This window comes from Oncorhynchus masou, chromosome 23 (assembly GCF_036934945.1).
Source record: "Oncorhynchus masou masou isolate Uvic2021 chromosome 23, UVic_Omas_1.1, whole genome shotgun sequence".
Classification (NCBI taxonomy): Eukaryota; Metazoa; Chordata; class Actinopteri; order Salmoniformes; family Salmonidae; genus Oncorhynchus; species Oncorhynchus masou.
In genome coordinates this window covers 59,502,674-59,621,647 of record NC_088234.1, presented here as the reverse complement: position 1 = coordinate 59,621,647, position 118,974 = coordinate 59,502,674, and the positions used below count along the sequence as shown (strand labels likewise).

The window sequence follows — 118,974 nt, the reverse complement described above, 5'->3', positions numbered from 1 at the left end:
AAAGGTGCGATTCTCACGAATCACTCCATTATGATTCTAGCCTCACATGTCACTCTTGACAGCTCTCCTGTAAACTGACAGCTACCTCTGATTCTCTGTACATGAAAGCCACATATATGACATTTTATAACTGCAGAAGAACATGTCTCACACAGGGGAAAAGTCCTTTGGGAGAACCGAAAATGTCACATTTAATCCTGGGATGGCAGGGGTATCTCCTGGCTCAGTAGTCCTGGCAATTGGACGTATGTGTTTGTGCATGCGTAGGCCTATGTGTGTGTTTATCACGTGTGTGTGTGTGTGTTGATCCAGTGCCACCTGCCTGGATATCCGACCGCAGTCTTTTTCTCAGGTCCAGTAAATCTCTTATGGCTATGTGAGGGGTTATTTGAGGACAGCTGTGAATCCCACCTGGAGCCATCCGGAGGACTGTGACACCTCGCCAGTCCAGCATCGCTGACCAGTGAACCCTTGCCAAGACCTTGTCACATGGGTCTTACAGTGTGTGCATCAATGGAGATTGTATATGAGGAGTACTCTAAGGTAATGTGTTTATACAGCTTTAAGGACACATTATATTTACATTACATTTACATTTAAGTCATTTAGCAGACGCTCTTATCCAGAGCGACTTACAAATTGGTGAATTCACCTTCTGACATCCAGTGGAACAGCCACTTACAATAGTGCATCTAAATCATTTAAGGGGGGAGAAGGATTACTTATCCTATCCTAGGTATTCCTTGAAGAGGTGGGGTTTCAGGTGTCTCCGGAAGGTGGTGATTGACTCTGCTGTCCTGGCGTCGTGAGGGAGTTTGTTCCACCATTGGGGGGCCAGAGCAGCGAACAGTTTTGACTGGGCTGAGCGGGAACTGTACTTCCTCAGTGGTAGGGAGGCGAGCAGGCCAGAGGTGGATGAACGCAGTGCCCTTGTTTGGGTGTAGGGCCTGATCAGAGCCTGGAGGTACTGCGGTGCCGTTCCCCTCACAGCTCCGTAGGCAAGCACCATGGTCTTGTAGCGGATGCGAGCTTCAACTGGAAGCCAGTGGAGAGAGCGGAGGAGCGGGGTGACGTGAGAGAACTTGGGAAGGTTGAACACCAGACGGGCTGCGGTGTTCTGGATGAGTTGTAGGGTTTAATGGCACAGGCAGGGAGCCCAGCCAACAGCGAGTTGCAGTAATCCAGACGGGAGATGACAAGTGCCTGGATTAGGACCTGCGCCGCTTCCTGTGTGAGGCAGGGTCGTACTCTGCGGATGTTGTAGAGCATGAACCTACAGGAACGGGCCACCGCCATGATGTTGGTTGAGAACGACAGGGTGTTGTCCAGGATCACGCCAAGGTTCTTAGCGCTCTGGGAGGAGGACACAATGGAGTTGTCAACCGTGATGGCGAGATCATGGAACGGGCAGTCCTTCCCCGGGAGGAAGAGCAGCTCCGTCTTGCCGAGGTTCAGCTTGAGGTGGTGATCCGTCATCCACACTGATATGTCTGCCAGACATGCAGAGATGCGATTCGCCACCTGGTCATCAGAAGGGGGAAAGGAGAAGATTAATTGTGTGTCGTCTGCATAGCAATGATAGGAGAGACCATGTGAGGTTATGACAGAGCCAAGTGACTTGGTGTATAGCGAGAATAGGAGAGGGCCTAGAACAGAGCCCTGGGGGACACCAGTGGTGAGAGCGCGTGGTGAGGAGACAGATTCTCGCCACGCCACCTGGTAGGAGCGACCTGTCAGGTAGGACGCAATCCAAGCGTGGGCCGCGCCGGAGATGCCCAACTCGGAGAGGGTGGAGAGGAGGATCTGATGGTTCACAGTATCGAAGGCAGCCGATAGGTCTAGAAGGATGAGAGCAGAGGAGAGAGAGTTAGCTTTAGCAGTGCGGAGCGCCTCCGTGATACAGAGAAGAGCAGTCTCAGTTGAATGACTAGTCTTGAAACCTGACTGATTTGGATCAAGAAGGTCATTCTGAGAGAGATAGCGGGAGAGCTGGCCAAGGACGGCACGTTCAAGAGTTTTGGAGAGAAAAGAGAGAAGGGATACTGGTCTGTAGTTGTTGACATCGGAGGGATCGAGTGTAGGTTTTTCAGAAGGGGTGCAACTCTCGCTCTCTTGAAGACGGAAGGGACGTAGCCAGCGGTCAGGGATGAGTTGATGAGCGAGGTGAGGTAAGGGAGAAGGTCTCCGGAAATGTTTTATTTATTTGACAGGGATGCGTTCAATACAAAAAAAAGGTGTGAAACATAACGGTGCTGTTCTGAACGACCAGTTGAACGACCAGTGAGGGGTTGGGTTGTTGGTTGGGGAACGCTGTCAGCATGGCCGCTACGCCTAAAAAACTTTCATTCATTGCTTCAAGCCACACCCCTCCACATTCACCAAACGGAGTCAATGTACCTCAAAGTCTGTTCTAGAAAGTTGAAGAATGTTTTGGGCAAACACACCCCAGGTGTGTTATAATCCTCTGCTACCCCACCGGGATATGATTAAAACATAATTACAGCAAGATATTTTGGTCTTTGACCGAAGGCCTCATACATCATTTAAAATGTACGCATTAGTTATTTTGAGGGAGCTATAGTTAGCTACTTATTTTATGTCTGTGTAATTGCAAGCACTTCCTTAGGCATCAGTAAAAAGAATACCCCTACGAGGTAAACGTTTATGAAAATGAGCTCTTGAGAAATCCATTACAATACACAATATTATTATATTAACTTCCTAACACACAGCCCAACTCTAAACAAACTCCTTTATAATCTTTTTCAGGACCCTGTTTTTCAAAGATAGTTCGTAAAAATCCAAATAACTTCACAGATCTTCATTGTAAAGGGTTTAAACACTGTTTCCCATGCTTGTTCAATGAACCATAAACAATTAATGAACATGCACCTGTGGAACGGTTGTTAAGCCTAACAGCTTAGGCAATTAAGGTCACAGTTCTGAAAACTTAGGACACTAAAGAGACCTTTCTATTGACTCTGAAAAACACCAAAATAAAGATGCCCATGGTCCCTGCTCATCTGCATGAACGTGCCTTAGGCATGCTGCAGGGAGGCATGAGGACTACATATGTGGCCAGGGAAATAAATTGCAATGTCCGTACTGTGAGACGCCTAAGACAGCACTACAGGGAGACAGGACGGACAGCTGATCATACTCGCAGTGGCAGACCACGTGTAGCAACACCTGCACAGGATCGGTACATCCGAACATCACACCTGCGGGACAGGTACAGGATGGCAACAACAACTGCTCCAGTTACACCAGGAACACACAATCCCTCCATCAATGCTCAGACTGTCCGTTATAGGATGAGAGAGGCTGGACTGAGGGCTTGTAGGCCTGTTGTAAAGCAGACATCACTGGCAACAACGTCGCCTATGGGCACAAACCCACCGTTGCTAAACCAGACAGGACTGACAAAAAGTGCTCTTCACTGACGATTCGCGGTTTTGCCTCACCAGAGGTGATGGTCGGATTCACGTTTATCGTTGAATGAGCATGTACTCTGGAGAGGGATCGATTTGGAGGTGGAGGGTCCGTCATGGTCTGGGGCAGTGTCATCGGACTGAGCTTGTTGTCATTGCAGGCAGTCTCAACGCTGTGCGTTACAGGGACGACATCCTCCTCCCTCATGTGGCACCCTTCCTGCAGGCTCATCCTGACATGACCCTCCAGCATGACAATGCCACCAGGCATACTACTCATTCTGTGCGTGATTTCCTGCAAGACAGGAATGTCAGTGTTCTGCCATGGCCAGCGAAGAGCCCGGATCTCAATCCCATTGAGCACGTCTGGGACCTGTTGGATCGGAGGGTGAGGGCTAGGGCCATTTGCAGGTGCCTTGGTGGAAGAGTGGGGTAACATCTCACATCTAGCACTTACTGTATGGTGACTGATCATCACATTTAGCACTTACTGTATGGTGACTGATCATCACATTTAGCACTTACTGTATGGTGACTGATCATCACATTTAGCACTTACTGTATGGTGACTGATCATCACATTTAGCACTTACTGTATGGTGACTGATCATCACATTTAGCACTTACTGTATGGTGACTGATCATCACATCTAGCACTTACTGTATGGTGATTGATCATCACATTTAGCACTTACTGTATGGTGACTGATCATCACATTTAGCACTTACTGTATGGTGACTGATCATCACATCTAGCACTTACTGTATGGTGACTGATCATCACATTTAGCACTTACTGTATGGTGACTGATCATCACATTTAGCACTTACTGTATGGGGACTGATCATCACATTTAGCACTTACTGTATGGTGACTGATCATCACATCTAGCACTTACTGTATGGTGACTGATCATCACATTTAGCACTTACTGTATGGTGACTGATCATCACATTTAGCACTTACTGTATGGTGACTGATCATCACATTTAGCATGCTCTTCTATGTCCGCTCTCCTATTCAGAATGAATTTACTGTGGAGGTTTGTCCTTGGCCTTGTTTTATTAGAGCATGAACACAAACAGTAGCAATCATTGATGCGATGCCGTGACTTTGTCGACTTTCAAACAACTGAAACAAAAGTTGGTGAAGACCTGAGCAATCTAGACTAGTCTGAAGCCTCCATACCTCGAGGGCCCTACTCCAGTTTTATTGTGTTTGTTCTGTTCCATAAGGAGACCATTACCTCAATCAACATCACTATACATTTACTGCTCTTATCCAAATAGTGATAGTAGGCAGCAGATGATATGATGTCAGATAAATAACAGAATGTTATTGCACCTCTCAACTGAAGATGTTTATTGCTTTTTAAAGTGCCAATGATCCCTAAGTACTAACCATAACGGCTAGACAAAGATAAACCGACACAGAATCCATTCAGCTCCATGGGCAGTATTGTATATACACATTTTTCAGTAGCTTGTGTGATTTCCTTAGTCACTCTACGGTGGATCTACAGTTGCTGAAGGCATCTCATGTTCCCACCTCATCCTCTCTGACCTCCTTTTCTCCTCAAATTGTCTAGAGAGCAGTGTGGGTAGAGGATAGTTATGTAAATAGATCTAGCAGTTTCTCTCAAGTGCTATGTGGGTAGTGGCAAGCCTGTTCTCCTCTGAGGAATACAAAAGGGTTTTTCTCTCCCCCTCACCTCTTCTTCTGCTGCTAGAATCAATAGGCAAAGTACAAAATATGGGTATAATCAGAGACAACTTCTCTGGGCTTATAACCAGCAGGAACACCATACTGCAGCCTACAGTACTGTCATTTTATTTCCCTCTTCTGGCTTTAAAAATGCTCTGCTAAGCTTGAGGCATTAGTCAACCAAACCGAGACCTCCTTTCTGTGTGGCCTATTTTGAACACCCGGTCTCTTCTGCAACTTCTCATTTGAGAAACACCTCCACGTCTAATATTTATTAATGCGAGAAAGGCGTTTGGAAACTTGCATAACTAGTTTCTATCTTAGCTACAGAAAGCTAGAAGCTGTGTAGCGTCTACATTATTTATTTTTAGGAGAATCTACTATTGACATAAACATTAATATATTAGAAATTAGGTATCTAAAATTAAAGCTAATGAAATGAAAACAAATAAAGGACTACTGTGGAAGAGGATTTCTGGAAATGGGCTAAAAGAGGCTTGGCTCCTGAGTCATATATTAAGTAATAGAATCATATAATTGATACAGACTGCACTCCCAGGCAGTTCTAGATTGTTAATACAGTAGAGTAGCTGTAGCCTGTTATCACAAACCACGAGAAGGAGAGAGAGAAAAGAGTAGGAAGCAGAGAGAGGAGACAATGATTTATTGATCAGACTGTACTTCACTCACTACTTATTTTTGTTTTAATCACATTGCTTGTAATGGCTATAATGGGCGGTTGTATCATGCCTCATTTTCAAAGTTAACTCTGCCACATAGAGCAGGCATATCCTTAGGAAATGTGATGACATTTCACCATCAGTGACCAAATTTCAGTAGTGTACAAGATCTGTACATTTTCTAGACCCAAAAGCAAAATTTTGGAGCTGGAAAACAGAAAAATGTGGACAATGGACATCAGCCCACTGATGGACTTGACCTTCCTTTAGGACAGTGAGGAAGGAGTGTGTCGAGGAATTTTGGCATCAAGTACAAACAGAGCCGTACTCCAGTAGCACTGGAGGTGAATTGGATGGGAATAAGGATGAATTACCTGAGGTGGCAGGTGTGGTGATGGTCATGATAAAGATGATTCTGGTCCAGTAGGGGTGACATTTTGGGAGAAAGTGGATCCCTACCTTTTGGCTGGCCCATGTGTGGTTTCGGGTTGGGTGAGGGAGTTGGGTGCTGTTGAATTGGTGAAGTTGATCATTTTTTGTGTTTCTTGGTATTTGGTATTTTATTTGGAACCTCATTAGCTGTTGCAAAAGCAGCAGCTACTCTTCCTGGGATCCACACAAAACATTAAACATGACACATAATACAGAACATTAATAGACAAGAACAGAACTACATCAATAAAAATAACATATCAATACATATACAAACTATGTAGGTCAAATAGGGGAGAGGAGTTCTTTTTTATTTTTATTTTATTTAAGTCTATATACAATGTGTGCAAATGAGCTCGGACAAGGGAGGTAAGGCAATAGCAATTAAACACTGGAGTGATAGATGTGCAGAAGATGAGTGTGCAAGTAGAAATACTGGGGTGCAAAGGAGCTAAATCAATCAAGTAAACAACAGTATGGGGATGAGGTAGTTGGATGGGCTATTTAAAGATGAGCTATGTACAGGGGCAGTGATCTGTGAGCTGCTCTGACAGCTGGTGCTTAAAGCTAGTGAGGGAGATATGAGTCTCCAGTTTCAGTGATTTTTGCAGTTCATTCCAGTCATTGGCAGCAGAGTACTGGAAGGAAAGGCGGCCAAAGTAGGAATTGGCTTTGGGAGAGACCAGTGAAATATACCTGCTGGAGCGCGTGCTATGGGTGGGTACTGCTAGGGTGACCAGTGAGCTGAGATAGGCGGTGCTTTACCTAGCAAAGACTTATAGATTACCTGGAGCCAGTGGGTTTGACAACGAATATGAAGCGAGGGCCAAACAGCAAGAGCATACAGGTCGCAGTGGTGGGTAGTATATGTGGCTTTGGTAACAAAATAGATGGCACTGTGATAGACTGCATCTAATTTGCTGAGTAGAGTGTTGGATGCTATTTTGTAAATGACATCGCCAAAGTCAAGGATAGGTAGGATGGTCACTTTTACGAGGGTATGTTTGGCACCATGAGTAAAGGAGGCATTGTTACGAAATAGGAAGCCGATTCTAGATTTAATTTTGGATTGGAGATCCTTAATGTGAGTCTGGAAGGAGAGTTTACAGTCTAACCAGACAACTAGGTATTTGTAGTTGTCCACATATTCTAAGTCAGAACTGTCCAGAGTAGTGATGCTGGACGGGCGGGCAGGTGTGGGCAGCGATCGGTTGAAGAGCATGCATTTAGTTTTACTTGCATTTAAGAGCTGTTGGAGGCCACGGAAGGAGAGTTGTATGGCATTGAAGCTCTGGAGGTTAGTTAACACAGTGTCCAAAGAAGGTCCAGAAGTATACAGAATGGTGTCGTCTGCGTAGAGGTGGATCAGAGTCTCACCAGCAGCAAGAGCGACATCATTGATGTATACAGAGAAAAGAGTCGGCCCGAGGATTGAAGCCTGTGGCACCCCCATAGAGACTGCCAGAGGTCCGGTGATCTGTTTGAACCTCTTGATACTCCCCATCCCGGATCCGGGATCGTGAATAAAGCCTCAGGCTCATTAGCATAACGCAACGTTAACGATTTCTGAAAATCGCAAATAAAATGAAAATAATGCGCCTGCTCTCAAGCTTAGCCTTTTCTTAACAACACTGTCATCTCAGATTTTCAAAATATGCTTTTGAACCATAGCAAATCACTAATTTGTGTAAGAGTATACTAAGCTAGCTTAGCATTTTGAGTAGCATTTAGCACGCAACATTTTCACAAAAACCAGATAACCAAATAAATAAAATCATTTACCTTTGAAGAGCTTCGGATGTTTTCAATGAGAAGACTCTCAGTTACATAGCAAATGTTCAGTTTTTCCTGAAAGAATCTTTGTGTAGAATCTTTTTTTCCGAATTAACTCCATAATATCGACCGAAACATGGCAAACGTTGTTTGGAATCAATCCTCAAGGTGTTTTTTCACATATCTCTTCATTGATATGCAGTTCGTGGAAGCCTGCTTTCCCCTCAGAATCGCATGGAAAAATACCAGCAGCTGAAAAAGACGCACCAATTTCGACGGAGGACACCGGGCGGACACCTGGAAAATGTGGTCTCTTATGGTCAATCTTCCAATGATATGCCTACAAATACGTCACAATGCTGCAGACACCTTGGGGAAACGACAGAAAGGGCAGGCTCATTCCTCTCGCATTCACAGCCATATAAGGAGACAATGGAAAACGGAGCCTCAAAAATCCTGTTGGTTTCCTGGTTGCCGTTTCATCTTGGTTTTGCCTGTAGCTCCCGTTCTAGGGCACCCACAGAGAATATCTTTGCAGTTCTGGAAAATTCAGAGTGTTTTCTTTCCAAAGCTATCAATTATATGCATAGTTGAGCATCTTTTTGTGACAAAATATCTTGTTTAAAACGGGAACGTTTTTCATCCAAAAATGAAATTGCACCCCTAGAGTTTCAAGAGGTTTTAACTTGGCTTTCGAAGACCTTAGAAAGGCAGGGTAGGGTAGATATAGGACTGTAGCAGTTTGGGTCTAGATTGTCTCCCCTTCAGAAGAGTGGGATGGCCACGGCAGCTTTCCAGTCTTTGGGGAATTCCGTGAGGTGTTGCTTTATCTGTTTTTTGAAACCAGGTTTCCTGTTAATTTGAGCAATATGAGATGGAATGGTGTTCCATGCAATAATGGCTCTATATAACACTGTATGCTTTCTACAGTTTGTTCTGGATTTGGGGACTGTGAAAAGACCTCTGGTGGCATGTCTGGTGGGGTAAGTGTGTGTCAGAGCTGTGTGTAAGTTGACTATGCAAATAATTTGGGATTTTCAACACATTAATGTTTCTCATATAAAGAAGAAGTAAAAAAAGAAGTCAGTCTTTCCTCAACTCTTAGCCAAGAGAGACTGACATGCATAGTATTTATATCAGCCCTCTGGTTACAAAGAAGAGCAAGACGTGCCGCTCTGTTCTGGGCCAGCTGCAGCTTCACTAGGTCTTTCCTTGAAGCACTCGACCACACGCCAGGACGATAATCAAGATAAGACAAAACTAGAGCCTGCAGGACTTGCTTTTTGGAGTGTAATGTCAAAAAAGCAGAACATCTCTTTATTAAGACAGACCTCTGCCCATCTTTACAACCATTGAATCTAAATGTTTTAACCATGACAGTTCACAATCTAAGGTAACACCAAGTAATTTAGTCTCCTCAACTTGTTCAACAGCCACACCATTTATTACCAGATTCATCTGAGGTCCAGAACTTAGGGAATGATTGTGCCAAATACAATACATTCCAAAACAGACTGCAACTCTTCCAATAAATAAAACCCTTTGAGTTCTATTAGACAGATAGCTCTGAAACCATGATATGGCGGAAGTTGAAAAGCCATAACAGATACAGTACCAGTCAAAAGTTTGGACACCTACTCATTACAGGGTTTTCTTTAATTTTACTATTTTCTACATTGTAGAATAATAGTGAAGACATCAAAACCATGAAATAACACATATGGAATCAAAGTTAATGCGTTTGAGCCAATCAGTTAGGGGTGGTATACAGAAGATATCCCTATTTGGTAAAAGACCAAGTCAATATTATGGCATGAACAGCTAAAATAAGCAAAGAGAAATGACAGCCCTTCATTATTTTAAGACATGAAGGTCAGTCAGTGAAAGTTTCTTCAAGTGCAGTCGCAAAAACCATCAAACACTATGACGAAACTGGCTCTCATGAGGACCGACACAGGAAAGGAAGACCCAGCGTTACCTCTGCTGCAGAGGATACATTGATTAGAGTTACACAATTTGCAACCCAAATAAATGATTCACAGAGTTCAAGAAACAGACATCTCAACATCAACTGCTCAGAGGAGACTACGTGAATCAGACCTTCATGGTCAAATTTCTGCAAAGAAACCAATAGTAAACGACACCAATAAGAAGAAGAGACTTGCTTGGGCCAAGACAAATGAACAATGGACATTAGACCGGTGGACATCAGTCCTTTGGTCTGATGAGTCCAAATTTGAGATTTTTGGTTCCAACCACCGTGTCTTTGTGAGACGCAGAATAGGTGAACAGATGACCTCTGCATGTGTGGTTCCCACCGTGATGCATTGGAGGAAGAGGTGTGATGGTGTGGGGGTGCTTTGCTGGTGACACTGTCATTGATTTATTTTGAATTCAAGGCACACTTAACCATCATGGCTACAACAGCATTCTGAAGCGATACGCAATCCCATCTGGTTTACGTTTAGTGGGACTATCATTTGTTTTTCAACAGGACAATGCCCTAACACACCTCAAGGCTGTGTAGGGACTATTTGACCAAGAATGAGTGTGATGAAGTGGTGTATCAGATGACCTGGCCTCCACAATCACCCGACCTCAACCCAATTCAGATGGTTTGAGATGAGTTGGGCCGCAGAGTGAAGGAAAAGCAGCCAACAAGAGCTCAGCATATGTGGGAATTCCTTCAGGACTGTTGGAAAAGCATTCCAGGTGAAGCTGGTTGAGAGAATGCCAAGAGTGTGCAAAGCTGTCATCAAGGCAAAGGGTGGCTACTTTGAAGAATCTAAAATATATTTTGATATGTTTAACACTTTTTTTGGTTACTACATGATTCCATATGTGTTATTTCATAGTTTTGATGTCTTCACTATTATTCTACAATATAGAAAATAGTACAAAAATTAAGTAAACCCTTGAATGAGTAGGTGTGCCCAAACGTTTGACTGGTACTGTATGTTTTTTCAACAACAGGCTATGGTAATAATATCAAAGGCTGCACTGAAATCTAACAGTGTGCTGAGAGCTGGCAGCAAGCTGATAGGTCTGCTGTTGGAACCAGTAAAAGCCTCTTTACCACTCTTTGGTAGCAAAATTACTTTGGCTTCCCTCCAGGCCTGAGGATAAAGACATTCCTTTAGGCTCAGACTTCTTAGGGCTAGGCCCCTTTTTTCTCAATTTCCGCCTGAATGCCGTGCCCAAAATAAACTGCCTGTTGCTCAGGCCCTGATGCCAGGATATTCATATAATTGGTACCATTGGAAAGAAAACACTTTGAAGCTTGTGGTAATGTTAAAAATAATGTAGGAGAATATAACACAATAGATATGGAAGGAGTATATCCAAAGAAAAACCAACCTGATTTAGAATGGCAAGTATAAGGTCATACTGAGAATTAGCTCCCTGGATGCAATTCCTATGGCTTACACAGGGTGTCAGCAATCTATGTTCAAGGTTTCAGGCTTGTAACTTTGAAAATGAATGAGAAATATCAGTTTTAGTACAGGGACAGTCTAAGAAATGTGTGTTTGCGTGCGCCATGAAGACAGGACACACCTTCTAAAATTAGTTTCCTATTGAACATACTTCTTTCTGCAAGAAATATTATAGTTTGATTACATTTTAGGGTATCTGAGGAGTAAATAGAAATGTATTTTGACTTGTTGAATCAAAGTTTAGGGGTAGATTTTCGGATTCATTTCTCTGCATGTTGAACGAGTGGATTACTCAAATCGATGGTGCCAACAAAATATCTTATATCTTTTTGAGATATAAAAAATGGTTTTATCTAACGAAACGACACTAAATGTTATAGCTGGGACCCTTTGGATGACAAATCAGAGGAAGATTTTCAAAAATAAGTGAATATTTAATCACCATTTGTGAATTTATGAAACCTGTGCCGGTGGAAAAAGTTTGATGTGGGGCGCTGTCCTCAAACAATCGCATGGCATGTTTTTGCAGTAATAGCTACTGTAAATCGGACAGTGCAGTTAGATTAACAATAATTTAAGCTTTCAACCGATATAAGACACTTATATGTACCTAAATGTTTAATATCCACAATTTGTATGATTATTTATTTGAATTGCGCGCCCTCCAGTTTCACCAGAAGTTGTCCCGCTAGCGGGACGCCGAGGCTTAAGTTAAAGATATGACAGATATGAGAGACTATAGAGTCAGCTGCCATCCTCCGTAGCTCTCAATCTAAATTGTCAATGCCAGGAGGTTTGTCATTATTGTGTCAGGATTTGGCCAGGGTTGTTCCGGGTTTTGGTCACTAGATTCCCCCATTGTGCTTTTTGACCTCATGTTTTTTCCCTTGTTCCCCATTATTATTTGCACCTGTGCCTCGTTTCCCCTGATTGTATTTAAACCCTTAGTTTCCCTCAGTTCTGTGCTCTGTGTCTGTATGTTAGCACCCAGCCCTAGTGTTCTGTGTATTCTTGTCGATTCCGGTGGATGCTCTTGTGGAATTCTGTTTTTGTTTTTGAGTATCTCTTGAGGCTTTTTTGTGCTATTCCTACCACCTTTTGGATTTGCCATTTTTTGTATTGAAGGACTTCTCCTTTTTACTTTATTAAATACACCGTCTTAAGTACTGCTGTGTCTGCCTCATCTTCTGGGTTCTGCTGACTATTTGTGGCTCAGTTGGTTAAGTGACTGTTTCTCACTCCGGAGACCCAGGTTCGTAACCGGGTCCTGACATATTGATCGATAACAGTAATTTTTCCACCTCTCCCACATTAACTTAAAAAATTCTAACTTGTAATGCTTTTCTTCCATTCTTAGTTTTTTTATGGATTAATATGATGGCTCACTGTTCATTGTTGGCATTTCCTGCCTAAGTTTGCCCACTTTGCCAATGAAGTCATTATAAAAAATAATCATCAAATGGTTTTGTGATGAATAAGCCATCTGAATCGATGAAAGATGGAGTTGAATTTGTCTTTCTGGCCATAATTTAATTTAAAGTACTCCAAAGTTTTTTTCCATCATTCTTTCATCATTGATCTTGGCTTCATAATAGAGTTTCTTCTTCCTTTTGTTAAGTTTAGTGTTGTGTCGTTAGTATCCTTAATGTGATGACATGCTATTTTATCAAATCGATTACCTAACATTTAATTGATTACGTGATTGAATTAAATCATGCAACAATTAATTCATTAATAACCTGGGGCACCACAGAGAAGTTTATTTAACGAGTTCCATCTTACGAATGAACTCTTAGAGATCTAAAGATCTGATCAGTCATCAATCAGTCATTAATTATTCTTTACCTTCTATCAGTCTCATCTGAATGTCGTAAAATTCTTGGTTATCTGCACGAACCCTAGTTTCCATAATGAATCAGCAATATACAAATTGGCTTAATTATTTATTTACTAACTAACTAACTAATCACAGAAATACATTGGTTACTGACACAATGCATTGATAAGTCCCTAAGTGGCTAAGCCAATATGACGGCTTGGTAGACAAAAGGAAAGGGGGAGGGGGGCCTGAGAAAGAAAAAAAACTAAAGATAAACTAAATGGATTCACTACACACAGTCTATAATTATATTAATTGAAATGCTAATCCTTTGTACATGAATGGCCGCTCATTCGAGAATAATTGCAATTTATATAATTACGCCCGTATGTCGTTATTGTCTTCTCTGTTGGAAACCTTGATCGTCCTGTAGGGTTCATCAGAGTCTCTGGTTAACTTTACCAGAAGTCATGTCTTTTGTGGTTGTAAGTGGTTAGAAGGATACTTCAAAGTACCATTCAGACATGTTGTCATAGAATAGATGCTTCGGCGGTTGTCGGTATTCCCGGTCTAGATTTATGTAATTTTTAGCTACAGACTAGTAATTATAACTAGTAATTATAAGCGCCTATGATACCCCCAGGGCACGTCATGACATTAGTCTCAATATGCAGTAGATCAGCCAGTCAGATATGTAGCCAGACTTATTAGCCACTCATTTTGCCCCATCTCTTTCAACCATAGAGTTGTTCAATTCCTCATCAATCCATGGAGCCTTAATAGTTCTAACAGTCAGTTTCTTAACAGGTGCATGTTTATCAATAATTGGAAGAAGCAATTTCATAAATCACACCATCAAATATCTTAACATCATCCACATAAGAGTCACAGCAAAATATACACTATTTTAGGCCCAACTTTTGGAACTGTGGCTTTCCTGGATATAGCCACAATATTGTGATCACTTCATCCAATGGGTACGGATACAGCTTTAGAACAGAGTTCTACAATATTAGTAAAAATGTGATGAATACCTGTGGATGATCTTGTTCCTGTAGTGTTGTACACACCCTGGTAGGTTGATTAATAACCTGAACCAGATTACAGGCACTGGTTACAGTGAGAAGCTTTCTCTTGAGTGGACAGCTTGATGAAAACCAGTCAATATTCAGGTTCCCAAGAAAGTAGACCTCTCTGTTTACTTCACATACACTATCAAGCATTTCACACATATTATTTAGATACTGACTGCTTGCACTTGGTGGCCTATAGCAACACCCCAAAAGAAAAGGCTTTCGATGTGCCAAGTGAACCTGCAACCACATCACTTCAATAACACTTCAATAACACTTGACATAAGATCTTCTCTAAGCATTACAGGGATATGGCTCTGAATATATAAAACAACATCTCCCCCAAAAGCATTTCTGTCTCTTCTATAGATGTTATACCATTGTACTGATACTGCTGTATCATCAAATGAATTATCTGAGTCTCAGAAATGGCAAATATATGAAGGTTATCTGATGTTAGCAAGTTATTGATTTCATTAACCTTATTTCCAAGGCTACATATATTAACATGGGCCATTTTCAGCCCCTTCCTGGGTAGTGTATCAGAGATAGACATGATATGTAAAAGAGCAAACAAGGCAAGAGAGAAAAATATACATTCAGCAATCCATGAATCAATTTGTGTGTGTGTGTGTGTGTGTGTGTGTGTGTGTGTGTGTGTGTGTGTGTGTGTGTGTGTGTGTGTGTGTGTGTGTGTGTGTGTGTGTGTGTGTGTGTGTGTGTGTGTGTGTGTGTGCGCGCTGCAGGGTTTCAGATATGAACCCATAGGCTTGGCTCTTTCATCCCTTCCAGGCTTTTGGGAGTGAAGGTGGACAATGAGCCTGTCATAGCAGATGTAAGCAATGTCCCCACGCGCTCTGGCAGCTTTCATGGATGGGATATGATATTTCCTCTTCCAGCACACAGTTTCAGGATTGTCCTTGTTGAGGAAGATATAAATTCCTCTTAAGTTCCTAGCTCTTTCCAGAACAGCTACCTTGTCCTTCAACCTCAAGAACTTGACCACTATCGGCCTGGGCCTGTCACCTGGGCTTATAATGGGTTTTCCAGTCCTGTAGGCATGCTCCACCTCAATCTTCCTGTGGTCCATCTTCAATTTCTCCGAGATCATTTCACTCACTTTGTCATCAGATTCCATCCAGGTCTCATGTGGAGATTCTGCAATTCCATCCACAACCATGTTGTTCCGCCTTGATTGTCCCTCGAGTCTGATTTCTCAGTCATTGTTATCATGGATTCACACACAGATCTGATGTCCTCTCTCAATGACTTACAGATTACTGTCATCTTGCCATTCTACTGTTTCAACTCATCGGGCGGAGCCTGGGAGAACTGCAATCTGTTCTTCAGGTCCTGGACCTCTCAGGTCAGGTCGTCCATTCTTTTATTAGTTGAACTGAGCAGTATTCGGACAAAACACGAAGCTACTGTATATTCTTGTTGTAACACCTGATGGTAGAACTACTTTTGTTTGTTTCAAAGATCCTTCACCTGTGATAGTGAGACACCACTGTCTCAATGGTGCTACCGCGGGCTTTGGTCTTTGTTTGGGCAGGGCAGGTCACAGGGAAGATTGAACAAAAATAACAGCAGGGATCTAGACAGCCACAAACCTGGGACAATCTGTGATCCCTGCCACAATGGCTAACCACGTCACGGGCTGCGTTCAAGCTCTCAAGAAAACTAGCAGCTAGGCTAGCTCCTACACCAAATAGCTTCGCAGACCCGGCCTTGGTCGGCGGGATCACTGGACTGAGAGTAGCGGAAGGAAGATTCCCGGTGTCTGTGAAGCCCGCCATTTGGTGCAACGCAGACCCAGTAGCGAGCGTTTCCACTACAAAGTAATGTTAGGATATATCAGTTATCCTATAAGAGCTTTTGTGCAGAACACACTACTGTGTTTCAGGTACCAAGCTTATGGTCATGTTGCAGTAGTATGTAGGAGGGAGATTCCTCAATGTGCAGAAGGGCATTGGACAAAGAAATGTGTAGTGTCGGTGAAAGAAGTTAACTATAGGGGTGCCCTTGTTGCTGGGGATCAGAAGTGTCCGGTGCGAGAGAGGCAAGTTGAGGTTGCCAGCGTCAGAGTTGTACAGAAGATGTCATATACTGAGGCAGTGAAGAAAGTAGAGGAAGATGGGTTGAGGGTGAGGTATCCTAAGAGGCTCCCGGTGAGTAGTAGACCTTTGCCAGTACGAATGAAATGCAATTCAGTAAAGTTGTCTTTTTAGAGTACATTGCCATGGTTATAATCTGTACTGCAGAAATTAAACATTCATCACAAAAATAGATGTTATGGTGGCAGCTGCAGAGATGTACTTGGGTTTACAAGATTTTACTGCAGAGGAGTTACAGGGTGTGTTGAATGGTAGTGTCCCGTCCTCCCTGGCTGTCGGTCAAAGTAGTGTAACGGAGAGGTGTTTTTTTAATGAATGTAAAGTAGACAGGGTCATTTTCATAATTTTCCCCCTTTTCCCTTTTTTCATCACAGTGTAATGGATTTACACTCCAGTCCAATTGGTGGCGGAAATGCATATTTTTTGGTAGAAGAAGGAGGAGGAGGCTCGTGGGAAAATGGCAGAAGTGGATGCTGAGTTCGAATCCAGCAGCGGGTCAAGTAAATTTGGTGAAGATGAATGTTCTGAATGGACAGTAGTATTGAAAACTGGAACAAAAAGCAAATGGTCTAAAATTGGAGTGGAGTGTGTGACTGATATTTTGATTCATTATATTTCTGAAGAACAGAGGAAGATTGCAGTGGGCCTCAAAAGAATCTGGACAACAGAAGTTTTGTGTTTTGAACTTCGGAGTAGAGCACGTGTCAAAGGAGTAATCTCAGGGGTGATGACGGATGTTCAGGTTGAATGCATGAAGAGAATTCCTGCCATGGTTGGTGCCCAGTGTCTGACCTGCTGGGTGCTAGGTGCTAGGTGAATGAAGAAAAAGAAGAAAGTCTGTTAGTCTTGTTGTTTTTTGATAAAGAGCAACTACCTACTCATGTGAAACTTGGTTATGTAAGATACGTCGTAAGAGTTTTCGTCCCCAAACCACTGCAGTGTATGAAATGTAAAAGGATTTCGCCATGTTTCAAGTGTGTGCAGACGAACAGAGTATACTGAAGAACAATGTGTAGAACGACCACAGTGTTGCAATTCTGGTGGGGATCATGATTCTGAGCTCCTGGAGTGCCCTGTAAGGGTGAAGGAGATTAAAGTGGCAAAAGTTAGAGCAGTCTAGCGAATCTCCTATGCAGGGGCGAAAAAAAATATTGAGAAAACAAGTGATGGTAGTGAAGATATGGTAGTGGATACACCACAGCCTGTAGTAAATGTTTGCTTCCAGACAAAAGATACCCTGTGTGGATTTTGTTGTGTTCATTGCCACAGTGATAAACTGTACAGCACAAGTCTCAAAAAAGTCTAAGAAACTGGACATTATTGTGGTTGCGGCAGAAAAGTTTTTGTGGACTCAGATCGGGTGTATTTTTTACCGGAAGATTTGTTCAAATTATTTATGTATTTCTTTGGTCATTTTTTGGGTAGTTTGTTCAGTTTTGGTGGGAATCCTGTTTCCATCCCGCCTAGTAGGTGGTGGGATGCACATTAAATTGTGTGATCGCCAATATACCATAGAAGAAGAAAAATAAGAGTTCTTTAGGCCTCTTGAGTAGGATTTTAAAGGGTAAATAGTGGAATGGGGTGGTGTTTTTTAAATTATTATTATTATTTATATTCTTAGATAGGGCACATTTTTTCTTTCCCCCAATTGTATAGTACCTTATCACAAAAATGTAGGCAGACCGTGAACGGCCAAACACTCCAGTCAGTACAGTAGGTGGCGGTGTACTGGATGCGATCCAACAACACAATCCCAAAGAAGAAGAAGGGTTCTTTGACGCAACTACGTGGGATTATTTTAAATAGGACAAGATGGCCGAGGTTAGCGGGCTGAGGAAACGGAATCATTTCGAACAAAACCGCAAAAGACACGTCTTTGACGAAGGTAATTTTAAATTTAAGGAGAATATGTGGAACTGGATAGTAATATTGAGACTGACTGTTACATGAACCTCGTTCGGCGTGCCGTAACCTCCAGTAGCCAAGATCGTAACGTATGTGTTTACGTTTACAGGGACCCAGCCAGTGAAGGGTTTAACGTGTTTGTGTAGTTAATTTCGCTGGCTAATTCTCGCCCGTCAGCCCTTACTCTCACCTGGCCGGTTCTGTCATTTTCGGACCGCGAGTGTTGCCCGCTGTTGAGTTGCGTCTATCCCATGGTCCGTTCAATTCTGAATGCTGATTGGTTAACCGCATTCCAGCCGGTGTCTCTTCCACAAATTACCATCCTGCTAAATCTATTACATTAAAATGCCTTTACTCTTCCATCTGACTAAGCAATCCACTGTCTCATAAACCCAGCCGGGCAATTTATCAACTTGATCTCGACTATAAAAAAAACATCTAGACATTAACTCGCATTTCTTTTAGGCTAACATTTGGTTTTCAACATATTGCTGTCGGTCTCAACATTTGCAACATTGTTTCAATATTCAAATTGGAGTTCCAGCTGTCCCATAGTAATGAACGAGTTGGGATGAGACCGCTCGGCAGCTTTTCTCAGCCAGTCGAAATCATGAATCAACATCATTTTTATGGACATATACAAATAATTATCAATAGAAAACAACAGGTAAAACGAACCGACGTGCAGCTAGTTTAAAGTCTTTCCAGCTTCAGTTTGAAGTGATTGTGTTAGCTGTGTTTGGCTAGCTCCTCTGAACAAGTGTCCTGACGAGAGAGCACATTTTCTATGCCAGGTGAAATCGCGCATCATTTGCTCATTGTTGTGGCTGTATCCAAATAAATGTCACTAGAAAACAGCTTATGCAAATGCGACTACTTCAATGTTATTCTGGCACAGTTTGACGTGACTGTAAATTAACCATAGTTGGCTAGCTAGCAAGCAATGGATAAGAACGTTGCCAGCCAGTATGGTATTCCTACTATTTCATCCTACAACAAGATAGTCCCGACACAAATGTAGGGTTGCTACCAAAGCCGACTGGTCGTTCGTGCTATCGGTTCGGTTGCCATATACTCGATCCAGGCGTTCAGTCTTTTTGTTCTGCATCTATGGACGCGAACTAGTCGTAAATAACGTTTTCAATTAAAATGTGTAAATCATGTATTTATATGTTGGTGGCCCAGTTGTATAAAAGTGATAATGCCCTGGAAGCTGGTGTCTTGTTTGCGTTGTGCCTAAGAACAACCCTTAGCCGTGGTATATTGGCCATATACCAGACCCCCTCGTACCTTATTGCTTAAATAACACAGTATATTGGCACTGTAGAATTCAATAGCTTTAGTTCATTCTTTACATGCGTTGTTTGAGTTGCTTTTTAAAGCAAAGGTCGAATCCTTATTGTTTTAGCGTTAGCTAGGAACTTCAACTTTCTGGCTTTTCCTTGAAACCAATATTCCACTCTTGGAATAGCGTTTTTGTCTTCTTGCAGATTAACTGAAACACTCCAAACCCAGTTAGACAACTAGGCCTAATGTTAATATATTGAAAAGAAAACGCTTTGCTCCTGTGGTTTTGCATGCCCATTCTGTATCCTTGCATCAGACTCATGCAAGGAACGAACAACACCAGATGCTTTTTCTCTCCCTCTGTCAGGTCAGGTGCAACAGCCATCAACTCTATTGTAATGTGATATAGGCTAGCTATGTGTAGCCTTCCATTTCCTCAGCTGGCCTAGTCTTGGTTTCACATGGGGAAATTCCCTTGCACCTCTACCCAACACCCCTAGCTAACATCTCTCACTGAACAACAGTTGCAATCTGGTACAATTATTTGGGTAATAATGTTGTTTTTGGAATGTTAATGTATACAGAAATCAGTCAACAGGAAAATGGAAGGTGTTATTTTTGACATCACTTTAGTAATGGGGGTCTTTCATATCCTTTAGCTTTGTGACATGACTCTTGTATCAGTGCAAAATACAGCTGGGTTTGTTTGTGTGGCAATAGTTAACACTCAGTGGTGCTGCACTTTGTCCTTGGTGTGCAGATCCCTTGTTGCAGTTTAACATTTGCCCTGCTTGACTCCGGTCCAGAGAGGGAGTCGTCTCTTGGAGTTGGCACCAGTCCGCAGTGTCACGACGAAGGAAAGGAGGGACAGAGTAAAGAGAGCTGTTTCAGATGTAGATCTAGACTGGCTTCATACATGGCCTGCCAGAGACCCAGATCAGGGCTGTTTCAGATGCAACAGGAGAGAACTGTGGCAAGATAAGGAATGATAAATAAGCCTGCCAATTTTAGCTCTGGCTCTGTTTTCTCCCAAGGATGAGAGGATTGGACTTCCCAGCCCAGTCCCTGCAGAATAGTGTCTCGGTCTCCTATGGCACCACTGCCACTTAATTTAGCTGACTACTGCTTCCTATTCCCTGCTTTGATGAACACTTGCATAGAGGGGCCTATGTGTGGGTTATGGTCTATTTTACACTGGACTGATGTTGAACGTTTAGTACAGTTGTCTATATGTGAGTAAAGTTAGGAGCAGTCTGGCCACGAGTTACAGTAGATTACCTTTTTACCTGATTAACACGAGGACTCTTCCATTTCCTGTCCTGACCTGCTATTATGCTAATATGCGAGTGTGGACTGTTGTGAACATCACGTCTGCCCATGTGGGTGAGATTCTGAGTTGTCCGGAGCTCGGGGTATTTCAATTCAGCTTTAGTGTCACGGCGTCTAAAAAGGAACTCTGGCATTGATGTCTGTGACATGGATGTCCGTCTAGCTGTAGAATAAATTCATAACCTGTCTTATTGTGATTTTGTTTACTTTTTTAAACTTATTTTTTGGTAGTGTTTAGCTAGCAGTCTCAAACCCACAGTGAATTATGTCTGTTGACAGACCAGACAGTCATTATACCAGAATCAGCAGGATGCCTCTCCAGTGTAAGCTCTGCTCTGGAGAATGCTGTCCTGTTCTCTCATACCTTCTGTTCGGCAACCCCTCTCCTGGCATCAGCCATAGAACCCAGTCAGCCCACTGCTGTTTGCCGCCTGCAGAGAACAGCCTTGCGGCAAGCCCTCAAACCTGCCTTAGACCAATTCCTCACTCTGAGTTTTGGTACGAAGTGTTTGTTCTTTGATATGTTGAAGTCACATGTCTTGTAGGACTGTCAGCTCAGGAAGGAAATGTCTTAATGGGGAGAATAAGGTTTTTGCTTGGTGTTGTGAACCATACCTCTCCAAGGGTCTCCTTGACACAACTGTTTTTGGTTGATACTTTTCATACCAGTTCCCAGGGTGTCTGTCTCGTGTGATGGGGAGGGACATCTCTGATGTAGAGGACATTTCCCACACCTGGAGGGGAACGCCTACCTTTAGACACCCTTTCATCGAAAGATTAAAAGACCAAACAAAGCTTTTTGAAATGCTTTTGCTTATTTTGTGATGTTGAGCTCCTTGATGTCATAGCCCAATAAATCATTGTATTTGTGACATGCTTGGTAAACAACAGGTGTGGACTAACAGTTAAATACTTACAGGCTTGGACATAGAAAAGAGGCTACTGCACAGTGTAGATACTATAGACATTGACCCACATATGACCCATTTGTAGGCCTCGTACTTCGTCTCATAATACCACTGGCTTTTGTCCCCCTTTCTCAGATATGTTTCCTAATACCCAAGTGTGTGCTCTGCAGGCCTGTGGCATTGTACTGGCGTCATGCTAGAGGTTGACACAGGAGTGCAAATTCGTTCCTGTCCTGTACCGTTTTTTTCACGTACTGTTTTTTTCACGTACATAACCCCGGAACTTTCTGGTCCCATCCCAATAAAAATCACTCCCGTCCCATGTTCATTTTTAATGCTCAGAAATCAGAAATAACTTCCTCCATTAGCTACTGGCCTGTCTGTCCCGGCTCTGGCCGCATAGCGTTAGCAGAAACCAATACTGTTCTCAGGGTAAGCCTGGTTGTCGCTGCATTCACCTAGTCAGTCTGTCATGGAAAGAGCAGGTGTTCCTAATGTTTTGTACACTGTATAGTAGGCTCTTTTTAATATATATATATATATATATATATTTTTTTTTTAATTAAATGCTCCACACAATACTTGCTATTCCTCTCCTGTCCCAAACTTGACTCTAGAACTTCACTCGAACTTGACTAAGAACTTCCCACCTATTCCTGCTGGAATCCCGAAGGACTTGTAAGACCCGCTGGAGTCCTGTTCCCTTGTCAACCTCTGCGGCAGGCAACATATCATGGCCAGGAACTGTCATGGAATGGCCTATAATATGTACAATGCCTGATGGAAGTTCAGATGCTGGAATCCTCTAAGATGATAAGAATATTGGCCAAAAAAAAATTAAGAGGACCCTGACACTTCTCTGTATTGTCCTTATGATGTGTAAAGTTTGAATTGCACCATGTGCACTCTCTCCCTGCTCTTAAGGTCATGACACCATGTGTCCTATTCTCTCTCAGGTGCGGGTGGTGTGGAAGATGTTCCTCTGTCCCTGCCAGATCGGAAGCCTCCTCCCAGGATGGCGCCTCGGGCAGAGGCGGATAGCGAGACAGACGAGGAGTGGGAACAGACCCCAGAGCTGACTGCTGCCTATCAGAGTCCTGCCAAGGAGCAACCTGTAGAAGAGAAGGCACGGCCCATCCAGATTGTCCTGGCTCACGAAGACGACCACAAATTTGAGCTGGACACGGCAGCTCTGGAGAAGCTCTTACTGCAGGAGGATGTCAGAGACCTTAATGTGGTGGTGGTGTCAGTGGCTGGGGCCTTCCGTAAGGGCAAGTCCTTCCTGCTGGATTTCATGCTCCGATACATGCTCAACCAGGTGAGAACAGGTGCACATATACAGTGCCTTCAGAAAATATTAAAACCGCTTGACTTTCAACATTTTGTTACAGCCTGAATTTAAAATGTGTTAAATATAAGAAAAAATTGGCACTCTACACACAATACCCCATAATATAATGTATTTTTATATATAAATCTGTATTGTCTTCAGTCAAGTATTCAACCCCTTTATGTCCAGCCTAAATAAGTTCAGGAGTAAAAATGTGCTAAATAAGTTGCATGCAATAATAGGGTTTAACCTGATTTTTGAATGACTCTGTACCCCGCACACAATTATCTGTAAGGTCCCTCAATCGAGCAGTGAATTTCAAAAACGGATTCAAGCACAAAGACCAGGGAGGTTTTCCAATGCCTTGCAAAGAAGGGCACCTATTGGTAGATGGGTTAAAAAAAAGGCCCTTTGAGCATGGTGAAGTTATTAATTACACTTTGGATGGTGTATCAATACACCCAGTCATTACAAAGATACAGGTGTCCTTTCTAACTCAGTTGCCGGAAAGGAAGAAAGCTTCTCAGGGATTTCACCTGGAGGCCAATGGTGACTTTAAAACAGCTACAGAGTTTAATACCTGTGATGGGGCAAATCAACACATCACTGAGTACCACTGTTCATATTTTCAAGCATGGTGGTGGCTGCATCATGTTATGGGTATGCTTGTCATTGGCAAGGACTAGGGAGTTTTTATATATTAGAGTAAAGTAGAGGAAACCGTGGTCCACTTTCCAACATACAATGGGAGACACATTCACCTTTCAGCAGGGCAATAACCTAAAACGCAAGGACAAATCTACACTGTTGTTGCATACCAAGACGACGTCGAATGTTCCAGAGTGGCCTAGTTACAGTTTAGACTGATGATCTATGGCAAGACTTGATAATTGCTGTCTAACAATGATTAACAACCAACCATGATTAACAATCCAGAGACTCCCAGCTGTAATCGCTGCCAAAGGTGATTAACATGTATTGACTCGGTTGAATGCTTATCTAATCAAGATATGTGTTTTATTTTTCATAAGTGTACCACATTTTATTTTACTTTGACAGAGTATTTTGTGTAGATTTTTTTTAAAGGAAAAGGAATTTAATAAATTGTCATCCTTTCTGAATCCACTGTACCTACAGTACAGACAATTCACTACAAAATACTGATATTTCTCTGAATCATTCATTGGGCAGATCAGGTTGAATGAAGGTTTTGCTGCGCTAAAAGGAAGAACCAATTGAACTGTCTGTTAGCTGGAAAAACTGTGTGGTTAAAAGCACTTTCTGGCAACATCAACAATCTATTATCACGTCATTAACACACCCCTGGGTGTAGGGTTAATTCTAAGGCGTTGAGTAACGCTGCTAACCTTTTCAGGGTAAATCTCTAGGTTGTCGGTTCAGTACCAACATTTGTAAAGCAGTTTGGAGATCCTGAATAAACCCTGTATTAGTCTTGGATTCCCAGATGAATTATCCACCTACTGACCTGATTGTGTTACCTGGCTGATTTTACATAATGTCCTCCATCTAGGGGTTGATGAAACAGGAAGTCTGCTAATGGCTCTAAATGGATGTTAGTAGTTATTCTTTCCTTTGGGATTAATTTAGTAGTGTGAAATTCCTTCAGGACATTTTATTTTTAGCCAAATGCATTTTCCATTCTTAGACTGCTAGATAATTAGCCTTGTCTTCAGGTCATTTCACATACTGTAGTTCAAAAGCAATTTGTTTCATTAGCATTCCTTTTGCTGAAATATGAATTTCTCTGCCAGTTTCTGGGACAAGAGCTTCCCAAGGGAAGGGCATACATTACCAAGGCCACATCACTACCTTCCAGTGCAACTTTCTAATCAGCTTCCAGGGGTTATGTTAATGTGTCAACTGTCAAGGATTTGGCTTGAACCATGTGTCGAAATATTGTTTTTGTTTGTTTTTTTACTTTGAGAAATATTTATGTAGCTATAGGCCTAGATTTGGGAATGTCTGGTGTATTCTCGGCACTGAATAAACATGGATGTATAATCAATATTTCTACTGATGACTTGAATCTGAGGGAGAGAGTGAGGAAGAGGACAGTCAGTCATGCCCTACATCAGGACAACCAAGCTGCAGCCAGCGATTGCAGGGCCAGTATCACTTTATAGACCACAAAGCGTTATTATAGGTCTGGAAGCTTGGGAAAGCTTTATCTTATAGTTATAGCTGCCTCAAACTCATTCTCACTGTGTAGTCTGCTGCTAGTTCCCTGCCTGCCTGGGTCTGTTGTTCCTCTCAAGGTCTGTCACAAGTGCTGAGCAATGAACTGAAATTTCTTTTTCTTTTTTTTTTAAGCGACCAATGTCTGTTCAATTATTGGAATTCCATTGTTTTCCTGTGAGCTCAATGCGCACATCAGTTTCTCTAAAGATAAATCTGATCCAGCCTGAACTGTGCGACGTAGTAGGGAGTTGTAGTTTCCAGTCCTGAAAAAACAGAAGGAACTGCAGAGATTGAGTATTCCCCCCATGTTAGTCTCCAGCGGGTTATACCCTTTAGATATCTTTGTAATTATGTCCCAGGCAGGTGCTATTTTGGGGTCTTGGTCTGGCCAACCTAATTTTCCTCCTGGTGCTGATCACTCTTTTACGGCCTAGAATTTGAACACTCCATTCCAGTCACATTTCCTGCTGGATAGAAAAGTCTGCTCTTCTGTGTGTGTATGTGGCAGTTTGACTGACTGGACTGTTTGGTTAATGTCCTCAGAGGGAGGAGACAGAACTATAGCTTGTTATCTGAAGCCTGCCTTGTTTAATAGCGCCGTTGTGTCCTTGTTTTAATAGCGCCGTTGTGTCCTTGTTTTAATAGCGCCGTTGTGTCCTTGTTTTAATAGCGCCGTTGTGTCCTTGTTTTAATAGCGCCGTTGTGTCCTTGTTTTAATAGCGCCGTTGTGTCCTTGTTTTAATAGCGCCGTTGTGTCCTTGTTTTAATAGCGCCGTTGTGTCCTTGTTTTAATAGCGCCGTTGTGTCCTTGTTTTAATAGCGCCGTTGTGTCCTTGTTTTAATAGCGCCGTTGTGTCCTTGTTTTAATAGCGCCGTTGTGTCCTTGTTTTAATAGCGCCGTTGTGTCCTTGTTTTAATAGCGCCGTTGTGTCCTTGTTTTAATAGCGCCGTTGTGTCCTTGTTTTAATAGCGCCGTTGTGTCCTTGGTAGCCTAGTGGTTAGAGCGTTGGGCCAGTAACTGAAAGGTTGCTAGATCGAATCCCCGAGCTGACAAGGTAAAAATCTGCCGTTCTGCCCCTGAACAAGGCAGTTCACCCACTGTTCTTAGGCCATCATTGAAAATAAGAATTTGTTCTTAACTGGCTTGCCCAGTTAAATATAAAATAAATAGTTTAATAGCGCTGTAGAATCCTTGTTTAATAGCACTTGATTATTATCTCTGTATTAACACTGCTGCAGGATGTGTATTTTAATAGCTGTGTGATATCTATCACCACCAGTCATGGTTAGGTTAAGCTACTCTTCTGCTTCGGCATGCTGCCAGTAGACAGAGCCAGGTTCACTTGTTAAGTAATACCTTTTAGGCATGAAATATATAGCATACCATTTTGTATAATTAGGCCACTCCCTGTAATTAAGACCAGCCCCGTAGGCCACGCTCTCCCTGGAATTAAGACCAGCCCTGTAATGAAGTAGGAGAGTAATGCGCGCACTTCTAACGGACTTGTTTTCACAACAGCAGCTCATATCCTATTAAAGGTGTTCTTCAGACTTAAGTTTTTGTCTTTTTTACTGCCTACACTGAAATGAGTCTGACATGATGTTGCGTTTGGCATAGGCTGTAAAAAAAAATACCCTGATCTCAGGACACCAGTGGTTTGAATGTGATACCACAGGGACCTCCAGTGGTAGTAAGTTGCAAATGCATGTAAGAAATAGCAGTATGCCTATTCCTTCCTTTGATTACTGTTGGACTCTTTCCACATTGCCCATATGAAACACACACTTGCCTATGGGAATCAATAACTTGTTTCCTATACTGACCACTCACTCCCTCTCTGTCTTGGTACCCCCCTCTCCTGTCACAGCAGCAGGAGCAGTCAGACTCGTGGGTTGGGGCTGATGATGAGCCGCTGACAGGGTTCAGCTGGAGAGGAGGCTGTGAGAGGGAGACCACAGGGATCCAGGTCTGGAGTCAGGTGTTTGTGGTCAACAAGCCGGATGGGAGCAAGGTGAGCCCTACTCTGTGACACACACACTGTTATTAACATTGAGAGGAACACCACAGTGGCAGTCGTGTTTTGTGTATGATCTTATGTCCATCCCTGCCGCTCATACTGGCTGTACTGTCTTCAAGTGGATTTCCATCATGTTAATGACCTAAAGGTGACCTGTAATATCCTAACCCTTGACAGGTTGCTGTTCTGCTAGTGGATACACAAGGAGCCTTCGACAGCCAGTCTACCATAAAGGACTGTGCAACGGTTTTTGCCTTGAGCACCATGACCAGCTCTGTACAGGTGAGTCTATGATGGACCTGACTGAGTTCTCACTGTTTGATTACATACCCATAAAGGTGCACACAGTGTGCCAGTTGAGTTAATGGTGTGTTGTGGATTGAAAGGGCTGGTTGATGTCAAGAACTGGCCTACGTACAAAGGATATTTCATGGTCTAATTCTTTTCAGGTGTATAACTTGTCCCAGAATATTCAGGAGGATGATCTTCAGCATCTCCAGGTATACACACTATTCCTCCATCTTAATGAATACATTAGACATTTGGTGGTGTGTTTGAAAACAATAAGGCTATGACTAACATTATATTTTCTCTATCTGTTTAGCTCTTCACAGAATACGGCCGGCTTGCTTTGGAGGAAATCTATCTAAAACCCTTCCAGGTGTGTTACTGTCCTGAAAATGGATATTGTTTCTTCAATATATTCAACATGCAAAGTTTGGATATGCACTTTTGTCCTCCCTGAGCACATTCTCTCAGTAACCCTGTCTGTGTTGTGTTCCAGTCTCTCATGTTCCTCATCAGAGACTGGAGCTATCCATATGAGCACAACTATGGACTGGAGGGAGGAAAACGCTTTCTAGAGAAGAGACTGCAGGTAGGTCTGGAGAAGAGACTGGGGCCCATGATGGATCTTTTAGAATGTGCTCCTCCATATTTAAACCTATTATCTAGTCAGTGTGGCTTTTTCAGAGGGGAATTTCCACTACATTTTTGGACTTAATTATCTCAGCAGAATTGTAATATGAATTTTGTTCAGTGTCTCTGTGAATGGAAGGACGCTCTCAGTAGTGGAGGCTGCTGAGTGGAAGGCGGCTCATAATCATGTCTGTAACGGAGCGAATGGCATCAAACCATGTGTTTGACGTATTTCATACCATTCCACCTATTCCTCTCCAACTCTTACCAAGAGCCCGTCCTCCCCAATTAAGGTGCCACCAACCTGCTGTGGCGTGCAGTATCACTTTTAGTGGATGATCTGTAAGGTTACTTTCTAAATGTGATACATTAGTTACTGTCAAATTGTCATCAGAAACGTAACTTTTGGATTGTATTCCCTTTTTAAAGGACAAATCCACCCAAAACCACTGATTCGTATAATATACAGTGTTATATATACAGTGTTATATAACACTAACATGTGAGATTTTTGTTTTGGTGAACAAATGTTTTATTTTGTCCATTTAACAAGGTTGGTGGCAACATGAAATTCGTTGTGGAAATCTGTTGCAGCTCAAGTCGACTACAAAACCCGCAATACTCTCTCTATGGGCTAGCAAACGTAGCTACACACAATAAGTCAATATCCACATGTGAAGTAGCTAGTTAGTGCAGTTTGTTGAGGTGATTTTACAGCTTTCAGTTTAGGAGTCTCCAATCTCACCATGTTCAACCTGCAGATCAATGTGCCTTACAGAGTGGAGTCTGCCATTTGCAACAGCACCATGCAATGCATCCTGTCCACTGTTAAATTACACATTTCTTGTGGTAGGAATATCGCAAAAATATGATCAGTGGCTAATTTGAGAGAAGACAACCTCTCGTGTTATGACATTATTGAACTCTCGCATATGATGATTGACGTTTTTGCGATCTAAAAGTCGTATTCCTTTCAACTTCCAGTGTCGTGAGAGCGGTTTTAAATCAATGATGAAGGATTTTGAGGCTGATTCCCTGACCTGTCAATGTTTTTAATTTGCTGTTTTATACTCTTGTGAATTCAATGGTTTTTACTAGATTACTTGTAGTTTTTCATGTTGTCTGTTTGTATTTTTTTTGTAATGACTTGGTGCTGCCTATCTTGGCCAGTGCTCTCTTGAAAAATAGATTTTAGTCTCAATGAGCCCTTCCTGGTTAAATAAAATAAAAAATACCGGCCGAATAACTCCGATACACATGAAATGACCAAGGGAATTGATAGAACATCGCTCAGATGTACAAAAGCAATATAACAATCAAAATAGGTGAATCTTTACTTTGAGGCATTAGTAGAAGACAAGAAGGGTCCATCAAATGCATTTGCTTCTCTGACGTTTTCAAGCAGGATTCCTGATTATGGATGGTCATTTTCAGCAATCTATATAACCCGTCTAGTTTTCTGATCATATTGGGACTCCCTGATATATGTTGGTCTGGTTGTCTTCATCTAATTACATTAAATATTTTTAATGGATGCTAAAAATATTTTTTTTGTTCAAGGCTCCAACTCCCATGATTCCATTTGGCAAAACCACTCCCACCATCAGAAGTTGCAGCCATTGCACTCTTTCCAAATAGCCTATGTTTTCGTGGTGAATTACTTGTAAACCTATTTTTTTTAATTAGTTCCAGTAGGCCTACAGTGTTGTATAGTTGCTAAGGCTGTATTTGGCTGTTATTTTTTTACATTTTATTTCAGATGCAGCACTGTTAGCTACTTGGCTAGCTAGCATTGCTAATGTAGAGCAGGCTTCAATCATGAGACTCGGATTCCTTAGTGATTTGCCTGTAAATCTGATGTTTTTTGGACTGTTTTAAGAGTCGCTAAGATTAAACTTGGCTCTAATAGCATGCAAGCTAACCAGCATCAGACACATTAACTTCATTTCTTTTGGTGTAATGCAGTTGATTGTCACCAATGACATGAACATACTCTTGGCCATGTATTGTATGTGGACACCTGCTCGTCCAACATCTCATTCCAAAATCAAATCAGTGTATTTGTCACGTGCGCCGAATACAACAGGTGTAGTAGACCTTACAGTGAAATGCTTACTTACAGGCTCTAACCAATAGTGCAAAAAAGGTGTTAGGTGAACTATGGGTAAGTAAAGCAAGGCTACATACAGGCACCAGTTAGTCAGGCTGATGTAGTATGTAAATATGGTTAAAGTGACTGCATATATGATTAGCAGTAGTGTAAAAGAGGGGTTGGTGGGTGGCGGGACACAATGCAGATAGCCCGGTTAGCCAATGTGTGGGAGCACTGGTTGGTCGGCCCAATTGAGGTAGTATGTACATGAATGTATAGTTAAAGTTACTATGCATATATGATAAACAGAGTAGCAGCAGTGTAAAAAGAGGGGGGCGGGGGGTACACAATGCAAAAAGTCCGGGTAGCCATTTGATTACCTGTTCAAGAGTCTTATGGCTTGGGGGTAAAAACTGTTGAGAAGCCTTTCGTCCTAGACTTGGCACTCCGGTACAGCTTGACATGCAGTAGTAGAGAGAACAGTCTATGACTGGGGTGGCTGGGGTCTTTGACCATTTTTCGGGCCTTCCTCTGACACCGCCTGGTGTAGAGGTTCTGGATGGCAGGCAGCTTAGCCCCAGTGATGTACTGGGCCATATGCACTACTCTCTGTAGTGCCTTGCGGTCAGAAGCCAAGTAATTGCCGTATCAGGCTGCTCTCGATGTTGTAGCTGTAGAACCCTTTGAGGATCTCAGGACCCATGCCAAATCTTTTTAGTTTCCTGAGGGGGAATAGGCTTTGTCATGCCCTCTTCACGGCTGTCTTGGTGTGTTTGGACCATTCTAGTTTGTTGTGGACACCGAGGAACTTGAAGCTCTCAACCTGCTCCAACACAGCCCAGTCTATGAGAATGGGGGTGTGCTCGGTCCTCCTTTTCTTGTAGTCCACAATCATCTCCTTAGTCTTGGTTACGCTGAGGGATAGGTTATTCTGGCACCACACAGCCTATAGGGAGGTCAGAGACCTGGCCATCTCGTCGTTGTCGGTGATCAGGCATACCACTGTTGTCTGCAAACTTAATGATGGTGTTGGGGTCATGCCTGGCCATGTAGTCGTGGGTGAACAGGGAGTACAGGAGGGGACTGAGCACGCACCCCTGTGGAGCTTCAGTGTTGAGGATCAGCGTGGCAGTTATGTTGCTACCTACCCTCACCACTTGGGGACGGCCCGTCAGGAAGTCATGGAGATGAAATGCACCCTGGGAATTGTAGTAGAGGACAATGCAGAAACTTTTTAAATGACTGAAACGAGGATTGTGCAGTATGACTAACAAATGATAACATCATAGTGTGTTAAATCTTACAGTAGTACATGTATACAAACAGCATAACTGATTATAAAGTGGCAGAATTGTCCTTTAAACTTGTGCTTTAGACAACAGACCAGTGTCTTGGATATTATGTAACAGCTGTGTTTTCTACAGGTGAAACAGAACCAGCACGAGGAACTGCAGACCGTGAGGAAACACATCCACTCCTGCTTCTCCAACATCGGTTGCTTCCTATTGCCCCACCCCGGCCTCAAAGTGGCCACCAACCCCATGTTTGACGGCAGATTAAAAGGTGAGGCCTCCCATTGCAGAGAATAATCCCTTCCAACCCCACCCTCCATACTATATACTAACCCCCTTGCACCCCCCGCATACTCTACGAACCCCCTTCCACTCATCCTTCATACTCAACTAACCCCCTTCCATCCCCCCTCATATTTCACTAACCCCCTTCCACTCATCCCCCCTCATATTTCACTAACCCCCCTCCGCCAATACTTCACTTCCCTTCCACCTGACGTTATCCCATCCTCAGTGACTCCCAGACCCTTTTCTTAATACTAAGGTGGAGAGGCAGTTTAAGAAAATTGTCTCCTCCAGGGGTTAACTTTCTTGGGCTTTACTATGCTTCTGGCTGTGGTCTTTGTGTAGACATTGATGGTGACTTTAAGGAGGCACTGGGTAATCTGGTGCCCTTACTGCTGGCTCCTGAGAACCTGGTGGAGAAGGAGATTGGAGGGGCTAAAGTGACCTGCAGAGATCTAGTGGAGTATTTTAAGGTGAGCACTGTTCTCCCATGGCTTATAAACTACTTTAAATGCCTATAACTGAAGTTATAGAAAACACATTTTCTCCACGTCTTCTTCCCAGGCCTATATAAAGATCTATCAAGGGGAGGAGCTTCCTCATCCTAAGTCAATGTTACAGGTATGTACTGGTTTGATCCACATTGATAAGTTTTGAGCAAGCTTGTGGGGGTTCTCTCTTATCTTGCTCAAACCCTCTTTGTATTTGACTGTTACCTAGGCAACGGCTGAAGCCAACAACCTTACAGCAGTTGCTGGAGGAAAAGACACTTACAGCAAAAGCATGGAAATGGTATGTTTGTTCACCCCTGGCTTGTTACACGAACAATGTATAGTGCATTCTGACCCCTTCCCTTTTCCCACATTTTGCTACGTTACAGCCTTATTCTAAAATGGATTAAATAAAAACATTTCCTCCTCTAAACAAAATACCCCATAATGACAAATCAAAAACAGGTTTTTAGATTTTTTTGCAAATGTATAAAAATACAACTGATACCTTATTTACCCCTTCCACCCCCTCCTCCATACTCAACTGAATGTATTCTGGCCACCCGAATGTATTCAGACCCTCGGAATTGAGCTCAAGTGCATCCTGTTTCCATTGATCATCCTTGATGTTTCTACAAATTGATTTGGAGTCTTCCTGTGGTAAATGCAATTGATTGGACATCATTTGGAAAGGCACACACCTGTCTTTATAAGGTCCCACAGTTGACGGTGCATGTCAGCAAAAACCGAGCCACGAGGTCGAAGGAATTGTCGGTAGAGCTCCGGGACGGGATTGTATCGAGGCACAGATTTGGAGAGAGGTACCAACAAATTTCCACAGAATTTATGGTCCCCAAAAAGTGGCCGCCTCCATTCTTAAATGGAAAAAGTTTGGAACCACCAAGACTCTTCATAGAGCTGGCCACCCAGTCAAACTGAGCAATCAGAGGAGAAGGACCTTGGTCAGGGAGGTGACCAAGACCCCGATGGTCACTGTGACAGAGCTCCAGAGGTCCTCTGTAGAGATAGGAGAACCTTCCAGAAGATCAACCATCTCTGTAGCACTCTAATCAGGCCTTTATGGTAGTGGCCAGATGGAAGCCACTCTTCAGTAAAAGACACATGACAGACCTGAGTTTATCAAAAGGCACCTAAATGACTCTCAGGCCATAAGAAACAAGAATCTCTGGTCTGATTTAAACCATGATTTAACTCCTTGGCCTGAATTCCAAGCGTCACGTCTGGAGGAAACCTGGCACCATCCCTACGGCGGTGGCAGCATAATACTGTGGGGGATGTTTTTCAGGGACTGGGAGACTAGTCAGGATCGAGGGAAAGATGAACGGAGCAAAGTACTGAGATCCTTGATGAAAACCTGCTCCTAAGTGCTCAGGACCTCAGACTGGGGTGAAGGTTCACCTTCCAACAGGACAATGACCGTAGCACACAGCCAAGACAACGCAGGAGTGGCTTCAGGACAAGTCTTTGAATGTCCTTGAGTAGCCCAGCCAGAGCCCGGACTTGAACCCGATCAAACATCTCTGGAGAGACCTGAAAATAGCTGTGCAGCCACGCTCATCCAACCTGACAGATCTTGTGAGGATCTGCAGATAAGAATGGGAGAAACTTCCCAAATACAGGTGTGCCAAGCTTGTAGCCTCATACCCAGACTCGGCTGTAATCGTTTCCAAAGGTGCTTCAACAAAGTACTTAGTAAAGGGTCTGAATACTGGAACTGTGATTAGTTTTTGCTTCGTCATTATGGGGTATTGTTTGTAGATTGGGGGGGGGGGCAATTGAATCCATTTTAGCATAAGGGTGTATTGTAACAATATTTGGGAAAAATGAGTGGGTCTGAATCCTTTCCAAATGCACTGTATCTACACACATTCCAAGCAGATTGGTTTACTATTGCTGTTGTACTCACGCACACTACATGTTAATGTTTTTAAATGTATGTGAACTGTAAAGTCTTGTCTAATGTATTTTTTTGTGTTGGACCCCAGTAAGACTTGCTGTTGCTATTGGGGATCCTAATAATACAAATTGTCATAATACAAATGTAACCAATGAGGTCATTCGTAGAGGTAATATTTTTGCCACTCGTCTTTGTTAGTCGGTGTAGTAAGATATTTGGTTTGTGAAATGTGGTGTTTCCCTGCTAGGTGTGTGGAGGGGACAAGCCCTACATCGCCCCTGCAGACTTGGAACGCTGCCACGAGGAGTTCAAGGAGTGCTCGGTGCGTCAGTTCCGCTCTGTGAAGAAGATGGGAGGGGAGGACTTCTGCAAGAAATACCAGGAGCAGCTGGAGGGCGAGCTGGATGAGGCCTACTCCAACTTCCATAAGCACAACGAGGGCAAGAACATCTTCTACGCTGCACGCACACCCGCTACGCTCTTCGTTGTCATGTTCACCACCTACATCGTCTCAGGGCTGACCGGCTTCATCGGCATGAACACTATAGCCATGCTGGCCAACCTGGTCATGGGCGTGGCTCTCATAACTCTCTGCATGTGGGCCTACGTCAAATACTCAGGGGAGTTCAGAGATGTGGGCACCATCATAGACCTGTTGGCAGAGACACTCTGGGAACAGGTGGGTGCTGATATGTCTGTGGATAAAGGTGTTTTGTGTGTTCATAGATTTTTCTATTAAGGATAGAAGTATGGATGCAGGAAGTATATCTTTATTTAGCATGTGTGACTCAAAGCCATGTGAAGCTGAGAATTTTTCATGTTCTCCACTGTTGTCTGTGATGTTGATTCCTTCCCCTCAGAGTCCAGATTTCTAGTGGCCCTCTAGTTCCCCATCAGCCCTGAACTCAAATCGCATTATCCTTCACCAGCCCTATCCAATGAGCTACCAGCCTTTTTCCTTTACCATCCAATCAGCCTGCCTGATCTGTTCTTCTTTTAATCTGATCTTGCGCTCCTCTCTGCCTCAGATGACTGCCAGAAAGGTGAGGTGGAGGTTTCTCTTCCTGCCTATGTTCCTGGTTCAGTGCACTGTGTTTTCTGTCTGTGTTTGGTTGTTTCCCTGATTTTGTCGCTCTTCTCTAATTCCTCACCTCCCATGTCTCCAGGTGCTTTCCAAACTCTTTGAGTTGGCCAGGAGTCGAATCACGTGGCACTCTTTCCTACCATCAGCAGCAATGCAGAGAAAGAGACTCCCCTCAAACAACAATGACAAGAAGACTCACTAACTTTCTAGCTAGCTGCTTGGCTTTTTATTTCCAAATGCATCTGCAGTCCACTCTTGTCATTCCTTGTGACATATGGGGCTGGTCTTAATTACAGGGAGGTTGTTTGCCTAGTTCATTCTACATGTAGAATATGCAGGTTGGCACTCCCTAATCTTCTGATTGTAATCACAGCAGGCCCACTGGAATTGGCCTACTGACTAGTCTTAAATCATCTCAACAATTATTTTATTTTTTAATCCATTTGTTCACTTGTCATTCCTTGTGGCCTATGGGGTCTGTTTGTCATTACAGGGAGGTTGTGGCTGGTCTTAATTACAGGCAGGTTATGTCTACGTAGTTCACGCTGTTCCATGTAGAATGCAGGTAGAATGCAGGTTGGCACTCTCCCTACTCTTCTGATTGTTATCACAGCATCATAGATTTTTGTTTTAGCCATTTGTTCAATTGCCATGATTGGAGTTTAGTTTTTGCAATGTTTTAAATGATCATGCATGTTTTCAGTCTGTTGGACAGAATCTCTTCTCCCTCCATTTGTCCTCATGTTTTCATTTCTATTGATTTGATTTTGTCTCATGTCATGTCCCTTTGTGCTCTCCTCTTCCCTCCTCTCCAGGTGTTGAAGCCACTGAGTGCGCAATATATGGAGGATAACGTTAGACAGACTGTGGTTAACTCCATCAGAGCCAGTCTGACGGAACAAGCCACACAGCACGCAAAATTAAAGTCACACTGACCCCTCCTCCTGCTATTACTCTACCATCCACTCACCCCACCCCTTCACTCAGTGCTAAATACTAGGACTGTGGCACTGTGCAAACCAAAGTTTACCCTGCACAGGCCCAGCCAGCCTCCCTGTCTGCTGTAGTGGCCTGTCTTACTGCTGGCTACACTACTCTTGGACCCCCCCTGTTGGAAGGTGGACAATCAGCGAGTTAAGAAGTAGTTGCCGGTCTGCTCTTACCTTTACCCCCCCCCATACACGCCTATGTCAGGATTTTAAATTATGACGAGGTTGTTAGGCACTTGCTTGGTTTCAAGGTTAATTCAGGGAGTCACAGCTCTTTGATGGTGTGCCATTGGATGCAAGATGAACTGTCTGCATAGTAATGCATACTATAGCCCAGCCAGTGTTCCTACCCTCTCTCCTGATGCTGTTTGGTTAACAGGGGTGGATTTTGAAATCCTTTGAGCCTCTTTAGTTTAAAGATACTGATGTTTAATCTTGCTTTCGTGTCTACCTACCAGTGTTATCTACTGCATGGTATTAGACAAACACAGCATAGCACTATAATAGGCCCTAGAGCTCAATCTATTGTGCTTAGCAGGGGAATGTAATTAAGACAGTTTCATTAATTTGCCTTTCTTGAAAACCTACAGGACAGTGGGGGTGATCAATGGTATTGCACATGTAGTTTTTCTTGTCAATACAGCACTAATGATATCAGTTAGGTCAACGCTTTTGTACCAATTCCATCCACAACTGTCTCGCCTAGGAACGCGGCAGTTGTTACAGTTCATTTAAAAAAAAATAGGGAATGATGTGACACATTTTACACTTTGTATAAATTCTATAGTGTTGGCGGGGCGTTTTGTTGTTGATTGGCCTAGTGTGGTTTAAGGAATGGTCTTAGTTGCATCTTTTTCTGTGATCTACTATACCGGTATGTAAACAAACTCTAGGCTAGAGCATTTAGATTCCACCCCGGACAAAGCTTTCTGGAATTTGATGAGTGGGTCGAGATTGTCTTTTTAAATCACTTCCTGTAATTTATTTTTCAATAAACAAGTACATTGACCTTATTGATTAAAATCGATAATCTACTGTTGACTCCTTTTGTTTATTGGAACGAGGACAAAACCATCACGGCTTGCTCCTGCAGTATTCAACAATATAGATGTCAATACAGTGGGTATAAAGCTTGAGGAAATAACAAGCTTGCATTCAATTTTATAACTTAAGTCACACTGGTAGTTCAATATCAAAGTCAGATTTGTTAACAGTTATGGTGGTTTTTATCTTGTCTTCCCAGTTTACTGGACACATGGCATTTATAAGCCAGTTAAGGTTGGTCTGTGGAGATGGAGACCCCCCTCACCCCAATACATTCATTGCCGGTATCCTCAGCTATACCCGCTGTCTGTTTCAGTGCATGGGTCTTTAACTACCACCATCTTGTATGAAACGGGTGTGTAATGCAGTAAGAGTAGCCAGAGAGCATTATCCCAAGACCCTGAAAAGGGATGTCCTTGTCCAGGCTGACGGTAGGATTGTCACACATACTCTGGAGCGGAGATTAAGTTAGTCAGTTGCTGCTGCACAGGGTAAACTATTCTGCCATTTAAATGTATTCATTTAACCTTTTAACAAAATATTTACAACAACGCTGGGCCAATTGTGCGCTGCCCTATGGTACTCATCACAGCCATGTGTTGCAGCCTGGAATCGAACCAAAGTGATGTGCCACTCGGGAGCCCCAAAACAACAACTGCTTTAAGGTTATTTTGTATACAAATTCAGCAGATTGGACAATTTTATAGAACAAAGCTTTAAAGAAGTCAAACACTTGTTGCAATGTAATATTTTCATGTATTCACAAATGCTACAGATATGAATGCTGGACATGTGGTTAGATCTATTTTTGAAACGTCATTTTACATTTCAGTGCAGGTAGAGTCTTAAAAATACCTTTTTTACAGGATTGCTTCATTTTGTAGTGTCCATTATTAACTTTCTGGATCAGACTTTCATCCAATCAGGATGAGAAGACGCAAATGGAGAATGGATGCATATTGGAGAATGGGTAATAAATGGCTGTTAATAGGATGCATATTGGAGAATGGGTAATAAATGGCTGTTAATAGGATGCATATTGGAGAATGGGTAATAAATGGCTGTTAATAGGATGCATATTGGAGAATGGGTAATAAATGGCTGTTAATAGGATGCATATTGGAGAATGGGTAATAAATGGCTGTTAATAGGATGCATATTGGAGAATGGGTAATAAATGGCTGTTAATAGGATGCATATTGGAGAATGGGTAATAAATGGCTGTTAATAGGATGCATATTGGAGAATGGGTAATAAATGGCTGTTAATAGGATGCATATTGGAGAATGGGTAATAAATGGCTGTTAATAGGATGCATATTGGAGAATGGGTAATAAATGGCTGTTAATAGGATGCATATTGGAGAATGGGTAATAAATGGCTGTTAATAGGATGCATATTGGAGAATGGGTAATAAATGGCTGTTAATAGGATGCATATTGGAGAATGGGTAATAAATGGCTGTTAATAGGATGCATATTGGAGAATGGGTAATAAATGGCTGTTAATAGGATGCATATTGGAGAATGGGTAATAAATGGCTGTTAATAGGATGCATATTGGAGAATGGGTAATAAATGGCTGTTAATAGGATGCATATTGGAGAATGGGTAATAAATGGCTGTTAATAGGATGCATATTGGAGAATGGGTAATAAATGGCTGTTAATAGGATGCATATTGGAGAATGGGTAATAAATGGCTGTTAATAGGATGCATATTGGAGAATGGGTAATAAATGGCTGTTAATAGGATGCATATTGGAGAATGGGTAATAAATGGCTGTTAATAGGATGCATATTGGAGAATGGGTAATAAATGGCTGTTAATAGGATGCATATTGGAGAATGGGTAATAAATGGCTGTTAATAGGATGCATATTGGAGAATGGGTAATAAATGGCTGTTAATAGGATGCATATTGGAGAATGGGTAATAAATGGCTGTTAATAGGATGCATATTGGAGAATGGGTAATAAATGGCTGTTAATAGGATGCATATTGGAGAATGGGTAATAAATGGCTGTTAATAGGATGCATATTGGAGAATGGGTAATAAAAATAAGTCCATTGCAACTTTAAAATGTAACAGGCACATTCATGACTCTAAAATAACATTCATCAGTACCACTGGAGCACCAGAACATTTTATATCATTTCAGGTCTAGCCAATATGAATTCTTGCTAAGTCTGAAGCACACTGACTTTTAATTTAGCAGAAGCTCTTATCCAGTGACTTAAAGGAGCAATTAGGGTTAAGTGCCTTGCTTAAGGGCCTTGCTTAAGGGCACAGACAGATTTCATTTAGTCTCAGAGACTCGAACTAGCAACCTTGGTTACGGCCGAACGATCTAAACAGCTAGGCTACCTAGTGCCCAGGATGTAACCCTATAAATACATCTGTTCATTGAAATGTAAAAGTCAATTGTGGAAAGAAGCTTCTACAGTATGTAAAAGCACCATTTTCCTATTGAGATGAATTACATGAACATTTTCAAGGTCTCTTTAGAAACGTCAAGTTTGTGATGAGGTGTAAGAAATCGGCCATTCATTCTTAGCTTTTTCAGTAGTTCAATGATCATAGCAATTATTTTCTTTTGGTGCCCCCAAATGTTTGGCTATACTGGTAAAGTTACCAGGTTGTTGGCTCGCTAGCTAATCAGGTAACAACCATTACTGAACAAGGTGTAAAACAAATGGGACACGGCCCACAAAGAGTTTTAGAAGGGTTTATGAATGTAAAAATGCAGCCCCCCCCAATCCTTTACAGGAAGATAAAAAAAACTTTCCACCAGTAATATGGGCCAAAGATCTTTCCAACTGTTTGGGCTAGAAACAAGCCGTTTTCGCTGTAGTAATGGTGCAAGCATGACGCTAACGATTATGCGCTTGGGAAACAACAGTAGAGCAAAGACTTATTACAATTATGAACACACACAGATGTTTGTTGCACTGGTGCGCCCAAATTAAAAAGGTTGCACAGCAAAATATTTTGTCGTACTTTAAAGCCCTTGGCACGTTGCATTCTTTTTCTTTTTATTCATAAAAACAACCTGATTGAGACGAACCAGGCGAATTTATCTTGTGCCAATCCGGTTTTAAAATAGAGCACTCAGAACTAGATCTGATACAAAATGTTTTGATAATAAAAATAAAAAAATAATGTCAAACTGGCAGAACAAATGAGGTGAGTTTACAAACTCTCCTACCCTCATTCACTAGCACAACACATGTAATTAATAGCTACATATGTCACTGTGGTAAAGATATTCAAATACTAGAAAATACCTTTACATGGCAAGGCTATACCACAATGAGCATTTACACACCGACGTAGGCTGGTAAAACTCCATTGAGATTTAGAATGCCTATACAATTCATTGATAACACACACCAAGACAGAAGAATCCAGGTAGTTTCACAATCCATATAAATATACATGGCTCATAGTGGCATTTTGATCAATAAACTGAAATAATCCCTTGAGTGGAGAGAACTCCTGTCTTCCACCATGGTCCTTGGAGGATGAGAGACATTATAGATGTTGGCAACTAGAACAAGATATGAGAGCAGTAACATAGGCAGCTGAACTAAATGAACTTTGCATTCTTTCATAATGAAAGAGTATCATCAGTCAGTGGCAGGAGGGGAAGCACAGACTCTCGGAGGCTGGCTGCTTCTGAGTGTACTAGCGTTGCTCCCGTGTGAGAAGAACAAATCAATTAACAGAAAAGTTCACCACCTCCTCCAAACCATCACTTCCTCCACGGCAGGTTGGTTAGAAGAAAGTGTTCAGGGGTGTTTTGGGTCTAGATAATGATTCTGAAGACGAAGGACAGGGCTGCTCCCAGAGCCAAACCCAGAGACAGGAAGAACGCCATGATGGCGCCGGCTGTCTCCGCTTCGTGTTGTGCCACTTTCCTGTATGGAAACACAGGAGGGAGAAAACATGACTAGGAGGAGAAAAGAGGACTGTACACACCTTGATGAAACAGTGCAATGTCTTTGTCGTGAGTAGCGTGTGGTAGTACAGTGTTTCTCAACACGTGTTTGCAGGAACCGGCAAGCTATGGTTCCCTTCTATGGAGTACCGCTTGAGTACTGACTGCAATTACTGTCAGCTTTCAATTTGAGGAACCAGAGGGTTGAGAACTATGCCGTATTTGCCACTGGCAATGGCCTTACTTTGGTCCGAAGCACATGCAGAGGCTGGCCAGGTATCCGTTGCTGAAGGAGAAGAAGATCATGAAGAGGATGTACCAGGCGTCGTGGGCGAACGGCACGGGAAGGTAGTTCCTGGGCTGGACGTTACACAGCATGAAGAGAGGCACGAAGACCACACGGAGACCCACCATAACTGGCAGGATGATGCTGTCCTTACCGGGCTGAAGGGAGTACACGTCAACATTATAATACAGATCCACTCCACCATTATATTGTGCATCATATTAACACACACACACATTCCAATAAATAGCTTAGACAAGGAGTCAGTGAACTCACAAAACTCTGCAATGACTTTCAAATGAAACCATGAGAAACATAATTCAGAGAAAACAAGAGAAATCAACTGATCTTCTCAACGAGCTAATAAACTCTGTTACATAATATAGGGCCTACTATACGCTTCACCACGGAGCTAAGCTAATAAACTCTGTTACATAATATAGGGCCTACTGTACGCTTCACCGCGGAGCTAAGCTAATAAACTGTGTTACATAATATAGGGCCTACTATACGCTTCACCGCGGAGCTAAGCTAATAAACTCTATTACATAATATAGGGCCTACTATACGCTTCACCGCAGAGCTAAGCTAATAAAATGCAGTGCTGTATAAAGAGACACCTAAACATTTTCTTGGTTAAATAATTCAACTAAACCACCCCTGGCCAAGCTTAATGGCACTGGATTTGATTATTTCAATTGGTAGGGCCCTAGGAAATCCATTTAAACATTGTTTAATTTTCCACCCCAAAATTTGATTTAGTTTTTCCAAGTTTCTTGCTCTCAAAATCACACTTCTCTAATAAAAAAAATCTAAGTCCACAACAATGCTTAAACCACATCAGGAGACATATTTTGAGGTCTGGAAGAAATGTAAGAAATGTTCATTTTTGGGTGTAGTTACCCTTTAACTCAACCCTGCCCCAGCAAGAGACTGTTTGGTTAGCAATGTTTCTGTTGCGCTCATGTGATTGCAGAGTTTGCAAAACAAAGCCACTTGATTGACGTAAATAACCATGATACTCTGCCAGGCAGAGGCTACTGTGTAGTTAACATTTAATTGAGAAGTTTTTTGGGAAAGCCTTTCCATCTCTACCAGAAGAAAGGTTATCATTAGCACCATCACTAACGGCTCGACAGAGTGTAGACATAAGCGCGCACCGCGCACACAGACGGGTATTCCTGTGCCGGTTCAGAAAGTTGCAGGAAAATACGAATCACTGATGCATTTTGTTAATGTTCAATTTAAAAAAAAAACAATTGTTGTTTATTTTAATGTTGGGATTCTGTGATTCCATCCACGTTTTCCGCTGACTTTGAGGGTAGCCAACTTGTAGTGAATTAAAGCAATTTCCTTTAATAGAAATGGGTCGCAATGCAAATGTACACTTAATCAGAATTTAAGGAATGAACCTCTAGCCAACTGAATGTACTGTAAGGTAACAGTGCACTGTGTACTCAGCCCATCATTATATTATACAGTAATCATAGGATTGAAGTGGAAGGGGGGGAGCTGAGGTAGAATTAAATAGAAACCCACAGAATGAAATAAAACACCATCTACGAGTAAGTTCCAAAATAAAGGAAACACTTGAGTAAATGAGGGATACAAAGTATGCTGAACAAAAATATAAAACACATCAATTTCAAAGATTTTACTGAGCTACAGTTCCTATGAGGAAATTCATTAGGCCCTAAACTATGGATTTCACATGACTGGGAATACAGATATGAATCTGTTGATCACAGACCCCCCCCCCTAAAAAATAAATAATAATAAACGGGCCTCAAGGTTCTCGTCAGGTTATTTCTGTGCATTCAAATTGCCATCGATAAAATTGCCATCGTGTTTGTTGTCCGTAGCATGACTGTCCATAAAATAACGTGAAACATTTTGGGGATCTTTTATTTCAGCTCATGAAACATGGGACCAACACTTGGGACCAACACCAACAATACTTTTGTTCAGTGTATATTGAAAGCAGGTGCTTCCACACAGGTATGGTTCCTGAGTTAATTAAGCAATTAACATTATGTATAAAAATGCCCAGTTCCCCATTATTTTGGCTACCATAGGGGTCTCAAAGAAGCATAGGGCATTTAAAGTGTGTGTGTGTGTGTCACTCACCAGATCTCAATCCAATTGGAAACTTATGGGAAAATCTGGAGTGGCGCCTGAGACAGCGTTTTTCACCACCATCAACAAAACACAAAATGATGGAATTTCTTGTGGAAGAAAGGTGTCACATCCCTCCAATAGAGTTCCAGACACTTGTAGAATCTATGACAAGGCGCATTGAAGCTGTTCTGACTCGTGGTGGCCCAACGCCCTATTAAGACACTATGTCAGTGTTTCCTTTATTTTGACAGTTACCTGTATATATCTCTACAGCAACTCTCAGCCAGTGAATCGCACACTGTTACAGCCCCAGTCGCACAGCTGTTACAGCCCCAGTCATGTGACCTATTTACAACAGGAAACTAGTCCAAATCAATAGGGGGTCTTCAGTGTCACCATGAGCCACTCCTCACCTACCCCTCCAAATACACTTCTTTCAGCAGTCACACAACCTCTTCATCCTAAAAACACAAGGGATTTTTTCCAATACAAACCACTGGCCTACACATCAAAGTGTTCCAGATTTTCCAGAGAATTCTGAACGATTGATGTCTCGGCAATATGTTTTCAACTGTGGAGAGGGTTACAACCCCATGACATTATGACATCATCAGGCAGTAATCCAGATCAGATTTGGGCTGATAATTTAGATTTAACACATTTCAGATGGTATTTTTAAACAAAAGCCAGAAATTAATTTGTTGTGTCATCATGTATGATACTGTTGTCATGGGAGTCGTCAGTCTAATCCTCTCCTCTTCAGAGTGATGAGACGCCAAGACATTCTGATCCATGTTCCAGTGAAACGGCAAAGAAGTCGGCCAAGGGGAACAATTGGTCAGGCCAGGGGGAACCATTTCAGGGGAGCACAGATGTTAGGTGGGAATCTACACTAACAAACCTTTGTCTGTTTGAGCCAGTGTTAGTGGAAAGTGCTCAGGGCTTCAGACTCACCCACATACACACGGCCGTCAGACTTCTGCCTGCCCAGTCCATCACATTGAAGAGCAGGAAACACGACACAGGGATGAAGTATTTATCTGTGGAGACAAAGGAACAGCAGCAGCCGCATGGCGAATAAGACTACAGTCCTCACAGACTCTTAAATCGTACTGGAACCCATTACAGCAAAATCGGCAGAAAGGCAGATGTTCGGCATTGTCCTTGCCAGTTTTGAGAGGATTAATGCTATGAGCCTGTATGCTGGTCTCTGGCTTTTCACAAGCCATTAATACAGCAAAACACAGTCAATAAAAACTTTCCCTTAAGACACTCACCCCAGGCTCCCCCATCGGCCACGGTGGACCTGACGTCAACTGTGACTGCAGGGAATGTTCCGATGGTGATGGTGAACACGAAGCACACAGAAAGGGCCATTACCCAGATCTACAGAAGACCACAACATCAGGACATCGGTAGGGGGTTTTAGGCCCCACCACCAATTCCCTCACTTGGGAGGACTACTTTGTTTATATCATCTTTGTGCCGGTCCCTTACCCGTTTAAAGATGGCAAACACAGATATGTTGGACCTGGTTTCCTCCTCTGTCGGACTGACCACCGGCCTATTCTGTGCTGGGCTGTCTGTCACACAACATCCCCTTTTGCTGTTAGCTTTACACAGGTGGATATGCAAAGATAAATGCACAACTTGGAAGAAAAGCACTGAGAATTAGGTCAAAGAGCATATATAAACAAGCAAAATATCTATTGTAGTATAAACCCAGTGATCCCTGGGCAGATTCAGAGTACACCACTACACAGCAAATGAGAAACATTTCTCAACGTTACATTCCATCTGCACCTTTTTCCAAAAGGTCCATCTTGTTCTCTTCATCTCTGCCGGCTGGCCTGGATCCATTGCTTTCTAGGTAGTACTGGAAAAAGTCCTGCGAGGTTGGGAGAGACATTAACAAAAATCAGCACATTTGTTTTAATTACCCTTACTTTAGGGTAGCTAAGTTGACTGAGAACCATTTGCTTTTACAGCCACGACCTGGGGATGAGTTTACAGGGGGGAGGAAAGGGGATGAATGAAGCCAAGTGGAAGCTGGGGATCAGGTGTCCATGATGGTATGAGGGCCAGATTGGGAATTTAGCCAGGACATGGGGGTTAACACCCCAACATACTATTATCAGGTTACTGCATCTATCTATCTATATAGCTGCATGTAAGGACACATTATGGATACAGGCCAGGGAGGCTATACAATGCTACACACTACTAAAGGCTTCCCTCAGATAACATTGTTGAGCCAATGACAACTTGTCTGACAGAGTGAACTAGCATTTTGAGGTCAGAGCATTCCATTAGGCAGAACACACTAGTAGGGGTCAATAGTGTGTTAGTTGAGGTCTCACCATTCTGGGCAGAGCGAAGTAGGACAAGATGGCCAGGAAGACGACCACGCACGCTGTGATGAAGTAGCCAAAGGCACTGTCCTGTAGGGCCGAGCCACCTAAACACACACAAAGAGAATACAGGGTCATGACCTGGAAGTGCTTACTATTCTCATCCTGGGATATGAGTTATGGACCTGGTGGGAGTGTTATGGAAAGTTTTGAGAGCAGTGGTGTGTGTGTTTTGAGTGTGTGTCAGACGTACTGGCCAGGGCACAGATCATAGAGAAGGCAGCGAAAGTCCCGGCGAGGCCCTGTCCACTCATGATAGGTGCAGTGTAGGAGGCCGGCAGCATCCCAGCCAGACCAAACAAACTGCCCTGCAGCACTGCCCCAAACGCTGGGGAGAGAAAAAATTTAATTAAGTCAAAGTAGAGAGAGAATGAGTGATTGCAGATGTTGGATATAGGAGGGAGTAATACATTTAAAAGCAAAGGAGAGGGCAAGAGGTTTATATCAGCAACACAAGAAAAATAAAGCGAAACCAATGAGAACATCACAGAGGTTGTTTTACATAATAAACATTATTTAATTCACCCGTCTTCCTAGTATAGACAGACAGGAAGTCTTTACAGGGAGAGTGTGGATGTCAACATCAAAGCGTTCCAACTGGGTCACCTTCTCCTCCCCTCTAGTGGAACCTGGACCGTCAGAGAAGCTGGTCCTCATCAGGCATCAGGGGGCCAGGATCAAAGCAACAGGAGAGCATATCCCTGCTGTTTAACATCCCACTTTAAACAAGCCAACTCCGTAGCAGATGGTGTGAAGGTGAGTGAGTTGAACTGTGTGAGCTTGGTATGTTAGGTAAGAGTCTAGTAGTTTGGGTGGGGTCCACTTACAATTGATGCAGATAATTTTGATCATGGTGAGACAGAAGAAGGGGAGAGGGCTCATGTCCACTTTGACCAGCACCGCCGTCAACAGGAACACCAACAGGATCACAGACAGGGAGCCGGCAATACGGTAATTCTGAGGGATCCTGGGGGACAGGTGAGGGGAAAAGGAGAGAAGAACAGAAAAAGATATTCATAGGACTGTTTAGACAGGAGTGGGGGTCATTGATGGACAAGCCCTTGCTGGATCTCTCTATAGCCAACTATAATTAAAGTCCACATACCAATGTCCTATGGAAACAACTGATGGGGTTCACGGAGTGAGCATTAAGTAGGCAGAGATAACTTAGGTTTACATGAAAGGTACCGTTCAGGGTAGCTTAGGGGAAACTGAGGAACATGTATGGAGCGAGGTTAGGGGGGCATGTGGGGGGGCAGGAATATTTTTTTGTCTTCCCAAAGATTATCACCACCTTCCCCAAAATGCTAATTGGTTATGCTAATGAGCTATTTACATGCAGAAGTACCTGCCTTTCACCTACACATAGGGGAGGAACCAGGAAGATCACTACTGGAATTCTTTGTATTTTGTTTGTTATCAGTAAAATACATTCTCAGAGCAGGCTCAACTTGCCTGCCTGCCATAAATTGTCCATCTTGAAGAACAATCTGGCTTTAAATGGCCATGTACCCTTATAATCTCCACCCGGCACAGCCAGAAGAGGATTTGGCCACCCCTCAGAGCCCGTTTCCTCTCTAGGTTTCTTACTAGGTTCCTGTCTTTATAGGAAGTTTTTCCTAGCCACCGTGCTTCTACATCTGTATTGCTTGCTGTTTGGGGGTTTAGGCTGGGTTTCTGATAGCACTTTGTGACATCTGCTGATGTAAAAAGGTCTTTATAAATAAATGTGATTGAACAATTGGGAGTAACGGTGCAACCTCAGAGCAGGCTCAACTTGTGCAACTGGCGGCAGGGTAGCCTAGTGGTTAGAGCGTTGGACTAGTAACCAAAAGGTTGCAAGTTCAAATCCCTGAGCTGACAAGGTACAAATCTGTCGTTCTGCCCCTGAACAAGGCAGTTAACCCACTAGGCTGCCATTGAAAATAAGAATTTGTTCTTAGATGACGTGCCTAGTTAAAAAAAAAAAAAAAATGCTCAGTTTAATTGCCCCAGGGAATAGGGCAACCTTAATACCAATCACTGCAGTAGAAACATTACCATTAGTTCTAACTATACCTCTGGTGGATGAAGGAGTTAAGGCAGGTGAAGATGAGCAGGGGCACCATGGCACACAGTGTCATCACATTGTTGAACTTGGACTCCAGGATATTCCTCGTGTCTGCCTCCACTACCGTGGCGTTGGCCGTCAGATTCACTGAGCCTTCGATGGCCGGGTCCTTCAGTCGGCTGGTGAAGTACTAAAGGGAAGCAGCAGGGTGGAGGAGCGAAATACTTGGGGTTCATGACCAAAGCTTACGAGAGTCAATGATTTCTCGGGATGTGCATCTTTCCCTTTCAAGACAATTCGATATGTATCTAGATACGAAACTTGAAACTATATGGGCTCCGATGCAATACAGGAATGACACGATTTAGTGTGAAACTATCCAGTGAAATACTATGGAGAGAGTGTCTCGGAAGGTAGAAAGAAAGTAATATGAGCAAAAATAACCACACTGCTCGCGTCGCGTGCGCTGCAAAATAAATGTATGGCCTCCCGGAGGGCGCTGTACTGCAGTGCCAGCTGTGCCATCAGAGACTCTGGGTTCGCGCCCAGGCTCTGTCGTAACCGGCCGCGACCGGGAGGTCCGTGGGGCGACGCACGATTGGCCTAGCGTCGTCCGGGTTAGGGAGGGTTTGGCCGGTGGGAAATCCTTGTCTCATCGCGCACCAGCGACTCCTGTGGCGGGCCGGGCGCAGTGTGCGCTAACCAAGGTTGCCAGGTGCACAGTGTTTCCTCCGACACATTGGTGCGGCTGGCTTCCGGGTTGGATGGCACTGTGTTAAGAAGCAGTGCGGCTTGGTTGGGTTGTGTATCGGAGGACGCATGACTTTCAACCTTCGTCTCTCCCGAGCCCGTACGGGAGTTGTAGCGATGAGACAAGATGGTAGCTACTAAACAATTGGATACCACGAAATTGGGGAGAAAAAGGGGTAAAAATTTTAACAAAATAAATGTATGAATCTGTGTTATTCAATTATTGCGCTCACGTGCGTCTGCGTTGCCAACAGCTAAAATAGAAGTCATTTCTATTTCTGATGCAGATCGCGCTGCAAGTCCTGCCTCTTCCATCTCCTCACTGGTTTATAGAAGCAGGTACCCACGTGACATCTCTTCATTGGTTATACCCACGTGGTTGATTGAAAGACTAATTGTGTTGCCGGTTGTTGTGGTAATACTATGAAAGTTTAGATGCCAATCACCATATAAGTTCAAAGATGAAAAAGCCTGGAAGGAGGAGGGATGACTAGAAATGATTTGATTGACCGTTTTATCTGTGGATTAATTGTCAGAGGACCTTGTGCATTTCAGGTAAAATAACAGCCTAATGTTTATACCCCAGGACAAATAAGCTAGCAACAGCAAGCTAGCTAAATAGGACAAATTAGCTAGCAACAGCAAGCTAACTAGCTATATTTCCATAAATGTTTAATGCTTTTCGACCTGTCCCCAAATTAGTGTCATTGGTTCAGAGTTTGTTTTGATATTTTAACCTGCGTGTCATGATCGCGTTTGGTGTAGGGGGACAAAATAAATGTATGCACGATGTCGAATGCGCGCAGCAGCCGGTTTGGGTTCCGTGTAAGTATGATTTCTCATGGTTATTATAATCAAGCAGTTGTGAAGAATGCAGAACAGTTACCATGGTTGCAGTCATGAAGAAGTTCCATGGCAGGAGGGTTCCCAAGCCAAGGATGAAGAAAATTATCCACACCGCATTATACCTGACAAATACATAGTCACACACCAGAAATTTTAATATGTAGCCTTTACCAATTCTATCCATCAAATATATCCATATAGCATTAAATGATTGCAGGCAGAAGCCGAAAATGCAAAGTCACTGCACTCACTTGTCCTGTGGAGCATTGATGGCCGTCATTGTCCTGAAGTACTGCAGGAACCAGCTCTGAAGTCAAAATGTGTCACGGGTACTGAAAACAGACATTTTCATAAATGAATCAGCCTAGTCTTCACAAAGTAACAATATACAAGAGAAAGTTCAGGAGAATGAATTCGACATGCAGTTTTTGGCCAATTATCCCAAAAAGATTAACAAAACGCCACATTGTGATATTATCCAACATTGTACAGTGGGGCAAAAAAAGTACTTAGTCAGCCACCAATTGTGCAAGTTCTCCCACAGAAAAAGATGAGATACCAGCAACAGTGTGTGAAAACCTTGTGAAGACTTACAGAAAACATTTGACCTCTGTCATTGCCAACAAAGGGTATATAACAAAGTATTGAGATAAACTTTTGTTATTGACCAAATACTTATTTTCCACCATAATTTGCAAATAAATTCATTAAAAATCCTACAATGTGATTTTTTTTCTCATTTTGTCTGTCATAGTTGAAGTGTACCTACGATGAAAATTACAGGCCTCTCATCTTTTTAAGTGGGAGAACTTGCACAATTGGTGGCTGACTAAATACTTTTTTGCCCCACTGTACATCACATCTCCAAATGAAATTCAGTCCACAAGTTCACCATCCTGCCAGTAACAAAACAATTTCCTGTCTAAGGTAGGGTTGTAGAATAATAGTGCAGACATCTCAACTATGAAATAACACATATGGAATTATGTAGTAACCAAAAAAAGTGTTAAATCAAAATATTTTAAATTTGAGATTCTTCAAAGTAGAAACCCTTTGTCTTGAGAGCTTTGCACACTCTTGGCATCCCCTCAGCTAGCTTCATGAGGTAGTCACCTGGAATGCATTTCAATTAACAGGTGTGCCTTGTTAAGTTCATACGTGGAATTTCTTTCCTTCTTAATGCATTTGAGCCAATCAGTTGTGTTGTGACAAGGAAGGGGTAGTATACAGAAGATGGTCTTTACCAAAAAGGGCTAAGTCCATATTATGGCAAGAACAGCTCAAATAAGCAAAGATAAATGACAGTCCATCATTACTTTAAGACATGAATGTCAGTCAATCCAGAAAATGTCAAGAACTTTCAATGTTTCTTCAAGTGCAGTCACAAAACCCATCAAGCGCTATGATAAAACTGGCTCTCATGAGGAAAGGAAGAGAGAGTTACCTATGCTGCAGAGGATAAGTTCATTACAGTTACCAACTTCATAAATTGCAGCCCAAATGAATGCTTCACATAGTTTAAGTAACAGTTGTAGCTGCTTTGCGTGATGTATTGTTGGCTCTATCTTCTTGCCCTTTGTGCTGTTGTCTGTGACCAATAATGTTTGTACCATGTTTTGTCCTGCTACCACGTTAGGTTGCTACCATGCTGTGCTGTTGTGTGTTGCTGCCTTGCTATGTTGTCGTCTTAGGTCTCTCTTTATGTAGTGTTCTCTCTTGTCGTGATGTGTGTATGTGATAAAAACGCACATTTGTTCTTAACTGACTTGCCTAGTTAAATAAAAGGTTGAATAAAAATAAATAAAGACATCAACATCAACTGTTCAGAGGAGACTGTGGGAATCAGGCCTTCATGGTCAACTTGCTGCAAAGAAACCACTACTAAAGGACAGCAACAAGAAGAGATTTGCTTGGGCCAAAAAAACAAGCAATGGACATTAGACCAGTGGAAATGTGCGATTTTTGGTTCCAACCTCCGTGTCTTTATGAGACTGCAGTAGGTGAACGGATGATCTCAGCATTCTGAAGTGATACGGAATCCAATCTGGTTTGCGCTTAGTGGGACTATCATTTATTTTTCAACAGGACAATGACCAAACACACCCCCAGGCTCTTTAGGGCTATTTGACCAAGGAGAGTGATGAGTACTGCATCAGATGACCTGGTCTTCACAATCACCTGACCTCAACCCAATTGAGATGGTTTGGGATGAGTTGGACCGCAGAGTGAAGGAAAAGCAGCCAACAAGTGCTCAGCATATGTGGGAACTCCATCAAGACTATTGGAAAAGCATTCCAGGTGAAGCTGGTTGAGAGAAAGTCAAGAGTGTGCAAAGATGTCAAGGCAAAGGGTGGCTACTTTGAAGAATCTCAAATATATTTTGTTTAACATTTATTTGGTTACTACATGATTCCATTTGTGTTATTTCATAGTTTTGATGTCTTCACTATTGTTCTACAACGTAGAAAATAGTAAAAATAAAGTAAAACCCTTGAATGAGTAGATGTGTCCAAACTTTTGACTGGTACTGTATATCTCTCAATATTTTACATTCAGCAGGTTTTGAAAGGACCGAAGAGTTTGGGCCGCTTCGTGTTTACATTTTTTCTGCTGTGGGAAAAAAATATTGCGATACTGGTAACGTCACAGCCCTAATTAGGCTACTTTCTTATTCTGACCAAATATACAGATGAGCATGTAACCAACATTACATTTCAGACAAACAACAACTCCTACCTACTACATTTGTAACTGAAAGATACAAACCAAGTTCTTGTTTACCAGGAAAATATAGTTAAATTGAAAAAAAGATGCAGCATGTGTAAGCAACAATAGGAGTTATAACCGCTGATATTCCTACCATTAAACCTAACCAAAAGTCTAGCTTATCCAGTTTCAGCGTTCCATAGTGACAAATAAAGCCACAAGACAACCTTCAAAATCTTATTAAGCACGATAATGTGTCATCTCAACAAATCAAAACATTCTCGCCAAATATCCACACAAGTCAAAATGTATCATCCAAGCCAGACACAGAGTCTGCTATATCAGCACTATTTTCTTCTGATTTTGTTTTATTACACTTACTTAGAGTAGCGCAGGAGTAGCCTAAATCCAAGAGTTGATTTACTGAAAGGATAGATTGGCAGCTGAACATCGTTTCATTTTATACATGGGAGGAAGCCTTGGTTAAGAGGTGGTCTAAAAAGAACATACAGAAGTCTGGCATTAGTCCTTCCTATCACAATATGCTCACTGGCCTCACACATCCCATAGCAACTACTCTACCACTGATGGAAGACATCTACACACAGACAGATGCTTCTGTGACGCCTTTCTGAAACACAGCAGGCTTTCTGAGACCCTCTAAAACAAATAGCCAGAGTTCACTGTACACACAGATGTCTGTGCAGAACTCCAAGCATCCCAGCAGCCCAAACAGGTTTATCTCACAATGTGTCTCATAAGCATAGGCATGATGTGTTCTGGATGCCATAAAGGGATAGACTAAGCCTTTTTAGATGGAAATGTGCATGTCCAGTTTAGACAGTGGAGTCATCATCATGGCCATGGGTAAGGAGTATTGATTGCAGCGCATTGTTCCATGCTGAATCGATAATTACATATCGCAATATCATTTCTGGACGATATATCAATCCTTCACTCCAAGGATTTGGATGTTGAATGTGCATAGTTGAATGTGCTGACAACAAAAATCACAAATTAATCAATGGAAATTAAATTTAATCAACCCATGGAGGTCTGGATTTGGAGTCACACTCAAAATTAAAGTGGAAAACCACACTACAGGCTGATCCAACTTTGATGTAATGTCCTTAAAACAAGTCAAAATGAGGCTCAGTAGTGTATGTGGCCTCCACGTGCCTGTATGACCTCCCTACGACGCCTGGGCATGCTCCTGATGAGGTGGCGGATGGTCTCCTGAGGGATCACCTCCCAGACCTGGACTAAAGCATCCGCCAACTCCTGGACAGTCTGTGGTGCAACGTGCCGTTGGTGGATGGCGCGAGACATGATGTCCCAGAAGTGCTCAATTGGATTCAGGTCTGGGGAACGGGCGGGCCAGTCCATAGCATCAATGCCTTGACTTGAATTAGGAGGAACCCAGGTCCAACCGCACCAGCATATGGTCTCACAAGGGGTCTGAGGATCTCATCTCGGTACCTAATGGCAGTCAGGCTACCTCTGGCGAGCACATGGAGGGCTGTGCGGCCCCCCAAAGAAATGCCACCCCACACCATGACTGACCCACCGCCAAACCGGTCATGCTGGAGAATGTTGCAGGCAGCAGAACGTTCTCCACGGCGTCTCCAGACTCTGTCACGTCTGTCACATGTGCTCAGTGTGAACCTGCTTTCATCTGTGAAGAGCACAGGGCGCCAGTGACGAATTTGCCAATCTTAGTGTTCTCTGGCAAATGCCAAACATCCTGCACGGTGTTGGGCTGTAAGCACAACCCCCACCTGTGGACGTCGGGCCCTCATACCACCCTCATGGAGTCTGTTTCTGACCGTTTGAGCAAACACATGCACATTTGTGGCCTGCTGGAGGTAATTTTTCAGGGCTCTGGCAGTGCTGCTCAAAGGCGGAGGTAGCGGTCCTGCTGCTGGGTTGTTGCCCTCCTACGGCCTCCTCCCTGTCTCCTGATGTACTGGCCTGTCTCCTGGTAGCGCCTCCATGCTCTGGACACTACGCTGACAGACACAGCAAACCTTCTTGCCACAGCTCGCATTAATGTCTCATCCTGGATGAGCTGCACTACCTGAGCCACTTGTGTGGGTTGTAGACTCCATCTCATGCTACCACTAGAGTGAAAGCACCGCCAGCATTCAAAAGTGACCAAAACATCAGCCTGGAAGCATAGAAACTGAGAAGTGGTCTGTGGTCACCACCTGCAGAACCACTCCTTTATTGGGGGTATCTTGCTAATTGCCTATAATTTCCACCTGTTGTCTATTCCATTTGCACAACAGCATGTGAAATGTTTTGTCAATCAATGTTGCTTCCTAAGTGGATAGTTTGATTTCACAGAAGTGTGATTGACTTGGAGTTACATTGTGTTGTTTAAGTGTTCCCTTTATTTTTTGAGCAGTGTACACACACAAGTTTGGGGTCACTTAGAAATGTCCTTGTTTTTGAAAGAAAAGCAACTTTTTGTCAATTAAAATAACATCAAATTGATCAGAAATACAGTGTAGATATTGTTAATGTTGTAAATGGATATTGTAGCTGGAAATGGCAGATTCTTTTATGTAATATCTACATAGGCGTACAGAGGCCCATTATCAGCAACCATCACTAGCCTTTTAAAATTAAAATGGTTTTTATTAGCTAACACAACGTGCCATTGGAACACAGGAGTGATGGTTGCTGATAATGGGCCTCTGTACGGCTATGTAGATATTCCATTTTTAAAAAGTTAAAAAGCCATTTCCAGCTACAGTAGTCATTTACAACAATGTCTATGCTGTATTTCTGATCAATTTGATGTTATTTTAAAATGGACAAAAAAACAACAAGGACATTTCTAAGTGACCACAAACCTTTGAACGGTAGTGCATATATATTTATATATATATTATTTATTTTTTACTGTAGGTAGCCTTAGTCTGCTGTACCTGCGTTAGTTGGCTGCATGCTGCACCACTGCTTATAACTAAATATATGTTAACTATAAGAAATCTAAGAAGTGTCAAATAAATTATATCCAGCTCAGGGCTCCAGCTTTGCATTTGGATTGATAACTTGCTAGCTGGCTAGATGTCCAGTGGCTAGATGTCCAGTGGCTAGATGTCCAGTGGCTAGATGTCCAGTGGCTAGATGTCCAGTGGCTAGATGTCCAGTGGCTAGATGTCCAGTGGCTAGATGTCCAGTGGCTAGATGTCCAGTGGCTAGATGTCCAGCTTCTTGGTTACAGCAGACAATCTAGCCTGAGTACTAGTCTCTTTGACTAATGGAATGTTACTGTAGCTATTGTCAAAAAGAGACTGGCCTTTCTGCCATCTTCAATGAATATTCTATCATTAATGAGCTCTAGGAAAACAGAGGAGTTGATCCTGATTCAATAAGTCTCATCCTCCAATCACAACTATTATCCTAATATTGGAACTCTATTTTTTCTCTCGCCACCGAACAGTTGGTATCCGGTTACTAAACAACCATTTTTTGTTTGTCCAACAGAAACCAGCATAGAAATAAGAATGAATAGAAAGGGTGTCTCCATCGTGTACAACAGTATGAGTCATAATACCTATAAAACCTAGAGGTCAAACAGGGAAATGGTTCCAATCCTTTTTCCACCATTCATTTTTCCCATAAAGGATTTTGGAAACACTTAAAATAAGGGCTGTGTTTCGTGTAGGTTTACCCTGGCGTGACGTTTTGATATCCATGTAAATCTCTTTGGGACAAGGTGACATATCAATATATTCGCCTATACCGCCCAACCCTAAAAACTGGATCTGACGAGCTAATTATTTCTCAATAGTGTGTTTCATTGGAAAACTTGATCAGCGGAAGGACTGACTGAATAATCTGACACGCAAGGAACAAGTTAGTAGCGGAAGGCATGGCGACTTTGATTGGGTTAGGTTATCTGAAGCTCTGATTAGGAGCCCAGCAGCACATTAAAAGCTGTCATTATTAAGTTCCCCCATAGTATTTATAGCTGTAGCTACTATGCCATTACATTTTTAAAAGGCACTGGTAACTAAAAATAAAGGACAAACATACAGTTCTGCAATTGTTGCATTGGACTCTTACATAAATATTGTCCCCAGAAATGAATGGCCTTTGAGGACAGGTCGGTCCATAGTGAAAGATCTACATGTGGATAGGATTTCAATCTCTTGGCCCCTGTGACAGGCTAATCGTTGAAATCCAGCACAAACTAATAAGAACAACGTTATCACAGCCAATGGAATTACTGAGACTGTGTCACATGGTTGAAGAAGGAATCCAATTGGAGGTACCAAGCTCCGGTTCATTCTGCCTCACTCCGTTGAACGTGTCATCAAACAGTGCCAGCTGGCTGGCGTGCCCCTCTGGGCCGAAGTCTGTCCCCCTGTCTGACCAACTCAGAGCCACAACACAAAATCCCACATTGTCCTGAGCCAATGACACTTCACTAGTGCCACTCAAAATAAAAATAAAACTGACTAAGTACCACTATTGCAGTGGAAGTTGGCTGCAACATAATACTCTTACATCAAGTTGTAAAACTCTCATAAGCCAATCACAACGAAGCCTACTTCCGGCCCTAAGGAAAATACAGACTAACAAAATGTTGAGATCACAAGTTGTTTTGCCCTTTGAAGTCACCCAATAAATCGAAAGCCGTCACTCTAGCCTCATTCCCAAGAGACCAAACAGTAGTAAGAAAGTACTTTGAAATAGTGTGGAGGTCACCCTTTGCGTTAGCATAGAATGGGACCTTTAAGATCTTGATCATATAGGAATAGCTCTGTGACAGGTAGACCTTGATTCCCAGACAGTGTATGGGTCACATGACAAGGTGAAAAGAAACGCTCGCTTCACCATTTCCGAGTTTATATAGCACAAGTCCTTATCACTGTTCGACTGTTTAAGGGAGAAATCAATAGTACTCGCAAGAGAAGTTGTCCCATTCAGAATTAGCTAAACGTTCCAGAATATTACTAGGAGAGCAAAGTAGCAGCAGATAAATAACTTGTCAGAAAGAACAGTAAGCAGTCCCCCCCATGTACTGGATAAAAACAGACTTACAGCTTGTTATCGGGTAGTCTAAATAGATGTATCAACAGTATCACAATGGGTTGTTTTTTTTTACATGTTGTAATTCATCCCTCTGGTTTAATGTGGGCAGTTTGCAAGCAGTTAGTAGGAGCTAAATCTGGTTGAAATATCAGAGCTCCTATTGCCTTCACCCCATTGCCCAACCTCGAGGACAGGAGAGTGCACTACCTGCTGACCAACACACACACGTACTTCAATCCTTTACGATCATGTTTAACGACCAAGGGCTCCCTCTCAGATTCATCACCCAAAAGCTATTTCCTCCTCCATTTCCAGGGATCTGGTTCTTGAATCAGACACGGGTGGATTATCATGTCAAAAACAATACTGTGGGCTCCACAAATAGCCTGTGGGCTGGGGTTGGTTTATAACAGCCACCGCTGGGCCTGTAATAGGAGGATGGTACGTATGATACTGTGGTGCGTCTGTGGGTTGCTCAGGCAGCCAACACACATCCAGTCTACACAGCAGCATCACACATCCCACCATAGCGCCTATTTATGAAGACAGTTGGCGAGGACTCCTAGGATTTTGGTGTGAACAAAAAAGTCCTATTAATGCAGAGTTCTCTGTAAGCTCCCCATTGCTAGTTTCTCTCCTACTTCAGGTGGGGTACTTGGAAATTAAAGCCTGGGCATAATACATATTCAGTCCATCAGTTCCACATGGCTAAAATAGCATTAGCTCAGCACAGCAGGCCTAGGTAACACAGTTGGTTGTGCTAGAGGCTTTGACAGACAAAGGCATGGAGATGAACCCAAGTCTTTCGCCATTAGCTGAGAGAACAAATAAAATCATAGGAATCTTATGAGAAAGAGTTAGAAACATAAAAGTTGTTGTGTACAATGCATTCGGAAAGTATTCAGACCCCTTAACTTTTTCAACATTTTGTTACGTTACAGCCTTATTCTAAAAATCGATGAAATAAATATCCTCAATCTACACACAATAATCCATAATGACAAAGAGAAAATAGGTTTTTAGAACTGTTCGCAAAAAAATTAAAAACATCAATACCTTATTTACATAAGTATTCAGACCCTTTGCTATGAGACTCTAAATTTAGTTCAGGTCATCCTGTTTCCATTGATCATCCTTGAGATGTTTCTACAACTTGATTGGAGTCCACCTGTGGTAAATTAAAATGATCGGACAGTGCATGTCAGAGCAAAAACAGAGCAAAAACCAAGCCATGAGGTTGAAGTAATTGTCTGTAGAGGTCTGAGACAGGATTGTATCGAGGCACAGATCTGGGTAAGGGTACCAAAACATTTCTGCAGCATTGAAGAGCCCCAAGAACACAGCCTCCATCATTCTTAAAATGATGGAGCCACCAAGACTCTTCCTAGAGTTGACTGGCCGCCTTGCCAAACTGAGCAATCGGGGGAGAAGGGCCTTGGTCAGGGAGATGACAAAGAACCCAATGGTCACTTTGACAGAGCTCCAGAGTTCCTCTGTGGAGATGGGAGAACCTTCCAGAAGGACAACAATCTCTGCAGCAATCCACCATTCAAGCCTTTATGGTAGAGTCGCCAGACAGAAGCCACTCCTCAGTAAAAAGGCACCTAAACGACTCAGGCCATGAGAAACCAGATTCTCTGATATAACCAAGATTGAACTCTTTGAACTGAATGACAAGAGTCACGTCTGGAGAAAACCAGGCACCGTCCCTAAGGGGAAGCATGGTGGCAGCATCATGCTGTGGGATGTTTTTCAGTGGCAGGGACTAGGAGACTAGTCAGGATCAAGGGTAAGATGAACGGAGCAAAGTAGAGAGAGATCCTGAATGAAAACCTGCTCTAGAGCGCTCAGGGCCTTAGACTGGGGTGAAGGTTCACCTTCCAACAGGACAACGACCCTAAGCACACAGCCAAGACAACGCAGGAGTGGCTACAGGACAAGTCTCTGAAGGTCCTTGAGTGGCCCAGCCAGAGCTTGGACATGAACTCGATCGAACATCTCTGGAGAGAGCTGAAAATAGCTGTGCAGCCACGCTCCCCATCCAACCCGAGATCTTGTGAGGATCTGTAGAGAATAATGGGAGAAACTCTAAAAATACAGGCGTGCCAAGCTTGTAGCGTCATACTCAAGAAGACTCAGGGCTGTAATCGCTGTTTTTTCTCTACCACATCTCCGGATTCCTACCGCAAGCTCTGAACCTTTATGCCGAATCATCGCAGCTAGCTAGCTGATATCCGAGTTGCTACTCCTGGCTAAACACCAGTTAGCCTGGAGCTAGCCTCAAGCTAGGCCCATCTCCCAGCTAGCCGGAGAAGTTCATTCAGCCAATTCTTGGGCTACAATACATATTTTGCCAATTGGCCTGGATCCTTTTACTGCCGACACGGAGCCCCGCCGATCCATCACGACTGGTCTGCCGACTAAATCGTCCGCGGGGGTTTCAACAGGCTCTTCCATTGCAAAGACCCACGGGCCGTAGCTGTCTGAATCGCCGGGTCTTCAGCTCGCCTAGCTACTTACTGGAACCTATGATCACTCGCCTACGCATGCCTTTCCCTAATGTCAATATGCCTTGTCCATTGCTGTTTTGGTTAGTGATTATTGTCTTATTCCACTGTAGAGCCTCCAGCCCTGCTCAATATGCCTTAGCTAGCCCTTTTGTTCCATCTCCCACACATGCAGTGACCTCACCAGCTACTAGATGGTTCGATGGAGTCTCCAGAGACAACCACTCCCATCGTCACTCAATGCCTAGGTTTACCTCCACTGTATTCACATCCTACCATACCCTTGTCTGTACATTATGCCTTGAATCTATTCTTCCGCGCCTAGAAATCTGCTCCTTCTACTCTGTTCCGAACGCATTAGACGGCCAGCCTTTAGCCGTACCCTTATCCTACTCCTCCTGTTCCTCTGGTGATGTAGAGCTTAACCCATGCCCTGCAACCCCTAGCTCCACTCCTATTCCTCAGGCGCTCTCATTTGTTGACTTCTGTAACCGTAAATGCCTTGGTTTCATGCATGTTAACATTAGAAGCCTCCTTCCTAAGTTTGTTTTATTCACTGCTTTAGCACACTCCGCCAACCAGGATGTCCTAGCCATGTCTGAATCCTGGCTTTGGAAGGCCACTAAAAATCCTGAAATTTCCATCCTTAACTATAACATTTTCCGACAAGAAAGAACTGCCAAAGGGGGCGGAGTTGCAATCTACTGCAGAGATAGTATGATAGAACTCTACAGGCCATCCAGGTCTGTGTCCAAACTATTCGAGCTTCTACTTTAAAAAAAATCCACCTTTCCAGAAACAAGTCTCTCACCGTTGCCGCTTGTTATAAACACCCCTCAGCTGTGCCCTGGACACCATATGCAAATTGATTGTCCCCCATCTATCTTCAGAGTTCGTACTGTTAGGTGACATAAACATGTCCCAGTTTATCACCCCGGCTGTCCTACAATCTATAGATGCCCTCAATCTCACACAAATTATCAATGAACCTACCAGGTACAACCCCAAATCCGTAAACACGGGCACCCTCATAGATATTATCTTGATCAACCTGGACCTCAGGGATCATTGGCTCATTGCCTGCGTCCGTAATGGGTCTGCCCCTAATCACAGTCAAACGCTCCCTATAACAATACAGCAAGCAGGCTTTTCTAATCGACCTGGCCCGGCTATCCTGCAAGGACATTGACCTCATCCTGTCAGTAGAGGATGCATGGATGCTCTAAAGAAAAAGTGTTTTCCTCACCATCTTAAATAAGCATGCCCCATTCAAAAGAATATAGAACTAAAACAGATATAGCCCTTGGTTCACCCCAGACTTGACTGCCCTTGACCAGTACAAACACATCCTGTGGCGTTCTGCATTAGCATCAAAAAGCATTGCTTTGCTTTATCTTGGCCAGGTCGCAGTTGTAAATGAGAACTTGTTCTCAACTGGCCTACCTGGTTAAATAAAGAAAAAAAAATGTCAAATTAAAAAAAATGACCCAAAAAAGTACAGTCAAGTGCTCAAAAAAACAAAAACAGACGTTGCAAGAGGCCTTTGCCCGCGGCACACCAGTCGGAAGTTTACATACACCTTAGTCAAATACATTTAAACTCAGTTTCACGATTCCTGACATTTAATCCTAGTAAAAATTCCATGTCTTAGGTCAGTTAGGATCACCACTTTATTTTAAGAATGTGAAATGTCAGAATAGTCAAGAGAATGAAATAAATAAATCATCGCATTTTCAATGGGTCAAAAGGTTACATACACTCAAATAGTATTTGGTAGCATTGCCTTTAAATTGTTTAACTTGGGTCAAACATTTCGGGTAGCCTTCCACAAGCTTCCCACAATAAGTTGGGTGAATTTTCCACCAGTTTCCGCAGTTTCCTGGTGGAATGCAATGTCATCGGCCATAATCATCCAAAAATGCTGATTACCGACTTAAGACTTGAAATTGGTCGACCTCCGATTGTGATATGTATCGTTGTCAGGATATGAAATTACCTATATCGGGATATGAGATTTTGGCCATATCACCCAGCCCTAACTGTCTGTGTGTGTAAAGTGAAATAATGCTGTTAAATTCAGCTTTGTGACGATAATTCCGAGGCACATGATAGTCCAGGCAGGAAAGAACACTGATACTACACACACACACACACACACACACTTACTGTACTGAAGCTCTTCAACTCGCCTTTCATATACATTTAGGACTAATAGGAAACATGATGGCATTCTTTTTATACCAGGATACTCAACATGAACAGCTCACAACATTACAAAAATACATTCTTCATGCTTGATCACTTTTGAAAAATGTATCCTAATTTCTATGGCACTGCCTATAACTAACTATAAGAAATCTAAGTGTCAAATCAATTATCTCCAGCTAAGGCTTCCAGCTATGCATTTGGTTTGTTAACATGCTAGATGTCAAGATCAAACTTCTTGGTTACAGCAGACATTCAATCCCCTCCTGGAGCAAGATCCTTGTTACCTAAATTGTTTTGTACAAGGGGGGGGAATACATTGGTTTTTAAATAGCACCCCTTGTGTGCACTTCCAGTTTTGTGCCAAAAATCTCCCCCTGACAGAATTGTCCACCCCTTTGTGGTCTTCATTTCTAAGACTTGCTTGCTAGATGAGATTTCTGCTCTTCACTCAGTTGTCAATTTAGCCTACATTTCACTGATGTTACTAGCAGAAAGCAATGTCTGCAGTTTTTGGTTTGGCTATTTCTTTCAAGTGTATGTGGGGCGTTTCTAGCTTGTATGGCGCCCTGGGTGAATCCCCTCTTCAGCGCCCGTGTCCTCGCCGCACCCAGGGGCCACATGCGGCCCTGCCAATGTCTCCCGTACATAAATCCTCTACTGATTTGTATTAGTCTATAAATAAATCTCTTTGCCAAAATTTGTCATCTCTCCAATATCTTATTCGACTAGTATTTGAACGTGTTTTTTTTTATTTAACCAAGTAGGTCAGTTGAGAATAGGTTCCCAACAGGTTCCCATTTACAACTCCCATGACCATCTCGGAAACCAGATTGCATAGCGGAGAAGGTACGGTGGGATTCGAAATGGTTAGTGAAATGTTTGTTAACTTGGCTTTCGAAGATTTTAGAAAGGCAGGGCAGGATGAATATAGGTCTGTAACAGTTTGGGTGTAGAGTGTCTCCCCCTTTGAAGACGGGGATGACCACGGCAGCTTTCCAATCTTTGGGGATCTCAGACGATACGAAACAGGCTAGTAATCGGGGTTGCAACAATTTCAGCAGAAGATTTTAGAAAGAGAGAGTCCAGATTTTCGAACCCAGCTGATTTGTAGGGATCCAGATTTTGCAGAACATCCAGATCGCTGATTTGGGTGAAGGAGAAATGTGGGAGGCTTGGTCAAGTTGCTGAGGGGGGGTGCAGAGCTGTTGACCGGGGTAGGGGTAGCCAGGTGGAAAGCATGGCCAGCTGTAGAAAAATGCTTATTGAAATTCTCAATTATCATGATTTATCGGTGGGGACACTGTTTCCAGCCTCAGTGCAGTGGGCAGCTGTGAGGAGGTGCTTTTATTCTTCCTGGACTTTACAATGTCCAAGAACTTTTTGGAGTTTGTGCTGCAGGATACAAATTTGTGTTGGCTTTCCTAAAAGCTAGCCTTTGCTTTCCTAAATGCCTGTATATATTGGTTCCTAACTTCACTGAAAAGTTGCATATCGCGGGGGACATTTGATGCTAATGCAGTACGCCACAGGATGTTTTTGTGGTCTGGAGTGAATCAAGGGCTATATCAGTACCTGGTTCAAAAAAAACATTTGAATGGGGCATGCTTAATTAACCTCTTACACTTATGGTGGCGCTATTTCATTTTTGGAAGAAAAACGTTCCCGTTTTAAACAAGATAATTTGTCACAAAAAGATGCTCGACTATGCATATAATTGCTACTGTTCGAAAGAAAACACTCTGACGTGTCCAGAAATACAAATATCTTCTCTGTGCGTGCCCTTTAACGTGAGCTTCAGGCAAAACCAAGATGACTTGGCATCCAGGAAATGACAAGGATTTTTGAGGCTCTGTCTTTCATGATCTCCTTATATGGCTGTGAACGCAAGAGGAATGAGTCTGCCCTTTCTGTCGTTTCCCCAAGGTGTCTGCAGCATTGTGACGTATTTGTAGGCAGATCGTTGGAAGATTGACCATAAGAGACCACATTTACCACGTGTCCGCCCGGTGTCCTGCGCCGAAATTGGTGCGCAAAAGTCACCTGCCAGTATTTTTCCATGGGGCACAGAGAGAGAAGCAAGCTTCCACGAACTGCATGTCAATGAAGAGATATGTGAAAAAACACCTTGAGGATTGATTCCAAACAACGTTTGCCATGTTTCGGTCGATATTATGTAGTTAATCCGGAAAAAGTTTCACGTTGTAGGTGACTGCATTTTCGGTTCGTTTCGGTAGCCAGGCGCAATGTAGAAAACGGAACGATTTCTCCTACACACAGACGCTTTCAGGAAACACTGCGCATCTGGTATGTGGCTGGGAGTCTCCTCATTGAAAACATCAGAAGCTCTTCAAAGGTAAATGATTTTATTTATTTGGTTATCTGGCTTTTGTGAAAATGTTGCGTGCTACATGCTACACAAAATGCTATGCTAGCTTTGCATACTCTTACACAAATTAGTCAATTTCTATGGTTCAAAAGCATATTTTGAAAATCTGAGATGACAGTGTTGTTAAGAAAAGGCTAAGCTTGAGAGCAAACGCATTATTTTAATTTTATTTGCGATTTTCAGAAATCGTTAACGTTGCGTTATGCTAATGAGCCTGAGGCTTAGTCACAATCCCGGATCCAGGATGGGGAGTTTCAAGAGGTTAAGATGATGAGGAAAGCACTTTTAAAGAATATCCAGGAATCCTCTACTGACGGAATGAGGTCAATATCCTTCCAGAATACCCGGGCCAGGTCGATTAGAAAGGCCTGCTCGCTATATAGTGTTTTAGGGAGCGTTAGACTGTAATGAAGTGTGGTTGTTTGACCGTAGACCCATTACGGACACAGGCAATGATTGCTGAGATACTGGTTGAAGACAGCAGAGATGTATTTAGAGAGCAGGTTGATCAGGATGATATCTATGAGGGTGCCCGTGTTTACGGATTTGGGGTTAGACCTGGTAGGTTCATTGATCATTTGTGTGAGATTGAGGGCATCTAGCTTAGATTGTAGAACGGCCGGGGTGTTATGCATGTCCAAGTTGTCACCTAACAGTACGAACTCTGAAGATAGATATGGGGGGGGGGGCAATCAATTCACATATGGTGTCCAGGGCACAGCTGGGGGCCGAAGGAGGTCTATAACAAGCGGCAACGGTGAGAGACTTGTTTCTGGAAAGGTGGATTTTTAAAAGTATAAACTCAAACTGTTTAGGCACAGACCTGGATAGTGTGACAGAACTCCACAGGCTAACTCCGCCCCCTTTGGCAGTTCTATCTTGTCGGAAAATGTTATAGTCATGGATGGAAATTTCAGGATTTTTGGTGGCTTTCCTAAACCAGGATTCAGACACAGCTAGGACATCCGGGTTGGCAGTGTGCTAAAGCAGTGTATAAAACAAACTTAGGGAGGAGGCTTCTAATGTTAACATGCATGAAACCAAGGCTTTTACGGTTACAGAAGTCAACAAATGAGAGCGCCTGGGGAATGGGAGTGGGGCAAGGCGCTGCAGGGCCTGGATTAAGCTCTACATAAACAGAGGAGTAGGAGAAGGGTGCGACTAAAGTCTATAAGAACTGGTTGTCTTGCGCGTTCGGAACAGAGAATAAAAGGAGCAGGTTTCTGGGCGCGGAAGAATAGATTCAAGGCATCATGTACAGACAAGGGTATGGTAGGATGTGAACACAGTGGAGGTAAACCTAGGCATTGAGTGACGATGGGAGAGGTGGTCTCTTGAAACACCATTTAAACCAGGTGAGGTCACCGCATGTGTGGGAGGTGGAACAAAATGACTAGCTAAGAAATATTGAGCAGGGCTGGAGGCTCTACAATGAAATAAGACAATAATCACTAAGCAAAACTGCAATGAACAAGGCATATTGACATTAGCGAAAGGCATGCGTAGACGAGTGAGCATAGGGTCCAGTGAGTAGCTAGGCAAGCTGGAGACACAGCGATTCAGTGTAAGGATAATAATTCAACCATAGTTGTTCTGCAATGTTTATTGCTTGCCAACATTTTACTCCCTCTTCTATGTTTAATATAACACACATACAGTTGAAGTCAGACGTTTACATACACCTTAGCCAAATACATTTACAAACTCAGTTTCACAACTCCTGACATTTAATCCTAGTAAAAACTACCTGATTTATGACAGTTAGGATCACCACTTATTTTATGAATGTGAAATGTCAGAATAATAGCAGAGAGAAGGATTTATTTCAGCTTTTATTTATGTCATCACATTTCCTGTGGGTCAGAATTTTGCATACACTAAATCAGTATTTGGTAGCATTGCCTTTAAATTGTTTAACTTGGGTCAGATGTTTTGGGTAGCCTTCCACAAGCTTCCCACAATAAGTTGGGTGGATTTTGGCCCATTCCTGACAGAGCTGGAGTAACGGAGTCAGGTTTCTAGGCCTCCATGCTCACACACGCTTTTTCAGTTCTGCCCACACATTTTCTATAGGATTGAGGTCAGAGCTATGTGATGGCCACTCCAATAGCTTGACTTTGTTGTCCTTAAGCCATTTTGCCACAACCTTGGAAGTATGCTTGGGGTCATTGCCCACTTGGAAGACACATTTGCGACCAAGCTTTAACTTCCTGACTGATGTCTTGAGATGTTGCTTCAATATATCCACATAATTTTCCTTCCTCAAGATGCCATCTAGTTGGTGAAGTGCACTAGTCCCTCTGGCGCAAAGCACCCCCAACAACGTGATGCTGCCACCCCCGTGCTTACTGGTTGGGATGGTGTTCTTCAGCTTGCAAGCATCCCCCTCTTTCCTCCAAGCATAATGATGGTCATAACGATGTCCCCATGTGCAGTTTCTGGCTTTTTTTAAATGGAGGTTTTGGAGCAGTGGTTTCTTCATTGCTGAGCCGCCTTTCAGGTCATGTCGATATAGTACTCGTTTTACTGTGGATATAGATACTTTTGTACCCTTTGACCCCAGCATCTTCACAAGGTCCTTTGCTGTTGTTCTCGGATTGATTTGCACTTTTCGCACCAAAGTACGTTCATCTCTAGAAGACAGAACACATCTTCTTCCTGAGCGTAATGACGGCCCCATGGTGTTTATGCTTGTGTACTATTTTTTGTACAGATGAACGTGGTACTTTCTGGCGTTTGGAAATTGCTCCCAAGGATGAACCAGACTTGTGGAAGTCTACACTTTCTTTTTTTTCCCTGAGGTCTTGGCTGATTTATTTTTCCCACGATGTCAAGTGAAGAGGCACTGAGTTTGAAGGTAGGCCTTAAAATACATCCACAGGTACACCTCCAATTGACTCAAATTATGTCAATTAGCCTATAAGAAACTTCTAAAGCCATTACATAATTTTCTGAAATTTTCCAAGCTGTTTAATTAAAGGCACAGTCAACTTAGTGTATGTAAACGTCTGACCCACTGGAATTGTGATACAGTGCATTATAAGTGAAATAATCTGTCTGTCTAAACAATTGTTGGAAAAATTACTTACACTATGTCATGCACAAAGTAGATGTCCTAACCGACTTGCCAAAACTATAGTTTGTTAACAAGAAATTTGTGGAGTGGTTGAAAAACTAGTTTTAATGACTGCAACCTAAGTGTGTATGTAAACTTCCAACTGTACATTCATTATTAATTTTGGTTGCCTATCCTGACGTAAAGTTTGTTCTATAGAAAGTATTTGACTCTGATGTGTGCCACAAAGTATTTGACTAGCCACAAAATTAAGGAAATTAGAAAGGGGTGAGATTTTCACCACCGGTAATACCGTTTATGCCCAACCCTACTTTGTATATTACCTAAACTATCAACATATTAAACATATTAGTTTACTATACACTTCAAGGGTTGGTGACAGTTGCCTCTGAACAGTGGGAGGCACCAACCAGCAGATGAGTAGTGAGTGCACTGTGTCAGCCAAATCAAAGCAGATGTCCTCCTATCTGACCAAAGGAAAGAAGTGAAAACCAAAGTTGCTGCCAAAGAGACTAGATGGTCCCCAAAGGCATTGTTCTCAATGACCCTCCCCTTTTGCCACCAATTATTTCACGCCACTAAAAAAAGACCAATTTAACAATGATACTCAAACTCTCTGAATATGGACATTAGCAACTAGTAACAATAAATGTTTAAATACAATGTAACTGCGTGGCATGCCCCCCATTTCACACAGGAGTGAACACGGTTGCTGTCTGTGTTCTAGCTAGTAGTAACCACTAATGTATGGTAGTAACTAGCTCAGTTAGCTGCAGTTCATCAGCTGTTCATGTTAAGACAAAGAAGCCATTCTCGTGACCCACAAGGAAGATGACCAAAAATAGCACTGACACATGTGAACGACAGCACGCACCAAGACAAGCGAGGTAACGCTGGGCTAACCATTCTTCTATGACCTGGATATAGTAGGCTATAGTATAGCCAAGTCTTCTGGGAAACATTGAAAGTAACATGTGTCATGCGAGTACACAGCTATATCAAAGACGTGACCAGTTTCGGCATTGTTATCTGACAGGGCGAGCTAGCCAACTCATACGAGCGAACGTGCTTACTCAGAAAGAAGAAAAAACATTAATGCAACGTCCGATCACAAGAATTGGACAGCTACCTAACGTTAACAAACAGATGGGTGTTTAGCCAGACACGCAACACGACAGTCCCCTTGTCTTGTTTTTGCCGCACTACTTTGCGCGCTTCAAAGTTGGCGCTAAATGTATTCACAAATCAGGACAACAGAGTTTTCTAGAACAAACCATCGGTGTTTTTCAGCACCAAGGCGGGGAACATGTTGTAAAAAAATATTTTTAAAAATGACAGTGTAGCTATGAGAATGACTTTTAGCTAACAATTGCGACATCTCAAAGAAATTAGCTAACGTCACTCATTCGTAAACAAAATGCGCAATCATAAATTGCAGCTATTCGACGAGCGCTACAAATTACTGCAATAATTTACTCATTTGTAAAATACTCTACAATTGATATGAATGTACAAGTAGTTTTCAACAAAAAGTTTAATACAATTTTCTAAGGCAACAGTACCTTAGCGTGAGAAGAGTAGTTTATCCTCAACGCTGTCCAGATTAGATTCCGAATTTACGAAATAGTGAGTCGCCGCATGGATATCCCCCAGCTCATGTAGTGACGGGTGTATTCATTACATCTTGTAATTTCTGACCGTTTCTGTTGCACAACGTTTTTCAACAGACGAAACGTTTTGCAACATACTTGGCGTAATGAATAAACCCCAGCAGGGCCACGTTCAGTTACCATACGTTGTTGAACATTGCAGATATAAATACCATGAATAGAGCCGACATGATTCCTTGTTCTACGTGTCTCTATGTTTACATATCACGTTTATATCTGAACTTTACAAAACGTCGTGTTCTGCTAACGCGCCCCATCACTGATTTATAGGACTCTCCCCTTGACCAATATGACTGAGAAATATCACTAACTATTTGGTGATCATAACCTAAAGATACTATCTATCACCAAAGCATTGATTTAGGTAATTAATTACTTTTCAAATAACATTCACCGAATACAACATATATTCTGCAACAGGTTTGTGAATCATTTAATCAATTGATAGTGTCAGAATTTGATCACTTCCCCTTCTATAGTCTCCCTGACTATAGAAGGTTATAGCTCAGCCTCTGAATGTCAAATAAACTAAACAATAATATCTCAATATGCATCAGAGTCACATCTTTCCCGGGTATTTTACAGCTTGTTTGTAGCATTAAGTACTGTTATTTTTCTTATAAATCTTAAACTAACAAGGGCTAGGCCTGTGCTTTAGGATATGTAAATAGTGCATAGTGGGTGGAGGAATTGACAAACACATCTATGGATAGAGCAGCCTATAGCCTAATTTATTGCATAGGAAGAAATAGGCTCCAATGCAAAGCCCTCTTGTTGTTAGTAAAGTCTCATTTAGATGAAGACATTGAAATGGATTATGCCTACTCAAATATGCCTACATGCAGCACAATGAGCTGCTCCAAGTTTCTGCACCACAATGTAAATTACTTGAATCTGGCTTATTGTGAAGTCAATAATCGATAAATACATCATGGGCAAGAAACATATTGTTTTTAATAAAAATCTATTATAGTTGTAGCAAGCTATCAAAGTTGACCTCTGGTCCTCCTCATATTCGCGCTCTCCTTCTCAAACTGGTAACCAGACAGGAATAGGTGAAGTGAGAGGTTTTACGCTCGCCAAAATCTGGCCAAAATAAGACCCATGTGTTTCTATGGGCATATTTTGGACCTAAGCTTTTGCCTGCCTTTCCACTTTCAGGGCAACGACTCCTATTGTTAGGACGAAGACATGAGCATTTCGTCATTATATACAGATCTCCGTGGTAACATGATAGTTCTACTTCATTCTACGGGGGGCCTTAGGGGTCATTGTGTTGAAAGAAAAACAGGCCAGGCTTATCAGTTCTCAGTTTTTTCATCCTTTCCCTCAATTTTTAAATTAAGTCCCTCAATATAAAAATGCATACCCTCAGATCTCTCCTGCCGATTCGAACACACCCTTATCATGGATTGATCAGAGTTAATTGAGTTCTACTTCAATCTTGGTTCAAAATATAAATATTTTCTTAATTATTTTAATATATTATTGAGATAACCTCATTCATTTACAGATTTGACTTCATTTTCAGAACCATGGCTGATATGGCTGACTTGATAAATGATGGTTCAAATGATAAGCTACTCCTGACTCCTTGTGGATTCGTGTAGACTCTCTCTAGGCAAATCAATTTTTTAATGGTGTGAGGCAATGCCTTTTTTTTAAAGGTATTCGCTTTTGTATTAAAGGGAACAAAGAAAAACAAATGGAGGAAACGGATGAAAAATCTGACTACATCAAAATTACTACCAACTGTAATTACAGTCAATAAAAAGTGCAAGTAAACATTTGAGGCCAGTTTAAAATACTCACTTGGTCTCAAAAGGCAGCATGATTGAAGGTTCAAAACGTACTTTACAATCGTATACCCCTTAGGACCCTACTGTGAAAGTATTCACCACCATCGCTCCTCAATTACCACTCACGCACAGCAAGTCACAAGGCTGACTTGTGATTTACAATTCAAACCATACAGTAGATCAAATCAAGTTAGGGCGAGATAACGCCAGAGCACATCCAATAGGACTTAGGCTCTTACGAGGGAGGTATAGTCTGAAGACATACACCTGACTGGTATTATGAGAACATTCAGCTTGCCCTGCTTGGTCATGGGTCAGCAGCAGTCATCACTCCCAACCGAAAGAGCATGTACATTCCACTCTGAAAAGTGGCACTTGTTGTCAAAACACAATCTTGAGTTGATTTGAGAAATGTTCTCTATCCACTGCCGACAAACAAATTGAAAGACTTGGTGAAAGAAACATAATTACATATGTTTGGGGAAGATTTACCATAAGAACAAATACTCTCTGAAAGTGTGTGGGAACTTTTACAATTCCATGTCTGTTTTGTCATCTCAAAACTCAACAATCTACTTTGTTAATAATAACAAAGTGTCCTGGGTGAGGTTGGATATTGAAGGTGCTAAAACTGACTTTACAACGTGGAGCTGAGTTTCAGAATCAAGCTAATAGCATTTCCATAGCACATCCGGTATTACAATCAAGAGAAATGTGCTGAAGACAAACAAGGGAAATATGCATGTATCAGGTATGAAGTTAAGACCCAGATGCAGACAATGTCGAATTAACAGGTTGGCAGGCAGGCTCAGGGGCAGGCAGAGTGATCAGGCAGGCGGGCTCAGAGTCAGGACAGGCAAGGGTCAAAACCAGGAGGGTGAGAAAAGAGAGACTGCGAAAATCAGGACCTGAGAACAAAAAGACAGGTGAAACAGATCAGGGTGTGACAGTAACCCCCCCCTGTGGGGCACCACCTGGTGTCCTACTTGGGCGCATACCTAGTTGACCGGGGTGCCGGCGGTGGAAGTCGGCGATGAGGGCTGGGTCCAGGATGTCCCTAGCGGGGACACAGCACCTCTCCTCCGGGCCATAACCCTCCCAGTCAACCAGGTACTGATTACCCCTGCCCCATGGTCGAACACTCACAGGCTTAATCCTAGACACATGGAAAGTAGGGTGAATACGGGGGAAAAGGGGTAACAAAAGATGAACAGCAGTGGGGCTAATGACTCTAGAGATGGGGAACGGGCCAATGAAACAGGGGTAAAGTTTACAGGACTCTACCAGGAGGGGCAGGTCCTGGGTGGAGAGCCATACCCTCTGCCCGAGCCGATAGCGTGGAGCAGGGGTCCGGTGGTGATCCACTTGTCGCCTATACCTGGAGGTGGTCTTCAACAGAGCGGCCCAAGCTCTCTTCCAGGTATGGCGACAGCGGCGGATGAACATCTGGGAAGAGGGATTTCTGACTTCCTCCTCTTGCTCGGGGAAGAGCGGAGGCTGATATCCCAAGGAACACTCGAATGGTGAGAGACCCGTGGCAGAGCAAGGAAGGGTGTTGCAGGCGTACTCAACCCATATCAGTTGTTGACTCAACCCATATCAGTTGTTGGTGGAGACTAGGCAGCGAAGAGTCATCTCTAAGTCCTGGTTGGATTGCTTCAACTGGCCGTTGGACTGGGGGTGGAATCCGGAGGACAGGCTGGCCGACGACCCAATGAGCGTGCAGAACGCCTTCCAGAACTGTTACGAGAACTACGAAGCCCGGTCGGACACCATGTTCACCGGGAGTCTATGGAACCAGAAGACGTGCTGCACCATAAGCTCGTCCGTCTCCTTGGCCGAGTGTAATTTGGGGAGAAGAATGAAGTGGGCGGCTTTGGAGAACATGGTCGACCACAGTCATGATGGCAGTGTTGTCCTCAGACGGGGGGAGAACCGTGACAAAATCCAGGGATAAATGGGACCAGGGACGGTGAGGGACAGGCAATTGTTGGAGAAGACCAGCCGGAGTTTTCCGAGGAGTCTTGTTCTGTGCGCAGACGGCGACAAACACGGCAACCTCCAGAACCATAGTAGACCACCAAAAGCGTTGTTGCACTAAGGCCAGAGTCCGACGAGAGCCTGGATGACAGGCAAGCCTAGAGGAATGGTCCCACTCCAGGACCGCGGAGTGGACAGCGTCAGACAAACATCTGGTTATCTGGGCCCCCCCAGGGTTCAGCTGGGACCGTTACGCCTCCCATACATGTTTCCCTATACCCCAGCTGAGTGCCGTCGCCAGGCACGAGGTGGGAAGGATGGTCTCGGGCTCTGGGGTGATAACCGTGGGTTTATAGAGGTGAGACAGAGCATCCGGCTTGACGTTCTTGGAACCCAGCCGGAAGGTGAGGGAAAAGTTGAACCGGGTAAACAGCAGGGCCCATCTCGCTTGCTTGGAGGTGTGAAAATACTCCAGGTTTTTGTGGCCGGTTTTTGTGGCCGGTCCACACAATGAACGGATGTTCAGCCCCTTCTAGCCAGTGCCTCGATTCCTTCAACGTCATCTTCACCGGGAGAAGCTCGTAGTTCCTCTCCGTGGCTTTGAGGCGGTGAGAGAAGAAGGCGCAGGGATGCAGCTTAAGATCCAGGGCAGAACGTTGGGACAGGACAGCCCCCACTCCGACATCCGAAGCGTCGGCCTCCACCACGAACTGATGAACACATATTGGTCAGGATGAACCAGGATAGCAGCAGTGGTGAAGCGGTGTTTAAGGTTCCGGAAAGCCCGTTCAGCAGCAGAGAACCACGTAAACGGATCCTTGGTAGAAGTGAGTGCAGACAGGGGGGAGGCCAGGGTGCTGTAACCCCGGATAATGAGGCAAAAAAAGTTGTCGAACCCCAGGAAGCGTTCCAGCTGCACCCTGGACGTAGACTGAGGCCAATCCACCACCGCTTTCACCTTCTCGGCATCCATCTGGACATTCCCAGCAGAGATGATGTAGCCAAGAAAGGGAAGGGTGGAGCGATGAAACTCACACTTTTCCGCCTTAACAAACAACCAGAAAGCGCTGGAGAACATGTCAGACTGTGGAGCACGAGTTCTTGGAAGGAGCGGGACAAGACGAGGATGTCATCAATGTAGACGAAGACAAACCGGTTCAATATGTCGTGGACAACATCATTCACCAAAGCCTGGAACACGGCAGGGGCGTTGGTGAGGCCAAAGGGAATAACCAGATATTCGTAGCCGCGTTGAAGGCGGTCTTCCACTCGTCCCCCTCTCGTATCCTCACCAGGTGGTAGGTGTTTCGTAGATCCAGCTTGGAGAAAACTGTGCCCCCCTTTTTTAAATTCTTCAGCTTCTGACAAGTTGGTTGTTGATCAAGTTAAACAGAAATGTTCAAGTCTTCCCATAGATTTTTAAGCCGATTTAAGTCAAAACTGTAACTAGGCCATTCACTGTCTGTTTAGTAAGCAACTCCAACTCTAGATTTGGCCTTGTTTTTTTAGATTATTATCCTGCTGAAAGGTGAATTCATCTCCCAGTGTCTGGTCAGACTGATCCAGGTTTTCCTCTATGATTTTGCCTGTGCTTAGCTCTATTCTTATCGTGAAAAACTCCCTAATCCTTGCTGATTACAAGCATACCCATAACATGATGCAGCCACCACTATGCTCGAAAATATGAAGAGTGGTACTCAATAATGTGTCGTATTGGATTTACTTTAGTGCCGTATTGCAAATAGGACGCATGTTTTGGAATATTTGTATTATGTATAGACTTCCTTCTTTTTACTCTGTCATTTAGGTTAGTATTGTGGAGTAACTACAATGTTGTTGATTCATTCTCAGTTTTCTCCAATCACAGCCATTAAACTCTGTATCTGTTTTAAAGTCAACATTGACCTCATGGTGAAATCCCTGAGCAGTTTCCATACACTCCGGCAACTGAATTAGGAAGGATGCCTGTATCTTTGTAGTGACTGGGTATATTGATACACCATCCAAAGTGTAATTCATAACTTGCTCAAATGGGAGATATTCAATGTCAGTTTTTACTGACATTTACCAATATGTGCCCTTCTTTGCGAGGCATTGGAAAACCTCCCTGGTCTTTGTGGTTGAATCTGTGTTTGAAATTCACTGCTTGACTGAGGGACCTTACAGATAATTGTATGTTTGGGGTACAGAGATGGGATAGGCCTAGTCATTCAAAAATGTTAAACACTTATTGCACACAAAGTGAGTCCATGCAACTTATTATGTGACTTGTTAAGCACATTTTTACTCCTGACCTTATTTAGTCTTGCCATACCAAAGGGGTTGAAAGCATATTGACTCAAGACAGTTCAGCTTTTCATTTTTAATTCATTTGTAAACATTTTGAAAAACATAATTCCACGTTGTATTGTGTGTAGGCCAGTGACACAAAATCTCAATTTAATCTATTTTAAATTCAGGCTGTAACACAACAAAATGTAGAAAAAGTCAAGTGGTGTGGATACTTTCTAAAGGCACTGTAGCTTTGTGTCTAAATGTAGCGCTCTGAGAGCCCTTTTCTACGGACAACACTATAAAGCATTGCTCTGGGTGTGGGTTTCCAAATGCTCTTTAGATTGTCTGCTGTGGCTGTTGAATGGAATTAGTGTGTTTGAATGGAATTGTCTGAAGCGTTGTTTATGTTCGGCTTTGACAGTATTCTACTGGATATGCCGAGTGTGAGACTGTTGTTTGCTCTTATGGTACAACTGCTTTCACCCACACCCTGTCTAGTCTAAAATAAGACTGCTGTGGTTTGGACAGAGACCATCGGAGGAGGTGTAATCTGGCACCTTCCCCTCAAAACACCCCAGATCCCTAACCCACAAAGGAACTGGGCTAGCTGCTGAGGGAAGGTCCAAAACCTGTCCTCTAATGCAATGTTTTCCAACTCCAGTCATCAAGTACCGCCAAATGTACATATTTTCGTTGTGGCCCCGGACAAGCACTCCTTATTCAACTAGTCAACTATTCATCAAGCCCTTGACAAGTTGAATCAGGTGTTTTTGTCTGGGGCTACAACAACAATGTGTGCTGTTCGGAGTACTGGAGGACCGGAGTTGGGAAACACTAGAGTCTAATGGCCCGATGCCATATTACACTTTAAAGAAGTAGACCTAATTATATTTCTGAAACAAGCTCAAAACAAAGATGCGTATATCGTCATAATTGGCTCTAGTTCTCCTACCTCGGCCACATTGTTTTATTTGGCTTCCTCCAGGATGGAAAACTCACTAAGCACACAGAACAGGACAGCACTGACTGTGTTTTTCCAGGGCCGGAGTATGGGGGAAAATGGGCAGAGTGAGACCTGTGGTGGTTGTCTACATTTGTATAGCTTGTCCTTCTTACTTCCATTTCTCCCACTACTAGACCAGTCAACCAACTTTATTTCGGTTAGTAACACGATCTTAATATCAGATGTGCAATTAGTTTAACATTTTCCATGTGTTACAGTATCATGACATGATAAGATGTCTACTTGCTCAAATTGGTTTGAATTCTGTCTACCAATTTTAGTAACGACAGGCAATAATATACAAACACAAACATACAGTCAATGCCTATTCTAGAACTTCCTGTTGAGTTTGTGGCACAACAACCAAAGAAAGAAAAAACACATTCCCAAAAAGGAGTGAAAGTGGCGTCTCTGACAACATACTGAGATTTAAGACTGAGAGGACAGAAACAAAGTCCTTGGGAAAGCCTTTTCAACTCTTAAAGGAGTTGATAGAGCCCTGAACCCCATGCAGGATTAGTTTTTGCAGGGAATAAAACACTGTAACTCTGTGGATTTACCTCTGAACTGCTACAGTGTAAAGTGTAAAGGAAGAAAACAGAGGTCTCAGTTGGGCAAATCCGACTGATGTTTTTTATAGTGTTCTTCTAAAATCCACAGCTATGTGGGATGTGGCAGTGGCTGCTACACATTAAATGACGATATTTAATTTATTTAGTCAAGGCTCTAAGGAATTTATTGAAAGTCTGACAGAACATCCAATCTGAAACAGATTCATTCACAGACCTGAATAATTTGACCAAGATGTGTTCCTTATGTTTTGTTTTGCAAATTTGAAAGTACATCTACAACAGCTGTATCAAAATCCCAGAAGAGCTGTGTTGTGTAACTGCACATTCTGTTTAGCTTTTGGGGGATCAGTGGGGGGAGTTGATTTGTGCCTGAAGGCATGTTGGTATCTGTGTGTGCCCTGTACGTGACATACCTGGCAGAGGAATGGAGCTTCGGAAAGAACTCAATTCATTATGACATGGGCACTGCTGAAATCACTTCACCATATGTTGGGGAAGGAAATCTGAACACCCCCCATCTCAATTTAGGTCCTTAATGATATATTTACCTATCAAGCTCTGTATGTATGGGATCTAGATGCAGGGGATTTATTTTTTACTGTAGATCCTTCTTCCCCCTTTGAACCCTATTATTCGAGCACGAGACAAAGGGTCAACATTCTCAACCCTCGAAGGGCTGTACATCCTGTTACCTTGTCCAGAAGTCATTACACAATTGTTCTCTTCTCATCATCACCTAAACCGATACCAAAGAAAACAAGAGTGAGTTGCCAAGCACAGTCCTACCAACCCATTAGCCCTGATTGTTAGTGACCTTTTTCTAATTGTTTGCATGGGTCCTGGAAGGCACCTGCTGAAGCCATCAAGACGGCAGACAGCAGACACACACCGGTGGTGCAGTAGACTGAATAAAGGGCTTATCGGTCCACTCCACTTCACGTCCATATGTCATGGAGAGGATTCAGGGTTGTTTAGGTTCACTCCTAAAATGATATACTATTACCTATCATCGACTGGACCCCCGCAGGAATCACATAACATTGCTCCATAAGCAATACAGTCCAGTACAATCATACAGGGAGAAAGAATCCCCATATCCTCTTCCTGGAGCTGTTGAATGGAATCTAGAAGACTGGCTCCGTGTTCTGATTACGTTTCCGAATCTGGGTGAGCAAACAAATACATTAACCCAGACGAATCTGTGGCCTGAGGTAACCTAAAGTCTAAGTTAAAATAACTAAATAGACCAATAGCAGTTTATAATATGTTGTCCAGCCACAAGGCTCGCACTGCATTTTTAGCTGATAAAGAGGATATCATGACAGGATGTTTTCAATCTATTAGTCTGAAGGTCAACTCACTCATCTCTTGCAGGGATCCTGTCATTCTGAAAGGCACGGTTATAGCCATCTGACAGCCTGTCATATAAACTTTCTCCATATGTCAACATAGAATGTATGCCCCAATAATTTAGTGTAAAACATTTGACATGGTATTTCACATGCCTTGACACCACTCAGGGAAAAGGCCATCGAGTCAGTGAAACTTGAGCGTGCAAATCAATGTGAGATTAAACAGGTTCAGGTTCCACTTGGCTCTGAACATGTCAATGGTATCACTAGTTGTTATTTATGGGCAAAGGAACCATGCAGCAGTCATGTCTGTCTGAATTTCCCTCATGCACTATATTTCCAGAAGTTCAGTGGGGATGTTGTGAGAGTGGAAGCAGGTTTGAGTAACACTCAGCCACAGAGATTCCAAAACAACATACATTTGACATTTGAGCAATTTAGCAGACACTCTTATCCAGAGTGACTTACAGATAGCTTGGTGGGACAACCACATACCACAGTCGTAGTAACTGAAATACATTTGTCCTTATACAACATTCACCAATAGATGGGTGGGCGTCAGACTGATCCAAACCATCCTCCTCTTTTCTTTCAAAGCAGCAGGGCTGTGCCATGATGGTGTCCACAATGACCATTAGATTGGTTGTTCCACAAAATGGGTGCCTTTTGCGTCCCTTCGATATATTAAGTCGAAATTGTGCCACAATGTTACATTTTAAAAGCCTGTTATTTTAAATGAAGTTCCTCTTTAATATAGACCACATGGATAATTCAATAAATCAGATTTTTTTTTCATATGAATAAAGGCTTGCTAAAGTGCAAAAATGCATCAAATATTATGGATCCCTGTCAACCCGGAAGATCTCAACCCACTTAATCCAAACATTTACAAGGAATAGTTTCACCATATTAAAACAATCGTTCAGTTCAATTATTTGATTAAGATTAAATCATCAACCCTGTTACGTCAACTCTGTTGATTAATTAAGTGCCGAATAAAGTAATCAAATGTATTTATAAAGCCCCTTTTACAACAGCCGATGTCACAAAGTGCTGTACAGAAACCCAGCCTAAAACCCCAAATAGCAAACAATGCAGATGTAGAAGCATGGTGGCTATACAAAAGTCATTTTCTTATTTAACCTCTTGAGATGGAAAACATGGTTTTTATGAATTTGAACATGTGCTCTTTATGACAGAAAGTTAAAATTTGGTGAATTATGGTAAAAAAAATGTTTTACCAAGTTAGACTTCTCAAAAGACACCACATTGGTGGAACGACCGAGACAGTAACAACCCAGACCATAACAACCCATTTTGTAACCTAATATGTCACTTCATCAATACAGCTTGAATGCCTACACTGTGTGTATGACCATGCCAAGAATTTATTGCACAAACTCAGAACTTCTACATTCACTTATTTTCCTGAAACTGGCTAAAGCAACAAAGGGGAGGTCCAATTTAGGGTTGAATATTTTCCCTGTATTTTACAATTGTTCTACCCCGAAACTAAATCACTCTTCTCCCCAGTAACCCGGTATATCCTGCCCAAAACGGAAGTGTCATTCTAAAGCATATAAATATCTGGATTAGATTCGATCTTTGATCAGCAAGAAAATTCAACTCTGATGCCACCTGAGCCTGATGAGCCATACATTAAAGACTTTTTATGAGCCCTACATTAGACATTTTATGAGCCCTACATTAAAGACTTTTTATGATCCCAAGCCCAAAACAGCCCAAATGATCTTCACAAAGATCGAATGGTTACGGGTGTGATTAAAAAACTACTATGGTCAACCTCCATCGCACATCCTCTCCTCTTTCAAACTCCCTGTGAGTTCTATTGGCTGCTGTATGTCACATTCAGCAAACAAGTGATTGCATTCCTCGTCCAACAGTCTATTAGTATAAGAAACAATATAAAAAACGATTCCAGCAAGCAGATCTGTGTAATACGCAAGAGACAGAGGCTATAAGTTAGAAGCTTATGCATAACCCATCATTCATGAACTAAATATAAGGCTAGTAGGCCTACTGCATACAATGTATTACCTGAAAGAAGTAGACTAGGATATACAGCTGAAGTCGGAAGTTTACATACACCTTAGCCAAATACATTTCAACTCAGTTTTTCACAATTCCTGACATTTAGTCCAAGTAAAAATTCCCTGTCTTAGGTCAGTTAGGATCACCACTTATTTTAAGAATGTGAAATGTCAGAATAATAGTAGAGAGAATGATTTATTATCTTTTTTTTTCATCACATTCCCAGTGGGTCAGAAGTTTACATACACTCAATTAGTATTTGGTAGCATTGCCTTTAAATTGTTTAACTTGGGTCAAACGTTTCAGGTAGCATTCCACAAGCTTCCCACAATAAGTTGGGTGAATTTTGGCCCATTCCTCCTGACAGAGCTGATATAAACGAGTCAGGTTTGCAGGCCTCCTTGCTCGTGTTACGCCCCTGAAAACAGGGGAGAAATAATCACGAGTGATACGGTGTTGTTTTCTCAATTCAACTTTTAGTTCAATCATTTCACAAAAGTAACACATTACAAAACAACAGAAAAACCATTATACAAATAACACAGCAAAATATCTTATTAACAACGCACATGTTCATTCACAATCGACATAAAATGGCAGCTACTCTCAGAACGATGCTATTCTTCGCTACAACTCTAACTTCCTCAAGATGTTACTAAGACACACCTTAAACACTCTTGACATGTTAGCGAGTTATAACATTTAAATTACTCTTTTTTATCATCAATAAAGTACCTGAAAACAGGGGAGAAATAATCACGAGAGTGATACGTGTTGTTTTCTCAATTCAACTTTTAGTTGAATGAGAAAAGACCGCGATTTCCCCAGGAATATGGGTGGAGACTAGAGCAATCGATCTCAGATCAATAGATAGATTAAGAGCATTTTGTAGATCACAGATTAACACTTTTCGGCACCACAAAATAAAGTAATCAATATAATGTTTACACATTACTCTCACAATTCGTACCCTTTGTACGCTTGACGGATTTTAACTTTAACACAATTATATGAATGTTATCAACCTCTATCAACTAATACTGAATGCATCTTTTTAACCTTAGATGTTTTAAGATCCTCACATACTATGAATTTACTAATACTTTTTAATGTATAACAGGCTATGAATATTTACTTTAACCTGTCACACTCGCACACACTTTTTCAGTTTTGCCCACAAATTCTCTATAGGATTGAGGTCAGGGCTTTGTGATGGCCACTCCAATACCTTGACTTTGTTGTCCTTAAGCCATTTTGCCACAACTTTGGAAGTATGCTTGGGGTCATTGTCCATTTGGAAGACCCATTTGCGACCAAGCTTTAACCTCCTGAATGATGTCTTGAGATGTTACTTCAATATATCCACATCATTTTCCTGGCTCATGATGCCATCTATTTTGTGAAGAGTACCAGTCCCCCCTGAAGCAAAGCACCCCCACAACATGATGCTGCCAACCCCGTGCTTCACGGTTGGGATGATGTTCATTGACTTGAAAGCCTCCCCCTTTTTCCTCCAAACAGAATGATGGTCATTATGGCAAAACAATTCTATTTTTGTTTCATCAGACCAGAGGACATTTCTCCAAAAAGTAGGATCTTTGTTTGTCCTGTGTGCTGTTGCAAACCGTAGTCTGGCTTTTTTATGGTGGTTTTGTAGCAGTGGCTTCTTCCTTGCTGAGTGGGGTTTCAGCTTATGTCGATATAGGACTCGTTTTACTGTAGAAATATATACTTTTGTACCTGTTTCCTCCAGCATCTTCACAAGGACCTTTGCTGTTGTTCTGGGATTGATTTGCACTTTTTGCACCAAAGTACGTTCATCTCTAGGAGACAGAACACATCTCCTTCCTGAGCGGTATGAAGGCTGCGTGGTCCCATGGTGTTTATACTTGCGTACTATTGTTTGATTTCCCATGACGTCAAGCAAAGAGTCACTGAGTTTGAAGGTAGGCCTTGAAATACATCCACAGGTACACCTCCAATTGGCTCAAATTATGTCAATTAGCCTATCAGAAGCTTCTAAAGCCATGACATAATTTTCTGGAATTTTCCAAGCAATTTTCCAAGCAGGCACAGTCAACTTAGTGTATGTAAACTTCTGACTCACTGGAATGGTGATACAGTGAATTATAAGTGAAATAATCTGTCTGTAAACAATTGTTGGAAAAATGACCTTTGTCATGCACAAAGTAGATGTCCTTACCAACTTTCCAAAAATATAGTTTGTTTACAAGAAATTTGTGGAGTGGTTGATATCTGGAAATGTGCATGCACACCCTAGCCCACCAACTGTTGCTAGCCCCAGTTCTGACTTGTGCTCTGATATCTGCTTCACTGATTTCTGCTCTCGTAAAAGCCTGGGTTTTCTGCACGTTAACACTAGAAGCTTATTACCCACAATGGATCATTTCAAAGTGTGGGTTCACAGCCCCAATCCAGATGTGTTGGTCACTACTGAGACATGGTTAAGGATGAGTTTTTGAATACTGATGTTATCCTTTCTAGTTATAACATTTTTCCCCAAGACAGATCTTCCAAAAGTGGGAGGAGTGGCAATCTTTACCAAGGATAACCTTCAGTGCTCGGTTGTCTCCACCAAGTCTGTCCCCAAACAATTTGATTTGCTGGTTTTAAGCATTAAACTTTCACATAGCTCTTTGTTGACCTTTGCTGCGTGATATCGTCCTCTATCAGCACCGGCCTGTACTCTATCTGCCCTAAGCTCTCTCCTGGCCTGCTAGTTGACCTAAACTGGGACATGCTTAAACCACCTGACCAAGTCCTAAATCAATGGGACTCCTTAAATCTTTCTCAGATTATTACCAATCCTACAAGGTATGACTCCAAACATCCACAAAAGACTACTCTCCTCGATGTTATCCTCACAAATAATCCTGATAGGTACCAGTTTGGTGTTTTCTGTAATGACCTTAGTGATCACTGTTTTGCAGTCTGTGTTCATAATGGCTGCTCAGTGAAAAGACCTGTCCTGATTTGTCATAGACACTTTCTAAAAAACTTTAATGAGCAAGCCTTCCTTCATGAACTGGCCTTTGTAAAATGGTATAGAATCAGCTTGATCCGCTCTGTCGAAGACTCTTGGACCTTCGTATTATATATTTTCAGTGGTATTGTTAGCATACAAGCCCCTATAAAGGGTTCAGCCCCTGGTTCGACCGTGATCTTGCAGAGTTACTCCACCTCAAGAATTGCATTTGGTGAAAGGCTCGGCACACGCATACTCAGGCTGACTGACTCTCATCCAGGCGAATGAGAAATAAGTGCACTCAGGCTATCCGGAAGGCCAAAGTTAGTTATGTTAAGGAGCAGTTCTTTCTCTGTGGGTCTAACCCCAACAAGCTCTGGAAAATGGTTAAAGAACTGGAGAATAAACCCTCCCCCTCACAGCTGCCCGTGTCCATTAATGGTGCGGCAGGGTAGCCTAGTGGTTAGAGCGTTGGACTAGTAACCGGAAGGTTGTGAGTTCAAACCCCTGAGCTGACAAGGTACAAATCTGTCGTTCTGCCCCTGAACAGGCAGTTAACCCACTGTTCCCAGGCCGTCATTGAAAATAAGAGTGTGTTCTTAACTGACTTGCCTGGTAAAATAAAATGTTGATGCTGTGGTTGTTACTGACAAGAAGCACATGGCTGAGCTCTATAATCACTACTTCATTAAGTCAGGATTCCTATTTGACTCAGCCATGCCTCCTTGCCCTACCAACATTTCCTCATCTCCCACCCCTTCTAATGTGACTATCCCCGATGCTTCTCCCTCTTTTTCCCCTGCCACACTACAAAGTTTCTCCCTGCAGGCAATAACTGAGTCCGAGTTGCTAAAGGAGCTCCTGAAACTTGACCCCAAAAAAACATCTGGTTCAGATGGTTTAGACCCTTTCTTCTCTATTTCTTTATTTTTTTACCCCCTTTTTCTCCCCAATTTCATGGTATCCAATTGGTAGTAGTTACAGTCTTGTCTCATCGCTGCAACTCCAGTACGAACTCTGGAGAGGCGAAGGTCGAGAGCCATGCGTCCCACGAAACACAACCCAACCTAGCCGCACTGCTTTTTGACACAACGCACATCAGACCCGGAAGCTAGCCGCACCAATGTGTTGGAAAGGAAACACCGTACACCTGGCGACCTGGTCAGCGTGCACTGCGCCCTGCCCGCCACAGAAGTCGCTAGTGCACGATGAGACAAGGATATCCCTGCCGGCCAAACCCTCCCTAACCCGGACGACGCTGGGCCAATTGTGCGTTGCCCCATGGACCTCCCGGTTGCGGCCGGCCGCGACAGAGCCTGGGCTCAAACCCAGAATCTCTGTTGGCACAGCTAGTGTTTCTTCTTTAAGTGTGCTGCCCCTATCATCACCAAGCCTATCTCCGAACTTTTAACCTGTCTCTCCTTTCTGGGGAGGTTCCCATTGCTTGGAAGACAGCCACGGTTTGTCCTTTATTTAAAGGGGGGAATCAAGCTGATCTAATTGTTATAGGCCTATTTCTATTTTGCCCTGTTTATCAAAAGTGTTGGAAAAACTTGTCATTAATCAACTGACTAAGCATCAACCTTTCTTGATGTCTATAGTATTCTCTCTGGTTGGCAATCTGGTTTCCGCAATGTCACCATTGCCCTTGATTCTAAGCAATGTTGTGCTGCTATTTTTATTTGACTTGACTTTCATTTTTGGATGAAAAACGTTCCCGTTTTAAACAAGATATTTTGTTACGAAAAGATGCTCGACTATGCATATAATTGACAGTTTTGGAAAGAAAACACTCTGACGTTTCCAAAACTGAAAAGATATTATCTGTGAGTGCCCCAGAACTAATGCTACAGGCGAAACCAAGATGAAATTTCAAACAGGAAATGACCCAGATTTTGAATGCACTGTGTTCCAATGTCTCCTTATATGGCTGTGAATGCGCCAGGAATGAGCCTACACTTTCTGTCGTTTCCCCAAGGTGTCTGCAGCATTGTGACGTAGTTGTAGTCTTATCATTGGAAGATTGACCATAAGAGACTACATTTACCAGGTGTCCGCTTGGTGACCTCGGTCGAAATTATTGCGCAATCTCCAGCTGTGTGCATTTTTCCATTTGGTTCAGAGGAGAAAGTCAACTGCCACGAATGATTTATCATCGATAGATATGCGAAAAACACCTTGAGGATTGATTCTAAACAACGTTTGCCATGTTTCTGTCGATATTATGGAGTTAATTTGGAGAAAAAAATTGGCGTTGTAATGACTGAATTTTCTGGGTTTTTTCTTAGACAAACGTGATGAACAAAACGGAGTGATTTCTCCTACACAAATAATCTTTTTGGAAAAACTGAACATTTGCTATCTAACTGAGAGTCTCCTCATTGAAAACATCTGAAGTTCTTCAAAGGTAAATGATTTTATTTGAATGCTTTTCTTGTTTTTGTGAAAATGTTGCCTGCTGAATGCTAGGCTTAATGCTATGTTAGCTATCAATACTCTTACACAAATGCTTGTTTAGCTATGGTTCAAAAGCATATTTTGAAAATCTGAGATGACAGTGTTGTTAACAAAAGGCTAAGCATGTGAGCCAATATATTTATTTCATTTCACTTGCGATTTTCATGAATAGTTAATGTTGCGTTATAGTAATGAGCTTGAGGCTATAATTACGCTCCCGGATACGGGATTGCTCGTCGCAAGATGTTAATCCAGAAACAGTGTCTGATTTCAAATAGGCTTTACAGCGAAAGCTCCACAAATGATTATGTTAGATCACCACCAACTCACAGGAAAACCCAGCCATTTTTCCAGCCAAAAAGAGGAGTCACAAAAAGCACAAATAGAGATAAAATTAATCACTAACCTTTGATGATCTTCATCAGATGACACTCATATGACTTCATGTTATACAATACATGTATGTTTTGTTCGGTAAAGTATATATTTATATCCAAAAATCTTATTTTACATTGGCGTGTTATGTTCAGTAGTTCCAAAACATGCAGTGATGTTGCAGAGAGCCACATTAATTCACAGAAATACTCATTATAAATGTTGATGAAAATTCAAGTGTTATGCATGGAACTTTAGATACACTTCTCCTTAATGCAACAGCTGTGTCAGATTTTTTTTTTACTTTAAGGAAAAAGTATAATCTGAGAACGGCGCTCAGAGCCCAAAACAGCCAAAAGAAATATTTGCCATGTTGCACAGTCAATATTAGTCATAAATAGCATTATAAATATTCACTTTCCTTTGATGATCTTCATCAGAATGCACTCCCAGGAATCGCAGTTCCACAATAAATGTTTGTTTTGTTTGATAATATCCATCATTTATGTCCATTTATGTCCAAATAGCTTCTTTTGTTAGGGCATTTGGTAAACAAATCCAAAAGCGCGTTCAGGTCCAGTCAGACGAAAAGTTCAAAAAGTTATATTACAGGTCGAAGAAACTTGTCAAACTAAGTATATGTTAATGGGATTTATCTGTTAATTGAACGATTAGAATATTCCACCCTGAAACATATAATTGTATGGAATTGATTAGAATGTATAAAATCATAATCAATAAATGTGTAGTCTTATGTTATGGTATGTTGGTTTTGACCAGGTTTCGGTAGACACTACGGTACCATTCCGGGTAGAAGAGGTTAGGACCGGTGATAGTTCTATAGCCAGCCAGAATACAAGCAGAGCCCCTGACAAAACAGATTCTGACCGTGGAGTCGTCCAGAGCCAAGGGCCGGTGCAGATAGTTCAGATGAAAGATCTTAAGGAAGTGATTGAGGTGGAAACTTGTTATGGGGATTCTAAACTATGGTTAGAATGGATTCAGTATACAGCCAGATCAGTAGCGAAAGAAGAATGTTATGCCTGCGCCACAGCAAAACCTCAGTTGACAACCATTCCCTTTCCATTTGGTGGAATTGATGCACCCAGGGGAATGGCCTGTATGGTAAAGCTGTTCATGAAGGCAGGGAAGCCTGACAATGACAGTTGCATTGATCTGCATTATCTGTATCCCCATGTGCCCATTACATCCAGACTTCCCCCTTTCACAGTTACTGAAGAAAATTATTATTGTATGGCTTGATACATCACGCACGGATGGGACGTAGGGGAAGTAAGAACATGCAATAGGACAGAGAATGTTACAAGCGAACATTGATAGCATCGGAGTTCCAAGGGGGGGTACATGATGTGTTCAAAGCTAGGAATCAGATATGGGCTGGATTGGAATCAAGCATCTTCTGGTGGTCCACGCTCAATAAAAATTTAGATTGGATCAATTATATCTACTATAACCAACAGCGTTTCATCAACTATACTAGAGAGGCGATAAAAGGTTTAGCAGGACAAACAGAGGCAACTAGTTTGATGGTATGGCTGAATACAATAGCCTTGGATATGTTACTGGGTGAAAAGGGTGGTGTGTGTGTGATATTCGGAGCAGAATGCTGTACTTTCATCCCCGATAACACCGCTCCAGACGGATCAGTGACCAAGACCCTGGCTGGTTTAACCACATTTGCTAACAAATTAGCAGAGAACTCTGGAGTGGATAATGCTCTAACAAATTGGTTTGACGGTGTGTTTGGGAAATGGAAAAATGTCATAATCACTGTGTTGTGGGCAACTTTCACCTGTATGAGTGTTTTGGTTCTGTGTGGATGTTGTTTGGTCCCCCGTGTAAGAGGTTTGATTAACAGGATTCTGGAGAGGTCAATGCCGCAATAGATGGTGAGGTACGGACCGATTCCGAGCTCCGGCCAGTGGGAGGATAAATACAGGCCTCCAGGCCTAGTAGATGGCTCCGTTTCTTTTAACGATGAGGAGCCAATGTTGGATGAGACAATTTTTGATCTTTAAGACTGTTTTTTTATAAAGATTGTAATAAAAATCCTAACAGGAAGTGTTAGGATACCTAATGTAGGCTTATAACAGTCATTGGTGGAAAAGGAATGAAAATACACATATTGGTTTTCTGAGGTTGATTTTGAGTGACATTGACAATACTAATAAAAATAGATGTGTAATTTTTTGGAGTTAATGTTTAGGCAATAATTAACAGTATTCCACCCTGTCACAGTGTAACATATGGAAATGTGTTTTAATCATAGCAGACAAGGAACCGTGGCAGACAACTTTTGACCACTGTGAATCTGATAACAGGAAAGGAGGGATCCCCACCCAGAGAGGGGAGAAACCGTTGGGCTTGCAATAGATTGTGTAACATATGGCAGGATATGATAAGCAATGTATTGGTCTGGATTATTCTTGTACACAATTTATTTATCAGTGTGTATTATTTAGTCATTAAGGGTGGATTGTTAATGGGATTTATCAGTTAATTGAATGATTAGAATATTCCACCCTGAAACATATAATTGTATGGAATTGATTAGAATGTATAAAATCATAATCAATAAATGTGTAGTCCTAGTCAGAATTAGGGTAAAACAATATAGCTAATGTTTATGTCTTTATGGTATTTTAAAGACAGACTGTATGAGCAAAATTCGGCTCTGTCCTGACTAGAGATTTGGGAGAGAACGGGGAGTACGTCTCAAGGTCAAGGTCTCCCTAATCTCTGTCGGCTGGGTAGTGAGACAGTATGTGCGTAGGATACCTTCTGTTTGTGTGTATGTATGTGGGTAGGATATCTACTGTTTGTGTGGAAGTATGTGCACAGCTTTAAAATGGATGTCTTTGTATTCTTGATTTTAGAACGTTCCCGTGAATAAACATTTGACTATTGTAGACTGGGCCTCTGTCTGTTTTCATTTCAATCATTATTTTACAAATCCTGATTTAGCAGACTAAGTAGTTTAATTGAATTGGTTTATGAACATTGAGAACATAATTCTCGTGACAGCATAGAATCAATCTTTAGGATGTTTTTATCATAAATGTTCAATAATGTTCCAACTGGAGAATTCCATTGTCTGTAGAAAAGCAATGGAACGAGAGATACCTCTCATGTGAAAGCGCGTGACTGAGAACAAGGCTGCTGGCAGACCCCTTAGTCAAACAGCTCCCATCCGGCCCCCCTTCACAGGAGAAGCCTCAAACAACATTCTAAAGATGGTTGACATCCTTCTCTCAGCACATATCAAAGCTGCAGGCTAAAGTTAAATCTAGACTTGGTTTCCTCTATGGTAATCGCTCCTCTTTCACCCCAGCTGCCAAACTAACCCTGATTCAGATGACCATCCTACCCACTCTAGATTATGGAGATGTAATTTATAGATCGACAGGTAAGGGTGCTCTCGAGCGGCTAGATGTTCTTTACAATTCGGTCATCAGGTTTGCCACCAATGCTCCTTATAGGACACTGGTTGATGCTTATTTATAAAACCCTCTTAGGCCTCACTCCCCCGTATCTGAGATATCTACTGCAGCCCTCAATTTCCACATACAACACCCGTTCTGCCAGTCACATTCTGTTAAAAGTCCCCAAAGTACACACATCCCTGGGTCGCTCCTCTTTTCAGTTAGCGACTGGAATGAGCTGGAACAAACACTCAAACTGGACAGTTTTATCTCAGTCTCTTCATTCAAAGACTCAATCATGGACACTCTTACTGACAGTTGTGGCTGCTTTGCGTGATGTATTGTTGTCTCTACCTTCTTGCCCTTTGTGCTGTAGTCTGTGCCCAATAATGTTTGACCATATTTTGTGTACCATGTTGTTGTCATGTTGTGTTGCTACCATGCTGTGTTTTCATGTGTTGCTGCCTTGCTATGTTGTTGTCTTAGGTCTCTCTTTATGTAGTGTTGGTCTCTCTTGTCGTGATGTGTGTTTTGTCCTAATTTTTACAGTTGCTTGCGAAAGTATTTGGCCCCCTTGAACTTTGCAACCTTTTGCCACATTTCAGGCTTCAAACATAAAGATATAAAACTGTATTTTTTTGTGAACAATCAACAACAAGTGGGACACAATCATGAAGTGGAATGACATTTATTGGATATTTCAAACTTTTTTAACAAATCAAAAACTGAAAAATTGGGCGTGCAAAATTATTCAGCCCCCTTAAGTTAATACTTTGTAGCGCCACCTTTTTCTGCGATTACAGCTGTAAGTCGCTTGGGGTATGTCTCTATCAGTTTTGCACATCGAGAGACTGACATTTTATCCCATTCCTCCTTGCAAAACAGCTCGAGCTCAGTGAGGTTGGATGGAGAGCATTTGTGAACAGCAGTTTTCAGTTCTTTCCCCAGATTCTCGATTGGATTCAGGTCTGGACTTTGACTTGGCCATTCTAACACCTGGATATGTTTATTTTTGAACCATTCCATTGTAGAATTTGCTTTATGTTTTGGATCATTGTCTTGTTGGAAGACAAATCTCCGTCCCAGTCTCAGGTCTTTTGCAGACTCCATCAGGTTTTCTTCCAGAATGGTCCTGTATTTGGCTCCATCCATCTTCCCATCAATTTTAACCATCTTCCCTGTCCCTGCTGAAGAAAAGCAGGCCCAAACCATGATGCTGCCACCACCATGTTTGACAGTGGGTATGGTGTGTTCAGGGTGATGAGCTGTGTTGCTTTTACGCCAAACATGATGTTTTGCATTGTTGCCAAAAAGTTCAATTTTGGTTTCATCTGACCAGAGCACCTTCTTCCACATGTTTGGTGTGTCTCCCAGGTGGCTTGTGGCAAACTTTAAATGACACTTTTTATGGATATCTTTAAGAAATGGCTTTCTTCTTGCCACTCTTCCATAAAGGCCAGATTTGTGCAATATACGACTGATTGTTGTCCTATGGACAGAGTCTCTCACCTCAGTTGTAGATCTCTGCAGTTCATCCAGAGTGATCATGGGCCTCTTGGCTGCATCTCTGATCAGTCTTCTCCTTGTATGAGCTGAAAGTTTAGAGGGACGGCCAGGTCTTGGTAGATTTGCAGTGGTCTGATACTCCTTCCATTTCAATATTATCGCTTGCACAGTGCTCCTTGGGATGTTTAAAGCTTGGGAATTTTTTTGTATCCAAATCCGGCTTTAAACTTCTTCACAACAGTATCTCGGACCTACCTGGTGTGTTCCTTGTTCTTCATGATGCTCTCTGCGCTTTTAACGGACCTCTGAGACTATCACAGTGCAGGTGCATTTATACGGAGACTTGATTACACACAGGTGGATTGTATTTATCATCATTAGTCATTTAGGTCAACATTGGATCATTCAGAGATCCTCACTAAACTTCTGGAGAGAGTTTGCTGCACTGAAAGTAAAGGGGCTGAATAATTTTGCAAGCCCAATTTTTCAGTTTTTGATTTGTTAAAAAAGTTTGAAATATCCAATAAATGTCGTTCCACTTCATGACTGTGTCCCACTTGTTGTTGATTCTTCACAAAAAAAATGCAGTTTTATATCTTTATGTTTGAAGCCTGAAATGTGGCAAAAGGTCGCAAAGTTCAAGGGGGCCGAATACTTTCGCAAGGCACTGTATATATATAAATATTTAATCCCAGCCCCAGTTCCCGCTTTTGGTAGGCTGTCATTGTAAATAAGAATTTGTTCTTAACTGACTTGCCTAGTTAAATAAAGGTTAAATATATATATTTTTTTAATTAAGGTCAGTCAATTCTGAATATTTCAGGCACTTTGAAAGTTTCTTCAAGTGCAGTCGCAAAAAACATCAAGCGTTATGATAAAATGGTTCTCATGAGGACCGCCACAGGATAGGAAGACTCAGAGTTACCTCTGCTGCAGAGGATAAATCCATTAGAGTAACCAGCTTCATAAATTGCAGCCCAATTAAATGCTTCACAGAGTTCAAGTAACAGACACATCTCAACATCAACTGTTCAGAGGAGACTGCGTGAATCAGGCCTTCATGGTCTTATTGCTGCAAAGAAACCATTACTAAAGGACACCAATTATAAAAGACTTGCTTGGGTCAAGAAACACCAGCCATGGACAATAGACTGGTGGTAATCTGTCCTTTTGTCTGATTGGTCCAAATGTGAGATGATCTCAGCATGTGTGGTTCCTACCTTGAATCATGAAGGAGGATGTGTGATGGTGTGGAGGTGCTTTGCTGGTGACACTGTCTGTGATTTATTTAGAATTCAAGGCACATTTAACCAGCATGGCTACAACAGCATTCTACAGCGATACGCCATCCCATCTGGTTTGCGGTTAGTGGGACTATCATTGTCTTTCAACAAGACAATGACCCAACACATCTCCAGACTGTGTAAGGGCTATTTGACCATGAAGGAGAGTGATGGAGTGCTGCATCAGATGACCTGGCCACCACAATCGCCCAAACTCAACCCAATGGAGATGGTTTGGGATGATTTGGACCGCACTCTGAAGGAAAAGCAGCCAACAGGTGCTCAGAATATGTGGGAACTCCTTCAAGACTGTTGGAAAAGCATTCCAGGTGAAGCTGGTTGAGATAATGCCAAGAGTCTGCAAAGCTGTAATCAAGGCAAAGAGTGGCTACTTTGAAGAATCTCAAATAGAAAATATATTTGGATTTGTTTAACACTTTTTTGGTTACTACATGATTCCATATGTGTTATTTCATAGTTTTGATGTCTTCACTATTATTCTACAATGTTGAAAATAGTACAAATTGCAGGATAATCCATCTACCTGTCAGGTGTGGCATATCAAGAAGATGATTAAACAGCATGATAATTACACAGGTGTACCTTGTGCTGGCGGCACAATACAATGCCAAGTCTTGAGAGAGTGTGCATTTGTAATGCTGACTGTGGGAATGTCCACCAGAGCTATTGCCAGAGAATTGAATGTTCTGAAACAAAGCTGAAAATGTCCCGGTTTGGCCTGCACCAGACATGTCACCTATTGAGCATGTTTGGGATGCTTTTGATGGACGACAGTGTGTTCCAGTTCCTGCCAATATCCAGCAACTTTGCACAGTCATTGAAAAGGAGTGGGATAACATTCCACAGGCCACAATCAACAGCTTGGCAACTCTATTTGAAGGAGATGATTTGCACTGCATGAAGCAAATGGTGGTCACACAAAATACTGACTGGTTTTCTGATCTACAGCCCTACCCAACATATGCATATCTATATTCCCATTCATGTGAAATCCATAGATTAGGGCTTAATGAATTTATTTCATTAGACTGATTTCCTTATATGAATTGTATCTCAGTAAAATCTTTCACATTGTTGGATGTTGCATTTACATTGTTGTACAGTGTAAATGTAACGGCTTTCTTCTGTTGAAGGAGGAGCGGACCAAAATGCAGCGTGGTATGTTTGAGACATGTTTAATGAAGAACGAAAAAACACGAACAATACAAAAACAACAAACGGAATGTGAAAACCTAAACAATCCTATCTGGTGAAGACACAGAGACAGGAACAATCACCCACGACACACTCAAAGAATATGGCTGCCTAAATATGGTTCCCAATCAGACAACGATAATCACCTGACTCTGATTGAGAACCGCCTCAGGCAGCCATAGACTATACTATACGCCCCACAAAAACCCCAAGACAAAAACACACCACAATAACCCATGTCACACCCTGGCCTGACCAAATAAATGAAGATAAATATAATATATTTTGACCAGGGCGTGACAGTAAATAATGTATCAATCTTGAACAGGATTATCTATTTTGGATGCAATTTTAATTTAATTGATGGAGAGAGAGAAAGCCTGAGAGAGTGTTTGTGTGCGCACTGATTTAAAGCAACGATATTGGAGTGACAGGTTGTTTTAAAACCCTGCAACTGCAATTTAAAAATAAAGAATCTATACAATAAAAAAACAAGGTGACCCCCAAAAGCCAGATGGAGATGTGAAAATTGGATGCGCAGTCAGTGCCTTCAGAAAGTATTCATACCCCTTGACATATTCCACATATAACACATATGGTATCATGTAGTAACCAAAAATTCCATCATGTTACTGGCGGAAAAGGGTGGTGTGTGTGTGATATTCGGAGCAGAATGTTGTACTTTCATCCCCAAAAACACAGCTCCAGATAGATCAGTGACCAAGGCCCTGGCTGGTTTAACCACATTAGCTCACAAATTGGCAGAGAACTCTGGGGTAGATAATGCTCTAACAAATTGGTTTGATAGTTGTTATGGGATTTTTATGAATAATGACTAAATTATGTATACATTTAACTTAGAACTATAACTAAACAGAAAACTACTCTGTTACTGTATGAATGTATGAATCTTATTATAATCACAATACTGAATATAATGTGTGTAGTTTTAGTCAAGAATTAGAACAAGGACTTTCTGTTCCTTGTTAGAAACTAATGGAGCTATCGTCAGACCGGCTGGAATACTGTGTTCCTTACAGGACATTCTGTCCCCACCCAGGGAGGGGAGAGACCTTGGGTTTGTAGTAGATTGTTTAACAGGTGGCAGACAATGTGAGAAGGCTTGTGAACTATATTGCCATATTATCTGAGAGGAGGAGGGACATTTGTGGAAATGTGGAGGTTTATAGACCAATGTACCAGAAATGATAGGGAGAAAGTTCCCGTGAATAAACATTTGACTATTGCTGCTGGGCATCCGCCTGATTCATTTCAACCAGTTTCCTACAAATTCTGGGTTTCAGGCTGAGAGTAATATAATTAAATTGGGTTATGAACATTGAGAACAAAATTCTCCTGACAATAGTGTGTTTGGGAAATGGAAAAATGTCATAATCACTGTGTTGTGGGCAACTTTCACATGTATGAGTGTCTTGGTTCTGTGTGGATGTTGTTTGGTCCTCTGTGTGAAAGGTTTGCTTACCAGGACTCTGGAGAGGTCAATGATTCAACAGATGGTGAGGTGCGGACCGATTTCGAGCTCCGGCCAGTGTAATGACAAATACAGACCTCCAGGCCTAGGAGATGGCTCCGTTTCTTTTAACTACGAGGAGCCAATGTTGCATGAGACTATTTTTTGAGGGTTAAGACTGTTTTTTATGAAGATTGTAATAAAAACCCTAACAAGAAGTGTTAGGATACCTAATGTAGGCCTATAACAGTCATTGATGGATAAGGAATGAAAATACACATATTGGTTTTGTGAGATTGATTTTGAGTGACATTGAAAATATTAATAACAATAGATGTGTAATTTTTTGGAGTTAATGTTTAGGCAATAATTAACAGTATTCCACCCTGTCACAGTGTAACATATGGAAATGTGTTTTAATCATAGCAGACAAGGAACCGTGGCAGACAACTTTTGACCACTGTGAATCTGATAACAGGAAAGGAGGGATCCCCACCCAGAGAGGGGAGAAACCGTTGGGCTTGCAATAGATTGTGTAACATATGGCAGGATATGATAAGCAATGTATTGGTCTGGATTATTCTTGTACACAATTTATTTATCAGTGTGTATTATTTAGTCATTAAGGGTGGATTGTTAGTTGGATTTATCTGTTAATTGAATGATTAGAATATTCCGCCCTGAAACATGTAATTGTATGGAATGGATTAGAATGTATAAAATCATAATCAATAAGTCTGAGCTCGGTGCCGACCTGACTAGAGATTTGGGAGAGAACGGGGAGTACGTCTCAAGGCCAAGGTCTCCCCAATCTCTATCAGCTGGTTGGTGTAAATGTGTGTGCGTAGCAGGACATTGTGTGCTAATGTTAGCGTGAATGTGTGTGCGTGAGAAGCCAGTATAAAATGAATTGTTTTGTATACTTGACTTTAGAATGTTCCCGTGAATAAACATTTTTGACGATTTTAGCTGGGCCTCCGTCTGTTTCATTCGACCAGTATCTTACAAATTCTAGGTCGCTGACTGAGTAGTATAACTGAATTAGGTTATGAACATTGAGAACATAATTCTCTTGACATTATTATACCTTTATGTCAACAAGGAACACAGACTGAGACCAAGGTCTCTTTTACAGCTGGGCCCTGCGTATACATGGTTACACATACAGTTTAGGTACAATGCTTAAGAAACTACACAAGACAAATAAAACGATCACAGATAACACACAAAATAAATGCAGCAGCAGATTATTACATTTACACACAGGTTATCCCCCTAACAGGTTATCCCCCTAACAGGTTATCCCCCTAACAGGTTATTCCCCTAACAGGTTATTCCCCTAACAGCACAAGAACTTACATTACACGAAACAGTTACAAGCAATACAAAAATAAAAATGCTCCAATAAAAATGTAAAATGGGCAACAGAGGGACAAGAGTCTCAAATTTAAGTTTAGTCTGCAGGCTATTCCATTATCCCCTTACACTGTGTATAAGACAGTAGATTAGGAATTGTTAGTTAGATTACTTGTTGGTTATTACTGCATTGTCGGAACTAGAAGCACAAGCATTTCGCTACACTCGCATTAACATCTGCTAACCATGTGTATGTGACAAATAAAATTTGATTTGATTTGATTTGATTTAGGCAAGGAGCGTAACAGGAAAAGGCAGCCATACCCAACTCCGTGGAACTGGCATGATCCTCAAGTGTAATCCATGCTTGAGACCTGGCATGTGAATGTCACAAGCTCTAGCCTTCAAAGACAATCAATAGCAGATTGTATTAATCTCCAGACCTTAAAACCAGGCTCAGCCTGTGCAGTCTGTATTTTCCTATCTTGAAGTCTCACCGGCTTTATTAAGACCTGAAAACAACCCCAAGCTTATTTTCTTAATGGGAAGCTAATGTGTACATTCCATGCCTTAAGTCAAAATACTTTCATGGTGTAACGGTTCTCGTCTGTCGAAGGAGAAGTGGACCAAAATGCAGCGTGGTGGTTATTCATGTTCTTTAATAAAATGAACTCGACATGAAATAACTAAACAAAACAAAACAATAAATGTGTGAAAACCTATACAGCCTATCTGGTGACAATAAACACAGAGACAGGAACAATCACCCACGAAATACTCAAAGAATATGGCTGCCTAAATATGGTTCCCAATCAGAAACAACGATAAACACCTGCCTCTGATTGAGAACCACTCCAGACAGCCATAGACTATGCTAGATACCCCCACTAAGCCACACACCCAATACTTAACAAAACCCCAAGAGAAAACACACCACAATAAACCCATGTCACACTCTGGCCTGACCAAATAAATAAAGACAAACACAATATACTTCGACTAGGGCGTGACACATGGATTTAATCTTGTTTTCAGACCAAATGTCTTGACTGCATAGACGATTTCTGTGTAGCTTTACATTCTTGCAGATGATTATTTTCTGATATCCTTGGTCCTCCCTGACAGCTCTCAGGTAGTTCTGCTGCGCTGTGTTGTGTAACCGTGTCCTGGCTAATCTACATTTTTCAGGTATTCTGGTAAACTGTGGGACAACTTTCTTTTGTCCTTTTCTGATTGCCTACAGCAAGTACTCCCAAACTAGCCGCCGGAGGTACGCCAAGTTAAATAAAAAAAATCCTTCGCATTTCCAAACAGTCCATTTATATTTTCCAAAGGGCTATACATTTGGATGAATTTTTTTTGCTCGCCTGAGTAGCCCTGTTTCACTGCCAAAATTAAAATGAAACCATCTAGTCTTCAGCGAATAACAACACAATGTCAAATACAGGTAGCCTAGTCGAATAATTAACATCCATTGACATTAACCGTCACTCTCTTGCGGGAATTCAACTAATGGTCCGTATGTGGCCAAACATACAGTTGATGTCGTAAGTTCACATACACTTAGGTTGGAGTCATTAAAACTCGTTTTTCAACAAATCCACACATTTCTTCTTAACAAACTATAGTTTTGACAAGTCGGTTAGGAAATCTACTTTGTGCATGACACAATACATTTTTCAACAATTGTTAACAGGTAGATTATTTCACTTATAAATCATTGGATCACAATTCCAGTGGGTCAGAAGTTTACATACACTAAGTTGACTGTGCCTTTAAACAGCTTGGAAAATTCCAGAAAATGATGTCATGGCTTTAGAAGCTTCTGATAGGCTAATTGACATCATTTGAGTCAATTGGAGGTGTACCTGTGGATGTATTTCAAGGCCTACCTTCAAACTCAGTGTCTCTTTGCTTGACATCATGGGAAAATCAAAAGAAATCAGCCAATCAATCCCAGAACAACAGCAAAGGACCTTGTGAAGATGCTGGAGGAAACAGGTACAATAGTATCTATAGCCACAGTAAAACAAGTCCTATATTGACATAACCTGAAAGGCCGCTCAGCAAGGAAGAAGCCACTGTTCCATAACAGTGTTACAGACCTATATCCATCCTGCCCTGCCTATCTAAGGTCTTCGAAAGCCAAGTCAACAAACAGATCACTGACCACCTCGAATCCCACCGTACCTTCTCCGCTGTGCAATCTGGTTTCCGAGCCGGTCACGGGTGCACCTCAACCACGCTCAAGGTACTTAACGATATCATAACCGCCATCGATAATAGACAGTACTGTGCAGCCGTCTTCATCGACCTGGCCAAGGCTTTCGACTCTGTCAATCACCATATTCTTATCGGCAGACACAGTAGCCTCGGATTTTCTAATGACTGCCTTGCCTGGTTCTCCAACTACTTTGCAGAGTTCAGTGTGTCATCGGAGGGCATGTTGTCCGGTCCTCTGGCAGTCTCTATGGGGGTGCCATAGGGTTCAATTCTCGGTCCGACTCTTTTCTCTGTATATACAGTGCCTTGCGAAAGTATTCGGCCCCCTTGAACTTTGCGACCTTTTGCCACATTTCAGGCTTCAAACATAAAGATAAACTGTATTTTTTTGTGAACAATCAACAACAAGTGGGACACAATCATGAAGTGGAACAACATTTATTGGATATTTCAAACTTTTTTAACAAATCAAAAACTGAAAAATTGGGCGTGCAAAATTATTCAGCCCCCTTAAGTTAATACTTTGTAGCGCCACCTTTTGCTGCGATTACAGCTGTAAGTCGCTTGGGGTATGTCTCTATCAGTTTTGCACATCGAGAGACAGAATTTTTTTCCCATTCCTCCTTGCAAAACAGCTCGAGCTCAGTGAGGTTGGATGGAGAGCATTTGTGAACAGCAGTTTTCAGTTCTTTCCACAGATTCTCGATTGGATTCAGGTCTGGACTTTGACTTGGCCATTCTAACACCTGGATATGTTTATTTTTGAACCATTCCATTGTAGATTTTGCTTTATGTTTTGGATCATTGTCTTGTTGGAAGACAAATCTCCGTCCCAGTCTCAGGTCTTTTGCAGACTCCATCAGGTTTTCTTCCAGAATGGTCCAGTATTTGGCTCCATCCATCTTCCCATCAATTTTAACCATCTTCCCTGTCCCTGCTGAAGAAAAGCAGGCCCAAACCATGATGCTGCCACCACCATGTTTGACAGTGGGTATGGTGTGTTCAGGGTGATGAGCTGTGTTGCTTTTACGCCAAACGTAACGTTTTGCATTGTTGCCAAAAAGTTCAATTTTGGTTTCATCTGACCAGAGCACCTTCTTCCACATGTTTGGTGTGTCTCCCAGGTGGCTTGTGGCAAACTTTAAACAACACCTTTTATGGATATCTTTAAGAAATGACTTTCTTCTTGCCACTCTTCCATAAAGGCCAGATTTGTGCAATATACGACTGATTGTTGTCCTATGGACAGAGCCTGAAATGTGGCAAAAGGTCGCAAAGTTCAAGGGGGCCGAATACTTTCGCAAGGCACTGTATCAATGATGTTACTCTTGCTGCAGGCGATTCCCTGATCCACCTCGACGCAGCCGACACCATTCTGTATACATCTGACCCTTCCTTGGACACTGTGCTATCTCGCCTCCAAGCGAGCTTCAATGCCATACTACACTCCTTCCGTGGCCTCCAACTGCTCTTAAACGCTAGTAAAACAAAATGCATGCTTTTCAACCATTCGCTACCTGCACCCGCATGCCCGATTAGCATCACCACCCTGGATGGTTCCGACCTAGAATATGTGGACATCTATAAGTACCTAGGTGTCTGGCTAGACTGTAAACTCTCCTTCCAGACTCATATCAAACATCTCCAATCCAAACTCAAATCTAGAATCGGCTTTCTATTTCGCAACAAAGCCTCCTTCACTCACGCCGCCAAACTCCTCGACTTCGGCGACGTCATCTACAAAATGGCTTCCAATACTCAGCAAACTGGATGCAGTTTATCACATTGCCATCCGCTTTGTTACTAAAGCACCTTATACCACCCACCATTGCGACCTCTATGCTCTAGTCGGCTGGCCCTCGCTACATATTCGTCGCCAGTCCCACTGGCTCCAGGTCATCTACAAGTCCATGCTAGGTAAAGCTCCACCTTAACTCAGTTCACTGGTCACGATGGCAACACCCACCCGTAGCACGTGCTCCAGCAGGTGTATCTCACCGACCATCCCTAAAGCCAATACCTCATTTGGCCACCTTTCCCTCCAGTTCTCCTCTGCCTGTGACTGGAACGAATTGCAAAAATCATTGAAGTTGGAGATTTTTATCTCCCTCACCAACTTTAAACATCTGCTATCTGAGCAGCTAACCGATCGCTGCAGCTGTACATAGTCCATCGGTAAATAGCCCACCCAATTTACCTACCTCATCCCCATACTGTTTTTATTTATTTACTTTTCTGCTCTTTTGCACACCAGTATCTCTACCTGCACATGACCATCTGATAATGTATCACTCCAGTCCTAAATTGTAATTATTCGCCTACCTCCTCATGCCTTTTGCACACAATGTATATAGACTCTTTATTTCTTTTTTTCTACTGTGTTATTGACTTGTTTATTGTTTACTCCATGTGTAACTCTGTCTTGCTGTCTGTTCACATTGCTATGCTTTATCTTGGCCAGGTCGCAGTTGTAAATGAGAACTTGTTCTCAATTAGCCTACCTGGTTAAATAAAGGTGGAATAAAAAATGTAAAATAAAAACAGCCCACTGGCCCACTGTTAAGACACTAACGCACTTTGCAACCACGTACCTATGTGAGAATGGATTCTCAGCCCTCACTACCATGAAAACTAAATACAGGCACAGACTGTGTGTGGAAAATGATTTAAGACCGAGACTCTCTCCAATACAACCCAACATTGCAGTCCTTTCAATCACACAGTTCTCATTAACCTGTCGTGAGTTATTCACATTTTCCGATGAACAAATAAGGTTTTATATGTAAGATGGTTAAATAAATAGCAAAATTAAAGATTATTATTATATTATTATTTGTGCTCTGGTCCAATAAGAGCTCTTTGTCACATCCCACGAGTCGGGTTGTGACAAAAACTCACACTCATTCTTATGTTTAATAAATGTATCGTATAGTGTATGTGGGGCAGGCTTACAATGATGGCAAAAAAACAACATTTGAGAGTGTGCCAACCCTGGTGCTAGAGGGGGTACGCAGATGGAGGTTGAACGTTTGAAGGGGTACGGGACTATAAAAAGTTTGGGAACAACTGGCCTACAGTATATGATGCACTTCCTTCTCAATTTCCATCTCTTGAGGTATGACTTTTCTTTCGATCAGATTGGACCTGAGAGACGCAAACCAGCACATATCAGTGGTAAATATGAGATTGCGTACTTTGGAACCATTTGATACAGCTTTGATCTTACAGATGTCCTCCGTCCATCAAAATGTGTCTTCTGATTCATGGGAGCTGTCCCAAAAAGCTCCACACAGCAATGAGACAACATTATTGTACTGGCTGCCAAACCGCAGCTTGACATTACTGTGCAAGTTACATCTCGTCGGAGCTCCTGCTTTAAAGTCACAGCCTCTAAATATTGGCTCACAGCAGCCGGATCAGAGCTGGTGGAGTATTGTTTATTTGGGAGCTGTGGGGGTTTGGGATGGATTCTGGGGGTGAGAGCGGGCACAGAGTTGACTGTTAACAGCCTTGCTAATACTCTGCTGTTGTGCTGTGCTACACATGGAACGGGTTAGTTAGTAGGACTCTAGCTTACTGCACCCTGATGTTAATGTGCCATGAGTTCCAGGGATGCCTGTTGGGCTTCTTTGGAACTCCTTATACCTGCAGAGTTTCAAACCCAAAGTGTGATCATTTGCACCAATAAGTATTCTGTCTCTGGCAGGGATCAGATCAAATCAAATTGTATTTGTCACATGCGCCAAATATAATATAACCTTACAGTGAAATGCTTACAAGCCCTTAACCAACAATGCAGTTAAGAAAATACCTTAAAAAAAGTAATGTCACGTTCGTCGTAGTGAGGAGACCAAGGCGCAGCGTAAGATGAATACATACTTTTAATGAAGACGAAGAACACTTAACAAACTATACAAAACAACAAACCGAACATGAAGCTATAATAATACTAGTGCAGACACAGGCAAATAGACAGACATAGACAATAACCCACGAAATACCCAAAGAAGTTGGCTGCCTAAATATGGTTCCCAATTAGAGACAAAGATAAACAGCCGCCTCTAATTGAGAACCAATCTAGGCAACCATAGACATACATAAACACCTAGATAATAAACAAGCCCATAAACCTACAACAACCCCTAGACAGTACAAAAACACATACATCACCCATGTCACACCCTGACCTAACCAAAACAATAAAGAAAACAAAGAATACTAAGAAATAAAATAAATAAAATAAATAAAAGTAACAAATAATTAAAAAGCCGCAGGAAAATAACAATAGCGGGGCTATATACAGGGGGGTACCGGAACAGAGTCAATGTGCAGGGGCATGGGTTAGTCAAATCAAATCAAATGTATTTATATAGCCCTTCTTACATCAGCTGATATCTCAAAGTGCTGTACAGAAACCCAGCCCAAAACCCCAAACAGCAAGCAATACAGGTGTAGAAGCACGGTGGCTAGGAAAAACTCCCTAGAAAGGCCTAAACCTAGGAAGAAACCTACAGAGGAACCAGGCTATGAGGGGTGGCCAGTCCTCTTCTGGCTGTGCCGGGTGGAGATTATAACAGAACATGACCAAGATGTTCAAATGTTCATAAATTACCAGCATAGTCAAATAATAATAATCACAGTAGTTGTCGAGGGTGCAACAAGTCAGCACCTCAGGAGTAAATGTCAGTTGGCTTTTCATAGCCGATCATTAAGAGTATATCTACCTCTCCTTTTGTCTCTAGAGAGTTGAAAACAGCAGGTCTGGGACAGGTAGCACGTCCGGTGAACAGGTCAGGGTTCCACTGGATGTGCTACCTGTCCCAGACCTGCTGTTTTCAACTTCCTAGAGACAGCAGGAGAGTTGGAGAGCGGTATAGATACTCTTAATGATCGAGGTAATATGTACATGTAGTTAGAGTTATTAAAGGATTGTGTCAGTGCGGCTCAGAAATTATAAACCCTGTAATAACCCCTTGGCCACAATGATTTAATTGAGTAAAAGCCACCTGAGGTTGCAAAACTATATGGTTAAATGGTTAAATGTAATGTGTGTTATGACACTGTATAATGTAATATAAGATGGTAATGCTATGATTTTGGAATTATGATTTGTGAGTTATGATTATGTAACAACAAAGTTATTAAGGACATGTCTGAAAAATGACCTTCCCATTGGCACAGAGCAAGTAACATTAAAGGCATTAGACCATCGTGAGACAGGTTAGTTTTACCCTACTGATGATGTGTTGTTGTTATAGTTGATGCAATCCTTTATGTTATTAAGGATGTTGCAGGTGAACATTTCTAAATGAGCAGCTTAATTAAAAGATAGATTAGACCCATACTGTCCTGAAAGTGGCAGGACCTGTCCTGAAAGTGCAATCTCACTCCAGATGACTATAAGCAATTGCTTATCTGAGCACAGAAGCACATTGTAAAAGAGAGAGTGCGTTTACAGTTGTGCTGCTATGTTATGATATGTCTATTCTATAGGGGATATTTTGAGAAGTCCCCCCCCCCCCCTGCAGGGAGACCCCCCACACGCAGGATGAGGTTGTGTAGCCTACTGGGACTGTGCATAGTTCATATGAACACAACATTCTACAGCTGACCAAACATTATGCGTCTCTTTCTCATATCAAAGAACATGTTGGACCTGCTCGCATGTAACATAGGCTAATCGAACACCTCGCATCATGCACACGCATGGCATGACATATTTCAAATGTAACGGTGCACCTGTCATTTCGAGGTAGCGCAGTGCGATGTTGTGACCATTCGACCTTCAGCTATAAACGAGTTGGTATTTGTGATCTACTCTGTGCAGTATGCATGCACGGTGTTTGGTAAACGCGTTTGTTAAAACAATGTAATCCCAAAACCTGTGCATCAACACCATTAGACATTTCGCTGACGAACGCTTGGCTACATCATGACAATTCGACTCATATCGTCTCCCCAATAAAAGCTTTTGCCATGTGCAGACTGTTGTCGCATGTAAATAATGGTATTTCCATAGTTAGCTATAGGAGTAAAACGATGTACTTACATGATCAGAAGTGGTGTGATGCTGTCACATTCAAACGCGCTCCATTTCCGCCACATAAAGTTGGTGGGGTGTTCTCCTATCTTCCCAACAGATTCGTTACTTTTTGCCTACTCATTTGACGACGAAACTGGGCTGCATTCATTCCGAAAGCAGTGGTGATGGTGGTGACACATGCAAATTAGCATTAGGGGAAATTCAAATTCCTTGAAGCAGAGCACCTCTTACTTTGAATTCTTACAAATCCAGGATTTAAATATTTTACTATGAGAATTTGGGTCATAACATGTAGTGGACTTTGATTAGCTTATAAAAAATGTAGTGGACTTTGATTAGCTTATAATGGAAAGTTTATATTGGAAGTTTTATTATAGCCCCTATATTACACTAATGTGGCATGTATTCATGAGCACTATGAATACTACTAATTCTAATGATAAACATCCTAATATGGGGAAAACAAAGCCAGAGCACACTAAACATTGGATGGAAATACCCCTGTGGATACAATGTAACAAGTTGTAAAAAATTTAAATATTAATTCCCTGCAAAGATAAAGTGAATGAGTCAACTGTAGGAGTCACAACCATGGTATCTATTTGATGTAGCATAATGGATTGTGACTCAATGTTTCAATTTGCCTCAATTTTAATTTCGCTCTCCATTACTACCATGACTCAGCACCTCCCAAACAGGAAGCCACATAACACACTAACACTGAGGGAGACACTGTGGCGTGTATACATTGAAATGTGCTCTGACTCACAAACACCTGCCATAAATATCCACTTGAGAGGCTTTTTTTGGTTGGCCCTATTTAATTCTCCTATACAACTGTACTAGTTCACCAAGAATCCCACCTCAGACTGCAACAGCGTCACATGTTGTCCTGTTTTTAATAGCAGTCACTCAGCCAGCCCTGACAGTAGTGATATCTAGGGTAGCAGGTGTGACTTCCTCTAATCATGTACAGTGCATTCAGAAAGTATTTAGACCCCTTGACGTTTTTGACATATTGTTATGTTACAGCCTAAATATTTTGTTTTCCATCAATCTACACACATTACCCCATAATAACAAAGCAAAAATAGGTTTTTAGAAATGTTTGCAAATGTATTAAAATATATACACTTCCGTTCAAAAGTTTGGGGTCACTTAGAAATGTCCTTGTTTTTGAAAGAAAAGCACATTTTTGGTCCATTAAAATAACATAAAATTGATCGGAAATGCAGTGTAGACATTGTTAATGTTGTAAATGACTATTGTAGCTGGAAACAGTTGATTTTTAATGGAATATCTACATAGGCATACAGAGGCCCATTATCAGCAATTTGTGTATATATATATATATATATATATATATATATATATATATATATATATATATATATATATATATATATATATATATATATATATATATATATATATGTCACACTCTGACCATAGTTCATTTTGTATGTTTCTATGTTTTGGTTGGTCAGGGTGTGATCTGAGTGGGCATTCTATGTTGGATGTCTTGTTTGTCTATTTCTATGTCTGGCCTGATATGGTTCTCAATCAGAGGCAGGTGTTAGTCATTGTCTCTGATTGGGAACCATATTTAGGAAGCCTGGGTTTCACTGTGTGTTTGTGGGTGATTGTTCCTGTCTCTGTGTTTGTTTGCACCAGAATAGGCTCGGTCACTTTGGGTTTTCTTTTTTTTCCCTTGTTTTGGAAGAGAAGAGAACGAGCGCCATTCACCTTGTGGAGATGGTGCAAAATACATCAACACGGTCGGTCCCTGGGATTGGGCTGGCCAACACGATTCGGTTTGCTTGGAAGGAAAAGGAGTTGGAGCCTTTAGGACGGGAAACTTTTGGAAGGATAATATTGATGGGGATTCTAAAGCTGACGGTGAAGGACGTGTTTTGTTTCCAAGGCAACTCGTTGGAGGGAGCATACGACGTGGCACTATATACAGAGGAGAAACACGATGATATCCTGAGAAGGGCAAGAGCAGTGGGAGGTGAGAGGCCGATGAGCCACTATGAAATATCAAGTCTGGCGAAGAATAACTTTAGGGTTGTGACTGTTAACATGTATAACCCTTACGTTAAGGATGAAGAGGTGAGGGCTTTTCTGGGGAGATACATGGATAACGTTTCCTCAGCTAGGCACCTCAAAGACTCCCTTGGGTTTTGGAATGGGAGGAGAGGTTTCCAGGCCCTCCTCAGGGAGGACCCAAAGGGACATGGTGGATACCTTCATCCTCCTGCTATGTTCTCCCTTGGGGCTGACAGGGGGACTTTGTTTTATGCACGTCAGCCCCCATTTTGCAGGCGCTGTATGGCCTATGGACACATTTTTGCCTCGTGCAGCATGAGAAAATGCAGATTTTGTGGATCTGAGGATCACGAGGCGAGGGATTGTGACAAGCCTAAGACATGCCATGGGTGTGGCTCGTCAGCACACCTGTGGCGGGAGTGCCCGGCCCGTCAGAGGTCATATGCGTCTGCGGCTGGGGGGGGGCAGGAGCTGGGGATGGGGGAAGAAGAGGAGGGGAAGGAAACATGCCTCATGATAAGACTACAAGTCCAGAGGGGAAGGCTACAAGGAAGGAGGAGGAGCAAGAAGCGGTGGATGGAAGAGAGAAGGAAACGGAAGGCACGGGAGTAGGAGAACCAGGAAAAGCGGTGGAAGAAGGTAACCGAGTGGAGGAGAATGAGAGAGAAGAAAGTGAGGGAGGAATGTTAGAGAAGAAGACGGTGGAAGAGCAAGTGGACTGGGGGAAAGTGACATGGTGGAAGAGATGAGGGGTATGGTGGAGGAGCTGGCGGGGGAGGGGTGGTATCTCTCCACTGCCGCCATCACCAAAGAAGAGAATGAAGAGGAGGGTGCGATTGGCCGACAGTGAGGGGGTGGGGATGGCCAAGAGAGTAATGGGGGTGTGAGAAACCTCTGGGTTGCTGCTGGTTTCCCAAGACTCTCAACTTCATTTGGGTGGTGACACACCTAACAAGACTCAGGACTGGGTACAGGAGGAGGTGGGGGGTTTTTTGTTTGGGGACTCAGCCTCCCCAATTTTCTTCCAAACCAGCTGCAACACTGGGGAGGGGGAGGATTGTGGGGGTAGACCCAGGATGCAGGGCACCCCGAAGCCAAACACTATTCCTGCATCCTGGGATGGTGTGATGGAGGAAGAGGGGGGGATGTCGGGATTACAGATGGTGTTCTCACCGGTAGATATGGAGCAGGGGAGCATCGGGTGAGTCTCCTGTTTTTGTTTTTTTTTCTGTCTGGGTTTAGTATTTGAGTATATTACATGTTGTATTTTATTTTCTTCATGGAGTCTAATTTTACTTTTGTTAGTTTAAATGTAAGGGGTTTAAGAGATGTTGTTAAGAGGAGGGCGGTTTTTAGTTATTTGGAGGGTGTGGGTTTTGATTTTTGTTTTTTACAGGAGGTTCACCTGAGGGATGGAGGGGATGTTAGTAGATTTAAGAGGGAGTGGGACAAGGGAGAGTCGGTTTGGGGTGTAGGGGGGGTGCACTCATCTGGGGTAGGGATTTTGTGTGGACACAGGGAGGTAAAAGTAGAAGATTCCTTTGTTGTAATGCAGGGGAGAGTTATAGGGGTGGATGTCACGATAAGGGAGTGTAAATTTAGATTAGTGGTGGTGTATGGGCCACAGGGGTGGCAGACAGGAAGGAGATGGTGGACTGTCTGACGCCCCTGTGTGTTACAAATAGGAAATTAGTGATAGGGGGGATTTTAATACAGATTTAGGAAGAGGGGGGATAACAGTGCAGGCGCCATTGCTAGGCTAATGGCTTGCCATGGTCTGGTAGATGGTGGTATGCACACTACTCCGAAAATGGACGGTCCTACATGGCGTAACTCCAGGGGGTTGAGCGGAGGCTCGATTATATTTTTGTACCCAGGTCTTTGGGAAAGTTGTCTGGGCGGCTGTTGCCTGTTTTCTTTTCGGATCACGACGGGGTGCTCCTGCAGGTGGGGTCGTCGGTCTGCCTCTTTGGTAAGGGGTACTGGAAGCTAGATCGGGACGTGCTGGAGGAGCAGGCTTTTGTTGACGGGTTTTATGTTTTCTTTAGGAGGCTTGAGGGTCTCCGGTCCATGTGCGAGGGGGTGTTAGAGTGGTGGGAATTAGTTAAGGTGAGGATTAGGGCTTTTATAATAGGGTATTGCAAGAGGAAAAAAAGGGAGGAGAGGAGGGAGGTGGATCGTATCCAAAGGTTAATTGATCTCGAATACGAGGCAGGCAACCTCGGCGGGTCGTTTGACTGGGAGAGATCCTCAACCCTAAAGGTGCAGCTCAGGGAGTTGCAGGAGCGGAAGGCTCGAGTTTTCCTGGAGCGTGCGCATAGCGGCTTTCTAGAACATAATGAGACTTGTTCTGCTATGTTCTTTAAGTCGGTTAGGGCAAGACAGAGTAGGAAGGTAATGCTTGGTGTTAGGGAAGAAAATGGTAGTATAGTTAGAGAACCAGAGGATATGGTCAGGGTGACAACTGATCATTTCCAAGGTTTATTTAAGGAAAGGGAAATAGATGTAGAGCAGGGAAATGTGTTTTTAGAACACTTGTCCAGGCGGTTGCCGGAGGACATTAGAGAAGTGATGGAGGCCCAGATTTCACTAGAAGAGGTTGAGAGCGCTCTTAGGAGGATGGGAAAAGGGAAGGTGCCTGGGATGGATGGGCTGCCGGCTGAGTTTTATCTCAAGTTTTGGGGTATACTTGGACCAGTGGTCCTCGAAGTCTTGAAGGCCATCCTTGAGACGGGGGTCCCGGGGGGATCAATGGCTGTTGGTGTGCTATCACTTTTATATAAGAAGGGGGAAGTAACTGACCTTGGCAACTGGCGGCCGTTGACCATGCTGTGTGTAGATTACAAGCTACTTGCAAAGGTTTTAGCAGACCGGTTGCGCACAGCCCTTCCCTACGTCGTTCATGAGGATCAGACGTGCGGGGTAGAGGGCCGCTCTATTAGATGGAACCTTCAGTTAATCAGGGACTCCATCGCTTGGGTTGAAGATAGAGGACTGCCTTTTATGGTAGCAGCGCTAGATCAGGCGAAAGCCTTTGATCGCGTGAATAGATCCTTTTTATTCAGAGTGTTAGGTCGATTAGGATTTGGGGAGAAGTTTATAGGATGGATTCGTACATTATATGTCGGAGCGGGGTGCCGAGTTAGTGTAAATAGTCACTTGGGTGACGTTTTTGACCTCTCGTCTGGGGTCAGGCAGGGGTGCCCACTCTCGGCTCTCCTCTTCGTTCTGTACATGGAGCCTCTGGGGGCTGCCATTAGGGCAGACACAGGGGTGGAAGGTCTGCTGATCCCTGGAAGTGGTGGACTGCGTGTTAAGATGACGCAGTACGCCGACGACACTTCCTTGTTGTTGTGCAAGGACTCGTGCCTGACAAGGTCCCTTGCCATCTTTGGGGATTTCACTCGAGCGTCGGGAGCAGTTCTGAATCATGCAAAGTCTTCCGTCAAGTTTTTCGGAAGATGGCGCGGTAGAACGGATGTGCCTGGGGGTTATCTCTCTGTAAGGGGGCCCTGAGGATTCTCGGGGTCCATTTTGAGACCTCCGGCTCTGCGACGCTAAACTGGAACATGTGTATTGCAGTGGTACAGAGGAAGCTAGCAATGTGGAAAGCTAGGTTTTTGTCTTTTATGGGCAAGGTCCTGGTCCTAAAGGTGGATGTGTTGCCGTCGCTTTTGTATTTGGCATACATCTACCCATTGCCGGTTTGTCTGAGAAGGCCTCTAGTGAAGCTTGTGTTTCAGTTTATGTGGAGTGGCAGGTATGAGTGGGTCGCCAGGGCACGTATGATCTGTCCCATCGGGGAGGGAGGTAGGGGGTACCACATTTCCCCCTCAAGCTGGACACAATTTTGTTTCTTTCTTGTTAACGGAGCTTGCTCAGCCAGTGATACACCCGTCCGGTTACTTCCTGCGGGTGTTTTTCTCGTATCAGGCGAGAAGCATAATGGTGTGGTCTAACACGGGTCCTCGGGCGGAACAGCTGCCGTGGCACTTTGGTCATGCGGCCAAGTGGCTGCGTGTGCACCCTGAGGTTGAAGTTGCCCGAGTAGGTTTAGATCATAGGCACCTGTACGAGGAGGCCAGAAAGGCAGAGAGTCGGGCGCCTGTAGTAGGTATCTCGGAAGCGGTCTGGGAGGGAGTGCAGGTGCGGGGTCTGGACAACAGGCTCAAGGACCTGAATTGGTTGAGCCTTCATAAGCGTTTGCCGGTACGTTCCATCTTGTACCGGTTTAGTTTAGTGCAATCCCCCACCTGTCCAAGATCCTCTTGTGGCAGGGAGGAGAGTGTGCGTCATGTCTTTTGGGACTGTGCCTTTGCCGGAGTAGTATGGGCTAGGGCACGGGTGTTGTTAGGTTTGGTAAAGGGGGATTTTGTATTGACGTGGGCCAGGTTAGAGAGGGGTGTAGGGAGAGTGAGAGGGACGGATAGGGACAGGTTTCTGCTCTGGCTTCTCATGAGTCTCTTTAAACGGGGGCTGTGGGAAGCCAGGCAGAACATGGTGAAGACAGGGAGAGATTGGGGGGTGGAAGGGATAGTGAGGAGAGTGGAAGGAGATTTGAGGGGGAGGATGAAGAGGGAGGAGAGGAAGTGGGGGCAGCATGCTGCTCGGGAGAGGTGGAAGGGGGGTTTAGGGCTGGGTGTCATTTAGATTTGTAAGAGGTTAGATTAGGGACGGGGAGATAGGGAAAGGTGTTTTGTAGGGTGACGGGGTGGGAAGATGCTCCCCTGAGGTTTTGTTTGGGGTTTATGTTTAGTTTCATTTAATTAGTTTAATTAAAAATATCTTTTTGTGTATGTATGTAAATTATGATTTGTAAAGAATGAATGGTACTGATGATAATAAATTATTTTTTATAAAAACCAGAATAGGCTCGGTCACTTTGGGTTTTCTTTTTTTTCCCTTGTTTTGGAAGAGAAGAGAACGAGCGCCATTCACCTTGTGGAGATGGTGCAAAATACATCAACACGGTCGGTCCCTGGGATTGGGCTGGCCAACACGATTCGGTTTGCTTGGAAGGAAAAGGAGTTGGAGCCTTTAGGACGGGAAACTTTTGGAAGGATAATATTGATGGGGATTCTAAAGCTGACGGTGAAGGACGTGTTTTGTTTCCAAGGCAACTCGTTGGAGGGAGCATACGACGTGGCACTATATACAGAGGAGAAACACGATGATATCCTGAGAAGGGCAAGAGCAGTGGGAGGTGAGAGGCCGATGAGCCACTATGAAATAACAAGCCTGGCGAAGAACAACTTTAGGGTTGTAACTGTCAACATTTACAACCCATACGTTAAGGACGAAGAGGTGAGGGCCTTTCTGGGGAGATACATGGATAATGTCTCCTCAGCAAGGCACCTCAAAGACTCCCTTGGGTTTTGGAATGGGAGGAGAGGAGAGGCTTCCAGGCCCTCCTCAGGGAGGACCCAAAGGGACATGGTGGCTACCTCCATCCTCCTGCTATGTTCTCCCTAGGGGCTGACAGGGGGACGTTGTTTTATGCACGTCAGCCCCCATTTTGCAGGCGCTGTATGGCCTACGGCCACATTTTCGCCTCGTGCAGCAAGAGAAAATGCAGATTTTGTGGATCTGAGGAACACGAGGCGAGGGATTGTGACAAGCCTAAGGCGTGCCACGGGTGTGGCTCGTCAGCACACCTGTGGCGGGGTGCCCGGCTTGTCAGAGGTCATATGCGTCTGCGGCTGGGGGGGAACAGGAGCGGGGGATTGGGGAAGAAGAGGAGGGGAAGGAAGCACGCCTCATGACCAGAGTACAGGTCCAGAGGGGAAGGCCGCAAGGAAGGAGGAGGAGCAAGAAGCGGCGGATGGAAGAGAGAAGGAAACGGAAGGCACGGGAGTAGGAGAAACAGGAAAAGTGGCGGAAGAAGGCAACCGAGTGGAAGAGCATGAGAGAGAAGAAAGCGAGGGAGGAGTGTTGGAGAAGGAGACGGTGGAAGAGCAAGTGGACTGGGGGGAAAGTGCCCTGGTGGAAGAGATGAGGGGTATGGTGGAGGAGCTGGCGGGGGGAGGGTGGTATCTCTCCACTGCCGCCATCACCAAAGAAGAGAATGAAGAGGAGGGTGCGATTGGCCGACAGTGAGAGGGAGGGGATGGCCAAGAGAGTGATGGGGGTGGGAGAATCTTCTGGGTTGCTGCTGGTTTCCCCAGGCCCTCAACTTCTGTTGGGTGGGGACACACCTAACAAGACTCAGGACTGCGTACAGGAGGAGGTGGGGAGTTTTTTGTTTGGGGACTCAGCCTCCCCGATTTTTTTCCAATCCAGCTGCAGCACTGGGGAGGGGGAGGATTGTGGGGGTAGACCCAGGGTGCAGGGCGGGGGTGCACTCATCGGGGGTATGGATTTTGTGTGGGCACAGGGAGGTAAAAGTGGAGGATTCTTTTGTGGTAATGCAGGGGAGGGTTATAGGGGTGGATGTCACGATAAGGGATTGTAAATTTAGATTAGTGGTGGTGTATGGGCCACAGGTGGTGGCAGACAGGAGGGAGATGGTGGACTGTCTGACGCCCCTGTGTGTCACAAATAGGAAATTAGTGATACGGGGGGATTTTAATACAGATTTAGGAATAGGGGGGGATAGCAGTGCAGGCGCCATTGCCGGGCTAATGGCTTGCCATGGTCTGGTAGATGGTGGTCTGCACACTACTCCGAAAATGGCCGGTCCTACATGGCGCAACTCCAGGGGGGTTGAGCGGAGGCTTGACTATATTTTTGTACCCAGGTCTTTGGGTAAGTTGACTGGGCGGCTGTTGCCTGTTTTCTTTTCGGATCACGATGGGGTGCTCCTGCCGGTGGGGTCGCCAGCCTGCCTCTTTGGTAGGGGGTACTGGAAGTTAGATCGGGATGTGCTGGAGGAGCAGGCTTTTTTTGACGGGTTTTATGGTTTCTTTTGGAGGCTTGAAGGCCTCCGGTCCATGTGCGAGGGGGTGTTAGAGTGGTGGGAATTAGTTAAGGTGAGGATTAGGGCTTTTATAATAGGGTATTGCAAGAGGAAAAAAAGGGAGGAGAGGAGGGAGGTGGATCGTATCCAAAGGTTAATTGAACTCGAATACGAGGCAGGCAACCTCGGCAGGTCGTTTGACTGGGAGAGATCCGCAACCCTAAAGGCGCAGCTCAGGGAGTTGCAGAAGCGGAAGGCTCGAGCTTTCCTGGAGCGTGCTCATAGTGGCTTTCTAGAACATAATGAGACTTGTTCTGCTTTGTTCTTTAAGTCGGTTAGGGCCAGACAGAGTAGGAAGGTAATGCATGGCGTTAGGGAAGAAAATGGTAGTATAGTTAGAGAACCAGAGGATATGGTCAGGGTGACAACTGATCATTTCCAAGGTTTATTTAAGGAAAGGGAAATAGATGTAGAGCAGGGAAATGTGTTTTTAGAACACTTGTCCAGGCGGTTGCCGGAAGACATTAGAGAAGTGATGGAGGCCCAGATTTCACGAGAAGAGGTTGAGAGCACTCTTAGGAGGATGGGAAAAGGGAAGGTGCCTGGGATGGATGGGCTGCCGGCTGAGTTTTATCTCAAGTTTTGGGGTATACTTGGACCAGTGGACCTCGAAGTCTTGAAGGTCATCCTTGAGACGGGGGTCCCGGGGGGATCAATGGCTGTTGGTGTGCTGTCACTTTTATATAAGAAGGGGGAAGTAACAGACCTTGGCAACTGGCGGCCGTTGACCATGCTGTGTGTAGATTACAAGCTACTTGCAAGGTTTTAGCAGACCGGTTGTGCACAGCCCTTCCCTACGTCGTCCATGAGGATCAGACGTGCGGGGTAGAGGGCCGCTCTATTAGATGGAACCTACAGTTAATCAGGGACTCCATCGCTTGGGTTGAAGATAGAGGACTGCCTTTAATGGTAGCAGCGCTAGATCAGGCGAAAGCTTTTGATCGCGTGAATAGATCCTTTTTATTCAGAGTGTTAGGTCGATTAGGATTTGGGGAGAAGTTCATAGGATGGATTCGTACATTATATGTCGGAGCGGGGTGCCGAGTTAGTGTAAATAGTCACTTGGGTGACGTTTTTGACCTCTCGTCTGGGGTCAGGCAGGGGTGCCCACTCTCGGCTCTCCTCTTCGTTCTGTACATGGAGCCTCTGGGGGCTGCCATTAGGGCAGACACAGGGGTGGAAGGCTTGTTGATCCCTGGAAGTGGTGGGCTGCGTGTTAAGATGACGCAGTACGCCGACGACACTTCCTTGCTGCTGTGTAAGGACTCGTGCCTGACAAGGTCCCTTGCCATCTTTGGGGATTTCACCCGAGCGTCGGGAGCAGTTCTGAACCATGCAAATTCTTCCGTCAAGTTTTTCGGAAGATGGCGCGGTAGAACGGATGTGCCTGGGGGGTTATCTCTCTGTGAGGGGGCCCTGAGGATTCTCGGGGTCCATTTTGAGACCTCCGGCTCAGCGACGCTAAACTGGAACATGCGTATCGCAGTGGTACAGAGGAAGCTAGCAATGTGGAAGGCTAGGTATTTGTCATTTATGGGTAAAGTCCTGGTCCTAAAGGTGGATGTGTTGCCGTCTCTTTTGTTTTTGGCGTACATCTACCCATTGCCGGCTTGTCTGAGGAGGCCTCTAGAGAGGCTTGTGTTTCAGTTCATGTGGAGTGGCAGGTGCGAGTGGGTCGCCAGGGCACGCATGCTCTGTCCCATCGGGGAGGGAGGTAGGGTGGTACCACATTTGACCCCTCAAGCAGGACGCAATTTTTTGTTTCTTTCTTGTTAACGGAGCTTGCTCATCCAGTGATACACCCGTCCGGTTACCTCCTGCGGGTGTTCTTCTCGTATCAGGCGAGAAGCGTAATGGTGTGGTCTAACACGGGTCCTCGGGCGGAACAGCTGCCGTGGCACTTCGGTCATGCGGAGGTTGAAGTTGCCCGAGTAGGTTTAGATCACAGGCACCTGTACGAGGAGGTCAGAAAGGCAGGGAGTCCGGCGCCTGTAGTGGGCATCTCGGAAGTGGTCTGGGAGGGGGTGCAGGCGCGGGGTCTGGACAACAGGCTCAAGGACCTGAATTGGTTGAGCCTCCATAAGTGCTTGCTGGTACGTTCCATCATGTACCGGTATAGTTTGGTGCAATCCCCCACCTGTCCAAGATCCTCTTGTGGCAGGGAGGAGACTGTGCGTCATGTCTTTTGGGACTGTGCCTTTGCCAGAGTAGTATGGGCTAGGGCACGGGTTTTGTTAGGTTTGGTAAGGGGGATTTTGTATTGACGTGGGCCAGGTTAGAGAGAGGTGTAGGGAGAGCGAGAGGGACGGATAGGGACAGGTTTCTGCTCTGGCTTCTCATGAGTCTCTTTAAACGGGGGCTGTGGGAAGCCAGGCAGAACATGGTGAAGACAGGGAGAGATTGGGGGGTGGAAGGGATAGTGAGAAGGTTGGAAGGAGATTTGAGGGGGAGGATGAAGAGGGAGGAGAGGAAGTGGGGGCAGCATGCTGCTCGGGAGAGGTGGAAGGGGGGTTTAGGGCTGGGTGTTATTTAGATTTGTAAGGGGATAGATTAGGGACGGGGAGATAGGGAAAGGTAGTTTGTAGGGTGACGGGGAGGGAAGATGCTCCCCTGAGGTTTTGTTTGGGGTTGTTGTTTAGCTAAATTAAAATACCATTATTGGAGTATGTATGAAAATTATGAGTTGTAAAGAATGAATGGTATTGAAGGTAATAAATTATTTTTTATAAAAATAAAAAAAGATAGGGCTGTTTTTGGTTTTCGTACGTTTGTTATTTTGTTAGTTTAATCGTGTATAGTTTCCTTATTAAATAAAATGAATCACAACTACGCTGCATTTTGGTCCGTTCCTCCTTCCCACAACGAAAGCCGTGACATATATATATATATATATATATATATATATATATATATATATATCTATATATCTGGGGGATTGGAAACAATTACATTGATGGGAGCTGCAATCTTTCTGCCATCTTTCTGCCATATTGAAAATATATATATATATATATATATATATTTATAATAATACTGAAATATCCCATTTACATAAGTATTCAAACCCTTTGCTCAGTACTTTGTTGAAGCACATTTGCCAGCCTAGAATCTTCTTGGGTATGATGATACAAGTTTGGCATTTTGGGAGTTTCCCCCATTCTTCTATGCAGATACTCGATCTAAGTTCTAAGTTCTATCAGGTTGGATGGGGAGCATCTGTCACGTTCTGACCTTTATTTCCTTTGTTTTGTCTTTATTTAGTATGGTCAGGGTGTGAGTTGGGGTGGGCAGTCTGTTTGTTTTTCTATGTTGGGGTTTTGAGTTCAGCCTAGTATGGTTCTCAATCAGAGGCAGGTGTCATTAGTTGTCTCTGATTGAGAATCATACTTAGGTACCCTGGGTTTCACTTTTGAGTTGTGGGTGTTTGTTTCCGTGTGAGTGTTTGGGCCACAAGGTACTGTTTCGGTTTTGTAAATTCACGTTATCGTTTATTGTTTTGATTCAGTGGTCAGTGCTTTCTTTAATTAAATTCATCATGAACACTTACCACGCTGCGCTTTGGTCCGATCCTTACTCCTCCTCAGACGAAGAGGAGGAGATCCGTTACAGCATCGCTGCACAGCTATTTTCAGGTCTCTCCAGAGATGTTCGATCGGGTTGAAGTCCGGGCTCTGGCTGGGCCACTCAAGGACATTTAGAGACTTGTCTCAAATCCACTCCTGTGTTGTCTTGGCTGTGTGCTTGGGGTTGTTGTCCTGTTGGAAGGTGAACCTTTTCCCCAATCTGAAGTCCTGAGCGCTCAGGAGCTGGTTTTCATCAATCATCTCTCTGTACTTTTCTCCGTTCATCTTTCCCTCGATCCTGACTAGTTTCCCAGTCCCCGCCTCTGAAAAACATCCCTACAGCATGATGCTGCCACACCCATGCTTCATTGTAGGGATGGTGCCAGGTTTCTTCCAGATGTGACACTTGACATTCAGACCAAATAGTTAAATCTTGGTTTCATCAGACCAGAGAATCTTGTTTCTCAAGGGATGAGAGTCCGTTAGCTGTCTTTGGCAAACTCCAAGCGGGCTGTGCCTTTTATTGAGGCGTGGCTTCCATCTGGGCACTCTACCATAAAGGTCTGATTGGTGGAGTGCTGCAGAGATGGTTGTCCTTCTGGAAGGTTCTCCCATCTCCACAGAGGAACTCTAGAGCTCTGTCAGAGTGACCATCAGCTTCTTTGTCAGCTCCCTGACCAAGGACCTTCTCCCCGATTGCTCAGTTTGACCGTGCAGCCAACTCTGACATGCACTGTCAACTGTGAGACCTTATATAGACAGGTGTGTGCCTTTCCAAATCATATCCAATCAATTCAATTGTCCATAGGTAGACTCCAATCAAGTTGTAGAAACATCTCAAGAATGATCAACGGAAACGGGATGCACCTGAGCTCAATTTCAAGTCCCATTGCAAAGGGTCTGAATACTTATGTTATACTTACTGTTTTTTATTTGCAAAAAAATAAACTGTTTCGCTTTGTCATTATGGGGTATTGTGTGTAGATTGATGTATTTAATCCATTTTAGAATAAGGCTGTAACGTAACAAAATGTGGAAAAAGTCCAGGGGTCTGAATACTTTCCCAAATGCACTGTAATGTTCAACCAAGCACGGGTGGAACTCTGGCAGGGAAAGGTCATGCAATCTCATCCAGGAACCCCAGAGGAGAGAACGAGTGTTGTTTGATATGACTGACAGTTTTTACTTGCTACTGAGGCGATGTGAAAACCCCTCTTCTCCTACGTCAAGGCAACATTAATTGTTTTGTTTGAGTAGGCCTTTGTGGAATTGTTTAACTACCTTACCTCATACTAAACATTCTGACAAGAATGTACAAGCACTTGCGAATTCCTCTTATTTGATTTTATATTTATTGTGGATTGCAAGTAAATCCCATTTCTTTGATAACTTCTGACCAAAATAGAATTTTTTTTTTTTCCATTCACATAAAATTCCAACGAGAGAGAATTGGATGAGGAGT

At 43.0% G+C, this 118,974-nt stretch overlaps 2 protein-coding genes and 1 long non-coding RNA gene across 9 annotated transcripts; 1 reads left to right on the top strand and 2 right to left on the bottom strand.

The window, feature by feature from the left end:
* The first annotated feature begins 18,240 nt into the window (after positions 1–18,240).
* Positions 18,241–37,544, top strand: LOC135511133 (atlastin-2-like). 5 transcript variants are annotated; one of them, XR_010451215.1, is made up of 15 exons: positions 18,241–18,349; positions 22,850–23,211; positions 27,291–27,434; positions 27,618–27,722; positions 27,890–27,940; positions 28,045–28,101; positions 28,225–28,317; positions 31,875–32,013; positions 32,373–32,500; positions 32,592–32,648; positions 32,748–32,819; positions 34,684–35,115; positions 35,465–35,479; positions 35,603–36,096; positions 36,336–36,422. XR_010451215.1 is itself a non-coding variant. In XM_064932700.1 (14 exons), exons 1-14 carry the CDS (start codon positions 18,277–18,279, stop codon positions 35,720–35,722), a joined length of 1,845 nt encoding a protein of 614 aa, XP_064788772.1. In that variant the 5' UTR covers positions 18,241–18,276; the 3' UTR covers positions 35,723–37,544. The 5 variants fall into 5 exon arrangements, 4 of the variants coding, with proteins under 4 accessions (XP_064788772.1, XP_064788771.1, XP_064788773.1 ...); XM_064932700.1 differs by having other exon boundaries at positions 27,294–27,434; positions 35,603–37,544; XM_064932699.1 differs by having other exon boundaries at positions 35,603–37,544.
* A 2,722-nt stretch (positions 37,545–40,266) lies between these two features.
* slc29a1a (solute carrier family 29 member 1a) lies at positions 40,267–105,097 on the bottom strand. 3 transcript variants are annotated; one of them, XM_064932697.1, is made up of 13 exons: positions 104,952–105,097; positions 50,205–50,285; positions 49,994–50,075; positions 48,366–48,547; positions 47,135–47,274; positions 46,501–46,635; positions 46,257–46,354; positions 45,700–45,784; positions 45,394–45,509; positions 45,174–45,282; positions 44,851–44,936; positions 41,737–41,936; positions 40,267–41,472 (listed from the first exon to the last, which is right to left on the bottom strand). In XM_064932697.1, exons 2-13 carry the CDS (start codon positions 50,231–50,233, stop codon positions 41,361–41,363), a joined length of 1,374 nt encoding a protein of 457 aa, XP_064788769.1. In that variant the 5' UTR covers positions 50,234–50,285; positions 104,952–105,097; the 3' UTR covers positions 40,267–41,360. The 3 variants fall into 3 exon arrangements, with proteins under 3 accessions (XP_064788769.1, XP_064788768.1, XP_064788770.1); XM_064932696.1 differs by lacking the exon at positions 104,952–105,097 and adding an exon at positions 69,448–69,680; XM_064932698.1 differs by lacking the exon at positions 104,952–105,097 and adding an exon at positions 69,448–69,675 and having other exon boundaries at positions 45,394–45,479.
* Positions 80,770–81,408, bottom strand: LOC135510047 (uncharacterized). The gene is made up of 2 exons (XR_010451054.1): positions 81,323–81,408; positions 80,770–81,005 (listed from the first exon to the last, which is right to left on the bottom strand). It is a non-coding gene; the product is annotated as an uncharacterized LOC135510047 (long non-coding RNA).
* Positions 105,098–118,974: the final 13,877 nt, after the last annotated feature.

What these genes read in the sequence shown, in the direction of transcription:
- LOC135511133 (XM_064932699.1), top strand. Translation starts at nt 18,277, where the DNA reads ATGGCCGAGGTTAGCGGGCTGAGGAAACGGAATCATTTCGAACAAAAC. An exon ending in CCATGACCAGCTCTGTACAG is followed by an intron (nt 27,723 to 27,889) that starts GTGAGTCTATGA and finishes AATTCTTTTCAG; the next exon opens with GTGTATAACTTGTCCCAGAA. An exon ending in ATCCTAAGTCAATGTTACAG is followed by an intron (nt 32,649 to 32,747) that starts GTATGTACTGGT and finishes ACTGTTACCTAG; the next exon opens with GCAACGGCTGAAGCCAACAA.
- slc29a1a (XM_064932697.1), bottom strand. Translation starts at nt 50,233, where the DNA reads ATGACGGCCATCAATGCTCCACAGGACAA. An exon ending in ATCAATGCTCCACAGGACAA is followed by an intron (nt 50,076 to 50,204) that starts GTGAGTGCAGTG and finishes TGTATTTGTCAG; the next exon opens with GTATAATGCGGTGTGGATAA. An exon ending in TGTTTGCCATCTTTAAACGG is followed by an intron (nt 45,283 to 45,393) that starts GTAAGGGACCGG and finishes GGTCTTCTGTAG; the next exon opens with ATCTGGGTAATGGCCCTTTC.